Genomic DNA, 112,606 nt, shown 5'->3' with positions numbered 1-112,606 from the left:
TGTCTTATTAAAAATAAGACACGTATAGGCCTAGTAGTATCTTTTCAGCATCTTTTCACCACCTAATGAACACTGAATACATTTCACACGCATATCACTTATTAAGGACATTATGTCATTCCTCAATTAACTCACAAGAGGGCGCAATTCCCCTACAAAACTTTAGTCTTTTTAATCAAGACGTATACTGCCAGTCCCGTCAGTAAAAGCATGAGGTTTGGAGCAGAGACTTTGGAAGAATACATTTTACTATTTTTGTGTTCAATTGAGAAGATTGAAAGTTTGTATTGTTTGTGTTCAGCAAACTGGTAGTCATCTTTTCTAGTTTCTTTTTTTATTAACACACAAAAATACAATAAATAAAATAAAGTAAATGTCATTATTATAAACTAAGAGATCTAGTACAACGCATACAAACAGTGAAATATTTAATCAAATCAGCTAAAAATGCTATATCTTCTCATGACGGGAATATCTGATCATAGAATATCAACTATTGTCAGCTGTTTGTGAGAAAGATTAAAGTGTAACTAGAACAGTTTCAGCTCTTATACAGTCTGATTACGTTTTGTGTCCACAACAATATTTAAACATTTCATCATCCGTTGACGTATATTAGTTTCATCATTCTCTTCTGTTTGAAGTTTCAGTGAAGTGTTTTGTGGTCCCACCCCTTTCCTTAGCTAAACCACTAACCAACCAGGAATACAGGTTTTCATTGAGAGTAAACTACATAGCTTACATTCTGCTACACATAGTCAGTCACGCAGTTTCACTGAAGCTGATCACCTCAGGAGTCGCTGATAACTTTTAAATATTTTTTTATCCTACAAATTTGAAATCTCCTGAAAAATCACCATGTCTTTGGACCTTGACCGATACTCAGCGGATAGACAACGGCGCTCTACTGGCCGAAGCCAGCCTAGATCCCAATCCAGATCCCAATCCAGATCCCAGGCTCAAGTCGGAGATGTTCTGTGTGACTTCTGCACTACCAGGAAGCAAAAAGCAGAGAAGTCTTGCCTGCTATGCCTGGCATCTTACTGCGAAGACCATGTCCAGTCGCACTATGAGTACCCAGCCCTGATGAAGCACAAGCTGGTCAAAGCCACAGGTCAAATGAGGGAGAAGGTGTGCGCCCAACACGACAAACTCCTGGAGGCCTTCTGCCGCACGGATGAGACCTCTGTGTGTGTGCTGTGCATGATGGATGAACACAAGCACCATGACATTGTGCCAGCTGGAACCGAGAGGACAGAGAAACAAGTGGGTGCATAGGTTTAGTCCAGGGTAATTGGTTATGATGTTTTTGTATACAAATTTTATTTTATTTTATTTATTTTTTTATTTAGAAACAACTTGGGGTGACTCTGCACAAATCTCAGCAGAGGATTGACCAAAGAGTTAAAAAATGGCAGGATCTTCGACAAGCTATGGAATCAATGAAAGTAAGTACCACAACCTATGCTATTATGAGACAGATACACATAACACAACTATACACTGAATAAAAGTATATAGTATAACAAATTGACTGATTCAGTTGGGAGTGAGCCAGTGTTTCTGTATCAATTATCTAGTACTTCACCATTTGTAGAGACATGTTTACTTAGTTATGTGACAAGCAAGTGGTAAATTCTCTGTGCTAATATAATAGCTATCTTACTATAGTGGAAAATGCCTGTAAATGAAACTAAATGTATTGGTAAGTGACTATGCTGTTTGACTGAATGGCTGTATATCTGTTTCTGCTATCATGGTAACTGACCTGCTATGGGGTTAAGTAAAGTTAAGTGGCGATATCATCTTACTTTGGCTACTTCCGGGTCCAATGGAATTCTAGCCTTGTTCATAATGGAATTTCTCAGATTTTACCTGCGCCAGGGTTTAAAAAAAAAGCTAAAACAATTTTATTTAAAAATAGTTACATTCTTTATCATGAAAGTGTTTCTGTCCCTGATATGTGTTTAATTCATCAGGAGATTCAGACAGTTTTTGCTGTTTGTGTCTATGGAAATCAAAACATTTGGAACTAAACAAGCTGTAAAGATGTCACACACAGTCCCATTGTTTAAAGTAGTTTAAGCTCAGATTTTGGCATGGAACATTATCTAGAAATACCTTTTTCAAAGTATCCATCTCATCTAAAGCTCCCATTATGTTCTCAGCACTCAGCTCAGGTGACCATGGAGGAGAACGAGCGCATCTTCACCGAGCTGCTCCTGTCCATCGAGAGGAAATACAACGAGGTGAAGGAGATGATCCGCTCCCACGAGAGGGCCACGATCACAAGCACCCAGCTCCTGCTGGACCGACTGGAGGAGGAGATCACCCTGCTCAAGAAGAGACACAATGATTTAGAGAAGCTTTCCCACACAGACGACCACATTCACTTTCTGCAGGTCAGTACATATTACTTGGATACTAAATTCTCTTTCACAGTTACTCTTATTTGAGTAAAGGTTTGGGGTATTCTTCCCATTGTGAGTAAATCTACAAGTAACAAAAGCTTTATGTTGACAATATGAAATTTCTTGCACTGCTCCTTCAGATATGATTTAGTTTTCCTAATTTTTTTGTCTACCCTTTAAATCCTTTTGTGCGTTATTTAATGTTTTGTCATTTCAATTACATCAACTTCAAACTATAAATAAGATATTACATTCCTACAGTTATTCTTAAATTAGTCTTACTTGAGTATTTCTATTTGACTACTGAGTAATTCTACTTAACTACTTGAGTAATATTTTGAATAATATTATTCTTGCTTGAGTAGTTTGTGGTTACTCTATCCTCCTCTGGTCTAATCGGCTATAGGTCTCAACTAAAATAATATGTTTCTTTAATTTATTTATTAGAGCTGGCAGTCTCTTTCTGGCCCATCCGGGTATGAAGACCTCAACCGCATCAGCGTCGCTCCAAACTACTCCTTTGATGCTACCAAAAGAGCCGTTGCCTCACTAAAATTACAAGTGGAGGAAGTTGCCAAGCAAGAAATAAGCAAAATCTCTGCATCAGGTTAAATTTAGAAATGGAATCTCTGTTATTATGTAATATTTGCTTACTAAGTTAATTGTTGATATTTCAATAGTCAAAGACGTCTACATTACGCAAGAAGGTGACAAGGAACCTAGGAGGGAATCGTTTTACAAGGAGGAAACAAGGAGAGAGGATTCGAGCAGGGAGGTGTCAAGGAGCAGAGATGAACCAAGGACCAGAGATGACTTTTTACAGTGTAAGTACATTTTAATTTGGTCTATTGAAAAATAAAAAGTGCCAGTCATGTTCTATTGTGTTACCTGAATTCTTATTAAATGACAAAACCTGGTGGCAGAAACCAAATAAAGGGAAAGGCATTTGCGAAACAGGTTTGGGCAGTATACTACAGTATTTGAGCAAACACAGGTGTTCTGAGCACCTCCTCATAGTTAAAGCCTTTTAAACATAGGCGGACTACTGCAGTGATTTTTCTCTTAACTTGTTCATTTGCAGTTAGAGTTTTGCCTGCTAATGTTTGCTATTATGTAATTATTCTACATTTCCTGTAAAGTGTTAGGGTAATAATGTTAAATTAGTTTCTCTTTATTTTTTGTAAAATGTTAGATTTTTAGTTAAAGGTGAACTTAGTTACTTTTATGCCTGAGGGTTTGCCACATGTTTTTCTCCCTGGAGCATGTGGTGCCACCATGCCATGCTACAGGTCAGATCTGTGGAGAGGCAACTATGTTCACAATAAGAATACTTGTCTTTCAGTGTATTTTTGAATCACAAAACACATATATTGATCTAATGCAAATGCCATATTGTGGAACATTCTAGGCAGGGCACTATCATCTCCATAGAGACAAGCAGGTGACAGACCTCCCACCAGAAAAGTTACAAGTAAAATTATATATATTTTTTCTATTTCATGCTATTATTTAGATGCTTGTCAGTTGAGTCTGGATGTGAACACTGTTCACCCCAACCTGCACATTTCTGAGGGAAACAGAACAGCTACTATGAAGAGTGAGCCCAGGAACTACCCTGACCACCCGGAACGCTTTGAACACTGGCAACAGGTGAGACAACACAAAATCTACTCATTCCTGTCTAAATATCAAATAAAATCACTGAACATATTTACTTTGTGGTAATGTACCTCTAGGTACTTTGCAGAGAGACCCTGACTGCTTCTCGTTCATACTGGGAGGTGGACTGGAAAGGGACGGAGATTGACGTGGCTGTGACTTACAAGGGAATCCGACGCAAAGGCAATGACAACGAATGCAGTCTGGGCTGGAACAACAAGTCTTGGAGCCTGTACTGCTCAGACTCCAAAGTGTCTTTTGTACACAACAATAAAAGCACAGATTTGTTGGTCCCTCGCTCTTCCTGCATTGGGGTCTACCTGGATTACATTGGGGGAACCCTCGCATATTACGCTGTGTCCGGTAACAACATGCAGCTTCTCCATAAAGTCCAGACATCTTTCACCCAGCCGCTGTATGCTGCGTTCAGTGTGTGGGGATTTGGTACCACCATCAAGCTATAGAAGATATAAAGAAGAAATGACTGAAGAAAATCAGTTACTGTTTATTTAAATGTGATGTATTCTACAATGTTAATTGTTCTGAAATTACTGCACTTTAATAGCACTTATCTGACATAATTATATTGATCAAATGAGACAAGAGAGCAAATGAATATAGCTAAGCCCACAACCTTTGTAAAGTTTAAAGAGCCCATATTACACTATTTTCTGATCTATGAATAATGTTTCTCATTAAAAAGTTGTGTTTTGTTTCATTGACATATGTTTAACACACAAACCCTTTATATTTGGGCAGTGTTCTACTCTCAAACTGAAAACTCTCCACCTTGCACCTTGATGTCATGTGGCAATACAGGAAGTGCTCCACTGTGTTTCTAAACTCCATACACCTTCACTTTAATCATTTGGATGATTTCAGCACTGGAACTGCCAGTCTCTATGGAACAAAAGGTTATCTGTTAACTTAAAAAAACTATTGCTTCATGACATCACAAGGGGGAACAGAGCAATTTGAGCTTTGCAGATGTAAACAGACTAATAATAGTTACTCAAACATGTGTGAATGAAACAAAACACAACTCAGGGTATGTTTTTGATGAGGTAACTACATTCTAACTTCCTTAAAGCTTTCCCACATGTACAAAGATAATAACCTTTCTGCCTTTATAATTTGTATGGTATTTTAACGTTATATGGCTTTATCACTTTTTATAATTAATTTTTCATTCATTTTTTGCAAGTTTCTTTTAGTTTAGCCTGCAAATTCAATAAAAAATAAAAGTGTTTTTCCACAATGAGGCTAACACAAAATGTAAACCTTTAACCCTAACTAACTTTAGATCTTTGTGTAATCCCTCAGTCAAATAAGTATGATCCATGAACAAATTTATCTTTAATTTGTTGTTTTTGCATATTTTGATTTTGATAAATAAAGAACTGTAACAACGCACAGAATTAAAGTATTTCTCTGATAATTAGCTAAATATTGCCACTATACTTACAGGTGAGCTAACGCCAATTTGACTCTAGAGGGCAGCAGAATCACGCTCTTTTCCACACCAGTTACAGTTAATTCATCTTAAACAACTAAGTATAGAATGAAAAATAATTTTTAAAAAAAATAAATAAAATTATAGAGTTGCTTTGTATTTCTCTAGACATATTTAAGCACCGAAAAATCTTTCTTGAAGTCAAAATCTATCAAGTTTGGGAAAGGGAGCGCTTGGATGTTTTACCAAACGCCCAAACGTACCCCTAACAAAAACGTTACACTGTTTTATTGCTATTCTTCTCGTTTAAAGCCACTAGTAGTTCTATAATACTTTATTCTGCTAATTTACATTTCACACGTTTGCCAAAAAACCAAAACATTTACTTTCTAGCTTTAACACCGCCCTCGCTGCTTCCTGTCGGCACGCTCCCTAGCTAACATCTCTCTCCTCTCTCGGGGGCGGAGCGGCACAGCTGGGGTGTCTCGTGGCGGAGGGACACACACATCTTCCCCCACTCTGAGCAGCGCGTGAGCGGCTAACGGGAGCTCATCCTACCGGGGTCTGTCTGGAGGAAAACTGCATTTATCGCACCGGGAATTAATTGCACAGGGGAGACTCCGCGCCCGGTGGGTCAAATCTGGACGATCACTTGATTCTGGGTAACGCGAAGGAAGGAAAACTAAGGAAAACTTGGGAAGCACGCAGAGAAAAGGTGAGCTGCCTGGTTTTCCTTTGATGTTTGCTCTTTGCCAAGGAAACCAATGGAAACAACAGTTATTTAGCATATGGAAAGTAGTCTGCATCCAAAAATACTACTATAGCCATCTACTGTATATTTGAACCAGCTTTAAAATGCCATAGATGTGCATTTTAGTCTAATTATTAAGTCATGTTTTGTCACTAATCGTTTAAACAAATGTAGTCTACACGTTTAGGGAGTAAATGACAGTAAACATGGTTCTATATAAAGTAACTAAAGTAACTAAGTGCTGTAATCAGGTACAGATGTTTCTTATCAAAAGTAATTATAAGTAATAGCACCTGTTTAATTAAGACTCAGTCACCAACAATCCAGGGATTCAAAATTATGTAATGAATTATTTTTGTCCAATCAGGTTCATCTAGTCTTCTGATCATTTATTTTGATATATAATTTTTTCAGAACAAGGTTTAGTTTGTCTTCATACCTAACAGTCTCCATTCCACACTAGTGAGCAGTCAAAACTGTCAGGGATGAAAAGAAACTATGAAAAAATCATCTATAAAAATTAGTAATTGTACGCATTGGACATACAGGTGGGCAATGGAACTCCACAGCCCCGCCCACTTCCGGAAGTTAATTTTCCATAAATCTTTCCTATAGACTTTGTAAAAAAAAAAGTATACTAAACGTTTGAAAGCTTGCTCAAGGTTAATCAGCTACGTGGTAACTAATGGCTACAAGACCTGTAATTCTATTTAAATATCTGTTTCTGAAACTTTGTAAGCCGCCAAGTAATTAAAGTAATTAAAGCAAAAGTTTTTAAATGTGCCTTTTGGATTTAAAACAACCACAACCGTGCTATGGATAATAGTCACCATATATCTCCTTAACCTCTATATAACCTATTGAAAATGTCTATGGAAAATGTACTATCGGAAAGTGTGCAGGCAGTCAGTGCTGAGCTCTATATTGACAAAAAAAAATAAAAGCTCTATTTTGTATTTATTTATTTTAAATTGTATTATTTATTATTTTTATTTATTTTATTTTGTTTATTTTATTTATTATATTTTACGTTATTCCGATATATTCACAATGCATCAGGAATATGCTAAAATCTGCTCAACAAAACGTGAATTAAGCTAACCACAGAAGTGCAGAAATATCACTTTGTACCCTGTTTGGAAGACGTATGTGTTTAATTTTTTAAGTAATTAGTAGTATACTTTATATTCAAATTTTAAGTGCCTCCTGAACAACAATTGCGACAATATAAAATTTTCGATATATCTCCCACCTCTAATTCAACACATAGATGGTTAAAAGAATCTATGATATATTTCACATATATACTGCAGTGTTTATAAAGTCCTTACTGTAGATCTGCCTTTCTGCCCACAGCAACAAAAGGCCACATCTGTCCAGTCCTGTATCCCAGCAGCCTTTGCCCTGCCTCAGGAGAGAGATGAATCAGTTGGTGTCTTTGCACATGTCACAGAGTTAAATGTTAGTGCTACCGGAGCGTACAGTGCTGGGCTGGCTGAAGAGGAAAAAGAGGGAAGGAGGAGAGGGTGATCGGGAAGAGGGCCAAACATGTCTCTGTGGATGATCCTGCCGGTCAGCCTGCCGGTCCTCACCATCACGGGGATATGGGTCGTGTAAGTGACGTTCTAGTCTCTAACTCCTCCAGTTGTTCATGCAAAAGAAGGCAGTTCTTAAGCAGAAAACCACACATTAGAGCTGCAAGATTAGTCTAAATCGCAATTTGAATGGGCGCAATTAACAAATCGCAAAGGCTGCAATTTTTGAAGTAGTATAATTTCCCTCACATGCAACAAAATATCTAGATTTAGTCTGCATAAAAACTGCCAACCCTATAGTTTAAATGGACAAACTTTACAAGAATCATATGAATATCTTTTTGTCAGTTCTTCTGGACATCTAGTCGCAACTGCAATGCTTGTCAGAAAAATCTAAATTGGATATATTCCCCAACTCGTATGCCTCATTTGGACACAGTAAAAAGTGCAGTAAGGGCAATACATTTAAGTTGTATTACTTTCTTGTGGAAGATCGTTTGCTCTTTTCTGCAGATCATTACTGAACTGACAAATATCTCCATGTATTGATAGAATGGCAGCTTGATAGACTCAAATACATAAGAAATAGTAATTGTTGACATTAGGTTTAAAACTGTAAAATGGAAACAGTGGTTGAATAGACTTTAAAATGTATCTACACAACAAGTAAATAAGTACATTGTGATTTGTTTAATAGCTTTTGAAATTCTCCAAAACCGTAGTTACATTTTGTTATTGCTTGTCTGAATCAACTGTCAGGTCTTTGTAGAAGCATATTGATAAAAGTTAGTAGTGGCCAGACATTCAAGTTATAGGTACAACAGATTAACTTAAATCAATTTGATGATATCACTTGACATTTAAGAAGGAGACTGTGATTTCACCATTCTCTACTATTCCACTACTCTCAAACATGAGCAATCTGATGAGAAAATACCAAGTGCATCAAGGACATTTCCTGGGTCATGGTTCCCTGAGAGCAGCCTCGCATATTTACCCAGAATTCCTAAGCGCCATGGCGATTGCTTTATGGATTATGTGTCTCCAGGAGGCTGAGATGATCCGCTCAGAGGTGGTGGATGTGTGGATCTATGTCTGTGGTGTGGAGGGACATGTTTGGAGGAAGGGGCTGTCGTGCTCTCGTTTGTCCTGACAGCTCTGAGTGTGCCCTGTTATTAGTGCACTGAGGAGGAGGAATGCACTGCAGGGGACAGGACAGATGGCCCACATTCATATAGGCCTCACTAGAGTCTCCCCTGTGTACACTCTCAGACCTGCACTGTTACTATACTACTGTCAATAACAGTTTTGATGTGAAAATATCACAATTTATGATATTAGTGAATGCCCCTCACTGACACAATACCTGTAAAACAAGATGGTCCCAGTAAACTCTTAAAAAACATGATAAATAGAAATAAATAACAGAATAAAACACTACAGTAATCAGTGATAATTGAATTGTAGATGTTAATTACTCAACCCACTACTGTTCATGTGTTAATATTTTTAGGGAAACTTTTGTAGGATATTGTCTACTATCTATCATCATACACTGACTATAAGTCAATTATAGTAACTGTTGTGACAGGCCTAGTATTAAGTGCACCACTTACCACTCAACAGGCAAGTAATGCATCCAGGTGTGTGTGTGCTTTAATCCTTGATGCTTGACGTCCAGGTGTGTAGCAAGTGGTAATGGCCCTTAGTTATTGAAGACATGCTAAAATCACAACTGACATTTCAAGCTTACCATTTTCTGTTGATCTGTTAATCTTCCACATATTTCCAAGGTTACACTCAATAGTCAATAACAATGACATCTATTGGCACTGTAGGAGTTTTTAGTGAGGAAGGTTTGGTGTTAAAATGGTACAGCAAACACTAGTTTCCCTTTTTCTGTACATCTAAGGGTATTTTTCCAAACTGGAATCGGAGAGGCCATAGTGCATTACATAACCCTGCTTCTCTATGCGTGACTTGTTAGGTAAGTTTTGGGAATGGGTAACAGAAGAGGAACTATCCTTGAGCATCTGGTGATGGTGCCCTCTGCAGAGTCTGTGGTTTCAGTTATGTGTTCCTGCTCATGTATTTGAAAGCCACACAGGTCCTTTGTTTTATGAGCTGGTTATTTAGATAAAACAGTCTGCTTTCTGTTTTTTTTAATATTTTAGCATAAACAATGGAGACTACTCTTGGTGCTAAAGTTCTTCTAATTTGTTATGTCCTCCTCTGGTTTCTGTTGCGCTATTGGAAACTCTTCTACCCAAACCAGATGTTTCCATAGAAACCTTTTGTTAAACGTTCCTTGTTCGATCATAAACATAAAAACATTGTAGGTTCCACTTATCAGCTGCATCCAGCCATGTAATTATCCTCAGCCATTGCTTTTGCATTTCATACAGAGCTAATTCTGTAAACAAACCTATTATTACGAAGCCTCTTCCAGAACTGTAGGTTCACATACAACTAAAAAACGCAGCTTAATATAGACACTGTCCCGGAGCAGCTCTGTTTGGACTGTGGGAGGGGTCCAAATACGTGCCCCAAACGCCATGGAAAAGTTGAATAACCTCAGCTGGCCACATGTTTTATTTCCACTGTTTTCCATCATAACCTCTACTCCAATACTCAGGGATTCCTTTAGTATGTGTGGTCTGGCTGTGTCAAATGGTCATTCTATGTGATTGTGCAGTCTCTGACTAAAGTCTATAGAAAATTGCAATGCCTGAAAACAATGATGGTTAAAAACAAATGTTGTATTACTGAGTTCTTTGGCTCTTCTTACCACAGAATAGGTAAAAGATGAAAAACAAACCTCTGTCTTTCACATGGACTTCACTGCCCCGGTACAGTGTGCAGTCACCAGCCTGGCCTGTCAGAGCACTATTGTTGACTCTTCCCATTGTTCGGAAATAGACCTGGGGAGATAAGAGCAGTCAGTATCAAAAATCAGAATTGATACTAAAACTACTATCGAAACTAGATACTCATTTGAGCAAGTGTGGATACTAAAAAAGTCACATTCACAAGACAGAACCTTTCAAAAAAGTACCTGTACTATGATTTAATGTTGAAAAGCACATTCTGTTGTCTAAAGAAAGGCTGTTTTGATTTATCATTGTGACATCAGAATCTGTATTGAGTATAGAACTTATTCCTTGGTGTTGAAATTAAGTTTTTAGCATTGTGACAACACTAATCAAAACAATGACATTTAAAAACTAATATTGTATTGTATTGAGTTATTTGCCTATTCACACTCACCACAGAATAGGTACATTACTCGCATAAAGACATGAAAACCAAACCTATGTGATGTTTGACGTTCCCCTCTTCCACTGCCCCAGTACAGTGTGCGGTCAGTGGCCTGATAGAGCACTATTGTTGGCTCTTCCTATCAGTCGGAGATAGACACTGAGATAAGAGCAGTCTAGATTCAGCTTGCCTCATTCAGCAGCAGGTGTCACACAGATGCTACAGCCATCTTCAAAAAGCCTGAGTACAACTCTAGAGGGTACAGTTAAAGCTTTTATATAGAGATGCAATGTGACAGCATTTAGTGTCTTCTAAATAAATCTCATAAACTTTGCCTTTCCCCTACTCTGTCTGTAGGTACGCCATGGCCCTGTACAACCAGCACGTCTGCCCTGTGGATAACTGGTATGTTACACAAAGCATTTACACAGTAGAATTCATTTAGACTGATTTTGTATAGTAAAATATATAAAATGCACAAGAAATGATCAGCCTAGAGATATGCAGCCATATGTCTTTTTTCTGCTTGTATTGTATTTTAAACAGAGTGCCTATGAAAAAGAGAGCCCGAGTGTTCTCACTGGGTTTCCCTGTATAAATAAAGTTAAGGAAAGTAGCTTACATTTGCTTAAATGCCTGAATAATGCTTTAAAATAAAAGCAGACTTAAACTATATAAATATTAAAGCGTTGTACCTGATTTTCAAGTTAATTTTTAACACTTAGTTTATGAATTCAGAGCATCCTAATTATTCACCACATTCAGAACCCACAGTGGAGTTTATAATTAGAACCAGATATTACACAGGTGGAGTGATTTTGACCTAAAGCTACAAGAACTGCACATCTGTACTGAGGCAATTTTTGCTCAAATACATGGAAATAATGGGACAAGTGCCGTTAATATTAAGCCTTATTGTCCTCATTTGGGTTAGTCTTTGTTTCATAAATTATGGTTTAGCCCTGTTAAATACCTGGTTTAGATCTGGGATATTTCAGAACATCAGATGTTCTGTCATGTGGTACTGGGTATCAGAGCTAGACTTTTTGACCCTGCTTTGATGGAGCTGGGTGGGCTGTGACACTCGTGAATGTGACCTGTACTGTCTGTGTTTGCTGTTCCAGGCTGTACAACCAGTCATGTGAAGAGGAGCTGTATTTGCAGAGCGGCCCGACACTGTGCTGCACTCTGGACCATGTCCCTCTCATCAGGTCTGCTCCCTGTCTCTGCGATTTGTGTACTGTGTGTGCATACTGTGTGTGCATACTGTGTGTGTTTCCTCTTTCACACAGGGATGTGGCGCTATTGTTTTCATGGCTACTGCTGGTGCACCTCAAGGAGGCACATTCTGAAAATAACTTTGGGGAGATATATCCTGTCTGACACTATAGTGAAAGGCAGGGCCTGGATCTCTTTATGTAAACACAAATTCCAAAGTCCTTTAATAATTTAATAAGAAGTTAAGCAAGTACTTTTCCTTACCTGTTTTACCTTTTAAATCACAGCCAGTAGTATGTAAATAGTGTGTTTGACTACAACTTAAAACTTAATAATTTGTTGAGCCTATAAGAGTTAGTTTTGAGTTGAAGATAGACTTGAGTGAACCTAATCACACCAGTACTACAGCAGCTATAATGCTTTAGTGTGTGACCTCGTCATATTGTACATGATGAGAAGAATGTGTGACTGCAGTCAGCTGATAGGGCTCTGGTTTGTGTTTGGTTTGTGGGCTCCAGGGGCAGATTCGACTGAATGGAGAAAAGTTTACAAGGAAATGATGGTCTGGTAATATGAAATTTCTCTATCGATCTAAAGCTAATTTGTTAAACTTGTTGTTCAAACCTGAAGTACCGCTTCAGTTTGAACTTTTGTCATGAAGTAGTATATATTGTTCACTTTTACTTGTATTCTGTTTGCACTAATTTGAGCTTTTATTATTTGTTTCAGTAAATGTGGGACTCTTCCCCCAGAGAGCTGCTTCTTTAGCCTCATCTGCAGCACAGGGTCATTCATGGGTAAGACTCCTTACACAACAATGATTAATATTTTATTATAAAATAACAAATAATGCTGTTTTGCTGGTACATTCCCATATAAACTTGACTTCTGTGGTTTATTTGCTGTGTTCTTTTAGACAGGAAACCCTGAGGTTCACAGATCAGTGACACCTCAACTGTCAAACTGAAACAGGGACTTGACCACAGAAGATCACAGAAGGCCTTAGATCTTTAGTATAAATGTAGTTTCCACAAAGCCCTCCCCAAAGTCTTGGTAATGTTAGATACAGGTCTGGTATGAGTGTCCATGCACTCAGCACTAGAGTTCTGTGCTGTTGTCTGCTCCTCCACATGCTGCTCCTGCATTAGCTGGTGCCCTGCTCTGGTTAATGTTTCCCAGCTGGAGCAGAGGCGCCGGCTCTTGTTTGTCTGCTGTGTGGCACTGAAACAAAAGGGTTTGGGGCTATTTGGCACTGCACTTTAGCTCTTTATGGAAAAATCCTCCAGGAGGACATGGAGTCCGGTCCAGTGAAGAAGAGCACATAAACAAGCACCGAGTATAGAAAGAGTTGTTTCCACAAGTGAACTCATTGACTCATTGCACGTTAAGTGGCATTTACAGATGAACATTAAAGATGCTCCGTGTATATGGGAGGTGCTAAGCTGAGCATCAAACTGGTCAAAAAAGTTTTGTTAGAATGTATTGGATTAAAGCATTACCAGTGTTTCTCAACCAACCTCAAATCTAAATTACAAAATTGCTTTAAAATGGCACGAATTCATCATCCACTATGATGCCAAGGCAGAGTGTTACATGGCCATCCTGTGCCATTGTCCTCTCAGATCATCACTGAACAGAATCGCACATTGCGTGAGGTGGTGACCTGGTGATGGAGTGAGAGGTTAGCTCTCTCGCCTCACAACTAGAATGTGGGTTTAACTTTCTGTGTGGACTTTGAGGAAACACAAACAACATACAGACGACTCCAGTTTTGTCCATTAACTTAAAATGATTCTGATCCAGTCTAGGTCAAGATCTGTGCTGCATCACCCACTGAATCCTGAAGTAGAGGTCTAATCCAGACCACATTTAATTTCACATTTAAACATAACATGCATCCCCTTAATGTCCTAAATAAACCCAAGATTAGATCAGGAATGGGGAATGCTGCATTCCACTGTTGCACATAGAGGTCTTTAACTTGGAGCTTAACAGAGTTTCATCAGTCCAACAGTATTGGTGGTGTATGTTTTGTAACTTCTTCAGAGGCTCAGGATTTCAGACAATCATCCTGAGGGATGGTGGGTTAAAATCAGTTTTACAATATATTTCTGATATGAATGTCACACTATCTGTACAATCATGAGTACATGCTAATGTGCCCCTGTGCTATCCTGAAACAAGCTGGGCTATTCCCTTCTGTACTGAAGTCTGGCACTGCCCCTCACTGTATTAGGACATTTTCCACAGTTGTCAGTTGACCTGCAGGTGTTTAGGTCAGACCAATGAATTTACCATCTCACATAATGTAACCTGTTTACATCTGAACCCTTAAGGATTAGTGGCTTACTGCAATCTGCATTTGTTCGTTCCTGGTTAGTTTGTGAATGACCACATTTGAAGCTCTTTAGGTCAGTCGTCTGCTGTTTTTCCTCTTGATCCTCTTGTTCTCAAAAATCGGTACATACCATAAGTTAATTCTATTGCAAGGGCACACAAAACTAGGTTAAGTTGTGTTTGTACGTCGCTCCACAACGGCCCATTGTATCCAAATCACTTTTCAGCATCTCAGCCCATTGATCTGTTCTCTGATATTAGATTGTGGGACTTAACATGCACAGTCCTGTCTGGACTCTGTGAACTGTACTTTCTCTGCTCTCACCTTTCCCCACTCCGTCTTTGATTTGACAAAGCACACATTCTTTGTCTGCATGCCCGCTGTGTGAGAGCTGGGGCCACGAGGATTGATCCATCTCCTCACGTGGGAAAGCATGTTTTATTTCATTGAGAGATGGGCTCCATTTTATCTCAAATCAAAGAGGATTTGTTACGTTCAGGTCTAATATTGTAATAATAATAGTAACAGTCTTGACCAGTTAAGTGGTTAAATGTAGGGATGGCCCATATTGACAAAAATTTAAATCTCATTTTTTTAGGATTATCCTGATGACATAATTCATGTGACATTTTTGCAAACCATCAGAAATGTGCTAAAACATGCCTGTAAAAGGCTTGGTTGAAGTTCAGATATTGCACAAAACGTGAATGGTAACATTAACCACAACAGTTTTTGAACTGGACTAGAAAAGTAAAAAGTACGTTGTGGTAACATCTCAACTAAGTTTTTCTAGTTCAAGTTTTAGCTTTGAGCAAACAAAAATAATACACAAAATTCACAAGACAAATTTAAAAAAAAGATTCATATTGATACTGTTGAACAAAGTATGTATCATTTTAATCAATATTGCTACATTTAACACTTGAATCCATCTACTCTTAAATCCATGTACTTTTTCATGTGATTTTTACTCAAGTGAAAGTACAGATATAGAGAAAAAAGATACTCAAGTAATAAAATTGAGTGCTTCATCCACTACTACATGTAAAAAGGCTACAAAAGTGCAAATAAAAAATATTAATCTCTATATTATAAATGTAGGCAAAATTCTCCATATTCTAATTTTGCTCCAAAACAGCTATTTTGATATTACTATTTTTGTTATCTCTGTCATCTCTAGTCACATAATTGTTCAGATACGTATCTTAAGTCAATATTCTATTGTTGTAAATACAAAAGTACTGGTAGTAAAATCAAAGTTTCATTTGAAAATGAAATCGGATGAGGGCAGAAAATGGTACTTTTAAAGGTCCTATATCACACAAAATGGATTCTTTTGCGCTTTAAACCATGTTATAATGCTGTTACCTCATCAAACACATCCCCATAGTTTTATGCCATTCACACGTTTTAGTAATCCTACATTATCACTGTCTGCCTACATCTCCATGAAGCGGTAGTCTTCAAGTCAACAGCTACCTACATTTTGCTCAGTAGAGAAATTATCCAAATTGTTTTAAAACTCCAAACACTTTCACTAAAACCCTTAATGTATTACCTCATTCTGTTTCCAATAGAATAACTCTCTTGGAAAGCACTAAATATGTATGGATCGTATGTTAAACATGTGTGAATGAAACAAAGAAAAACCCCGGGTATATGTTTGATGAGCATTTGATAAACATTATAAACATTATAGATCTGAAAATAACTTAATATGGGGCTTTTAAGAGCCAACTGAGCTGTGTATCTGGACATAAAATATTTAATAACATACTTGTTTACAACATGACTCTTTGACAGGACAAAGTAGCAGAGTGAGGCAACCTGGTTTCCTCTCCTGCTTTTCCTGTTCGTAGAAGCAGCAGTGAGGGTTCGGTTATGGGGAAAGTGACTGACGCCTCAGAGCCAGGTTATTTATGTCAGCCATTGTTGTCTCAGAGATGGCCTGACCCCATCTCGCCTCTCATGAAAGACTTTCTCCTGCCATTGACTTACACACAAATGTTCGTTTGTAAGATCCACAATGACACAAATAGAGTAGAGATGAGGTCAAAACACCAGGTGTTTAACCTTCAGCCTGTTCAGACGATTTGGAAGAGCTGCCCTTTTGTGGCTATGAAACCGTCTATGCAGGTCCAGTCAGACAGGCGGTCTGCAGGAGACTCATGTAATCTAATAACAAGTGGAGTTAGATTTGGGTTCCCTCAGCAACATGGACTCCAGACAACACCAGCAGAACACTTCAGATATTTTGATCAACATATTCTCCAGGCACAATATGTTACACAATGCTATATTTTGACTTTAATTACCTTGATGGTCTAATTTTGTGAGATCCAAATTAAAGGGCCTGATCTAAAACCATGAGTCAGGAATGTTTTAGTTTGAACCTTTAGCCCCCGCCTACTTAGTCCTTTCCGCCAGTGTGATAGTGCACCATGACACAGAAAAAACTGTCTTGGATAGTTGTTTCCTATGATTCTTAATAACATTGTACCTCATTGGTCATGAAGGTGACCCTGTCACTAGCCTCTGTATTAGTTGTTACTCAAGAATATGCTATGTAAAATTGAAAAAAAAAAAATATATATATATATATTATCTCAATGTTTTAATGTAGCAACTTTAACCATATAATTCATAATGTAAAGAGCATTTATTATGAAGGAATACATTCAACTCAGTCACTGGCCTTTTACCATTTCTGCGCCTGATGCATGATTAGCAATACACAAGTTTGTTGGAAGTTTGGGCCAATAACTTTGAGAGGAGACTGGATATTACAAAGGTTTTGTTTCAGTGACGCTATTTCAGTCTCCTTATCTCTCCACCTTTTCCTCTCATCCTGTCAACGTCTAAAAATATCTGAACAATATTTGTGAGTTTTAACCTTCACAAAACTCTTAAATGACAACTGTGTTATGTAACCCAGAGCCATTTAAAAGAGCCTTTGTTTGACGTAGTCCAGGTCTAGAGGAGTGTGCTGCCCACTGCTCTAAATGCAGACCATCTGAGCTCTGAAATGTGGCGGCTTGTCTCCATGTTGTCTTTGGCTCTGGACACAAAGCTGCACATTGTACCATTTTTCTCCTCTGTTTGGTTTCATGGGCCCTAAAATATACTCCTTGCTTATAATGTAGTTGGGCATGAGTGATATGTTGTTCCAATATTGGTATCAGTGATATGAGGGTAGCCCACGTATAAAGAAGTGGACTAAAGGAGTGTGACATCACTCTTAGCACTCGGCTCCAGTCAAATGAAGGTCATCGAGGCTAGTAGTTATAGAGGCGAATTTGGAGCCAAGACCATATTTGAAATTCCAACCACAAGTATCATGGCAACCAAAGAACCAATCCAGAGCGAGGCTGTTGGGAGGTAACGTGCCTTCATGCCCACACCATCGGTTAAGCAGAGAGTGTGTGCTTGGCAATGCTGTGCAATGCTTGGCAGCCTGAGATATTGTATATATCCAATATTTGACAAGAATATTTTTTTCTGCACCGCCCCAGTGTGTTTATGTCCATATGTCAAGACAAAATATATCTAAGACCATCCTGAATTGTATTTGGGCTGCACAATATTAATAAAAATGAATGAATGCTGTGATTGATAACTGTAAAATATCGCATAAACAATAATACGTCTTCAATATAAAAAAAACAATAGTAAATATTAGTAAAATAGCAGTAAATATAGTAAATGTATTATGTTAAATGTAATGACTTGATTTAATGGTAAAACTGTGTCATAATAAAAACTAAATCTTGCCTAAAAACAAGGCTGAATTTTGGAAGTGGCTCAGATTTTTATTTGAGTAACTTTTAAACCTTTCTAGCAGCATGCTTTTACTATTATACTCTCTCAATAATAGCATTAATAACATTACTCAAGTAGCAGTAATCTTACTTGAGTAAAGGTTTTAGTTACTCTTAGCTTTTGTCACTTACTGACAGTGGGAAAAGTCTAAAAGTAAGTGACAAAAGCTTTATGTTGTTTGTTTCTTTAGATATGATTTAGTATTCATTTTAATTCTTGTGCATTATTGAATGTCTTGTCCTTCCAATTACATTAACTTTAAATTATAAATCTGATATTAAATCCAGACAGTTACTCTTAAATTACTCTTACTTGAGTAATAGTAGTTTTCCCATATACTTTTCTACTCTTACTTGAGTCATTTCTTGGACCGCTACTTCTACTTGAGTAATATTATTTTGAAGTATCCTTACTCTTGCTTGAATACAGTTTTTGGGTATTCTACCTCTGCTGAATTTCTACTCAACGAATGAAAAAATGTAAAATTTTTCACTGTATCATTTAATTTACCCAAACTGTCTACAGCCCGACATCAGTGTCATGGTTTGGTTGTGAATCTTGCGTTTGGACTTGAGGTCTAGACACCGGGGTTACATGTTGCCTGACCCCCTCCCTACCGGACCCCCTCGTGTGCGCCCTGCTTTCCCCCTTTACCCCAGTCAATCCTCATCAAGCACCGCCAACAAAGGCTAACCACTCCACTACACAATACGACTACAACGCTCTAACAATAGGAGCCCTCACAGCCTGTTGGAGTCTCAGCTTTGGTTCATCTGGGCCCACTTCTCCCCCTCTCCTCTTCTCCGTTTATCCCTTGCTCTCATGCACCAATACCTCCACTTTCCCGCCTTTTCCTGCCCCCTTCAGTTTCAGTACAAATCTGACTTCCTGTAATCCACACTCCCAGAATCCCATGTGCTTTTCTTGGCTAAACAAATGAAGGAGTGTTTGGATGGAATTTGAGACAGGAGACTAGGTTTTCCAAAAACAACTAGCCAAGAATTCCTGCATTTTTATGTGTACAGTTGAGTTCTTGTAATAACTAGAATTCAGTGGTTGGATGAAGTACTCAATTTTGTTACTGAAGTAAAAGTACAGATACAGAGGTAAAAAGATATTCAAGTAAAAGTATCACATGAAAAAAATCTACTTAAGTAAAGGTATTTAAGTACCTGTTTATCAAATTAACAACACGTGTATGATACTTTTGCGTTTTACTCTTAAAGTACATTTTTAAAGTGTTAAATGTAGTGATAATGATATATACATATACACACACATACACATCTTTTGGTAATAAGAATCAGTTTTGTATTTTTTTTGTTTTGTTTGTTTGCTCAAAGCCGAGGTTTGAACTTCACACCTTTAGTTAGGATGTTACCATGAACATGATAAAAGTAGCCTCAAGTACTTTTTACTTTTCTGTCCAATTAAATGTTGTGAAGTAAAAGTAAAAAGTGTACCCTTTGTAAAATTTCATTAAGTAAAGTACAGATAACTAAACAGTCTATTTATGTACAGTACTGGAAATCTTGTAAAATATTTCTTTCCTCTTCACACTTGTGTGTCATTTTCTGTTGCTCATTCACATAAAATGCTGAGAAAATGTATTTAAATTTGTGGTTGTGATGTGAAAACATGTGAAAAAGTTCCAGGGGGATGAATACTTTTGCAAGTCACTGTATATTAGATTTAAAGAAGTAATATAACTACATGCTAAAATGGCCTTTTTATATTTCATTTTAAAATTTGGTGTTAAAATATTCCAAAGCATGAAATTAAGTTCCATGGATGCCTCTTGACAGCTCTGACCTGTCAAGAGGCAAACCTCTGGTGGTGTCAGCTGCTTGTCTCCATGGAGATTAATATGTTAACTACAATCATACTGCGGATCATTTCAGCTAAAACAGTAGCATATCCATGGAGCGCAGCAGGTGGCAGACCTTACCCCAGAAAAGTTACATAGTGCAACTTTAAACTAGTATTGAAACTATATACTAATTTAAAGACAAAGTATAAGACCACATGTTAATATAAAACAAATAATAAATATATAGTTTTGATCATTTCATTCTATTCATGATTGTGGCATAAAAATCTGTAATAAAGACTAGAGGCTGATTTGAGCTGTTTTGTGTGTGTTTTACAGTGATGGTGATTGTGCTGCTGCGCTACGCCCATGTGATCGAGAAGCACCAGAACTGTGTGCTGAACACAGCCAGTCTGTCCACAGGCTGGATCTGTGCGGCCGGCCTCATCATGGTCGGGAACTTCCAGGTAACACACCCCATCCTGCTGTGCATTTTCTATTTTTAGAGTTATACTTTCTATCTAAAGCCTGCCACATGTGTGTAGTGGGCTTAAATGTGTTCAACTGCCACACTACTGTCATGCATTTTATTTCTCTGCATCTCGTATAGAGTTGGGCAAAAATATTTACTGATCTATCATGATTATTTCATTTTATTTTATCTGTTGTTTTTTTTAAATTAGGGATGACATGTTCTGTTGATTAATTCATCTCTGTGATTCAAAATACTACAACTGCAGTTTATGCAAAAAACTACTACTACTTAATAGAGAAAAGTGATAAAAAAAAAGACGGATTAAACACAGGATTCATACTAGGTCTTCAGCTAATCCACTCCCTTCCTTCTCCTTTCTGCTGTTGTGTGCATAATTTTTTATAAATCTAAATAAAATGACTAATACAAATTTTGGTTGATTGAGATGCCGTCGGCTGATTAATCAACTAAAGGACTACATCCCGCCTTCTGATATTAATTCCCCGAACAAAAACAGTAAACTTTTAATCCATGCCATTTAACACAGAAAATGGTCAAATTCAAATCTGCTCCAAACCACACGCTTCTAGTGACACTGGATTGTCTATAAAGCACTCCATTATAACTATAAGAAATTAGATTAACTGCCCTAATATCTCAAATCAATCTTATCTTCATGACATGACAGCTTTGCATAGATCAAAACAGCGTTTAAGTTACTAGTACTCTTTAACATACTGGAGTACATTTCCTTAAAACACTTGTAGTATACAATGCACAACACGCAAACAGAACTACCACTGAGCAGAACTTCATCTTTACAATAGCATTTCATGAAACAGGACTTGTTTTGTTTTGTGTCACTTTGTATCATGAATGACTAACCGTTACTTTTGAGGTAAAGTTATTTTTAAGATCTCTTGACATACAACATAAGCCTGTAGGGCAAAGATTGGGCTTGTTGTGTCTGTTTCTGTCATTAAATCTCCTAATTAGAGCTTTGGTACGACAATGTGGTTTTCTTCTGCATAGACAAGTTTTTTTTTTATGTTTGAAAATGTGGTGCACTTTCATTGTAGAGGGTTTGCTTGTCGACATGGAGATGTTATGGCTTTGCCTGTTCCACTGTACAGCATTAAACTTAACATCTCAATTGTGACAAGTATCAGGCCAAGTTACAGGCCAGATCTGTGGAAAACCCCACTCACAGTAAGAATATCTTTTTTGAAGACATGCAATATATATAATATAAATTTAATGCCATAATGTGGAACTTTCCAGGCAAAGCTGAAAGACCTCCATGGAGACAAACAAGTCTCCCCCCACCACTGAAAACGTGTCATAGTGCACTCAAGAAAATCAGTGCTTTTGTATAAGAAATTCATACACAAAGTAAGGAATTCGAAGTAGTGCTGTACAGAATAAGAGAGACATTAGAATCACAATAAACAAATCAAAACAGTCTTCTCTGTGTGAAAGTATTGAATGGTTTGTCTCTCTGTCTGCATATTGACATTTGACATCTTTTTGAGCTGTGCATGTTTGGTCCTGTGAGCAGAAGTGCCTCCTGTCCTCTCTGTGTAAAAAGAATGTGTCTACGTTGAAATCCATTCGACCTCACTCACGTGCCTGTGTGTTCAGGAGAGCTAAATATTTAGGCAGGCTTCAGTGAAGAGCCTGTGGCTTTTTTCTACAACCCAGCGGCCACAAAACACAAACGGGAGAGGCAGAGTATTGGCTCTAAACTTTGAGTGATTGACACCCTTTTTCACATTTTGTAATGTGTGACGGTGTAAGAGTCTAAGTTGAACAGACTGCTTTTGTTTGGGAACGCTACAGGTCGTCCTCACCTCTTTGCCCGTATCTCCTCTGGGACCTTAGCTCAGCAAAAAGTGTGAGGAATTCTACAGGAAGGGCCACTCTATACTGAGACTGCAAAATTGTGTTATTGTTTATACTGAGGGCATCCTGCAGATCCTAGACGGTGATATGTAGCACACGTGTACTCACTAGTATAATAAGCACCAGCTCTAACTCTGTTACATAAGGCTTTGGTACAGCTGTGGAGAGGTTTTGGAGCAGATACTGATGAGTTAGGCAGAACCATGCACACATTACCACATGATATATGAGACAGTGTGATAGCACTGAAATGGTTAACTGGCTGACAGAACACGTTACAGGGAATTCCCAGTTTCCAGCATGTTTTGTTGTTTTTTTCTCTTTCATGGTATTGGACTATTGTCATCACCATACTAAAATTACTACTACTTTAAAGGTATAGTACGTAACTTTCTGGAGGTGGAAAAACTGCATGATTCCACGGAAACAGTTAAAACCATACTTGGAGATGGAGAAGTTTTATTCCATACTGTGGAATATTAAAGCCAAAGCCAAATTTAGCTCTGTTAATGAAACTTTTTTTTCTCCTTTTAGCAATTCTTGAAAATATGTCTAGTTTTAGTATTTATTAGTATCTTGATATAAATATGAGGACTTTAGTCACTTAGTCCAAGGATTTATGTGGGACAAAAGAAAGAAGTTAGTGAGTCATCGGAAGGTTTGATATTTTTGATATTAATATGTAAAAAGGCAGATTACATTTACATTACATTTCAAGATCCATCAAAATTGGATACTTTGGTGCCACAATTGCTAGATTATTTAATAATCTGGTAATGAACTTTTATACACACACCTGCAGCTGTTTTTAATACAGCTGTATAATGTACAAATACATTATACAGAAAAAGTACTAGGAATGCATGGACAAATAGTTTGGCATAAAATCTGTTGTAGTCTTTGGTAGTGCAGTTTGGGTCAGATACATAGTGATCTATATTAAACAACATGTGTTTTTTATGGTCATCTCCCATGTCCTGTGTATCATTTTGGAGTGCAGCTTTATCGGGCCTTTGAAGTTCAACACGCTCAAGAACGCTACATATTGACACACCAATATCGTCCTACTTCATGAGACCTAACATTGTTTCATTTCTCCTGTAAACTTTCATTTATACGAAGTGAAACTGACAAATCCAGTGACAGTTGGGGCTTGTTCTGTCATGCTGATGCTCCCCCACCTCTGCCTTTGTCCCACAGTGCTACACCCCTGCTGTCTGTTCTCTAGCATGCTATTGTCCACACAGCATTGGCATTCATATATGCAATCAAACCGCTCACCGTCAGTCTACAGGAATTAATTTATTACATAGTTTTTGCTGAATCATCAAACCACACATCACGTCAGCAGAATCCAGCCGAGGGTCAAGTCTAGAGCGCAGGACCCCTGGGAAACAGCCGAGTCATGGAGCTGCAGGCACTTCTGGTGATTGTGTTCTCAAGTTGCAAACATACACAGAGAAATGTAATGAATTTTTCCTATAGTATGACGGCCCCATATGTAGCTGGATAAACTTTAAGTATCATATATTGAATCACTGCTTGAGAAGAAATCTGTCTTTGGTGTTGAGATGGGAGACATTTTGCTTCCTTTGGTCAATTAATCAGTTGATGGAGTCTTGGTCGACAAATGTGTATTAGTAGAGTAACCTGGACAACTGAGGGATTACACAGATATAGACACACATAACTCCACATGGTAATATAAAACAAAGTACTATTATTTAATGTTGAAAATCACATTTTATTATCTACAGTGTTTTTACTATCATTGCCATATCGGGTCTATTCCTTAGTATTGAAATTGAGTTTGAAATTTTAGTATTGTGACAACACTAACACCATAATATCATTTGAATATCATCATCAGGACAGAAAGTGATTTTTAATTTTATGAATATTGCCCAGACAACTTTATGTCCTACTGCACAAGACTGCCCACTATGTTTACAACCACATCATTTGGGACTACGCTAGTGACAGTGTTTACATGTAACACAAGCAGAGGAAGTCTTCTCTGACCTCATGTGAGCGCCGTTATGTCCTGTCTAGCCCCTTAGTCTTCGTGTGTGTCCGTTTGTGTGGGTGTGTGTGATCACATGCTCCCAGCCCACTCTTTCTCTGTTGTGTTTTGTATCTTTCTTGTGAGCAGTTCTGTTGTCACTGCTCCCCTTTTCCCAGGATTCCCCTTCTGTTTACATAAATCCAACTCCTGAAATGCAATTCAACAAAGTGATGCAGGAACTACAGGTGGTCCCTTCACTTTTTCTATGATGAATTTTAATTAAATTCTACTGAAAGTTCTATTTACCAGCATCAGAATAAGTTTGATTACGATGTCAGTGAACAAAATTAACTAACTAGGAAATTGCTACAGAATTATGATGCAATATAAAACAATGAGGTCAATTCACACCTCAAAGGACATGTATGTGCATGTTTTAGCATATTTGGCTGGATTGTTAGTCAACTAGTCAAACAATTATGGAGCTTAACAGTGACCACTCATCCCTTGGTTTCCCATGAAATTCCCATAAATTTTTCATTATTTTTTCCACATAGACTTCCTGCAAACAATTAATATTAAATATTTGAAAGTTCACTCGGGGCTAATGAGCTCTGTGGTAACTAATGACCACAAGGCCTATAGTTTTATTTTAAATCTGTTTCTGAAACTGTTACCAAATTCAAAAGGTTTCTTAATGTGCTTTTTGGACTTAAAACAACCGTGTTATGATATTAGTTAGCACATTCCTCGTTAGCCTCTGTCCTGTCTTAAAACTCTTGATATTTGAATTTTCTGAAAAGTCTATGGGAAAAATTTATGGAAATATTTACTTCCACAACCAGAGTGGACTTCTAAGTAGGCGAGACTGTGGAGCTACGTTAATATTGTATATTGAATACTGTACATTTAAAATACATTTTAACCAAGTAACAGTAAAAATAGTGTCACTAAATGCCTCTAGACAGAGAATATTAACAAATGAAGCATTGATGACTTTCACATTTTTTGCCATAGATTCTGCTGCTTATGTTCCCTGATGGTAGTCCTAACCTTCTGTATGTCCTCTCTGTGTCAGGTGGACAATGCTAAAGTGTTGCATTACGTGGGCGCTGGAGTGGCCTTCCCCACCAGTATGCTGTTTGTGAGCCTGCAGTCTGCGCTGACGTACCGCCTCGCCAAGACCCAGGCCGAGTACTGCGTGGGACACCTCCGAGCCAGCATGACCCTGCTGGCCTTCATCGCCCTGGTGCTCAGTATCCTCCAGGCTCACATGCTGCAGCCACGTCACATCATATCAAACTCATATGTGTTACTAATTCAGGCACGACATAGGAACCACTAATGCCATATATTGTGTTATCTTATCAAGCACAAGGATACAGGGGGATGTAGCTGTCCTCGATAAAAGTCACTTCTTCTTTGACGTTTGAGTTTAAAACTTAAAATCATTGTATTATTAGAATTATCACAATTTGAAGTGGAATATATTACTATAGGAAAATAATAATGAAACTAACACAATGCTACTGATACGATAACCTTAAAACATGACACTCACAATAAACAGTGTTACCCCTAGGGGTGCACAAATACTTTCCAGGGGGTACTTGAAATGATGAAATATTTTTAGTAATATATTTTACAATGTTAATGTTTCAGTAGGACAATTTTGACATGAATATCATTAAAACAAAAAGAATAGTACAATAAGGTTCCTCTGGGGTTTTGATAATTTATAGATATATTATAAATATAATGTTTTTTCAGACCAGGTAAGAAACTAAACCTTGGTCTGAAAAAAAAAATCTATTAAAATAAGAGAAGACAATAGAATAGTTGTTATTTGTTATAATAGTGGAAAAAACCCAACACTGTTATCTGATACATGGGGGGTGAGAGTGTAATGAGTCAGTTAGACTCTTCTGGTTTTGCTTGCATTGAAAAATGTGGAACTAAAAGTTGTAATCTGATTGCAAAATAATTGTTGCTCAAAATTGCTAAACCACAAATGAGAAGTGCAAGACAAACAATGATGTATGCAGTTTAACCTTTGCCTCTATACTCCAGAACCTTGTTTATATTGACTCAAACTAGATCATAACTCAAAGAATCATATATATTTCAACCATAGGTACAAACTTATAAACTTGTATTCCAAATGTTGATGTTTTGCATACATGCTTTCTGAAATTTTAGTCCTTAACTCAGCTTCCAGGCGGTGTCTTCTTCGTCCAGGAGAGTTTCGTCCTGCAGCACGCGTCGGCCATCTTTGAGTGGGTGTTCTGCGTCACCGTCATGCTCTTCTACGGGACATTTGCCTTTGAGTTTGCTGGCATGTCGGGGGACACAGTGGCGGTGTTGGCCCGGGGAGGAGGGACAGGGGTGATTGACCATAAAGTGGATGCCCTGGGACCCCTGCCCCCTCTCACCCTGCCCCACCCACATCCACCTGAGAGCCTGTCCATCCTCTGAGCACCGTGCCTTTGACTCACTGTCGCACTGTTCGCATTTTGCACATTGCCCAAGTTGAAAACCAAAATGTCCGACTTGTTTGTCCAATCACGTGCCAAATCCAGAGCAGCTGTCCTTCAAAGTATCATGAAGAAGTGAGTGGATTATACAAAAGACTGCGGAGGCTGCTGGTCGGCCCGAGCTATGACAGTATTAACCACAGAGACAGAGGAGCAAAGTCATCTGGTTACGACCACACAATCAACGCAATAAATGCACCACATTTCTGCATAAGCTTGGATATACAGCACTGTTCACACTGTTCGTTCCACTGTTCAAAACTTAATGGAGAGATTATCAATAGTCCTGAAAAGCTGAACAAATTCTTCTCAATGTTTAACAAAGAATTGTGTGCCTCTCAAGCACCTACAGTATAAAGAATACAAACACAAGCTTTATGTTGTCTTGGCTGACGAGTCGCCATGACAATTACTGTACCCCATGTATTTTACAAGGATGGAAACAGTTGGTTTACATTAGCAAAATGACCTGGAGAAGTTGCGTGTGCGATTCTAGGTGGTCTGTCGAGGTTCCAGTGTTGGGCAACACGTGAGCTGACAGTGTGCCAAGAGCGTGCCAAATGCTGCTTCGTAATAGACGTTGAATGCTTGTCCAGTTTTGTTTTGTTCACAATGGTTGGACAAACTGTATGGAAGTTCAGTCAAAGTTAAGCTGAGTAGACGCACAGTTAAACACCGTTCACTTATGCTGCCGATCTATGCCAAAGTCATGTGACCAATAGAACCTGGGGCCAGCAGAACGAAATAGTTAATTGTGATGTCACTTCCGAGTCCGTGAACTGATTGGAAAAACAATGAATATGTTTACAATTTCCTTTTTTTAAAATGACAACAGATCTCACGTTAGAAAGCGATCACAGTTGTTTAAATCTAACCAGGTCATAAGCATGGATCTGTGGATATAACTGTGATGGAGAGTGTGCGAAGAAGCTCGTGTTAGCAGGGACCAGCCGTTAGTGTATGTTACATATTTGATATAATTTGTGGTTAAACATACAACATATGATGTTTTCTCTTGTTTGATGAAATAAGGAACAAGAACAAAGCTAAAAATCAGCAGTGAAGTTTCTAGTTGGACCCGGAAGTGACATCATCACTTAACAACTCTATAACAGCCTACCTGTCGCACTGGTCCTTTACACAAATGGCCTTAATATTCTCTCTGGAGTAGAACTTGAATTTGATCTAATTAGAGACAGAATCAGTGTTGTCATATCAAAGTATATAAGCTTTGTATGGGGAAAAAAAATCCTTGTAAAGCTTTTTAATCCTAAGTACAATTGTATTAAAACTATTAATTTAAATGAGAGGGTTAGGGGTTTATTCTACTTTATTTTAATATTGGGCCAGTTAGGGTTAAGCTGGTTGAGTGCCCCCCAGTGGCGTTCAACTGTATAAGAAGCACTCACAAGTCATAGTTTCTGATGTCAAATGCTAAATAGTAGTAGTAATAGTTCATATTTATCAGTATTACTACAATGTTACAGTTTGCATCCAAATGATCTCTGCTAACTTTTCGAGTGTTACTGTTTATCACACAAGATTTCACTCCAATTCTAGTCTTCTCTTTGAAATTAGGTCAGAACAGCCAAGTAAGACTTGTAGGCCTATAAAATGTCTTTTAATTGTATAAGAATGCTGCCATCCCACTCGGTCACTGCCACAAGCTGTTTTAAATGTGTCCTATTGCCTGTCTCTCATGTTTGCACTCAGGAAAGTGTCCCATCACCAGCCAGAGTCCATCCAAAGTGGAGAGACTCACTGTTCTCTTGAAAGGACCTTGTTTTTAGTCAAATCGGTTTGGTTTGTATATTTGCGTTCTGTAGAATAGCTGCTGCCGCTCTGTTCTCGTAGCTATAATATATTAGATTATTTTTGTTAATCGTGATCATGCCAAGCTACTTTGTAAACATTCCAGGGTGGAGGCGTAGCTAGAATGCTGATGCTTCTGCTGACATAATCATAGTTAAACATATATATATAAATAGTTACTTTATTCTTGCAATCATTAATGGAAGCATTGTGATATTTTAACCACTTTCAGATGTGTACCGGTATACTGTCCAAATGCTCCTATGTGCCTTACTTTTATAAAACCAAAGACATAGTTTTGAAATCTATAAATAAACATGATTGTATGTCTATTTGCCTTAAGGTTCAATAAATAATAAAATAAAAGGCTTATTTAGTCTTTCCTATAATGATGTCGGCTAATGTTTTGAGTCGGGCAGGACAGTATTCTTACGTTGAAATAGGGCCAGGCAAGAACACACAGGTCTCCAGTACTGTGTAGAATATACAGAATAAACCAGGATCCCAGGTTATCCAGCAGCCTGTACTCCATTGAGGCTTAAATACTAATGTGTCACTTACTACTCGCTAAAAAATGACCTGTGCACCTCTTCACTTGGACTTTTCTTTATTGTTGACAATTATTTACACAGGCCACTTTCCCAGTGACTCTGAAGGCTGCTCACACATGTCACTGTGACGGCCCTTTCATAACACTGTCAGAAGCTCAGGGTCTGTCACCTCAGCTCTGAGCTCACCACAATCCTCTACTTTGTTCTACAGACACTTGTTCAGCTGAGAGCGGACATACTTAAGACTTTAGCTCTTCTTTGGACCCGTGTACAAGGAAATGTGAAAGCTTGATACAAACATGAGTCTTGGCACAGAAGCAGATAAGGAAATGCCCCCATAGTGTTGATGAAAAAATACTTTGATAGATAAATATGACATAAGCCCTGCAAATCCAAAAACTGTCCTTAAAATGCAGAGCATCTACAGTCAATAATTAAATTGCAATCAAAAGAGTTCATTCACACATTAATACAAAGAAAGGTCCCAGCGGGAGGAAACGGTCAAGGTGATAAAAGGCACGTTGTTTTGTCTCAGCCCTCAAAGAAATGCTCAGCAAATGCATGAGCAGATTACATGTCGAGTGTAACAGGAGCCGCTGCCCTCTGCCCTCTCTCCAAGTGCAGGCGCCTCTGTCCAGTCACAGGAAAGACTTAAGACTTTGGTGAAAACTAGTTTTGGGGATTTAGCTCCATTTCAAACATGACACACACACTTAATCTGCTCCCAAATCAGTGGCTGGTTGTATTATCTGGATCTGTTAATCTGTCATGTCTGTATGTCCAATGTCTACTGCCACATTTGTATGAATATTTTCTTATTTCACATGGGGAGCCTGTGTCTGTGCCCTGGCAGACAGCAGCTTGTTCCTCGTGGGTAGAGCAGGAGTAGTATTAGTAAACGAGTTTCTTGGGCACTTCCCAGCTGAACTCAGGCCGACCAAAGTGACCATAGGCTGCTGTTTTCTGGTAGATGGGCCTCTTCAGGTTCAGCTCCCTGACAACATCACACACAATCATCAGTTTCTGATTAAATAATACAAAAATGTTGAATAGTTTCCCTTTCCATGGGTTTGTCATATGTCATTACCATATGTAATGGCAATCCTATGCAACTATAGTTGATGAAACTAGAATTGTTATTCAGTGTGAAAGCTAAATAATATGAATCTAGAAACTGTACCACTTCCTCTGAGTCAAAATGTTCTCCAACTGAACTGAGGCATTTATACCTATTCCTAGTGTACATAATCCTGTGTTTTTAACTGTAAAGTGGAGTGGTGTGAGAGAAGTGTGTGTACCTGACGATGACGCCCGGCCTCAGGTCGAAGTTGTTGTTGACGATGTGCAACAGGTCGGCTTCAGACTTCTTTGATGAGCCGTATGTGAAGATGGAGATGGAGAGAGGGTATGCCACTCCAATGGCGTACGACACCTGTGGCACCAGCACACATTACAGTTGCAAGAGGATACTGGAGAAAAACAGGTTTAAACAGGTTTAAAGAGGGCATCACCTGCACCAGGACTCTCCGGCACAGCCCAGCTTTGACCAGGGACTTGGCCACCCAGCGAGCGGCGTAGGCTGCGGAGCGGTCCACTTTAGAGAAGTCTTTCCCAGAGAACGCTCCTCCTCCGTGAGCGCCCCAGCCTCCATAAGTGTCCACGATGATCTTTCTGCCTGTCACTCCAGCATCACCCTAATGACCACACAAATCACACACATTACAAGACTACAGAGCTGCTTTATTATATCTATTTAAAAAGAGACTTTGCACATTAATCAAACAATATAAATGTGTAAATGTGCTTGGATTAGCTGATTTTAGGTAATTTTCATCAGTAGTCCCATTGCCAGATGTGAAAAATGTAGTCTAAAACTCAATACAAGTCAAAATCTTCAGAATCTCACCTGAGGTCCTCCGATCACAAAGCGACCGCTGGGCTGCAGGTGGTAGATGGTCTTCTCATCCAGATATTTAGCCGGCACAACAGCTTTAATGACCTGACAGAGTAAGTATTCAGTCATCCAAACAGGTCTGCTTCTCTTTATATTAGTAAAGTTCAATGTATATGGAGCTGTGTGTGTACCTTTTCCTTGAGCACCCTCTTCTGCTCCTCCAGTGAGATGTTGTCGTCGTGCTGCACAGAGATCACGATGGTGTGGACTCTCTTGGGGATCACTGCGCCGTCCTTCTGGTCATAATGCACTGTCACCTGGACATTGATTTTCATTTATTTATCTTTATTTATACAGGGCAACCAAATGAGAGCACTTGGACTCTCTTTTTCATGGGCGCCCTTTTAAAGTGCAATACAATACAATTTTTTAAAAGATAGGTTTTCGTCAAGCTAAAATCCAAGATATTTATAAGTGTTGACTCTTTCAATTGATGTACCATTTAGTGTATAAAGATTTGTAACTTGTGCGTTATTTAAATATATTAAAAAGTAATATACTTAGTTTCATTCATTCAATGACAGTTTAAGATTGTTGAGAGGATTATGGATTTCATTAAAATCTTGTTGCAGTTTTAAAAGTGCCTAATCAGCAGAGAGTGTGCGTATGTAATGATTATGTAAATGGTTTATGTAACACTGTGGTCTCTAGGCTCTTTTCTGACCTGTGTTTTGGAGTCTGGCCGGAGCCATGTGATGATCCCGTCTCTTCGGAGGTCAGCCATCTTCTCGTTGAGTTTGTGGGCGAGGACGATGGTGAGGGGCATGCACTCCTCTGTCTCATCTGTGGCGTAGCCAAACATGAGGCCCTGCGCACACAAAATAACAGCAATGAAGCAAATGAGCTTTCAGTTTCTCGGTCTAGTCCAGTTTCAATGGGCAGCCTTCTAACAAAAAGGCTTGGACATCTTATTCAACTAGCCACCTGTTTTTACTGAGGCATTATGGATGTCTTACCCAAGCACACAACGAGAATATCTACTTCACTCTTTACTGGTGGAATTGCAAACCCCACTATGCCACCAGTGTCCTCCACAGATTTTTAAGACAAATAATATAAAAAAATAAGTGAAAAATACAAGAACAACCTGTAGTGGTGTTGTGGAGAGTCATTTTTGAAGCAACAGTTTGTGTTTTTTTAAAGTGTCTGCACCTGGTCTCCTGCTCCAATGTCCTCCTCCTGTCTGTCGATGTGCACACCCTGAGCGATATCCGGACTCTGCTGCTCCAAAGCCACCAACACATTACACGTCTTATAGTCAAAACCTGTGTACAAAATTGGAAACTATTAGCTGATGCGTATAGATGCACTGTTTAACCGGTGCCACTTGGTTGTCTCTATACATATGTTCTTTTTTACTTGAATGATTCAAAATATTTAACATTGAGACAAGTGAGTGTCGTTAGTTAGAAGTTACAGGTCAGATCTGAGGAGAGGTGACCTCGCTCACAGTAAGAGTGCATATTTTGCAGGGTATTTCTGGGCAATATGAACACCTGTAATTGAATAAATGAAAGCTAAATACTGTGGAATTTTAAATAGGAAAGCAATAACATGTAAGTGGTGCACCCTCTACCAGAAAAGTTACATAGTGCACCTTTGAAGGAGACAATACATGCTCTCACAATTGTATTTCATATTTTATAATTCAAAATCTGAATGGAGAAATGTTCTGTACATCAGTCCTTAGGCAGAGCTAGGAGTAGGTGCTTGGCGCCCTCTGCTGGCACTCTATGAAGTGAATAATACTTTTTTTACACAATTTTTCATCCTTTTTAAGAACCATATAGCCGTAATACCTTTTTCTGAGTTGTCATAGCCAATGTGTTTGATTGCGTCCCTCACAACTTTCTGATAGTCCACCACCGCCCGTGATGTGATCTCTCCACAGAGCAGCACCATGCCTGTCTTACACACCGTCTCTGCAAAAACAACACCTTTTACATCACAACAGCTCTACAGCATCTGAACCAAGTCAGCTACATCTCACCACCAATTTATGATGTGAGTACTGAAATGACATACACATTAATTAGCCTTAATAAATGTACAAATACTTTATTGGGAATGATTCAAGGTTAGTAACTACTTAATTGAGAGGTAAGGTTGAAAAAATACTGTTAAGGAATTAATTAAGTAGTCACTAAACCTCAATCAATCTTAAAGCAGAACTGGGTAATTTTCAACGATAGAGCTCCCCCTACAGCTTCCTTATGAGAATACACTGTCAGGGACTTGGGACTTTTTTTTTCCTCCTTTTAATTTTCTTCTCTTTTCTTTTTGATATTTTATTAAAATAAGAAAGTATAATCACATTTAAAAAAAAAAAAAAAAAAAAAGTCAGGGTTTCTCTTCGTGCCGGCCATATTGCAAGCAGAGACGGCAGATGCTTCCAACACCCCAAAAACATTTAACCGTCACAGGGATTTACAAAGACATTTTATGAGGTAAAAATGTTACTTAGTTCTGCTTAAAAATATATAATAAAAATACGTCCACTGTGAAGATATAAGTCTCTGTTCGTGCTTTATTAAGGCTAATTAAAGCATAGTTATTATTACATGTTATCCAGGCACAGTGCTCTTCAGCAGACTGCTCCCTCAGTCTCTATGTGATTATATAAAGAGAAGTGTGTTGTCTTGTTTCCTCACCACAGGCCACTTTGGCGTCTGGGTCCTGCCTCAGGTGAGCGTCCAGGACTGCATCGCTGATTTGGTCACAGATTTTGTCTACAGACACAGAGCAATGGAGAGGTTATACCTGACATGAGATCCCATATGCACACTTTCATTCAACTACTTTTGGACCCCTTCAGCTTTTACATTTTGCAATAACAACCCTAATTTCTGAGAGTACAATGACTAAAAGCAGCTCCCAGGAGTGAAGCAATATAAACATGCAATTGCTCTTAGTAATGAAAACTCCGAATGATTATAGACTTTAAAAACTCTGGACAGACTAGCCATTTTTTGGTAATTTTAGTGCAAACTAAGTAAATTTGCAGCTTTCTGGTCAAAAATGTCTAAATCTAAGTTTGTTTAGAAAGTAGTTCCAAGTAGTTAGTTACATCACACATGATTTCCCTGTTTACAGCCTGGTGTTTGAGATTACAGACACCTGGCTGCAGGGGCAGAGTTTGAAGTGTTGATAAGTGTTAGACCTGTGTACTTCCGGACCTGCCCCTCCTCCTGCCTCATTCTCTTCTTTAATACACAGGTACTGCCCAGTTTATCGGTTCTATTTGAAGTGTTAGTTCTGGGTGGAGTTTAGGTGTTTTGTCCCACTTAAAGGAATCAACATTATAACATTTAGAAAAGCATGGAGGAAAAGTTAACTGCCATAAACTAAATGTTGAAAAGTCTCACACAACTTTGTTCATGCAACATGGACTCCATTTAAATCAACTGAGAATAAATTTAGGAATTTTATTTTATTTTTTTTTCCATTTTGACATTTTATTATTTCCTATCCAGCCATAACAGCGAGGCTCATATCTGTTACCTTTGCTGTTTACTTTACTTGAATGTTGTATCTCCTGATTATCAATTTACCCTGGCACTGTGTCTGGTTACAACACACTGCAACGGAGGTGAAAGGTAAAAGTAAGTTTCACTTTGATCTCTCTTGGTTACTAAAAGCAAAATATAACTGGAGGTTCAAATAATACAATGTCAGTCTTATCTAGCTTATAATAAATGGACCTCACGTGTATTGAGGGCCTTGTTACCCAACAGGTCATAAACACAAACTGTCCATTACCTATTGATAAATACCACAGACACAAATGAGATAACCTTTGCCACTGCTCCTAATCAATAAAAACTACTTTCAGTGCCAGGATAAATACATTAGATACAACCAGGAGTGGAAGAAGACTATCTACAAATTCTCATATTAGGGTTGTCAAAAGTATCATAAATCAGATACTAATCTATACTTAAACTAGAATCAAAACCAGATACTCATTTGAGCAAGTATTGATACTAAAAAGTCATATTCACAGGACAGAAATGAACCTTTCCTGAACAGCTTTAGAATGATCTTGAGCTGTATCAGAATAAGGATAAGACACATAGACTAGTATACAACCATGGACCACTATGAACCTACAGTGTACAATTATGGGATTACACAGATATAAGGCCACATAGAAAGTACTACCATTTAATGTTGAAAAGAACATTCTATTGTCTAAATAAAGTGTGTTTTTGATTATCATTGTGGTTTCGGAATCTGTATTGAGTATCAAGTCAAATCCAACTTTTGGCATCTTGACAACACCAAATCATGTTACTATAACTGATTAAAATATTTGGGTAATTTAACTTTTTTGAGTATGTACTTGAATTTGTAATTGGGTATTATTCCAGCAATATAAATGTTGTTTGCATTAAAAATGTATAATTTGTACAAATTTGACTCTTTCCATATGACATGCTCTTACAAAAAGCTGGTGCCACACTGGTCTGTCTGAGGTATAGAAATACAGCAACTCTACACCCCACTGTACAGCTGCTGTCAATGAGCTGGGGGTAGTAAACACATGTTGCTCTGGATGGGGTAGTTGCCATACTGAAATAGACAACGCACTCTTGAACCCCTTTTAATGGCCCCATTAAACAAATCTGAGAGAATCCGATCAGTCTGTCCAAATCTACTGAAGGTGTCACTTTTGCTCTTTGCATTCATAAAAAATAAAAAACAAACTGCAAAAAAAAATCTCCAATAGTCTTGTCCTCACCTGGATGCCCTTCTCCCACAGACTCGGATGTGAACATGAAGGAGCCATCGTCCAGAACATCGCTCATGTTTGGGCTGTATTTGGGTCACGTCTCTGGGGGTGAGCAAGTTCTCAGGGAGCTTATAGTCCTGTGGTTTCACGGAGAGAAAGAGGAGGAAGAGGAGGAAGAGGAGGAAGCGGAGGCTGAGTGTCCTACCCTAGATCCACTAGGCAAACTGACCAAAACTCCACGTCCAACTCCACATGGTCCAATATATACGTCCCCTCACTCTACACATGTGCGTCATGTGGTCCTGGGACAGACCATTGCAAGGGGAGTGGTGCAGGGGAGGGAGGACTCTGTGTTCTGGAAAAACTTCACTTAACCCTTTGTGGTTCTGGCCAAATGAAAGCACTCACTGTACAGCAGCCTGCGTGTTTGTATCAGTTTTCTGGAATGCAGTACATGTTGGGGTGAAGTGGGGATACACTGTTTAATATGGGGCCTCTCTCCACCCCTGCACGAGCTGGTGGGACAGAGCCGGACCTGGATAACAAACATAAAAAAGCAAAAGTGATGCAACATTGGTTTATATTATAAGTTCATAAGTCCTAGTTCTGGTTATACTGTATACTATTAACCCAAAACAGACTATTGCAGTCAGTAAGATGTTGCCTTATAAAATAGCAGTTTATAAATTAATGTTTTATTTTGAAACGGTTGTGCAGCAAAAAAGAAGAAATTTAGGTCAGAACTGGGTCAAAGTCCAAACGATTCGTTTTTTTGTGTCACTGTGTGGGTGTATAATTTTTAAGGCATATTCCACTTACAGCCAAAGTAGTAAGGCTCGTCGACGTGACAAAAAAATAACCATAACCCTAACATTTTTCCTCATTTTTAAAACAATCTCGAATTTCAATTTGAGTCTTTAGTCTTACAAATAGAAAAGTCTTACTAATTTGTACTCATTTCTTGAACCTAAACAATGCTGACGTTTAATCAGTGAAACAAAAGAGTAAAATTTCTTCCTCCATCCGTCCTCCATCCTGCTCCAAACCAGATGCCTATACTGACAGATGATTGGCTGTAGACGTCTCTATTAAAAAGACCCAAGCTGATCATTGACAATTAGAACTTACTGAATTTTACGCTGCAACTGTGCTGACAAAAGCTCTCAGAATTGTTAAGCTCCTGCACAAAAACTGCTACTATGTATGCAGAGAAGTAGTACCATGCTTCATAAGTGAAAAGGCAGATTGTTCAGTCACTCACAAGACTCCACATAACTCTCTCCATGCCTTCTCCTATCTTTCGGGGTCAATATAAATCCCTATAACTCAAAAAAAAAAAAAAAAAAAAGGAGACACCACAGATTAACTGACTAAATGGCTAAATGGCAACAGCTTTAATGTTTTACTCCTCTTTCAAAGACAACAGTTCCCAAAACAACTGGTTGGTCTCTGGTTCCAATCTTGCTAACTGATAATCATTCTTCCAAATTGTTTTGTATTCATGCTCAATTTATCCAACAAAACCTACAAAACCTTACTATTTGCTGCTGTTGTCCAGCAGTAAATAATTGAATACCTCTTCAGCTAATAAAAGCCTGTTGGTTGAGTTACTGTACTTTTACACTCTTTTTAATGGCATTAGGCTCCATCCATGTGGCAGCCTGGGGCATTTGTTCTCATCTGTGAACTTAGAGAAATACTGCAGCTCCATTTACAGAGGGGGGATCCAATAATGAAGATGTGCCTCTGATAATGTGTGCAGGTAAGCCTCTGACGCACAAACACACACGCGCCCATCCAGAGACAATAGGCCCAGCAGAGCTCAGGGGTAAACACATGTCTCTGTATTGTAGTGAGCGATGTCGTCTTTTCTAACACTTGTATGGCTCTAAATCTACCAACACCTCATCAAGTGGCAAGGAATTTACCAATAATAAATACTATCTGCCTGTGGTAAAGGTTAATTCTGTGTTCAGTTTTTAAATGTTAAGTAACAATTATTTTTGTCACACAGGAGTGTTTGTTTACTTCATGTAGCTTTCCTAGACGTGTCATGTGATAGACCTTCCTTGCACATCTCAATCTCACCCTTCCAAGGAGCATAGATGGAGACAAGGGAGCCTATATTCCTCAAAACAACGCACATCACCTCCGCAGAATATCACACTCTCACCTCCTCTGGACATCTTACTCTTCTTAAAACAGAGCATCTCACCCTCCTCCATACTTTCCTCAGAACACCTCACTCTCCTCGAACCCATCTCACTCTTCCATCACATCTTCACAACATCTCAATCTCCTCCATCACCCAATATTAACATCTGACTCTCCTCAGAACACCTTACTTTCCTCCATCACCTCCTCAGAACATTTCACTCTCCTCCATCACTTCCTCAGACCCACCTCACTCTCCTTCATCATTTCTACAGAATACCACACTCTCCTCCATCACCTCCTCAAAACACCTCACTCTTCTCAGAACATCTCATTCTCCTCTCACTGTATAACAAAGCTAATATAGAACCAATACAGAACGAATATTTAAATTGACAATGAATTCATCAAATGTACATAATAGGATCGAATGACTGTACTGTGGCCGTGTGCTCAGCTAAATTACATTAAAAGTAAAAGCCATGTCTTAAACAGGTCAGAGGTTAACCTGTTATCAAACATAAACTAGATAAAACAAGGGAAGACAGGGTAGACACAACCTGCCAGAACCAGCACAAGCCCAGGTCAGTGAGTTTTGTTCAGCCTCACCTGAATGTGAAAGGTCAGATCACTGGTCTGATACAAGAGCACAGACCTGAGGAACAGACAGAGTGGAAAACTATTGAACTAGTCCTCTGTGGATGATTAGAGATGGATGATGTTACAGTGTATCAAGGTGCAGTGAGCACAGATGAAACGAAGGTTGACCTTTGCTACACAGACCCCAGGGGCCCTAGATGAGCTGAGGAAAAACATGATAAAGGCCTGATGACCTTTGTATTGGAGGAACAATATAAAACTAAACTGATAGTTAGTTCTTCTACTGTCACATGAACATGAAGTTGCCTTAAGTTGGCATTAGCCTGAGGACAATCAGGCCAAGTTGAATACTGGTCAAATGTAAATAGTGGGTGATTCCCTCCTCCCTCTCCAGGATTGGGTCCGGTTAGTTTGAAGCTTTGTGGGCTAAACTCGCCAGAACAGGCTGAGATAACCACCGCAGCCTCAGAGGAGCAGCACCTGTTTGTGTTTCCAGGTTCAAGGACACAAAGTTTACCTCGGTGGCTCAGCGCTGGTCACCAACCAGTTCTATCCAGATGAGAGCCAGTGGCAGCTAAAGGTGGATTCAGCCCGCAGTCCTCCTGATCACCTCTTATCATTCACTGCAAGAGATTCCTACATTTATCATTTTATCATTTGTAGAGGGTGCTGATTATTGTAATTGACTGCAAATAAATGTGGAGTTGTTGATAGCAGTGTAGAAACAGAGTACACAAAGAGGTCCCTGTGCATGTACACATGTATTTAAATGTGTTACGTCACATGTTTACCAAGACATCTGGTATTTATACTCATTTTGGATCCTCAATAACAGCACAGATACTATGCACATACACTTAAGTTTGTCATTTTTTTTTGTGAGAGGGCCATCAGCTCAGCTTGTACGTAACAGGCTTAATGTTTGACATTTGACACATTTTGACACATCTATTGCTCTGTTCTTAGGAAATAATTAATTTTGTCCTCTCCAATATATTGACGTATTAAAAGCATCTATTTTTGTATACAATCAATGAAGTTATCGCATAGCCCTTAACCAGTATCAGTTCTTTATACACATATTTTTGTTTACATGCATTAGAGGAATTTATTCTTTTGTTATATTTAGATACAATATAGACATAAAAAACAGAAACCATGTAAAAACATAGACAGTTGTTAGGAAGAAACTTTGTATTGAACTTTGTATTTGAATCCCTCAAATTAATGATATTTACCTCACTTTGCCTCATCAGTCTCTCTTATTGCCTGGGCAGCCACAAGTATCCAATAGGTGTTGCTATGATCAACCAATGGCAGTGAGGAGCAGCGCTGGGCAGGAGGAGGGGCACACATGCTGAACAGTGATTGGCTCATAGTTCTACACACACCCCAAAACAGAAACATTGAAGTGATGTGGGCATTTGTTTGCAAAATAGTAAAAACCCTAGGCAGTTTTTAGTCCTCTTATCAGCAGTTTATATATAAGAAATAACTACAGATCTTTGGATAAGCTTCACAGATGACTACACACCATCTGTGAATGGATGGTCACTCTCAGCAGATTTCAGGTCCTCAGCACATTTCTCTATGAAGCAGCTGTAAAAATATCAAACTGCCTTGTCTTCAGATCAATATACTATCAGGGACAAGAATATGAATCTTCTTAACACTGCTGTCAATACCCAATGGCAAAGGGTCAGGTGGTATTGATGACCTCTGGCCACCTTTGGGTTGCTTTAAAGCACTGCCGCTTTTATCACTGCTTCCTTTTATACACTGCTATCTTCTGTAGCGGCTTGTAAACACACCGTAATGTGAGCTATATATATAGCATTGTTACCTGGATACATACAGTGCCCTCAACAATATTGGCTATAAAATCTTAAAATGACTATGCTGTAATATGTACACATATCAAACTATGTATATATACTGTACCATATACTGTTATTGCCAGCATGTGTCTATCTTGTCCCATCAGCAAGATTCAGTGGCCCAAAAATCTCCATGAACCACTCGTGAAGAACTGCACAAGGAAATTAGGTGCAGGGGTCTCCTAAAGTCGACAAAAATGACTGCACAAATACATACCCCACACTTCATGCTCACAGACTTAGGATACTGTCCTGAAGGGGTTGGATAGCACTATCACTTCAGATCGTAGAAGAGCATCAAAGTCTGTAACTGACAAGAGATGTCTCCATCACATTATGTGAATCTGAGGAATGCTGTTTGTCAAACATGCTGCTAGATTACTGGACATAAAAATAGAATAAATTTACCATACAATAAAGATGTGTTCATGTAAAAGGCATCTATGTTCACTAACCTCCAGAGGGCAGCCTCCATGTGGATCTTTCTCATTAACATTCCTGTTCCTTCTGTATCAATAATCTGTCCATATAATGTATATTACGAACAAGTTTGCATAGCATGAAATTAAACTACCCAAATGTAAGTGTATGAATGTTCTACAACACAAAGCTAACTCCTGCAGGTACCATATCTGCAGATCAATGTAAGACCTGTTTGAGGCTGTCCTGGGCTTTCTCTCATGTAACTTACACACATGGATTCACATGAGAAAAGTTTTCAGTGTGATTGGCCTGATCTAAGCTGAAGGGGCTTAAGACGCTGCGCAAAACACATAAGATTTTTCTCGCATTAGCCGTCAACTACACACTGGTGAGTAGCAGCGCTCTCTGTTTTAAATGAGATACTATGTACTTTAATGTTACAAGTAGTCATAGGAAGTATTTTCTTTTCACTTTTGGGCATTGGGAAATTTGATCATGAATAACTGACTTGCTAAGCACCTGTTTATGCCAAATCTGGACTTTTACGTAAATCTGGAAAAGTGTCTCTTTTTCAAAGTAGACTGGGGGCTATGTGGACCGCAGGGTCAGTCCTGAAGGCAGTGGGCCTGTTTGTGGCAGAGCTCCTCAGCTTCATCACAGACCGGTTCCAAACCAAAGCAGCATGGGCCAACCTCAGGGTGCTGGAGGACACAGAGCTCAAGACCACTGGAGGAGGTGAAAACAACATGAAACCATCAACCTGCTAAACCATGAAGATGCCATTTTATATCTTAAACACTTTGAACAAAAACAATCTGTTTGTTTGGGAAGTCAAATTTCCAGCTGTATATAATATTGATTTGATTATTGATCTTGATTAACTGATTGATTGGTCTGTTTTAGAGTGTGGTTACGAGGGGTGACCCCACATTATCAGCCAACAACAGTGTGAATTTTTTCTCAGATTATACAACAAACTAGGAATTTCTTGAAAAAGCAAGTGACTTAAATCCAAGCCATAAGCTCACTACATTCCAGCAATTAACAAGTGCAGCTTAAAGGAAACCTGTTTTCACCGTTCTGCTCTGTTCTATTCTATTATATATTCTATCATATACTGTGTTCATATTTACAGTTATGTGTTTTATTAAAGTAGACGTTTTGTATCTTTTAATTTCTCCTCTGCACATTTCAGTCCATCAGCGCTACAAGGCCAGGGTTATGTGGGAGAAGACTGGAGCTGTGGTCATGGTGGTACGTCGGCCCGGTTCACTTTTATGCAGAGAGGTTAGTGTGTTTTTGTGTGTAACTTTGCACATTACTGAGGAAGCTTAATACTTATGTTTGTGTCTAAACAAGGAAGCTACTGAGCTGTCCTCTCTCCAGCCCCAGCTGCAGGACATGGGTGTTCCTCTGTTTGCTGTGGTCAAACAAAACATTGGGAAAGAACTAGACACTTTTAAGAAGTACTTCACTGGAAAGGTCTATGTAGACCAGCAGGTCTGTACACAACATGAGGGTTTAGAACTGTCTTTAAAAGTTTTACTACTGAAATAAAATAGAATAACCTTGAGTTTCTGTAGAGGAATTTTTACGGCCCTGTCCAGCGGTGGATGTTCTTCTCTCTGTTTCTGCGCATTGGGGTTTGGAGGAGCCTGTGGAGGGCCTACCGCAGAGGGTTCAGGGGGAACCTCCGAGGTGAAGGCTTTATTCTGGGAGGAGTGTTTGTGATCGGACCAGGAGAACAGGTGAGGTGTTTTCTGTCTGTCCACAGCCAGTGCTTTATCTGTGGTCTCGATCGTGATTGTGCTGTTTCACAGGGAATCCTCCTGGAGCACAGAGAGAAGGAGTTTGGAGATAAAGTCAACATGTTAGCAGTCCTCACAGCAGTCCGCAAAATGAAAGATAAGATTAAATAGACCTTCAATGAGCCCATACACCCTAACATTATGTTAGAGTGGTGACAGCATGATTCACTTAGTGGCCAGGCCAGAATATGTTTTACACCACAATATGTCTGTTGTGTCTAATGTTGCCTCCTTTTTCTTATCAAAATGATAACAACAACTAAAATAAAATTAATCGTAAACCCAAGTGTTTGTAGAAACATAACGACTGATGACTTTTGCACTGGGCACGAGCACAGTGGGATCGTTATCTCTCCTGCTCGATTGCTCATCCTTACGTGTCTGGATCATCCATTTTTAACTCTCCTGCTCGATTGCTCGTCCTTGCGTGTCTGGATCATCCCTTCTACGCATGCGCACTGCGTGTATATTACAAGTCCAGTCGGAGTTGCTGAGCTCTTATTTTCTGGTGAGTTTTTATTACGAAACTGCTTTGTAGAGTCTTTCCCCGAGATGTACTTTGACAGCCCTTTAGATACTTTGTTGGGACTCCGCGGTGGAGCTGTACTAACTTAGCATCAGCTAATGACGAGCTAAACACCACTGACAAACAATGCATTATTATGTAACTATAACTGGGCAAAGAAACTGGTGGAATTTCTGTTACAGTGCTTTTCTTTAGCTGATACACACGGCTCACATTCATAACAATAGCATTTGTAAGCGAGCTCCAAAGTGCTCAGCTGAGGTGTAATCAGGTTTGTCAGGTAAGAGCCTGAGGTTATGGGGTTAAAGGTGATTATCAAACTGTCTCTTTGTACAGCCGCGCGGGCAGTCAAGGCACGCAGTGTTTGTCCAATAAAACCTAAAATCATCGCGTGAGAAAAGTAGAATTAAATAGTAACGAATTATACCCAAATAATGCCATTTTCCCTTCATGGCTGTAGCATGGCTGTAGTCACGGTGTCCTTTAGTACACCCTACTGACCGCTGAGCAGACTGCATCGACCGCGGTTACACAAATGTCTCATTAACTTGTGCTCTGCTACGGAGGCCGCGCCACTCTGTGCATGTGCATTTACAACAGGAGACGACACACAGCTGTTTTAGAGGCAGGGCAAACAGCACTGAATAAACCCCATGAAACAATCATGCGATTTCTACAGAGTGCGCATGTGCATCAGGAGCACTAACTTTGAACACATGACTAAAATAACTCGCTTTTGCTTCACATTTCTAGTGATTAGATGTTAGTTATACACACAGTCATTTAGTCAAACAGTGATGTAGCTTCAGGACTAGTTTGTGTGAAATGGAGGATCTGGACGGAGCAGTGGAGTGACAGCAGCTGGAGAGGAGCTCCTCAGGTCAGAGTTAACTTGATTATTACACATGTGTGGAGGAAAATTTGGCTGTCCTGGGCTTACTTCGCCTCATGGAAATACAGGTGTTTCTTCCAAGAAAGACTGGTTTTGATTTGCACTGTGAGAGGTATATCAAAAATATTTGAACTATGTTTATGTCAACAATATATTTCACTTAAGAATTTGTTATCGTGACAGGCCTTTGAACGTTTTACAGTCATAACTTGTTGTTTCATGTCCCTGTGGGCTACATATATACAAAGGAATTTACCAGTTTCTCCAACACACATTGCTCACCATCCATTTTTTTCATCCTCACGGTTTGTTTTGTTCACTATCTATAACATTCTTTCGCTGCACTTGTCCTTCCACATGGCTATGTCTGTAGAAGGACTTTTTGATGGCACGCGGACAGGGCACTATTTCTTTCTTCTTGTTATAGGTGTGGATTTAATTTTATTAGAACCTTTAGACAGAAAAGTGCCAGTTCAGATGAATTTTAAGAAATCAGTTTAAAATCACGTATGTATGCAGTCATGTAATGACTGTAGTCATTATTCATAAACTCCACATTTAGTGGTGATAAGCTGCTTCTGTAGCCACAGCTGCCCTGGGGCAGACTGACAGAACCAAAGCTGCCAATCACTCACACATAACACTCATATGGGCAAGATTGGTGAAATGTCTTGCCCAAGGACACACCAGTTTGCACTGGTCTGAGACTGCCAACCTATGAGTGTGTGAACAAACTCTTAACACTAAGTCTGTGAATGGCCATGCTAAATGCTGTATTAGCTAACCAAACAGCTAAACCTGGAACCAGAAGAAACTTCACAGACAGCAAATGACTTTGATGACATTTACTGGTTCCATCTTTGTGGAATTACATACAAAAATGTGTATTAATAGCTGTGCTATACAATGTCTACAGATTATAAGTAGTACCAACAATGACATACACAGTCAATTAATTTTAAGTATTTAGCATATCAATTAGCAATGCAAATTAGCATATATATATGGATTAATTTACATAACAATAGTGTACTAAAAATGTGCTGACTCATTCATCACTCAGTCAACTTAAAACACAATATTACAGGTGTCTAGTTATTTTTCACCATGTAACACTAACAGACGATGCTTAAACAAACAACAAACAAAGAAATACCAGGACTGAAGAGTGGCCATTTTGCTGAAGTGAGGCCTAAACAACCAACTTTCTGTCTATTGGTCTTATATTATTAGTAAGAGGGTAAATTAAAGTGACCACTAGATGGCGACATTTAGCGAATAAACATAAAATTGTAACTGTCAACTTTCATTAGACTATATGCTTCAATTTTCCAGTGAAATTCAAAAAAGATATGAAGGTTTATATGTTAGACTCCATTTAACTTAAAATGCCAGATGATAAGATGTGTTTTTCCTGTCTTTCAGTGTGGTCTTTGAGGCTAGTGAGAGGTCCCATGTTGGCATTGTCCCGGTGCACAAGGGGGAGAGTGTCTATTCCCTGTTCTGTCTTTTGCTTGGGGGCAACAGGCTTCATGAAAGTACTACCCCCCTCTCCTTTAAGAGCACCGCAGACTCTGTTTCACTTGAGCCAGGCCAAAGCCATTGCTGACCCGAACCGCCCCTCCACAGGCAAGATCCATTTGAATGCCACACTAAGATAAAACCATTTATTATATGACTGACATTATCATATAATAAACTTACTTTACTCCTCTGATACTAATGCCAACCAAAATAGTGCTTTCAACAGGAAATGTATTGAAATTAAATGCAGCAGCTTCCTGTTGAAATACTTTCATTTGAACCGTCATGAGGGAGTAATTTAGCTTTTAGTTGCTTATTCCGTACATTTATTTAACCAAACTAAAACTAAGAAGAACTGAAGCCCAAATTTATTTAACACTTCAACATGTCATTGACTACTGCACGGATCAGAATCAAATTACATCAAAGTGATGTGTTAATGTCTTTCAGTTGTACAAATTCAACAGAACTTCTTAAACGTACATTACGTAACTCTTTCCTGGTGGGGTTCAGCTATGTGCTTACCTAAACATATAAAAATATGCATTCTCACTGTGAGCTGCTCACCTCTCTACAAACTGACCCATGGAGATGGATGAGGATAATGCCATACTGTGAAGCATTCGTGGCCAAGCAATAACCTCTTCATAGAGACAATATGCATGGTGCACTTTTCATATACTGTATTTGGGGCATTTCAGAGAAGGGATCTCATAATTCTCCTGTGAAACTGGTGTTGAATACATGAGTGGCAGCTCACCCCCTGCTCACAGACACAGAAGTTATTTATCTCAACAGTTTTGGTGACTCACCCACCCCAAAAACCAAACACCAACTGCTTCCTCTTTTAAAATTTACATGTTAATGTCACTGTTATTAGAAGCAACTCAGAGACGATTCTTCACTCGGCTAAAGAAGAGCATTCAGTGAAGACCGAGAAGACAAAAAGTAATGCATGCTTTAGAATGTGGCTGTATTTTACATTCATACTAATGTCTGTGTTTGTATTGTGTGTGCAGTGTTGGGACTGGACGTGGAGCTGCTGGGGATGGGGATGTGGTCCTTGGGTCTGGGTGCAGTAGGAGCGGCTATAGCAGGGATCTTACTGGCTAACACTGACCTGTGCCTGCCCAAAGTGGACAACGCTTCTGTGGACTACCTGGGAGACGCCAACCTGCGCTCCACTACAGATGGTGAGACAGTGTAAAAAGATTGTTTGATTTTTTTTTTTTTTTCTATTTTTGGGTGGCATTTCCAGTAATGACCCAGCTGTTAATGGTGTTCTGTTGTTTACTTTTTAATAGGGCTGAAACTAACCATTATTTTAGTAATCAAGTAGTCAGCAATTATAATTTTTTGTTTAGTGGGATAGTGAAACAAAATAGAGTGACACTTTTAAAATGCATGGATTATAACCAAATAAAAAAATGCGCAACAGCACCACCTGGAAAAAGTTTGTTGTAAAGCCATGAAATTCTGTATACACTTTCATCGCATGGAGACAAACAACAAATATTATTTTGGCCACACACTTTGACAAACTGGAAGTCTGTCATCTTGAATTGAAAATTCCATAAAAGGTTTGCATTTTTTCTTTTCCGAGGCCGTTCCACTGACAGGGCTGAAAATCACAGTATATCATCTAGAAAAGTGGGGATTTAAAGTTATCCAAATTATTTCTATAACTATCATGGTGTGGCAGAGCCATAAATTTCCATTGGAATTTTTTGAAATTTCACAGTTTCAAATTTTGCCGTTGTTTGCACATACAAAGTGTGATTGGGCTCAAATTTGAACTTGTCTAAACCTATTAATTGTGAAAGAAACTAAATTGGGGCTTTAGCATCTCCTACAGAAGAAAAAATAAATTTGTATGGAGGAACTGAAAATTTTGTTTTCTGAAATATTTATTATTATAATTATATTTTTTATTGTGTTGCCATGGCACCATTGTTATTCTAATGGGAATGAACATTTCCCACTAATGAGAAAAATATCAGCGTTACAATATTAGAGAGTGCTGTGTCAGCGGAGTATGAGGTCTGTTTGATTAATTGTACATTTACTTTCCTCTTAGATGACAAAGTCATCAAAGCAAACACTTTGTGGGAGAAGAGTGGAGCGGTGGTGATGGCTGTGCGCCGACCTGGATGATTTTTGTGCAGAGAGGTAAAATGCTGTGACAAAACCAGTGTAAAGACTATAATTGATAAATGTGTTTTGTATGAGTGCAGGAGGCCGCTGAGCTGTCCTCTCTGAAGCCCCAGCTTGAGGAGCGTGGGGTCCCTCTGGTTGCCGTGGTGAAGGAGGACATCGGCACAGAGATCCAGGACTTCAGACCGCACTTCGCTGGGGACATTTACATAGATGAAAAGGTACAATGGAGTTCAAGACTAAAGTCATTAATTAAATAATATCAGAATGGCAAAGGCTTTTTTAGGACTTGTAATGTCCTATCCATAGAACCTAATGTAGCTTAGACATGTCCTAAAGGCCTGTGATTCCTTTAGTTAATATTTCAGTCTTCACTTGTGTGTTAAGGCTGTGTTAATGCACTTTCAAATCCAGAAATTGCAATACTTTTAATGGCTATTGGGGATGAATTTCTATGACTTTATACTGTATTACAAAATGTTACTAGTCACCACTAATAGAAATGATCAGGTTCAACATTTGGGAATTTACCTTTTGGATATTTTATGGCAAAATATAATTGATAGGTTCACAACCTATATTAGAGTTCAAAAGAGAAGAGAAGACAAGAGAGATTATTTTGTCTCAATATTGAGGAGAAAGAGCGGAGAGGGGGGGGGGGGGGGGGCATATACTTTGCAAGCAGTGTAAAAACATATGAGGAAATTCACAGAGAAATATATTCTGTTTTTGATTTCCACAAGGTCACTCTTTCCCTTCGCACAAAACATCCCATGATGTTTCTGTTTCAGTTTCACAGTGACCTTCTTCCCGTGGGATCCTGCACTCTCAAAAGACATTTTCTGCAAGACTCAAGAACAAACATTAGTGCAGATTACATAGTTTACATAGTTGAATATAATGATTATAATAAAGAGTGAACATTACCTTTAAATGAACAGTGAGATAACATAATATACTTGAATATATATTTTGAATCCATCAATAATGTTATCAATAGGGGAAACTGGCTCTTGCCCCCATCTGAGAGAATAACATTATCACATTCAGGAACCTTCAGGAACTACTGCTACATTTTAGGCATACATACTTTCTAATGTCATCTCTAACTGATTTGCAAAATTTCAGAGGCACTTCTATGGTCCGCTGCAGAGGAGGATGGGCGGGCTGGGCTTCATTCGTCTGGGGGTCTGGCAAAACTTCTTCCGTGCATGGAGGTCCGGTTACCAGGGCAACATGAACGGAGAGGGCTTCATCCTGGGGGGAGTGTTTGTCATTGGACCTGGAAATCAGGTAGGCTGTTTGCACCTTTAATACTGAATGGGTGGGGTTCATGTGACATCACAATATTCTATACTCCCTATTGTTTAAAGCTGAGCTGAACGACAGAGCATCTTCTGTTTAAAAGGCCCATATTACACTATCTGCTGATCTATGTTATGTCAGCTCACCTGTTGTAGTACTAAGTCAGCTATTTATGGTCAGACTGTGTTAAAACAAAAATCAGATTAAAATCAAATTTGAGTAACAGAGCTTCAGAGTTTAGTTAGCATCACACCCCCGACTAATGCTGCAGCTAAGTATCAGCTGCAATTTAATTTAAGTGCAAAACAATGTCATTTGTTTTATAGGGAATTCTACTTGAACACAGAGAGAAAGAATTTGGCGACAGAGTTGACATCGCAGACGTCCTAGAGGCTGTCAAGAAAATTGCACCAGAGAAATAATGTATTGTTCTAATTTAAACGGGTATTAGAATGATGTTCAATAATGTAAAATATTGTATGCAAGTAAATAATATTAAGAGGTAAAAAATATTCATAAAGTTTAATATTTTGTAAATCCATCTCCATAAAATTTAATTTAAAGCTGTGAATTACACAAAAAAAAAAAAACGTAATTGTTTAATCTCATGTTTTACCTCAGGAGAATTGTACTAGAAGCTTGGCACTTTTAATGATCTATGCATTCGTCCTCAGTCTACTGACATTTATATAGATGCTGTCCAGTTACTGGGATATCCAAGTTAGGATCCATCATTGCAGCAGAAGTATTGGAAAGTGTGTTTCTATGACAACTGGACTCTAAACTCTTAGTAGGGGAGCTGGTTTGATGCTTGGACACACATCGTAGTGACTTGTGCTACATTGGTGGAAACTGGCTGTTCATCTCTGTGATGTGAGATATCATTGTTCCTCTTTGCAGAATCATGTTAACCACAAGCATGAACTAAAATAAATGAACGGTACAACCACCATGTCTGTTCTGCAGTGTTTTGACATGATAGAAGGTGCATGTACTGATAAAATATGAGCTCAATCGTTTATGATGATAATACTAAACACTCTTAGGATGTGGGAGGATGTGATGTGTAGGATGTGATTTTCAACCTTAAATAATAGTACTTTCTTTTATATTACCATGTGATCTTATATCTGTGTAATCTCAGTTGTACAGGTATGTTCCATAGTGGTTCATGGGTGTATACTAGTCTGTGTGGTCTTGTCTGTACTGTTCTGATACAACTCAAGATAATTCTAAAGTGATTCAGGAAAGTTTCATTTGTCTTGTGACTTCTTTTTAGTATTGATGTCTCTTCAAATGAGTGTCTCGTTTTTCTTTCCATCGTTCCTCTTTGCAGAATCGTGTTAACCACATTCATGAACCAAAATAAATGAACGGTACAAACACCATGTTTGTTGTGCAGTGTTTTGATATGATACAAGATGCATGAACTGATAAAGAAGCCATACTATTCAAGTCTAGACTGAAGTATCTTGAGGGCTATGCAGTCTTACACAGCTCAAGATCATTCTAAAGCTTTTCGGGAAAAGCTCATTTCTGTCCTATGAGTGTGACTTTTTTAGTATCGATACCTTCTCAAATGAATATCTAGTTTTGATACTAGTTTTAATACCTATTAGTATCAGATTTGTTATACTTTTGACAACCCTAACACCAGAGAGAAATAAAATAATAACAAGTACTTTCCATATTTTATTCAACTGCTCAGAGAAAATACACTTTACATGGAAATATCCCAACACAATACAAAAAAGGAGATTATACACAGCACAAATACTGACTGACTAAAGTACATGTGAAAGACAGGAGGATATTCTGAAATCATGGAAATGAAACTACACATTCATTTGAGTAGCAGATTGTCTTAACATATACATAGTGACACTTAAGAAGCAAACTCAAACAGGAACTGTGGCAGTGCTGCATACTTCATCAGACAAAATATTTAAATGAAAGATTTGATGTCATTTGCTGGCATTGGCTGCACATACTTAAAATATGGACAAACATTCTATGCATTTCTCATACCATCTTTGGTGCCATGTCATCTATTCGCTTTGCCAGCAAGCATTTGAGCCAAAAATGTGCATATTTGTGTGCAGAGGTTGCTCATGATAATAGTTTCATAAAACAAGCTAAAGGATAAAGCAAATGATACCTAAACATATTGCTTATTATATTTTTAAAAAGTAATAGTGCAGTTTCATACATGTAAAACAAAGCTAACATATAAAGCAGTGTTGATTACAAGTGCTGCGATAGCAAAAAGCATTAAATGGTTTGGTATGCATGTATGTTTTGTAACAGAGTGTATATTACACAATTATGAAGTATTCAAGCAGTACTCACATCGTCAATGTTTAAGTTCAACAGAAAATGCAACTGCCATGTTTCAAATGAAAAGAATAAAAATATATCTGCATAAAACAGAAATATGCCAGGACATACATTAGGCTACACTTAATAGGAGTTCTTTAAATTGACAGTCATCTTGTAATGCACAGTGCATCATTTATATCATTCAAATGATTGACTTTCCTATTGGAATAGTATGAATGGTGCATTGTGTATTGTATAATCCATTATACAATATTTTGTGTAAAAGTGTAGAACTATAGGACCCTGTTACACTGGATGTGCTCTGAAAGTAAATATTCAACTGTGTATATACTATATACATAATGTTACATTCTCTAAATAGTAAAGGTATAGGCTAAGTCATAATAAATACACAATATCCACACTCAGTAACATCCAGTTACACGCATCTATGACCACATCTTCAAATCTGCTCCTGCTACTGCAGGAGCTACGCAATAAAGATACAGACTTGTCTAGTGTTAGCTTGGGAAAGGATTGTAATAGATGGAGATTTTAAAATATATGTTGCCTTAGTAATGTCTTCAGTGCAGTACTAGATTGCATCGGTTTTACTCAGAATGTGAATAAACTAACCCACAGTCACAAGCACATTCCGACCTGTTCTAACATATAGTGCCTTTGAATTTATTCTCAGAGATTATTCTATCCCACGGAATAAAAGTAAATTTTGAAAAATCAATTTTAAAGTTCAAATAAATAATAGAGCCAATATTTAGGGACATGTATGTGACCCTGTCATGTGACCCTGTCATGTGACCCTGTTGACAACAGCTTTAGTCCAACTAAAGTAAGTTTGATGACAGAACTATACACTCCCTGAAAACTGCTCTTGATATTGTAGCTCATAAAATGGCCTTAAAACAAAAGGCTTTTAGGCCCAGATCTCCTGCTCCACTCAAACAAAAAGTCCAAAAATGACTGAGGCCATGACACCATTCCCACTCTGAGCAATCCCAATCCCTAAAGGCATGGAAGATCTGCCTGTTGACTTATACAAAGGCTCTGCAGAAGGCCCAAATTAGATATTATTCAAATTTAATAGAAGTAAACAAAAACAAATACAGGTTTGTGTTCAGCACTGTAGCCAGTCTGATTAACTGCCACAGTGCAGTTGAACCCTCAATCTCTGCCAAACTCAGCTGCGATGATTTTCTTCAACAAAATTACAACCATTAGAGATAACCTCGATAAAATTACTCCTACAATTGGTACTGAGTAAGCCCAGGCTGTAAAACTAGTGCTAATCTTCCCTTTGCTTCAAAAATCCTTCAAAGAGTTGTAGTTAAACAGAGCACAGCACATAAACTGCACTAAAAGTCACACACAACTTGTTATTGCTGCTGACAATGGTCCTGGTTCTGTTGAGTGCAGCGTTTGACACCATCGATCACAACATTTTACTGCAACATTCTACTGTAAGAGGTAAGAATGTGACATAGGTGTCAGAGGGGCAGTCCTCAGCTGGTTTAAATCCTATTTTTCAGATAAGTATCAGTTTGTTAATCCTCACCGTGTTTTAAGGTGTTCAACAACGTTCTGTAATCGGTCCAATGCTGTTCACACTTCTAGGCTGGTGTTAAGTAATAATATCACAAAACATGGCATTAACTTCCACTGTTATGCTGATGACACACAGCTGTACTTATTTGCTTACTTACTTACTGTTGGATTTTCTAATAGTGATCTTGTTAAGTTAAGAGGCAACTGCTGTTGTGATTTTGGGCTTTAAAAAATAAACTGACCTGAAATTCTTCCTGGTCACAATTAGTTGAACTATTGCAAATAATTCAAGCAGCTTTAACATTTACTGTTAAGTTTAGGGCCATAACCAACACACACCTCTTATGTTAATATCTAACCTACAATACATCTTAATATATCTTCTTCTATATTTTATATTTGTATAAATATACTATGTAATTAGTCGTTAGATCTTGTATAGGTGAACTTTTTTGTACATTGCACTTCAGTAATGACTACAAAGTGACCTCAGTAAGTCATGAGGTGCAAAGGACATGATGGCTATGTCTTACATGATGAGTGTGTTAATGATGTAAGCTGGTGATGCACTGAACAGAACTGCATTTAGCTAACAAGCTCTTTGTATGTTGACATAATATATATTTTTCCATTAAAAAAACAAGACTAACATCTAACACATCACATTGCCCTTCACGACATCATCATCACAACAATCCACCTACAATAATTTAATATTTTCATAAAGTGACCACAACAAAGTCCTGCATCCGTGCACAGCAGCATCGCTCACACTATGGATGTGCTTAGTGACCTTGGAGTGCTGTTAAACATTTATAATTACATTTGATCTAGCACCTTATTGTCGGTTTGAACATGAAACGCAGCATAAGTACACTTTTAAGAAGCCAGTTGACAAGCCATGAGGGAAAAATCAACATTAACTTGTTCAGTTTAGTACTTCCTATGACTAAAGCAACAAAAAAAGTTACACAAACATGGATAGCGCGCAAGGCAAACATTTACATTCAAACACAGAAACTGATCACATTATTAGATGCGCAATTTCCAACATATTCAAAATTCAATATCAGATTTGCTTTTTCTGTCAAATTGAAATAAAATGCGTACCCAATAATGTGGCCAGCAAACGTACGCTAAAAGCCTTCAGTTTACTTATAAAATGTGTAGGGGGAAACTTATTTGGTATGGAAGACACAAAACACTCCACAACATCAAACTTATAATCCTGCAATGTTAAATTTACAACACCCACCTACGTCTATTGCATTTTCGTTGGTCATCATTATCCAGTCTTAACCACTGCAGCAGCTTCATATAATCAGTAACAAAAATGCATACAGAAAATGGAGCGTGACGTTCTTTTGTGCTTGGAACAGACAGTAAAAATATGTGTGCATGTGTGTTAGTTCTACAGGCCCTTGTTGAAGTAGACTCGGGTGGTTCCGGGGCTGGTCTCTCGTATCCTCTCCTGTAGCTCCTTCTCCAGTCCGGTCACACTCATTGAACTAAATAAGAGAAATTGGGTGATTTGATTGTTTTCAAATGATAAAACTTACTTATTTCACATGTTTAGATAGGGCTGTGTAATTAATCAAATGTATACCTATAATCATGATTTCACTTATTACTCTATTCAATCATGTTGTAATCAAAAATATAATTCTCATTCTGCCACGCAAAATCTGGACCAAACTCACAAACATCTACAGTGTCACAAAACAAAACATTACTAAAATATATTAGGTCTATACTTAGCGTTCTATTTTCTCTGCAGGTTAAATTTCACAGTGTGCAAATAACTTTGAACACATTGTGATTTCAATTATGAGCCAAATTATTGTAATTTTTGCTATAATAGAGTAGCCCTATTTTCCAATGCAAGAAATTTTTTTAATGCCCGCCACCTGCTCGTCTCCATGAAGACTCTATTACTTTGCCAGGCATGTTCCACTCTAAAGCATTAAATGTATCCATCTGGCATTAATCTCATGACCAGTGTTTTTATTTCTAAAGAAATCCTTGAAAAACATGCTTTCTTCTTCTTGAGTTACCTCTGCACAGGTCTGGCCTATAAAACTTTCCCTTGTGGTTTCACTATAGCTTTAGTTAAGTATAAGGTTAATGCCACACTGTGGAACATTCTAGGGGAAGCAATAGCATCCCCTTGGAGACAAAGTTACATGGTGCATCTTAAACTATGAAATGGAAGTTAGTCTTTTAGTTTGTTTAGTTAGAAGTAAGTCTAAATGAACACTATACTGGAGTGCTGTAATTAGATTAGATAATACTTTGATCAAATCAAATTTGTTTCACAATAAAACAGAAACTCCATCACATAGACAAGGACACCACACACAGACATAAACACACCATGAGCCTGCTCATCATGGCATCACTGATTTTATGGATTAAGCTCCTCATTTAACTACAGGATAATCACACACACACACAGGTATAAAGGTGTAACAGACGTACCTTTTCTGTGGGAACAGGGCGCAGCACAGAGGAGTAGCAAAGACTAGGCTGGAATATAAGAGCATCATGTTAGATGTGTATGTCTGAACCATCAATCATTTAGTAATGGCTGAATTGGATATTCTTGACTTACCACAGACCAACAAGTGCAACTTGTACAGGCGCATTCAGTACTGGGAAGCGCTGCAGAAAACAAAAGGAATGTTAGGTATGATAATTGTGAATAATGCATAAATTATGTATTACAGTGCTGTTATATTTGCAGCTTCCAAACCAGCATTACTGCCAGTGCATAAGTTCAGTTAGTAAGTAGGTTCCAACATGCTACGATAAATGCTATGTGTAAAGACTGAAAAATTGTAGAATAAACATGGCAGCCTAAATGTCAAGGGCTTGTGAAAGTTTAGTCCAAGGTTATTGTAGGAGTGTTAAACTGTAAACATGAGCTCAGAATCAGCATGAGGAATTTAGACCTCTCACAACTCAAAGACCCATACACACACAGTGTGATCTCACCTTCATGAAAGCCCTCTTTTCAAGTGCATTCATAATAACTGGAGGGATGGCTGTGGACACAAATTACGCATTGAAAATGATATACTCCATATAGTATTTTAGGTTGTAAATATTATTGATAAGTGTATATATTTACCCATGGCTGGAACAGCCATTCCAATCCTTGACACTACCACCTGAGCGATGGCCTGCTGGGCAGCATTTGCGGACTCTCCTAACCTGTTTCCATTCTCATCTGTCACAGGGATACCAAACTTCAACTCCCTAGGAACAATGAAAGTATTAACTGTACATTAAAACAAAAAATATCATTTAGAATTGATTCAATAGTCTACTTTATAGATCTTACCTTTGTCTCATGAAAGGGATGTTGATGCAGTTAGCAGCCGCCACAGCAGCAAAAGGAACGAAGCGGCTAACAATAGGCGGGAGACGCTACAGAGACAAATTTAAAGTGTCAGTAAAAGGAACATACTGCTTCAGTACTGTATGTGTTTAAGCTTTAAGAGGTTACCGAGGCCAAGGCCTTCAGGCTCAGCGCAGTGACCACAGCTCCAGTCGTAGCACTCACATAAGCTGCACCCAGCTGACTGTCAGTACACAATTCACACATTATTAGAGACAGGCTTTTACTACTTTACCACTCCACTCATATTTGGTACTGCTACGGAGCAAAGCTTGAGATATATTTGTGATGTTTGTAACATAAATGCCCAGTGCAAATACAGCACTAGGTCGACAGCATACTTCACAGTGATGGGTGCGTCTCCACTGCGGTTGGTGTAGTTGACAACGGCGTTGAAAGACTGGTTAACCCACTGCCAGAAGACAACAGCTGGAGTAGTCCTAAAAAAACAGAAGAAAACACAGAAAAGAAACAGCAGGTCAGTACATGAATCAAAGCCCCTGAGACACTTGCATTTGTTAAAAGAAGATGAAAATCAGACTTAGTAAAAAAAAAAAAAAAAAACCTCAACTCAAACTGAGTTGAGTTCAAACTGAAGTAACACTAAATATAAAAGAAATGTTTATATTGATTTTATCTTGAAATATGACAGTATGCAATACTATTACACTGTTATTATGAGACTTTAGCACCACATAGTGGTCATGTAAATTATTACATTTTTTCTGTAATTAAAATGACTGAACATTTCATAGCTCCCTTTTAAGACATTATGCTGTATAATTGTCTGACTTACAGAAATAATGTATATTTGAATAAAGTATTGTTATTAGTGGTAATATGTATCATCATTCACATTCATCATTCACTGATGTTAAGCGGAAGTACTCTGCACATTTTCCTCGATAAGAGGATTTTGACGGCACAGGGATTAAATCATTTGGATGCAGTAACAGTGGCACATTGGGATACAGTACCCAGTCCCTTGATATTTCTGCACTCTACAGTAAATCTGAGCACTTTATTTAGAGCATTGGTAGTTGTACCTGTAAAAGGTGAGCATACAGCCTGTGATGGTCATATTCATGGGCACCTGAGCAGACATCCGACCAATCACAAACATCTTCTCCCCTGTGTCCGGGTGGAAGGCAGAGTCGTACACATACTTGGCCCTCCAGAGCTCATCCTCTGTCAGACCTGGTCTCACAATCCCAGCTCTGAAACAGCCAGTACAACAAAAGGATATAGTTTAAACATAAAACTCTCAAATATCTTCGTAAATAAAGCCCATCTCCTCAGACCTATAATTCTCCACAATAACCCTGGCCTCCTCCAGAGTCTCCGACGACAGCAGAACATTCCGAGGATCTGTGACCATGAAGAAGTGTTGGGCGCGCCCCATGAACGTGCCCTGGTCCCATCGTGGCTCCTTAATGTTAATATCGAGGGACAATTCTCCGGACATTCTCGCTTCCTTCAGAAAATACAAAACACTTATTGAACCAAGTTTTGGTAACAGTTTAATTAAGCCATTTAAAGAAAAGCACACTTGACATCTCCAATACTTCAATTACTCATATTTATCTATTCTATACACCAAAAAAAAGAGACAAATCTATTTAGGTAGACCATTCTCAAATATCTCTTGTCAGTGAAGCCTGGGAGAGAATGATAAAGACACAGTAGCAGCACTGTTTGGTCTGCTGGTGCATAGCCAGTGAAAAAAGCCAAACTGTAACAAGAGTGAAAGAACTCAAGTTTGCAATGTTCCACATGCAACCCGATGCCTGAGATTTCTCTGATTCTCTGGTGAACATGCACATGCTGCAAATCGACATCAACACAAATCCAAATGTGAAGTTATAGTTCTGTTAAAATGACCAACTTTTATAGTATTTACACATGTTAAGTCCATCTGCATAAAGTGAGTGCTACCATAGGTATTCTAGTTTTATTTTTTACTGGGGTTATATCTTATGTTATTTATATGATTATAGTTCATTATACTTTCTGTATAATTTTATCCTTTATGGTTAGGGTTTAGGGTTAGTTATTTTTAATTTATTCATATGTTGTCATGATACAAAAATTTCACACTTTCAATACTCAATACTGATTCCAATATCGCAATGCTAATTCTATTTAGACAACAGAAAGTGATTTTCAACATTAAATAATCATCTTTTATATTAACATGTGGCCTTATATCTGTGTAATCCCTCAGTATTGATTAGAATCTGATTTTGACAACCCTATTTGTTTATTTGTTTGTACGCATGCTTGTCAAACTTGCAAGAAGAGAAAGCAGCAGGACTTATTGGGGAGTTATTTGAAGAATGGTTTCAGCACATTTAAGATGATTGACACACTTATTGTATAGCCATAATCACTTCACTTACAAACACCACCCAACCCAGACACGCAACCAGTTTGACCCTTGTGTATATAAATAGTCTTATTTTCCCTCCGTTGCATTCCAGGAAAACTCGTTCATTTGAGGACAAGGCGATGCCCATAAAAAGTGGAGATTAATGTGCTCACATGCCCCCGGCCAGGTGACAATGAGGGAAGTCACGACATGCTCCACCAGCAGCACTAACCTGCCCAGGCTAACAGTTTACTGCTCTGCTGGTTGCTATAGCAGCGTTATTAACAGATGATTAAACAGAAAATAAACATTAATATTCATTTATACCTGTATTTAACTCTAGGATTTGCAGATCTAACGTTGTACGCACGGATCGATTAAGGTCTAGCTTTAGCAACATTTATTCACAAGCTAACACGACATCTTTAAGTTACTGTGCATCGCGACAACTCAGGTCAATAATCTAATATAGCAGTTAGGCTAAAATATAATTCCTGCAAACAACTAGGGGATCAGGATTCAGTATAAACCATCGTACCTGTGCTGTTTTCTCTTTTTGTTGAAATGGTATGACCTCTAATTTCACAGCACCGCCGGGTGGAACTGTGCGCGCTTTAATGACACATACAAGACGGTGTAAAAAACACTCTCACTTTTTATTTTACAGTTCTAATTTTGAAAAACGATCCGCAATTGAAAGCAAACTTTATTTAAAAGAAAATGAGTGTACTATCTCTCTGATTATTCCTGCCTAATTTAATATTATTTTAATGTTCGTTTTTTGTAATATTGTTGTGTTTACAGTGATTTTAAAGTCACTGAGGGACAGTGAAGGCAGCGGCATGTTGGAGGCGGGCTCTTCCTGACGCGGCCTTGTCATTTGTTCCGCTGGGTCACGTGACAAGGCTGAGTCACAGGGCGTGGGAGGACAGCGGCTCCTGATTGGTCCAGAGGCCCGTGACTGCGACCACAAGAATTCAACCAACATAAACAGAGCATATGATAAACGATTATTTGAACATTTATATTAATTTAACGCTATTATCATGATTGATTGTGATAATAGTAACTTATTCGTTTTGTTGAGTAAGCAAGATATTATTTAGGAGTATGTGTGAGTTGGGTTATTCTGATGATGACGACGATGAGGATGATGATGGTGATAAGTTAAAAAATCTTTAATGTATGTAATGGAATTGAAAAGAATACGGAGCAAAATGATGGTACTTGTCCTAGAACCCAAGTCTTCACTACTGCCTCAGGCCACTGGGTGGAAGTGTAGACCAGGCCTCAAACCTGATCATGGATTCACCCACAGGGAAGTTAGTTAAACTCAGAATATATGCAACTATCTGTTTAATTCTAACGACTATAACGAGAACACCGGGGCACACTGTGCCTCTCGACACTTTTAATGGACTTATTATTGTCTTAAGTCCTAGTGCACCAGCTGCAGAGGGTCGGGCTTATGTAAAGAGCTTTGTACATATTGGTCACCTGGAGGAGTCTAAATGAGACGGCTCTAATGCTCTGGAGGAGTTCAGTGCGTCAGCAGCAGGCGGACCTGTGCGCTCTGCTCTGGACGGACAGCTACGGGAGCAACAACGCGACGTGGACCAAGGTAACACATTTATATTTGGGATTTTTTAACAGCTTTATTACTTTGCTTAATGTTTCGTTTACTTAGCTCCACGTGAGAAGATTAGTAAAGCGCGTTTCCATTAACCACGTGGTTGTATCATTAATCATTGAAATGGCCTCTACACTCGGGCTTAAACTATTAAAGCCCATACTCATAATACTCACAATACTCAGAATATACACATATGTACACAGGACATTTTGTAATAGTTGTGTTAGTGATGTTTTGATATTTTGTGAACCACGTGTTGTAGGTGTTTCTCTGTCCATGGTGCTGACTGATCATCAGACCCATCTGATGGCATAAAGTCACAACTTTATAACCTTGTATTCTTAACTCTTTCTGTGATACACCTATGGCTATGAAGAGCTTATATGAGCACTTTTAGTAATGACAGCCTGCTGTGCTCTCTGCAGATCTCTGTTTAATTAAACATGACCCAGGGGAATCTCCATGCCCCGGTGAGTGCAGCACATGGCTCTCAGGAGTGACACGGATGGATGACATGAGGAACAGGATATGCTTTTTAAGAACACAAAGTCAATTGGTTTGTGAACAAATAGTGACTTCTGCAACTTATAACTGATGGTGAAGCAACTCTGATGTGTAAAACAGAAGTGGAAACAGACCAGCAGCTCTCACCTGCTGTGTTCATCTACAGTCTAGCTTTAACAGCCAGGCTCCTTCACCTGTAGCTTATACCAACCTTCTGTCTGGATGAGTGGGAGCGGTGCAGCCAGTGCAGCATGGCGCACTTGTTTGGCCCCTCTGACTGGGGGGAGATGACAAACGGAGAGGGGCGCCCTCACCTCCACAATGGAGGCTCCAATGGGGGGTCCCACTGCAGCTCCAGGTACAGGGTGAAGAAGAATCCCCAGCACCGAAGGCACAAGTCTCACTCTCCTATGGGCCGTGTCATCCTCATCAACACGACTGAAGATGGTGAGTGGCACGGTTCACACAACATGACAACACACATTCTGGGTATTAAGCAGCGCTATTACAATTAGAGTTAGGCTGACCAACTTATAATTGGCACAATGAATATGATTATAACAGTGTTTATTTTGACAATATATATATATATATATATATATATATATATATATATATATATAATAAATTGTATATCATTGCATGTGCAGATGTGTTCCTCGTTGAGTTGTTGTTTAATTTTTATTATTCAACAAAAATAGCAGTAATTTGAGTCAACAATAATATCAACTTTAAATCTTTGATTTAGTAATTATAATGATTATGATGTTTATTTAGTTTTTACTTAGGCTAAATAGTTCCTGTATTTTTTGAAAGTGTTTTTGATAGTGGTGCCTGTGAGCCTGTTTGTCCCTGTATCTGCAGCAGGAGATGAGAGTGAGGACCTCCACACTGTCACTGTGGACAGGAGTCCAGATGGACGTCTGGGCTTTAGTGTGCGTGGCGGCTCTGAACATGGACTGGGCATTTTCGTGAGCAAAGTAGACGATGACAGCTCTGCAGGTTAGAAGAGTTTGTGAGTTTACAATGCAGCACTTTTTAATTAGCATTTGATGATTTTTTGTGGTATTGTTTTACATTCTGTATTGTATCAGACGTGGTTACTGGTGCTTACAAGATCCAAATTTCCTGTTTGGAATTTATAGTTGTTTTGACCGTTCAAAACATATAAGAATATATTGTTTTTGAATTGTTAATTGCTATGAACGGTGAACGGTGCTCATTTTTCATTTAAACCTATGGATACATATAACAGTGTTTGCATATAATAATCTTATAATATTCTGACTTATGTTTCCATTTTTACAAATTGTAAAAGCAACAGATACTCATGTTATGATGTTAAGGGGTTTTAGATGTCATCCATGCATATTTCAGTAATTTAACAATCTCTCCCGGGCTCTATTCACATCCTCCTTATGGTTAGCTTTAAGTTCTATCCAAAGCTCTGCCCACAAGCTCACTCATGCTTCTTCATGACAATTCTGAATAAATATACAAAAGCATGATACAAAACTGTACACAACAACTTGACAAATCTGATGTGATGTGCAGTAGTTTTATTAGCAGGATACTCGCTGATTGTATTCTGATAACGCTTTGAAGGGGGAGTGACTTAGCATGGAAAGCAAAGGGAGGAGAGGCTCAGAGAAATGAAAGTGAAACTTATAAAACATTTTAATACATTGTTTATAGAATTTTTAAAACAATAAAAGATAACATGGTGATCTAGTTATGTTATGTGTTAGTAATTAATACCCTCTCAAAGTAAAATACACCCCCCTCCTTGAACAAAATGATATTACTGAAATAGATTTAACAGTGACCAATGTGTGTTTTGTTTCTCCAGCGCAGGCCGGGCTCACAGTAGGGGATAAGCTGGTGGAGGTGAATGGAGTGAGCATGGAGAGCATCACCATGAGCAGTGCTGTCAAAGTCCTGACTGGGAACAACCGGCTGCGCATGGTGGTCCGCAGGGTGGGCAAGATCCCGGGCATCCGCTACTCCAAAGAGAAGACCACCTGGTAAGAGAAGAGAGCAAACAAGCATCAAATTATATACAGAAAGTACCGAAGAAAGGACTGGTAAAGCTATAAATACAAAACTGTAGTGCGATAACGTCACATCTATATAAGACTCTAGTGTCTAATTCAAACTTATTGTTATTTGCTTATTTATCAGTATTAAAGAGGGGATATTTTACTTCTATGGGGTATTAACTGTTAACACGTAACATATTTATATCAACATGTTACCTTTTATTGTTTTAAAAATTCTATATTCCCCCAAAAGCAGTTTATTAATATGTTTAATACATTTTCTCTGAGCCCTCGTCCCTTTGCTCTCCATGCTAAATCACTCCCGCTTCAGAATGCTATCACATTACAGTCGGCACGCATTCCTCTAATGAAACTACGGGAAATTGCCGTGCGGGACCATGAGTAACGAAGGCTTGTGGGTTGAACTTTGAACAGCATCATGCAGTTAACTGTAAGTAGGGTTCAAATAGTGCCAGAGAGAGATCGCTAAATTACTCAAACATGCATGGATTGTGTGTAAAACCACTTCAGGCATGTTTTTGATGGGGGAAACAAAGTTATATGCGTAAAAATAAACTTGACTAGATACAAAATATACAAAAAGGAGAGAGCAACAGTCCAAAACTGCAGATAAAGTATTGTTGAAATAAGTTGTTTAATGTGACAGGTATCCTAAAGTGTTCATGATTCCAACAACAGAGGGTAAATGAATGGACCATGACTTTATATTATTCTTTAACAAAAGAATATTTGCAATATGTAGATTAACTGAATTTAGACATAAAAAGTGTATCTAGCTGTTCAGTGTAGTTCTTTTCTAATCCGCACTTGTATGTCCTGTGTTGTGAGACCTTTTGCTTGTTGCTTACACCTGCCCTCCTCATGCCTGCTTTGTTTTTGTGCATCCACTTGCTCCTGCCACTTATCCCTCTGTTGGATATTCTGTATCTGCCTCTCAGGTGGCACCACTGGACACATGACCTCTCTGGCCTTTTCAGTTTGATAACAAGACACTAGGAAGTTCACAATATCATAGAGAAAACATGTGAACAATAAGCAGTGGTGGAAGGTAACGAAGTACAAGAACTAAAGTACTGTACTTAAGTAGATTTTTAGGTATGATATGTGTACTTTATTTAAGTAGATGTTACAGTGTATACTGTTTACTTTTACTTCACTACATTTGAGAGTAGGTATCTGTACTTTATACTCCACTACATTTTTGAATAGGACTCAAAAGTAAAAAGTACTTTTCATATGATTTGAGGGGTTCATTCATAAGAAATGGATTTGTACTATTCCTTTTGATCAAAATATGTATCATTTTTAATCAGTATCACTTTTTAACACATTAACAAATGAAATACTTTTACTTTATACTCTCAAAAGTACATTTTTAAACAGGTACTTAAATAATTTTCCTTAAGTAGATTTCATGTGATACTTTTACTTGAGTAACTTTTTCCCTCTGTATCTGTACTTTTACTTAAGCAACAAAGTTGAGTACTTCATCCATCACTGACAATAAACCTACAGATTTTAGTCCCCAAAATGTGATAAATATATGCCATATTTTCCATGTTATGGGGACTAAAATCTGTATACATCCTCAAGTCAGTTATTTGCTCAAACACATACACTTTTTCACCACCTGCTTCTCCAATTTCTGTCCTCCGTAAGGCTCTGGGTGAGTGACAGCTGGATCTAATCAGTCTCAGTGAAATGTAGGACTGGTACTGTTTCAAAGTACCAGTACAGTTACGAAAAAAGTGCTGTTAAGGTACTGAAAAAAGAAATGAAGAAAGTGTTTCATGGAATGTTTTCTGTTCTGTCATTTCAAATAAAAAATAATACAGAAATAGGTGCATACAATTTACTCCATGTCTCCAAGAAATAAGTGAGTCAATATGAGCTTCTCAGAAAGCACCCAACATGTGTGTGTGTGTTTGTGTGTGTGTGTTTGTACAGGGTGGATCTGATTCACCGGCGCATGGTGGTGGAGGAGAATGATGGGACCCCTTCTATAGTGAGCTCGGACAGCAACGCCCTCAGGAGGATCGTGCACCTCTTCACCACCTCAGACGACTACTGCCTGGGCTTCAATATCAGAGGAGGCAAAGAGTTTGGACTGGGCATCTATGTGTCCAAGTAAGAGCCATCGTTGTTCTGGGCTGGTGAATCTGGGAGAGCTATAACAAAATGTGGAAACATCATAAATTAAAGATTTGTGCAAGTTCATCAGAATGCAGAGTTCGATTAAACATGGATTTAACCTGGACTAAACCTAAATTAAACCTGGATTAAAGCAGAACTAAACTAGGACTAAACCTGGACTAAACCAAGTCTAAACCTAGACTAAAACAGAACTAAAACAATACTAAAACAAGCCTAAACCAGAAACTAATCCGGTCCTTAACCAGAACAAAGCCCGGATCTGAGCGGAGATTACAGGACTATGCTTAGATTACACCAGCTCTAAACCAGGATTCAACCATGTCAAAATGAGATCTAAATTAGAACTACACCAGGATTTAAGCAGGTCTAACGCGACATAAGAGAGGCCCAACGTAAGTACAATTTGACCATATAAATGTATATTCAATATGGAAACAAAATGGTGTCATAATTAAATGGCCTGTACCCAATTTTCCATGTAATGAAGAATCACTTGACTTGCCTCAGTACAGATGTATTGTAAAAGCAGCTCTCAGGGTCAAAATTAGACCGGTGTGTGCTCTCTGTGTCTATTATAATTTTGTAGGCAGCGAAATAGGAAGTCATGCTGGCCTGCAGTTAGTTGTTTCTATCATTACCATGACGTCAAAACTCCTCTCTGGCCTTTGAAAGTTGTGAAAAGTTCTCATAAACCTATTGTGGCTATTACTTAGGATCCTAGGGTGCTTTAGGAAAGTGAGGATGCATTTGGATCTCTGCAAACTGTTTAAAATTTCTTCACTAATGGACATAATCTGTCTACAATGTGTTTAGTCTTAATAGCCTGACAACCTAATAACCTTTAATACCCAGAATGTGCCAACATTAGCCACAGATCCCAGTTTCACCAATGTTCCACAGGTCTTCATTAGTAACTCTGTGCGTGCCAAACACCGGCCTAATTGCATGTAATGACTTCCACGACCATTAAAGGATTTGTGTTGCACTTATTAGACCCACACATTGTCCTCCCATCACAATGTAGATAATGATGTCTGTAATTGATTTCCATTACACCCACAAAGACACGCAGACAAACTCAGATAAGCCTCCATCACATATCACAATCAAGATATGTATGTGAGGAGTTTGTCCAGGGATTTAACAAGTATCAACTATACAAATATTGTCATGTTGTCATCTTCAGATTTGAGAGAGTAAATATTATGGGCTACAGTAAAGGCAAGCGCACCAGAGCACAGCATGCCTGTTGTCTTAGGTGGTACCAACCACTAGTCTATGTAGGTCTTTTGAGTGTAGACCTTTGCTATTGCAACATTACAAATGACGCCCCTCTTTTATGGATTCTTTCTGAAAGGTTGGATCCCGGTGGTCTGGCTGAGCAACATGGCATCAAAATGGGCGACCAGATTCTGGCAGCCAATGGGGTGAGCTTTGAAGACATCAGCCACAGTAACGCAGTGGAGGTTTTAAGGGGCCACACGCACATCATGCTAACCATCAAGGTGAGAATGTTTAATCTTTAAACTTTCCCTCCCTCCTCCACATACAGTGTCAAAACAGAGTTGACTTATGGCCTTAGAACAGTACCTTAATAATAGATGGCACCAGGACAGCACAGACAGCAGACAGACGCCTGAGTGTGACTGCACTTAGCCTCTATGTTTTTGTCTCAGCTCTTGCAGGGCCAGTGTTTTGGTGAGTAGCTGTAGCTCTGGGACACCGGTGTGTGCTCGTTTTACCCCTCACATCTCGGGTTCCATGTGTGAAAAACAGCCAGCAGATCCTCCATTATTCAGAGCAGTCAGGGATCCTGTTATAATCAACAAAAAGCACCATTTATGGGATCCGTGACTCCAGTGGGACACAACAGGGATTAAAGTTCAAGAATGAAATGTTTTAAAATAAATATAATGCTAGCCAATATCTGAAAATTTGTATCTGTTTTATACATTTTAACTTTTTCACAGGAGGCTGGACGGTACCCTGCATACAAGGAGATGGTTGCAGAGTATGGTTGGCTTGACAAATGTAAGTTTCTCATCCAAAAGTAAAACAAACAAACACAACAATGTTTGTTTTTTGAAATTTTGCTCTTTTTATAAGTGACTGGCCACCAGTAGATGGAAACATCTACAATGATGGTTTACAGAAAAGTCGAATCTAAAAGCAATGATCTGAAAATACTAATTACACAATCTAAAACAGGGATGTCCAAACAATGAGCCAATGTTCAAACATGGCACACAGATGATTGTGTTGGTTCTCAGACTTTATCCTTAAGCCAGAAATCCACAAATAATACAAAAGTGGGCAGTTGTCTCTAAATCAACATAGACATTGTTTTATATTGACAGAGAAATATTTTCCAAGCTGACATTACAGAAGCATGAAAATATAGTCAGTGAACATACACACGTAAAACTGATAATAATCAGGCAAACCCTGTTTTCACCCTGTTTCTCATTGCAAACCTACGCTAGTCACTAGGACTGGTAGACTCGACAGCGATTTTTTTTTGCTGATTAGTTAAACGTTTAATTTTATTGAGAATTTAGTTTTCCAAAAGACGTTTTAAACCAAATATATCATAAATGTGTTATTGTTTCATGATATTTTTAATTAATAATGCTGCTGTCTGATAAAAAAAAAATAGAGTCTGTATAGTTCAGATAACGATTACATTATCAATACATGAATAGGATTATTTTTTATAGTCATTAATCGATTCATTGTTGTGGCCCAACTATAGTATAAGATTACATAAAACCAGGTTTTAAGATCAATGTCAATGTCTGGACAATGATTCACTTAACAGAAAAGGATTCAAATAAACTTTCTCTATTTCATTAAAGCAGTGAGTCAAGATTTAAAACAGATTATCAGGTGTCAGGGCTTAATCCTTCGAAGAAAGAGGTCCAAATTTAAATGTATAACATTTCTTCAAATGACACCAACAAGACAACAAGTTTTACTATCCTCCTAATGTTTTAAAGTTTCACCATTTCTGAGAATTAATCTGCACAGAGCCGTAGTCATCAGGACGAGAGCCCCCATCCAGACTGTTTACTCATCTACGCTGATACTGATGTTGCCTTTAGGAGTTGCATCCAAACACAAAAGCAACTACTTCCAGTCTCAAACGCGGAGAGGATTAACATGTAGATGAGGTCACCCGGGTCTAATCCTGACAGAAGCATGTGTGAAAGCAAAACCACACTTACATTTGTTTGTTTGTTTTTTAATCTTTAGATTCTGAGATAACATTGGGAACGTTTTGAAATCTTGTGTTATATTACTATTTTGCAGTGACCAATGGGGGTCCAGTGTCGTGGTCACATGGTTCGGACACCAACTCTTCGGCATCTTCGTTGTCCTCGGGCACCCCTCTAAGTTCAGTGAGTGGACTCTCCCAAGTTCTCTACCCTCCGGTTTTTGGCCACGATATGGTAGACGTCACAATAGCAGCGGAGGAGCCACCCAGATACCAAATCAGAACAGAAAGGACGAATGAAATCGCCATTCAAACTGACCTTCCCTACCATGTACTAACAGAGGAGCTACCGCCATCAGAAATCACCTACCCGGATCAGATTGTAGTAGGAGAATCAAGTAGGACTTTTGGGCAGACGGTGCTCCTAAAGGATACGGTGATACGAGGGAAAGGGGAGGGGCCTAGAGAGATGGGAGGAGCTGGAGAGAAGAGGCGGGGCCGCTCCAGGACGCTGTCGTCAGGGGAACGGGACGCGCCCAATCACTCACCCAAAACGGCAGCACTTATGGCTCTGAGTGGACCGCCTAAGCCAATCAGACGCTCACAGAGTCACCTCACAGCATCAGGTGGGTTTAAAATATTCTACTACTGCTGCATTTATACAGTTAAGAGTGTATTTTTAGAGTATGTAGTAAAGGGATGTAGTAAATTGTTAAAATATGTACTGTAGAAAAAATGAACAACCCTCTAGAATGTAAAACTTTTGAATGAAATAAAATTGATAACTGACCCATTAGGAAATAGAGTCAGTTTAAGCCGGTTTAAAGGGCCCATATTACCCTGTTTTCTGATCTGTGTTATAATGTTGTTTCCTCATCACAAACAGACCTGGAGTTGTGTTTTATTGTTATGTTTTCATTCACACATGTTCAACACATAAACCCTGTATAGTTCTTCTCTCCAACTGTCTACAAAGATGTTGATGTTTTGATCCCAGCTCACACTGCTTTTGTGTTCTTGAGCAAAACACTTCTCAAACCTTGTGTCTGTATGAAAGGAGTAAGAGTGAGTGATCTGTGGTGATTGTGTGCATATTTTTGTTGTAATAATGGGGAGATTTCAGCCATTTTTATGTAATAAGTAAAATTTGAGCTGTAGAGGGATTAATTATTAGTTCTTTTTGCTGTTTCTTTGTTGCAGCTCAGGCCTTTTAATGATACTGTCTATTTAAACATTAGCTTACTTGGAGTCTCCTTCATTATTGTTATTGTGTCATAAAGTAGTTTCAATGCTATCATTTATCACAATATTTCTCTGTAGCTATATATCGTGCTTCAGAATGTGTTATTGTGACAGGCCTAACTGGACCATCCCTAAAACATGTGAGTGTCATGAGGTTAGTGACGACTGCAGATTTGAGATGGAAACCTTGCAGTCCTATGTATGATGTAGGGAAAAACATGTGTAAAAGTGTGTGTTGAGGGAGGCCTGTACCTTGTCCTTACTTAAACCTCAGCGCTCTCCACACAGTATTTATTTGGGCACACAGTTTGATGCATCACCCCACTTTACCTGTATTCACTGTGCTGTGTAAGACGAATGGGGCCGTGCATATGAAGAGACATCTAACTGAGCGCATACAGAGAGGGAGTTATCGCTCTTATGTTTGGAGTTTATTCGACCCCTCCGTAGGGTGAGGGGAGGAGGCACAGGGGCTGATGGGACATTGGTTTAGTACAGTGAGTGGGCAGGGAGCTGTCAGAACATATAGGTGCATCACTGCTATTCATCAGAGTTACTGCAGTACTTTACACACTGGCAGATGTAGTGCAGCGGGCTGAGGGGCAGGAAGAGAGGGGATAGTATCTGGGGATGGTAGATGGTATGGGTGAGTGTTGTTCAAGGTTTTTAAGAACAGATGCTAAAATACTTGTAAATTTTTTTGGTTTTTTATCATGAAAAAATACAACGCAACTTTTAAAGCAGCTGTTGACTACTTAATGACTATCAATATCTGTCATATATAGACTCTGACCTTCTATAACAAAAACAGCGTTAATAAATCAAAATATCATAAAAGAAAAAAAAACTAATTTGTGATTTCAAAGGGCCCGTCTTATTTTCTGATCTGTTATAATGTTGTTTCTTCATCACAAACAGACCTGGAGTTGTGTTTTGTTTCATTCACACATATTTAACACACAAACCCTGCATATTTAGGCTGAGTTTTTCTCTCAAACAGAAAACACTCTGTCCCACCTTATGATGTCATGTGGTAATACAGGTAATACATGTTTTTAAACTTCATACTCCGTCACTAGAATTTGGATGATTTCAGTCCTGGAATTGCCAATCTGTGCTGAACTAAAAGGTAAAAGGTAGATGTTAACTTGAAAACTACCACTTCATGATATCACAAGGTGGAACAGAGCATTTTGACGTTTGGAGATGTAGACGGACTAATAATAATGGGTTACTCAAACATGTGTGAATGAAACAAAACGCGACTCCCAGTATGTTTTTGAGGAGATAAGAATATTATAACATGGCTAAAAGCTCAAGAGTCCATTTTGTGCAATATAGGACCGTTACTTTGATTCTCTATCTAAAAGCCTTTAGCTAGCATATATTTGATATATTTTTATCTGGTTAAAAAATCACAATATAAATAATTGCTACTAAAATAATCGTTAGTTGCTGCCCTAGTGGAAATTGGTCTGTCCTGGAACATGGCTCTAACATTTGGTAACAATCCTGAGCCTGGTTTGAGTCAGTAGAAAGTAAGTGTACCTAGCTGGAGGATTAGCCGAGTATACAAGTTTTGATATGATAATGGGAAATTAGTATGACAGAAATGACAAATAATGTTAACCACTCTGCCACCATTATGCCCACTAAAGAGTGATACAGATTCTATTCCATAATATTTGAACACGAGTAAAATGAACTACATCTGTCTACAACTGGATCACTGTAACATAATGGACTTGTAAAACTATAAAACTAATATAAGTATAAAACTAATGTTACCACGCCCCTGTGCGGTGCAGAGGACAGGCAGAAGAAGCAGCAGAAGCAGAAGCCATCAGCTGAGGGCCCCCCAAACCTGCAGCGCTCCAAAACCTTTGTCAACCTGCTCTTCAAGAAGGAACGCAAAGAAAAGAGCCGCTCCAAGTCCCCCTCCCGACAAGCACAATCAGGTTTGACTCTGTCTCTTACGTCTATCTAACAATATCTTAACATCTTACAAGCAGAACTCTCTGGGTTTAGGAAGTAGTCGTGTGGTGGTATAAGTTGTCATGATACTAAAGTTACAAACTTGATTGTGATACTAAGAAAAAAGCTTCTATACCACGATAACAATTAAATCATTATAATTATTTTTATACAATAGAATGTAATTGTACTTTTAACGTGCCCCTGCTGTCTTATACTAGCTCTGAAGTAAATTTTTAAACATTGTCCTATTCTAGTGACTTTTTAAATTTATATACTTCAAATTAGTATCTAGTATTGACATTATTTCACTATTTAGTTGTAGTTTTAGTATTTAGTTTTAGTATTTTGTTACAGTTATTGATAGTTTGACAACCCTGCGTATCAGTTCAGACCTCCTCTTGTACACATTGTTAACCATTGTCTACCTGTTCAAGGAACTTGGTAGAACTGTAGCAAACTAGCAAATAGAAAAGAAGAAGAAACAGTAATTATATAAGAAAAAGTTGAATCAGTTGATGCAGAATGTTTGGCTGACCCAGTCCAACTCAGGCAAAAAATAATGTACCTCTTGTGTATATGTGTGTGTATTCCTCAGATAAGGAGCGAGGGCGTCCCTTTAAGCTCCTGTCCTCTCCTAAAGAGTCCCGTGCAGGGGTGAGGGACACCAGCCCCCAGCCCCACCCTCAGACCCTGCAGTATGTGGACGACATGGCCAATAGGGTGCTGAGTCCAGATGAGGCACAGGCCGTCATGAGACACTGCAAACGGGTCAGTCAGTGTACAGTATATGTGTATCAGAACAACTATTTTTGCTTTTCTTAGATTGACAAACGTGAACTTTAAACCATGATATAATGATGCTTGCACCTGGAGTTAAGGAACAAACTGCTGTACCTGTACAACAACACACATTTCAGAAAAACATACACAATATTTAAATACAGTATATGTATTTAAATATTGTGCATGTGTCAAAAATTCTCCAAAAATGCCGTTTAGGTCATGAGAGGTCATAACTGGAGATCAGATATGAGTTGACCCCTGATATGAGGCTCAGGATGAGACAGGACTCAGATGACTGGGCTCAACTACTTCCTGCTCTGGGGTAATTAAACACCTATGCTTCTGCAGACACTGTGACCTTCTCACAAACATCAATATTTCATGAGCATCATAAAGAGGAGCATGCGCAGGGCTGTGGGCTTTGAGCACTGAATACATGAACTTGTGTATGTGCAGTGGTACATCCAGTTGACATGTTAGAGTCCCAGAGCAGGTGTAGCTTTTTCATAGAGGTGCTTTAACAAAAAAAAGAAAAGAAAAAAAAAGAAAAGAAATACATCAATACGTGTACTTTTAAGTGATCAGAGAGTACCTCTTCTGCCTCATATCAAAATGGTCCTGGGTTCATTTCCTGGTCCATGTGGTTATGAAGTTTGCATCTATGTATCTGTCCTTCTGGTGCTCTGTTTCCCTCCCACTAAACACTAAACACTCTAGAAACACTTCCTCTACCATTAAACCATGTCTTATCTGGAGGCCTGGACAGAGATCATCTCAGTGGGACCCAGTTAAAATGGTCACATTGATCTCTCATATTTTTCAGTTTCTATCAGAAAATGTGCTTGAGGATCTGATCCGTCCCCTTCTGGCAATCCTTGACCGTCCAGAGAAACTGCTGCTACTGCGAGAAATCAGGTAAAGTAAAGATTCACACTCTGCAGATTTGTTTAAAGTACTTCTGAAAATTAAGTAAATGTTGTTCTCTCTGTGTGTAGTAAGACCAGTCTAATGTTCCTTTGTATACTTATATGTGTGTATGTGTGTGTACAGAATGCTGATCCCCACCTCGGAGCTGAGCCGTTTCGACACCATGGTCATGCCCTTTGAACTGGAGGCCTATGACGTCCTCAAGAGCCGCTCCTGTCAGTTACTCTGTGCTCTCCATTAAACTAGTCCATTAGAAACACTGCACTAGTGATTTACATGTAGGCCACAGATTAAATCCTCTTTTCATAGCCGGTTGCAGTGACGTTAAACAAAGTCCAGTTGCTCAGATGAATTAATGCATGCTTACCTACTTTTACTATTTCATTCAGTAAAATATATCTGTTCACTGATACAGGCGACAGCCCACAGATCTTTATAAAGCAATATGTTTTCAAACTCTAAAAACTAAAAACAACTCTGCATGAACCTGTTACCATCAGTGTAATAACATTGTTTTCTGTTGTGTTTACACACATCAGTGCGATCTCCAGCTCTGCGCTCTCCTCGCTCTGGAACACCTCGTCGCCATCTCATCACTCCAATCCCAGGTACACGGGCTTGGCCTTTTATTACACTCTAAATACTTTCACAACCACCACATTTACCCTTTCCAATTTTGTCATTTTCTACAAATTCACATTATATTTTCATTCATTATTATTACTTTTAAAAACCCTTTATGACCTACAAGAGCGTCAGGGCTCCCATTTACTTTTATATTTTTAGCAACTTGTAGAAAAGAGACCAATAAAAATAGAGTGACAATTCTTTTTGCTCATAAAAGTGAACAAAACGATCTTTTAAAAGAATCCACTCATGACCTATTTCCTCAGTTTTCTGTTGCCTAATTTTCCCTCTAAAAATGTAAAAATGTGCACACATAAAAACAATACAATGCAATTATAATGTTGTAACCAAATTTCAACACATTTGTCTCTTTTTGACATCACATAAATGGACATGTTAATCAAATGATAAATATTTATTAATTTGGGGCTTCAAAAAATTAGATTTTAACTCTTCACTTCTTTTTATTCTGCTTTTGTTAATTAAAATGTTTTTCCAGTATCTCAAAAGGTGCATCAGGAAGAAACTTTAAATAACTTTTAAATGGTTTGAAATAAAAATAAGAAACTTTTAATTATGTACAATTTTGAGGGATCAAGTCCTAGAAATCAGAGTTTGGGAAAAAATATGTAAAAGAAAATAAAATAAAATTGTCTTATTTTAAAAATTCTGATGGAGTTTGAAGTGGGGATGTGTATAACATAAGTTAGTACTTAAAAATGACACTAGAGCATTACATGTAAAATAAAGTGAGTCATAAGACCTTTTAAGACCCAAACCCCTGTGTAATGATGACTAATCTGTTTGTGTGTCCAAATTAGCATCTGGATTATGATGTCATCTAAATCCCAGTGTTAGTTCATCGTGGTATATTTAGAAGCTCCCATTGTAGTGCTGCTGTGTAGGAGAAGGCTCTTTAGCACACTTTTCAGCACTGGGAGCATACGCAGGGTCAGGTGTCCTCAGCCCAGGCTTGGGTTACATGTGAACGGGACACAAAAGGCTGAGACGTCCTACGCCACAGCAGCACCTGAATGCATCACTTCTGTCAAGTGTCTGCAAACAGAGGGCACAGTCAATGTCCTACAGACACAGTACAGACTGGTAACTGAAGGTCAATGTGCTGTGGTTAGGAGGTCAGGACAGAGAGAGATCCACTCTCTGTACACTTTAACACTATCTAAATAATATAAACCCACTTCAGGCTTGTTTTCCTTTTTAAAGAGGAGGTATAGAGCAAAATTGACTTTTTGGAGGTTTCTACCATATTATAATGTTGTTCCCTCATCAAAAACATGTCTGAAGTGGTTTTAAATGTCATCCAAGCATGTTTGAGTAATCTAGCGATCTCTCTTGGGCCCTATTCAAACCCTCCTTATGATTTGCTGTACAATTCTGCATGGCAATTGTCCATAAATATACAAAAGCAGGATACTAAACAATACTTGAAACTTGATGCGATGTGCAATAGTTTCAGTTCACGGTGATTGTGTTGTGATAGTGCTCTGAAGGGGGAGTGAATTAATGCAGAGAGCAAAGGGCAATTTTCAAAACAAGGAAGCATAACATGGTGATCTAAATATGTTTTGTGTTAGCAGTTAATACTACATAAAATGCCCTTTTTAAATATGTGGTAAGCCTATCTATCTGCTATATTAGTGGATCTACTGCAACATTTATGCAGTTTGTAATATTTAGTAGACAATAGAGCTGTGCAATTAATCAAATTTCAAATCATCATTTCAAGTCAGCAATGATCAGCTTGTTTTTTTGTTTTTTTTTAATGGAGAGGTCTATATCCAGCCCTAAAAGCATGTGGTTTGGACCAGAGTTTAGACTTTGGAGGCAGAAATGTGACTATTTATTATATTGTTTTAAATTCCAATTATACATCTGCATTATTTTTTTTATCCCATTTTATTCATTTTAATAAGACAAAATAAAATATAATTTTAAAAACAAATGGACAAATATGAGGAAAGACATCACACATTTTTTGTCATATCAGCCAGCCCTAGTTTGTGCCGATTTGTGTCTTTTCCAAGTTTACATACATCTGCTCCACTTTTCGCTATTTCAATCTTGTCACATGGTGATTTGACAGTTTTTTACACTGGATGCCCTGTCTATTAGAACAAGACCCATTACTATTACTGTGGGCAAGCAAAGTGCCTTGATTAGAGGCAACATCTACAGTTTGCAATTGAAGGGTTGATGCCACCGAATATATAGGCATTGTAGAATATGTAGGTCATTGCATAGAATGTCTTGATTATACAACTGTAATTTTCACAACCAATGATATTCACTCTAATATTAATGTTCCTGTGTTGTGTGTTTGCAGACTACCAGGGCGGGTTCCACCTACAGCCAATGCCTGACCCTCAGAGGGAGAGAGAGCTGGTGGATGAGCTGGAGAGACTGCGTGTTTCCAGTGCTCAGTCTGGGCCTCCTGCCCCCTCTCGCCTCTTCACCCCTCTGCTGGACGTCCCTGTGGACAGCTATGGGCGTTCACGCTCTCTTAGCCCCTCCCCGACCCACAGCCTGCTGCACTCGGACTCTGCCTATAGCTCATACAGGGGTCAGCCACAGCGCCCCCCACAGCACAGGGAGAACAGCGCATTCAGGACTTACGAGCGCAGCTCTGCGTCAGACCAAGGCGAGGGCTTCCATGAACGTGGCCGCTCTCCTGTGAGGAGCGTCCGGAGCAGGAGCGTCAGAGAGACCAGTCCGGACCAGGGCATCCAGGGCACGTACACGGGGTATACAGAGGTGAACCTAAATGTGCCCGCCCCGCGCACACAGAGGACACCCATAGCACAGATGTTTGAGCCGCAGGGAGACACGAGGCCAGCAGGGGGCAGAGCAGATGTCCCAGTGATGAATGGACATTCCCCGAATACTGGTAAAAAGAGCCCTCCTGTTGTGACGGAGGATTATGACATCACCACAATCACCATCCCCAAAGCCAAGCAGTCTCTGGGTCAGTACAGCACTGGTGCCACTCTTGTTTTATACTGAAACATACTTTACATCACATTATTAGTATAATTTTAAATACATTTAAACTTTTAGGAGATGTAATATACTCTAGTTTTAACTACCTACTTGAGATGACTTGGGGATACCCTGTACCCTTAGGACCAGGACTTTTACGTAATACTGCTACTACTACTACTGCTACTACTACTACAAATGATAATAATAATAATAATAATGATAATAACAATAATGCATTAGTCTTATATAACACTTTTCCAGACGCTCAAAGACACTTTACAGTTTTTTACATAATTAATTCTCTCCATGCTCGGTGGTGGTAAGCTACTGACGGAGGCGAGACTGCCAATCTGTGCCATCGGCCTCTCCAGTCACCACCAACACTCACAACAACAATTTTTGCCACTGGTGTCCCACTGTGGCACCTGAAGTTCCCAGAGATCTCCCATCCAAATACTAACCAGGGCCAGCCCTGCTTAGCTTTGGACGAGATCAGTCTGATAGTCTTTCTTAGGTCTTGACCACATTTAACACATAAAAACAATTGCTGAAATATAATGGTGAGCTATTATATGTAACTTTTCTGGCGGAGGGTCCACTTACCTGATTATCTGCATGGTTTGACTAGAATGACCCACAGTATGGCATCAAACTAAAACTTTATTATATTTCATTACGGTGTTTTTGTTGCTCCAAAATACATAAAACACTTTCTCACTTTGAGCAGGGTCACCTCTCCACAGCTCTGACCTGCAACCTGCCCTTCTCCAAGGACATAGGTTGAGTTTAATGCCATACTGTGAAAAATTCCTGGCAAAGCAATAACATCGCCATGGAGATGAACACCAGACCCTCCACCAGAAATGTTTTAGTGCATTATTGTATAAACTATAATGAATGAAAAACACTAAAGCTAAAATATCCAATATTTGTGGAATGTTGGAAGTAGTTCAACGTGTTACTTCTGTTCCATTACCAGTAGAGGGCAGTACTCCCCCTATCAGTGAGAGCCAGGCACAAGGGTCGGATGCTCATAGATTATGGATTAGGACTATGAAATATAGACACAGTTTGTTATTGATATCATTGTCTGGTGCGATATCATCCTGTATTATTCATTCTCTGCGCGTCTCTACAGGCATTAGCATTTCCGGAGGCATCGAGTCCAAGGTCCAGCCCATGATCAAGATCGAAAAAGTCTTCCCGGGCGGCGCTGCATCCACAAATGAGGCCCTCAAGGTACAAACAGTGAACAAAATGTACTCCTAAAAATCATTATAATCACTTTTACATAATTAATATTTTGTAAAGTTACTAAAACAAGGCTAAAGTTGCACGTGTTCTTTCTCGTGCTATGATAATGAGCTGTTGTTGTGAGCAGTTTTAGAAGATAGTGGGATAGAGAGATGAGTGGAGGGAGAGTCTCAGATATCACATGCCCTCCATTATTGATGAGTACACGCACACAGGACTGCTAATGTATTGGTAATGTTTATAATGCCTGCACAGTATTTTAAATAGGGATGTTGACTGGTGTGGCTGGTTCAAAGTGATACACATGCAAGCTTTATAAAGTGAACCACAAAGGAGGAGAGGAGGGTGTAGTGTGAGGAAGATGGATGTTAACATTATAGTGATGTGCATTTGTGAGGCTGGGTAAGGTTGTCAAAAGTATTGAAAATCAGATACTAATCAAAACTATAACTAGTATCAAAACTAGATGACTTTGAGCAAGCATCTGTACTAAAAAGATCATGTTCACTGGACAGAAATGAATCTTTCCTGAATAGCTTTAGAATGATCTTGAGCTCTATCAAAACAAGTATAAGACACTTTTCAGGTGGAGGATACAGAACCTGCTTGTCTCCATGGAGATGTTATTGCTTTGCCAGTAATGTTCCACAGTATAATAGCATTAAACTTTTCCATCTTGCATTTAGCCAATTATGAGTGTTTTTATAGCTCAAAAATAGCTTGAAAAAACATGTATCCTTACTGTCAGCAAGATCGGTCACATCACCCAGTCTTCTCTGTTTGGATAGATACGTTTTATGCCATACTGCGGAACCTTCCAGGCCAACCAATGCCAAGCAAGTTGTGTACCCCATTCACTTTCACTAGAATCTTTTGGATGTTTTCAGCCCTGGAATTGCCAATGTCTACTGAACTGAATATAAAAGGTAGCTGCTAACATCAAATCTACCTCTCCATGACATCACAAGGTGGTTTGAGCCTTAGAGATGTAGACACACTAATAATAAAGAGTTACTCAAACGTTTGAATGAAACAAACATGAGTCCAGATATGTTTTTGAGGAGATAACAGCATTATAACATGGCCAAAAGCTCAGAAGAGTACATTTTGTGTAATATAGAACCTTGAAATGAATGATACAAGTTTTAGTATCTTTTGACAACCTTATTATGTCAAGAAATGGACCAGACCCAGATTATAGATCATATATGAAAAATAGACAGTAAACTATGCACATTTCCCTGTTCTTATTATGAAACTGAACTGTGTAATATTTAATTAAGTAAGAGTCACTAATAACCGTAAGTGATCTGTGGAGTGTAAATGGGTGTAGTGTTGCCTTTACTGCAGAAAGTAGGATGTATGAAAGAAGCTGGGATGCCTTGAAGTTGTGCGTGTGTTGAGTTGCTGTGTACGTTTAGAGCTAATAAGCAACGGAACATTCAGTGCATCATTAGAACTAATTAGGCCAAAATAAATTGAATTCAATGTTCAAGGAGCTTCGGCGAGCAACAAAATGATTAGCTGATACGAACATGCTCGAGGACCGACATAAACAAATGTACTATTCTGTTTTAGCAATTCTGTTTAGTTTAGTGTTTAGTGTTGTTGAAATGAGAGTGAGACAGCTGTTTTGGTATGTCAAGTTATTATTGACAGTTATTAATGGTGCTGTCACAGGTGAGGAAATGGAGTGGCTGAAGAGGTTGTTGGTTTTACTGCTGCAGTGGAGTTGTAACAGAGGTTTGCCTCACAGCGGAAATGGCAAGAATAATGAGGGAAGAGAGTGCCTTTATATGAATGGTTTCGATGCAGCATGGCCTTCCTTACGGTGCAAGAAACTAGTTTGTTGGGGGTTTTTTTGCACCCTGAGGAAGGCCATGCTGATCCAAAACTCACTGGTGCATATTTATATCAACAGCCATGACGTAATAAAGGCTTTTTCATTTTATTCTTAAACAATAGAGTTTAACACACAAAACACGCAAAAACACCCAAAAGACTTTGCTGTATTCCCTTGCAGAGAACCAGCCCTATCTCCAATAGGCACAGTAGCACCCTGCAATCTCACTGTGAGTGTCACTACTTCCTGTCCAAGGTTTGAGGTATGAGGTTTTGGCTGAGTCACACTAAAATGAATAAATATTTAAAGATAAGGCAGTGGACAGGGAGATGCGGGTGGATGTCAGTGACAACAACAACACTACACAAATAAAATTAATAGTTCACCAGGGGACACTTCTATGTTTAAAAAAAAAAGATGTTTGTGTCTCAATGCTAACGTTAATGCTAATTGTGATGCATAATAAATATTAAACAACACCACAAATTGAAGTATTCTACATTTAAAAACAATTAGGTAGTCTTTATTTTTATTCATTTGAATTTTAATAGATTGTTTATTTTATGCTTTCCGATTTTAATAAAAATGACTTTGAAACACACTGAGCTAGTGTGCTACTGTGTGCAGAGCCTATTGACCACCTTTTTTTGAAAATATTTTAATTTCCATGGATCCAGGCAGCACTCCGTATCCTTTTTATTTATGGGTAAAGTCAATTTATAATAATAAGTCTCCCTTACTCTTCATTATGCCCTTACAGAACAAAGGTACTCCATTCTAACATTGCACTCTGTAAAAGGAGCGTCATTCTGCCTGCCCCGCACCCTTTAAAGCAGCTGTCCCATATCTGTGCACCCCTCCACACTTATCTGTCCTGGATATGCGGAGGAGGGACCAGTGCTGTGTTTTGTATCTTCCCGTCTGCTCTGAGCTCCATGATAACACTCCATTTGCTCCTACCATTGTCCGGGCATGTGCAAACTTACACTGCTCCCGCTACCACACCCGTCGTCTTTATCTGCAAACATGTCATGTAAGGACACACATACACTGCACAATATGAACACAGAGAAAATATTATATCACTGGTGAAATATCATTTGCAGTTTATAGAGGACTTGTTATGCTTCAGTACTTTTGGGCACTATCCTATTAATTATCTATGAATTAAAGGGAAAGATACAAGATTGTTCTTGTAATAAAGTCAAATTTCTCTTGTCCCAGTACAGATATATAGTAAAAACGGGTCTTAGGATGAAAATGAGACCAAACCAGGAAGTAAGGCTGGTGCGCTGTTAGCATGCTAGTGTTATTAGCATGACCAGCATGGCAAAACTCTTCTCTGGCCTCTGGAGAGTTGTGAAACACGCTCACGCTCGTTTGGACTGCTGCAAATTACAATGTGGGTATATGGACTCAAATAACACGCAGAGGAGGTGAAACCAAGCTTAGAACAGTTTAGATGATAAAAAAATCTTTGTGAATGAAAAAAAAAAAAAAAAAATTCAGTCATGTTTTTAAGATGCAAACATGCCATGAATAGATGCATAATTAAATGTGTCTATATCCACATAAATCCCATTTCTCCCTCAGACTGTGGACTGGCAGCAGCTGCACTGGGTTATTTTTGGATTGTGTTTCTATTGGCTGAAAGGAGGAAGTGCACGAGGCAGATTAGATTGATCTGTTTAATTCAAACTTTAATCTGCTGTTTGGTTAAATTGATCTAAATCTGGTATACACTGTCCCCCTGGGAGGGTGTAGACATTACATATCAGGTCTGAATATGTGATGCAGTTAAACTAGCCACAACCGGCTAAATAATAATTTCAGATATGTTTCTTAACAGAGCTGTTATTCATGCTTACGAAAAGAGGTATGAGCGACAATAGAGAAGTTTGACATTTTAAGGGATGGTATTATGCAAAATTGACTTGGCCTAATAGCATCACCTGCTTGTGGTAGTGCAGGAAGTGCTCCATTGTGGTTTTAAACCCCATACACTTTCACTAGAATCATTTGGATAATTTCAGCCCTAGCATTGCCAGACTCTACTGACAAAAGGTAAAAGTAGCTGTTAACTTGAAAACTACATCATTCATGACATCACAGGGTGGAACAAAATGTTTTAAGCTTTGGAGATGTAGACAGACTAATAATAAAGGATTACTCAAACATGTGTGAATGAAACAAAACCCAGGAGGTAATAACATTATAACATGGCTTAAAGCTCACAAGTGTCCATTTTGCGTAATACAGGACCTTTAAAAGAGCTTTCCATGCCGTCTAACACTAAGCAGAAAGGAAAGAGAGAAAACAGAGAGGAAAAGGTGTGATAATGCCCACTGACCTTTAGCGAGTCTGCGTGCACAGGGCAGGTGTATCCTCTGATGATGTCATAGGAAGTCCCTCTCCTCTGGGGCTGCCCGTTCTCCACTCGTCCCTGGCATCCTGCAGGAAACACGTGCTCCTCAGCCTGACTGTGGAACAACCTTGTCCTGAAGGAGAGAGTTTATGTGCGAGCTCGTGACAATGGCCTTCACTGTGGATATATTAAAGTAATGCCACAGTCCCAATTCTCCCCAGCATAAATCAGACCACTGCACACGGACACAATAACTGCAGATTTATCACCGTGTATACAGTGTGGGGACACAGTTGATCTATATGGGACATTAGTTTATGCATAGGCCTGTCACGATAATTACTGTATGGACTTATCGTCAATTTATGAAAGCTGGAACAATATATTTTGGGGCTTAAAATTTATCGTGTGACAATTTCTTTGTAAAAGTGGGGAGATTTGGGGTGTTTTTGTTCTAATACCATGAAATGTGAGCTGCAGAGGGGTGAATAACTAACTTTTATGGCTAATTATTGGTTCATTCTGCTATTTATATGTTGCAGTTCAAGTATGAATGATTAATTACAATGTACGAAGTATGACTTGGCTTTCATATTGAGTTTTACTAAGTAACATTTTGAGTGTTTTATTTTGTCTTTCTACCTACTATAAAACATTCAGTTCATATTACTTTGACTACTCTGGACACCTGTGAAAACAAGAGAAGGAAGTACAATGAACTCTACGCACAAGAGCAGGCGTCAACTATTTTAAAAATATCCTTCTAAAAACACACACAGCATTTTAACCATAGTGCAAGGTAATATTTGTGTCCGTTTTAATCCAGAGAAATAGAAAGTTCATTGAATACATACAAGTTTGCCGATTGCTTTGAAAATTTGATGAAAAAATATCTCTTTCTCTCACCACTGAGACACTGGTGGTGACATGAACAAGCTGAGATGGCTAATGGTTCTGCTGCAGTGGTGGAAATGGAGCATAGGAGGGTTGTAAAGAGAGAATGAATTTAAATGATTGGCCTTAGATGTGACTGGTTGAGAGGCAAAGGTGTCCTGCTGCAGAGGTGAGATTTAGGCAGTGACAATTCAGATCAATGAGAAAAACAACTGGATTTTATCACTGAAACTGGCAACCCAAATAAGAGACTCACATCTGGGAATGTCGGGTTTATCAGATTTAAATAAAAAATTGGACACTCCCCTACCTTCATTACTCTGTGTTGTTTGTCCCTTTCAGGCTGGATACGAGCTGCTGGCAGTGGATGGAGAGAGCCTGCACAGAGCCACTCACCAGCATGCGGTAAACGTCATCCGCCGATCCTTCAGTAACAAGGCCAAAGACCCCATGATCTTTGTGGTGAAAGTGCCCCGGGCCCCCAGCACCCCCAAGAGCCCCCAGAGACCAGCACACTGACCCCTGTAGGCCTCTGTATGCCACTGCACACCGTGTGGAAAGGACACCCAAAGGCTCTACTGCTGCTGAGGATGGATTGGTCCCAGGAGAAGACTGTTACAAATGGATCTGACTTTTATAAGATTTTTTTTTAGCTCTGCAGTATTTTATTATTATATTGTATACAGAGATTTTGATTTTTCTACTCTTATGTGTTTTTTGTAACAATGTACATTATATTAACCCTGTTTCAGAGTCAATTTGAATGTAATTTAGGCTCTAATAACCTGCTTCTGCACTGACTATGCAGCTGCAGAGGTACTGATTAATAACTGGCTGCAGGTGCTGGTGTTTAGGTGGCGAGAATGCAGATCTGGGTCATTTTAGGCTTAAACCAACTGGATTTCAGCATTGAAACTGACGACCCAAATGAGATACTGATGTGAGGCTCATTCTGCTTTCTGATTGGATAATTGTCTTGAGAACACCAAATTATAGCATGAATAAATGAGACATCATCTCCAATATTTCTGTAATTAAGAATAAATCAGTATTACAATAGTTATCAGTAAAAGCAATATTTGATTTGATAATGAACATGTTTACCTCCTGTCTGGCGACACAGTTAGGTCATGTTTATGGAATTTAAAATAAAAATCTTACGTACCGTTTCTTTAAGTTCTTTTTGCAAGGGCAATGAGGAAAAAAACTAGGTTACTATCATACACTGTATATATAAATGGACACAGCTAACCTGCTAGCATATTCCAAATATGAAGTGAGCATCTTCCGGCTCCATCGACTCCAGTTCACTTTCTATTGGAAAACTGTCGCCCCTCTCTCTGTAAATGCTGCCGTCAGGCTCATCATTTTGATCTGACAATGTTCATATTAGTACACGCTACATGTTCCTGGTGTTTTTATTAGGCTATTTTGTCCACAAATCACGATATGAACATTATTCACCGACGTTGCTAAATGCCCACCCCCTGCTAAACCAGCAGTACAGACAGGAAGAGGCGCTACCTTCAACAGCCTCGCTCCAGATTGGCTCTTTGGTTGCTATGATACTCCTGGTCAGAACCAAATATGGAGCTCTGCTCCAAAGTGGCCCCTATAACTGCTCTAGCCTTGATGAGCTTCATTTGATTGGAGCTGAACACTATGGGTGACATCACACTCCACTTCTTTATACTAGGGGTCACCAACCTTTTTTAACCTGAGAGCTACTTCATGGGCACTGAGTCATACAAAGGGTGACCAGTTTGAGACGCTCTTCTGAAATAACAAATTTGCTCAGTTTGCCTTTAGTTACACATTATTAATAATGATAATCATCTATGTGAACACACTGATCATGTTAATGATTTCTCACAATAATTATCAACAACGAGCGAGCTGGGACACAGATATAAAAATTCAGCACTTTAACTTTACTAATCTTAGTAATTGTTAAATTTCCAGAAGACACTTACATCACTACATCTCATAGGAAAAGTGTCCCATTTTTCACTAACCACTGAAAAACCTTTTTTAACAAAACAAATAATATACATGCACCATGTTTCATAAAGTCAATCAATTATCAATTATGTAATGTTAAAGAAAAATAAACTTGCATATTGTTAAATAAATCTCGGCTTATAATTCGGCCACTTTATCAGTGTAATCAGTCCACTCTGTTTGTGCAGTAATCTCCAAACTCAGGATTAAAAAGTTCCAGGTGAAAATTGGTTTGGAAAATCAGATCAGCATCAACATGTTCAAGAAACTCAACTTTCACGAGGTAAAGAGTTTTTCAAACGTGATGTAAATGTTGTTTTTGTTACATGTGGTGATTATCCTGTCACATAGCTTTGGGTTGCCAGATCCTGCGACTAAAACCAGTTTAGTAAACCCTAAAATGACTCTGTATGACCAGATGTGTCCTCAGTAAATGGGCTGATAATAGCCAGGCTTAAGAGGGATTGTAATGACGTCTTTAAACCACTAGGGGCACATGTTTCAGCTTGTTAGTTGTCTCATAAATCATATTCAATGGCTGTGTCTCAATTCGCCCACCTGGCCTTAGAATCACCATTGGAAGGGCGGTTCGAAGGGCAGTGACGTGATTTCCGGCGCGACAAGGGCTGTCCCATTTCACCCCACCCTACTGAATGCGGCCGACAAACCTGCCCTTCCCTTTGCACCGTTTCCATGGAGATCGGACGTAACTGAAGCCTGCATCCGTGCACACTTCACGCACTTCTATATCCCGTCATGCACCGCGCCTACGCAAAAAAGAGAAGAAAATGGAGTCCGTTGCGCAATATACGTTCAAATGTTCGTACTGGTTTACCTCATCTACAACAGAGCAACATGAAACTGTTAAATCTGAATAAAGATCTGTACAGTGTGTTTGATGATTAAAAAGGAGTTACATGGAATAAAGGAATGTGCAGTTATTGCTAGACAATAAGAAGACATTATTATCATTAAAAATTATTACTGCAATAAGAATAATGTAAGAATCTTCGTTTCTATTGTAAGCGTCAAAGACCAAGAGACTGAAACGTAAAGTCAGAAGAGTTTAATGAGTTGCACACAGGTAATGTGAACAATGAAACAACGGACTCTGAGGAAAGGACAGAAGAGAGTCCTGAGACGTGCACAAAATCTTCATGTGTTCCGGTACATTCCATAGGTCTGCGCCCCTCGTTGGCACGTGTCATTTACTTTCGTGTTAGTAAATCAAGATACTAGTTTGATGTAGCGCTGCACTGCTAGAAAATACCTTATAATAATCAGATGAAAAGAACTGGCACGGCATAGAAGGGAAACAGTGCCCTCTACTGTTATTAAAGTGGTGTAGACACTGGCCAAAATACCGAACCATTAAACTGCAATATCCCACTATATGTACAACTAATCAGTGTTCTCTGGTTTATAGACTATGAATGTGAAAATGATATTGTTACCTCTGTCTCTGTTATTACGTTTTCACAAGGTATATTTTGTTTAAGTTATGAAGTAGCTACAATTGAGAAAAAAAATCACCTCGAACGTTATATTTGCCTATTGATATTCAATCTAAACAGAAAGAAACGGCTGTGACGACGACATCTTGACTTTTTTTCTATTAAATAATAAATCATTAAAAATAACGTACGTAATGTGCGTATCGTACGTTCAAAGACAGCGGTGGAAGTGCGGTCCGTGGTGTGGGCCTGTCCCACTTCAGCAAGATGGCGGCTACACTGAGGAGGGCAGATTCTCCACCGGAACCTTCAAACTGCACTTTTGAAGAGTACTTCGTAAGGACCCTTGAAGGGTGCATTTGGCGAATTGAGACACAGCCAATGGCTGTGTCTCAATTCGCCCACCTGGCCTTAGAATCACCATTGGAAGGGCGGTTCGAAGGGCAGTGACGTGATTTCCGGCGCGACAAGGGCTGTCCCATTTCACCCCACCCTACTGAATGCGGCCGACAAACCTGCCCTTCCCTTTGCACCGTTTCCATGGAGATCGGACGTAACTGAAGCCTGCATCCGTGCACACTTCACGCACTTCTATATCCCGTCATGCACCGCGCCTACGCAAAAAAGAGAAGAAAATGGAGTCCGTTGCGCAATATACGTTCAAATGTTCGTACTGGTTTACCTCATCTACAACAGAGCAACATGAAACTGTTAAATCTGAATAAAGATCTGTACAGTGTGTTTGATGATTAAAAAGGAGTTACATGGAATAAAGGAATGTGCAGTTATTGCTAGACAATAAGAAGACATTATTATCATTAAAAATTATTACTGCAATAAGAATAATGTAAGAATCTTCGTTTCTATTGTAAGCGTCAAAGACCAAGAGACTGAAACGTAAAGTCAGAAGAGTTTAATGAGTTGCACACAGGTAATGTGAACAATGAAACAACGGACTCTGAGGAAAGGACAGAAGAGAGTCCTGAGACGTGCACAAAATCTTCATGTGTTCCGGTACATTCCATAGGTCTGCGCCCCTCGTTGGCACGTGTCATTTACTTTCGTGTTAGTAAATCAAGATACTAGTTTGATGTAGCGCTGCACTGCTAGAAAATACCTTATAATAATCAGATGAAAAGAACTGGCACGGCATAGAAGGGAAACAGTGCCCTCTACTGTTATTAAAGTGGTGTAGACACTGGCCAAAATACCGAACCATTAAACTGCAATATCCCACTATATGTACAACTAATCAGTGTTCTCTGGTTTATAGACTATGAATGTGAAAATGATATTGTTACCTCTGTCTCTGTTATTACGTTTTCACAAGGTATATTTTGTTTAAGTTATGAAGTAGCTACAATTGAGAAAAAAAATCACCTCGAACGTTATATTTGCCTATTGATATTCAATCTAAACAGAAAGAAACGGCTGTGACGACGACATCTTGACTTTTTTTCTATTAAATAATAAATCATTAAAAATAACGTACGTAATGTGCGTATCGTACGTTCAAAGACAGCGGTGGAAGTGCGGTCCGTGGTGTGGGCCTGTCCCACTTCAGCAAGATGGCGGCTACACTGAGGAGGGCAGATTCTCCACCGGAACCTTCAAACTGCACTTTTGAAGAGTACTTCGTAAGGACCCTTGAAGGGTGCATTTGGCGAATTGAGACACAGCCAATGTTAGAACTAGTACCTGACCTGCTGTTCCCCTCCTCTCCTGCAGGTGTCCACGTGTAAAGTGTTTAAGGAGGTCACTGTGGAGCTGCAGGTGGATCCCTCCGTCCAGACCTGGATCCTGGACCGGACTTTTCAAGTCCAGGAGCGGCACTACAGGGAGAGCTGCAAGAGGAGGAAACCAGAGTCTGGATTAAACCAGGATTGAACCGGGACTGAACCAAGGACTAAACTAAACCAAGAGTAAACCAGGAGGAAACCGGGACTGAACCAAAAAGCACATCTGCTCCTCATATTTAGCGTCAAAACATCCTTAAAACACCTGATGAATAATCATTACTGCCATTGTCGTGAAATAATGTACAATATAATAATGTAAAAAACACTAAAAACAGTTTATGGTCATGGTCACATTTTTATACAGTGCTTTTCCACCTTCAAGACTCAATCTTGTTTTTTGGGGGGGGGGGTTTCATGTGTAGTGGGATTCGCACCCTCGACCAACTGAGCTACTGTCGCCCAATACAAGTTTGTGGTAACAGCAGTGGTGCTAAACAAACAACTGTTATATTACTATTTTTATCATAAGGACAGTATGACAGAAGAACCTTTACATTGTGACCTTATTATTAGTTATTACTGCAGCTAAAATGGCTCGGAATAATGATGAGAAAACTAATGTGACGACAATAACAACTGTTTTTATTGGTATTTTTATCGTTAAAAGGGACCCAACCATGATAAATGCCAATACACTGCAGTCTGTTGTCATAAAACATCTCACATTATTACAAAGGTGTGTGTAATTCTAAACTTTTCTGCTCTCGGACCAGAACCATTTGAAGCAAAGTGATGACCATAATGAATTAGTATAAACTGTATAAGACACTTACAATCACAGTAAGACCAGACCAGGACCAGACCAGGACCAGACCAGGACCAGACCAGGACCAGACCAGAACCAGACCAGAACCAGACCAGAACCAGACCAGGACCAGACCAGGACCAGACTAGGACCAGACTAGGACCAGACCAGGACCAGACCAGGACCAGACCAGAACCAGATCAGGACCAGATCAGGACCAGACCAGGACCAGGACCAGACCAGAACCAGATAAGGACCAGACCAGGACCAGACTAGGACCAGGACCAGGACCAGACCAGGACCAGACCAGGACCAGATAAGGACCAGATAAGGACCAGACCAGGAACAGACCAGGACCAGGACCAGACCAGACCCAGACCAGAACCAGACCAAGACCAGATAAGGACCAGACCAGGACCAGACAAGGACCAGACCAGACCCAGACCAGAACCAGACCAAGACCAGATAAGGACCAGACCAGGACCAGACAAGGACCAGACCAGGACAAGGACCAGACCAGAACCAGACCAGGACCAGACCAGGACCAGATAAGGACCAGATAAGGACCAGACCAGGACCAGACCAGGACCAGGACCAGACCAGACCCAGACCAGAACCAGACCAAGACCAGATAAGGACCAGACCAGGACCAGACAAGGACCAGACCAGGACCAGACAAGGACCAGACCAGGACCAGACCAGGACAGGACAAGGACCAGACCAGAACCAGACCAGGACCAAAACACAAGTGAAAAATCCTATCTGTTCTGAGACGCATAAGATCACACAGAACAATACTGATCAAAACCACGACTAAACCAAATCCAGACTGAAAATGGTTCCTAACAAACAGCACAGTTTTGTCCTAAGCTGCAAGTTTACAGTCTACTCCCTGCAGAAGGAACTCAACCAGTATTTGACAAGGACTAGAACAGGATCCAGCTAAGATAAGCTCGCTACTAGGCCCGACTAAGACTTTACACACTAAAAAGTTATATCCGGTTAAATACAAACATCCCCAGGTAAACAAGAATATTACCACTTTTATGCACACAAAAACATAAATATAGACCAGAACTTAACACAAACATCATAAGGATCCAGCTAAGACGAGCTACTAGGCCCCACTAGCACTTTAGCACTAACGGTTTCATCTGTAGAAATACAAACAGCCACAAGTTACGAGACCAAGACTAAACAAGAATATTACACGAATATTAGCACTTTAACACACACAAAACATACATATAGACCATTAGACACACAGCACATGTGGAAATGACCAAATAAAAAATTAGCTAAGCAACACAATCAGGACAAAAGACTCACGACAAAAAACAGTAATCCAGTGAGCCGACTGATCACAAATTGACGAAAAGGCAAGTGTAAACGCAGCTCTTTTGACTCCCACATCAGCAAAATTGTTGCCCTCAACTTTCAAAAGATGTAAACATTGAGCCTTTGTCATTTAAGGTATTATTTAGAGGCACACAGCAAAAATGGAAAACCATAATGAAATATTTTATAGCTGATTACTTTAAAATTATTATATTATAGATTATAGTTAAAAATGTTGGTGCAAAAAAAAAAAAACAAAAAAAAAAGTTTAAAAAGTAAAATGCAGCGGAACATCAGTTTGTGACTGTGCTGGTTAGTTCACATATTTACAAAGTTATTCATAATTTATAAATGCAAAAAACAGTCTGTACTGAGTGTACCAGGTGCTTTCAGCACAGCCACTAAACACTAATATCTTTATCATTATTATTAAATACAAGAAAACTGTCATGTTGTACTATATGTTTTATTACACATTTAGTTGTAGATTTACTCTTTTTAGGTGAACTGGGGGAGGGGGGCTGGATACTTGTCCATTAGCACAAGCTAATCTTGCAGCTCTTGTTTTCACAGGCTTTAACTGGACGTGCTGGTGGTTTTACTGTCGACGTCTGTGAAAGATGTGGCATCTCTCAGGTACAACCTCTACCTGTCTGTTTTATTGTGAATCTTTGAAATTTGTGCTACATACAAATGTCTTTTTGTATCTTAACACAGGCGAACCTGAACAACATTGTTACTAAAGTTCAAAATTTCAGTTCATTCCTTCTGCGGCAGAGGGTGAGGACTGTTTTTAAATGACATGAGCCATTGTACAACATTGAACATCTCTGGACTGAGATCCTGGATCCTTTTGTCGCCTTGTCCACAGCCGACATGCAAGAACAAACTATCAGAACTTTTGATTCACTTGTTCCAGAAGAGGTCGTCATATCACAAAGACTGTCGAGTTAAACGTGGTGGTTCAAGGGTATTTGAAGTTAGGAGAAACCCAGGACAGATTTTCTTAAAAGTGTCCTCATGATTACTAATGGACTTAGTAGAAGGAGCAAACTTGTACATTTTTCTGCGTATCATCTCATAATGCACGTCATGCTTGAGGGTGTCGCGCTCTATGAGATTAAATGTGTTGAAGCACCTTATTTTGTCTGGAGATATTGAATTGGACTCTATAAAATTCAGGTAAACAAGGTTTCTCTTGTTCCCCTGTAGATCTAAGGCACAAGCCCCATCACTGTTACCACTTTATCCTCAAGTGATAACAAATGTGGGCAGATACTGATATTTTTAAAAATATTCCTCTTTATTGTGAAACTGTGATTTTACCTCATAACATTCTGATGTTCAACGCCAAGACATATGCTCCAGGAAAATATGATCTCACCGATGTATTATTGTATGAAAAAGTTTAAAGAGGTCTGCAATAAAGAGATTTAAGCTATTTGTATCTACTTTTAAAGTGTTTTTGTTTAAATATCTGATTAATCCAGGTGTATAGAGTGTAAAGGTCTATTGGTCTGTTGAGTACTTTGTATTTACAGATGAAAAACCACTGAGGTAAAAAAAAGTCCCATGGCATTAATGCTAATGGTATAAGCAGTTATAGGGTTGTTGTGATGTTTCTGAGATGTTCATAGGCAGGTTTAATGACTTGATGATAAAATGCCTTAAAATAACTACATTAGTTTCAAGTTTCAAAACATTTAAAACGTCGGGCATTTGTGCAAAACCTCAACAATGTGTCTTGATTTAATATATAATGTGCTTAGAGTAAGTTGTAATATCTAAATAAGATGGATCACGATGGAATATCTTGAAACAAATTTAAAAATTTCATTGAGACAAGTAAAAAAAAATCTTAAAATTGATCTTTTAAGATTAATTTGCTTAATTTAAATTAGTAGAAATATGCTAAATAATCCTTTTTGTGTAATTAGGTGTCCGTCATGCTCACATCAGAGGTTGCACAAACGTGAGCAGTGCCATGTGTTTTTAAATGGTGCAATATTAGGACTTTGGCCTTATGAATTAACAGTATGAAACTAAATATTTTGTCTTTTTATGGTGAAAATGTCACATAAAACAGGAAGTTAAACCCATGAGTCCAGTCAGTGTTTCCTGTTTGACAAAAGCAGCAGCGAGTTATGTTCATTTGTGCATTTTTATTATTATTGTTAATTACTTTTTAAATTATAATTGTTAATTATTTTTTCATGTAGGACATTGTCACATCGTCTCAAATTATTATTTTGTTCTGTAAAGCACTTTTATTTTTAGCTGTGAAAAGTGCTGTATAAATAAAGTTGACTTACTTTTGTTTTTTACCCCTCAAACGAGCTCATTGTTAGATTATGTTAATCATAAATAACACTGTTTAGTGCAACTTTCAAAAGCATTGAGAGTATTTAGACATTTAGTCTGCAGAGAACATCATATTAGCTAAATAAGATACAGAACTGGAGCCTTTACTCTGACGAATGACCAGTCAAATACCAAATATTTTAAAACAACAATTCATCCTGAAGTCAGGACTGTTGAGTTACTCTCGCCTTGAATCCAGGACACACACTTCTTCAATACTTTACAAAGATGTGAATCTCCCTGACTTCAGATGGGTGTGATTGACAGGTGGATGAGCCAATCAGAGACACTCATGGTCCAACAATAACAACAAATATGGCCATTTACAAGGAAAGACTTCTGCAGAATCAAAGAATGAAGCACTAAACTCTGTGATTTGACATTGTGATTTATTCTGAAATATATTTGTTGCAGGATGAAGGTTCACAGGGTTGGGATTTATCAGCACATTATAACAGAAAAATGGAATCAGCAAGGAATTCTGTCTCCACAGCACACCGACATCGTGCCGTCTCCACGGTGACGCCGTCTCCACGGTGATCGGCGTGCTATGTGATGTCATCGATGTGATGCCACAAAGTTGTAGTAGGTGAACTCTTGTAAACATTTGTCATTATTGACTTAGTGATCGTACAGTGAGCCACATTTGCATTTGTCTCCTTGACTTTTCACAAACAAACACATTTAAGCATCCAAACGTTTAAATCAACTAATTTCTCCGAGTTCAACTGGTGAGTACGTGTTTGAAGCGCTGGTTTACACTCACACAAAAGTCTCACAAAACACAAAACACAAAAGCCTGTTTCTGCAGAGTTCAGTTTTAGTCTGTTTAACTGTTTCTTGTAGTATTTTAATTTAATTTACAACCATGAACAGTATATTTTAACACATTTTGGCACATAAATATGGATCATATTATGTAAAACTCATGTAAGATGATTGTTAGGAGCTTGTGGAGACGAGAGTATGAAGTTTTTATGGAGTTAGATTGGGAAAAAAAAAAAATAATCTGCTTTGTTTTTACAGTTTTTCATACATCTCAGCTATGATCAACTGGAATCCAGACGATTTCATGAGCGGCTGGGTTGCCGAAGATGAGGAGGACCCTGCATTCGCCCGGTGGCTGCCCTCTGCGCCTCCCCCTCCCCCTGCTGCACCTGTGGAACCAACCGCACCCCCACCACCTCAGGACAATCTACTCCAGAGCGAGTTGGAGTCCTTGGACGTCCAAAACCCCACTGAATTTATGTCAGTGGATGAGTTGTGTCATGAGGTTTTTAAAAAGGATGTTCCCTTTGACACTCAAGACGATTTGGCGGTCATGAACAGCCTCGCACCTGCAGCACCAACGACCTCTGACTGCTCCAGTCCAAAGAGGAGGAGACTGTCAGACAATCAGAGAACTGACCCTTCTGCATCAAGGTCTACAGTAAGTTAACATTCATAAACCAACGATACACTGGACTTTTTCATTGATATTTAACTGTAAAAACAACAAAATGCAATGAAATGTCTTTTTGTCATATCTCAATGAATGTGATCTAATTGTTTTTTGTTTTTTATTTCAGCCAAACAACAGCCCTGGCATCCGCACACAGATGCCCTCGTGGACACTGTAAGTACTAAAGACATTTATTTCCACACTGGTTTTGTCCCATAGCAGCCTGTACTAATGAATGTCTTTCTATTCTTATCTGCAGCAAAGAAGAAAAGCCACGTCCAGGACCGTCCACCTCTGGTACCTCTGCTATGACAAGGTAAAGAACAGGACCATCTCTGTAGAAATATACATACGATCCTTCGTCCCATGAAAGGACATGCACCTTACATCTTTGTTCTCTTGAAGTTTTTGCAAAAGTCAATATTTCCATTGTATTTGTGTTTGTAGCAGGAGGACGCAGGATGCGGACGCGGAGAGCAGACCTTACATCAAAAAGCCTCCAAACGCGTTCATGTTGTACAGGGCGGAGCAGAGGCCCAACGTGGTGCAGGAGCTCGGCATCACCGACTGCGCCAAAGTGAACGTGGTGCTGGGACAGAGGGTAAGTAGAACACGCCAAACAAACAGGAGCATTCAAGATACGGCTCACAAATGATGAAGAGCAGAAGGTAAAATCCCTGTTGTAATGTGTGTCTTGTTGCAGTGGAAGATGCTGTCTGATGAGGAGCAGGCGCCGTATTACGAACGAGCACGAAAAGAGAGATTAGATCATCAGGCCAAGTACCCCGGATGGTCTGCGAAGGACAACTTTGTAAGTGCAACACATGTCTCACACACACGTCTCACACACACGTCTCACACACGTCTCACACACACGTCTCACACACACGTCTCACACACACGTCTCACACACACGTCTCACACACACGTCTCACACACACGTCTCACACACACTCATCTGGATCATTTCATCGATTAAAATGTATTTTTACTAAAACCTTTATGTCATTTCAGAGTAAAAAGGCCAGAAAGAGAAACAACACCGGCTGTCCAGTCACACACCCACAGGGAGCTACGCCTCTTGAGCCTGTGATGTTGGTCAATATTACTTACCAAGTGATCCGCGAGCACCACAGCAACCAGTGTCCCATCAAGCTGGTCCCCATCCAGACGGTCCCCATCAACCACGTCCCCAACAACCAGGTCCTGTCCATCCTGGCCCACATCAACCAGGTCCTGAACAACCTGGCCCCCAACAACCAGGTCCCGTACAACCTGGCCCCCAACAACCAGGTCCCGTACAACCTGGCCCCCAACAACCAGGTCCCGTCTAACCTGGCCCCCAACAACCAGGTCCCGTCCAACCTGGCCCCCAACAACCAGTTCCTGAACAACCTGGCCCCCAACAACCAGGTCCTGTCCAACCTGGCCCCCAACAACCAAGTCCCGTACAACCTGGTCCCCATCGACCAGGTTCTGAACAACCTGGCCCCCAACAACCAGGTCATATACAGCCTGCCCCCCAACAACCAGGTCCTGCCCAACCTGGCCCCCAACAACCAAGTCCCGTCCAACCTGGCCCCCAACAACCAGGTCCTGAACAACCTGGCTCCCAACAACCAGGTCCCGTCCAACCTGGCCCCCAACAACCAGGTCCTGAACAACCTGGCCCCCAACAACCAAGTCCCGTACAACCTGGTCCCCATCGACCAGGTTCTGAACAACCTGGCCCCCAACAACCAGGTCATGTACAGCCTGCCCCCCAACAACCAGGTCCTGCCCAACCTGGCCCCCCAACAACCAGGTCCCGTACAACCTGGCCCCCAACAACCAGGTCCCGTCTAACCTGGCCCCCAACAACCAGGTCCCGTCCAACCTGGCCCCCAACAACCAGTTCCTGAACAACCTGGCCCCCAACAACCAGGTCCTGTCCAACCTGGCCCCCAACAACCAAGTCCCGTACAACCTGGTCCCCATCGACCAGGTTCTGAACAACCTGGCCCCCAACAACCAGGTCATATACAGCTTGCCCCCCAACAACCAGGTCCTGCCCAACCTGGCCCCCAACAACCAAGTCCCGTCCAACCTGGCCCCCAACAACCAGGTCCTGAACAACCTGGCTCCCAACAACCAGGTCCCGTCCAACCTGGCCCCCAACAACCAGGTCCTGAACAACCTGGCCCCCAACAACCAAGTCCCGTACAACCTGGTCCCCATCGACCAGGTTCTGAACAACCTGGCCCCCAACAACCAGGTCATGTACAGCCTGCCCCCCAACAACCAGGTCCTGCCCAACCTGGCCCCCAACAACCAGGTCCCGTACAACCTGGCCCCCAACAACCAGGTCCTGTCCAACCTGGCCCCCAACAACCAGGTCCTGAACAACCTGGCTCCCAACAACGAGGTCCTGTCCAACCTGGCCCCCAACAACCAGGTCCTGAACAACTTGGCCCCCAACAACCAGGTCCTGTACAGCCTGCCCCCCAACAACCAGGTCCTGTACAACCTGGCCCCCAACACCCAGGCTCACAACAACCAGGCCAACAGTAACCAGTCCCCTAACACCGAGGCCAACAGCAACCAGTCCCCCAGCACCCAGGCCTACGGCAACCAGGCTAACAGCAACCAGGCCCCCAAAACCCAGGTCCTGTACAACCTGGCCCCAAACAACCAGGCCCACAGCAATCAGTCCCCCAACAACCAGGTCCTGTCCGACCTGGTCCCCATCAACCAGATCCTGATCCCCAACAACCAGGTCATGTCCAACCAGGCCAACAGCAACTAGGCCCACAGCAACCAGGCCCACAGCAACCAGGCCCACAGCAACCAGGCCCACAGCAACCAGGCCTCAAACAACCAGGCCTCAAACAACCAGGCCTCAAACAACCAGGCCTCAAACAACCAGGCCTCAAACAACCAGGCCACAAACAACCAGGCCTCAAACAACCAGGTCCATTCTGAGTAGACCTTTAGACAGCTTTTTATGTTGTAACCACACACACCCGCATTTAATTCCAAATATTATTTTTTATAATTTATTTTGCTAATATTTTGTAATAGTTAATCATTCAATCATTCTATTCATTCAATCATTTCACTTAATGAAAAAAAAACATTTTATATATATATATTTCTACTTTTATTTAATAAACAATTTTCTATTGAAAATATGTGTCAGCTTTTTCTTTAATATGCATGTGGTATTAAGTATATCCGGGGACAAGTAACTAACCATGTTATTTATTTAAGCCTTTATTATTGAAGCAGTTTAAATAAGTGGTGGGTTCTGGTGCACCCAACTGAAAATCTTAGGTGCACCCGTGTACCCAGCTCAGATCATGAGTCTGGAGCCTGTAGAGTGTGAATAGTTCATCCTGTGGGGCCCTGTCACACGCTCTGCTCCTTTGTATTCCTCTTTGCCCAGATTTTAGGTTGTGCTTTTTAAAAAAGTTTAATAAATGAAAATGTGGCAACATTCGATGTCTCCATAGGATTACATGACATATCACGTCTGTCACATGATTAATCCAAGATGGTGGATGTCTGTGAGATATGGACATTCAAATTGTCTATAACCCTCAGGCGCTGACTGATGTGGATGGATGTGTTATAGAAATCTTTAACTTTACACCATGTAATGTTTGTCACAGTCACATTTAGACTTTGTGTGTTTTTCATGGTCACTTCATACATGCTGTTTTTACACACAGTGGCCGTGTCTCAATTCGCCAAATCCACCTTTTGAAGGTGCTCATCGAAGTACTCCTCAAAGTGTAGTTTGACGGTTCCGGACGAGAATGTGTCCTCCTCAGTGTAGCCGCCATCTTGCTGAAGTGGGACAGGCCTATACCACGGACCGCACTTCCACGGCTGTCTTTGCGCGTACGATACGTACATTACGTACGTTATTTTTAATTATTTATTATTTAATAGAAGAAAAGTCAAGATGTCGTCGCCGCAGCCATTTCTTTCTGTTTAGATTGAATATCAATAGCCAAATATAACGTTCAAGGTGATTTTTTTTCTCAATTGTAGCTACTTCATAACTTTAACAAAATATACCTTGTGAAAACGTAATAACAGAGACAGAGGTAACAACATCATTTTTACATTCATAGGCTATAAACCAGAGAACACTGATTAATTGTACATAAAGTGGGATATTGCATTGATATACAATTTAATGATGCGGTATTTGATGATGACAAGATGGCGGCAGAGTGAGTGAGTAGGTCACGTCATGTAAAACTGTCTCTCCATTCACCAACTATACCCACTACTCTGATCGCACTGACTGCACTTTAGTACTTGGATTAAAAGACGAAGATGCCAAAAACAAAACAAGCGCGAAGTGATCGTGAAGTAACAGACGGCAGCACGGACTACATACCAGCTAGCATGGGTCATGCTACAAACGCTGACTGTGATGCTAACGCTAGTTTCTCTGCTAAATTAAACACCGTAAATGTTTCAGCTGACACTCTGTTAAAGAGTATTTCTACGGCTGTGGCGGAGGAAGGGATGCGCATTCAAAAGGCCATGAAAGAGTCTTTTGATGAGTTTGAGTGTAAGGAGAACAATAAGCTGGATGGCCTCATACACCATTATAAAAAATATGCTATTATACTAAATAGTTCTCAGTTTAAGCCACATCAAACGATGCACAAGATGAATTCTTGTGACTTATTTGCATGTGACGGGTCCTGACCAATCACAAAGAGCCAGCACCAAAACGAACCAAAACAAACATGGCGGCGCAAAAAAACTTACCAGAGCCTGTTTTAGCACAAATCCAGACTGCTGCGTTTGTGCTGATTGTGCAGAGGGAAGTGTTTTGTACATTTATGAAGTGAAAGATGATTTTTTTGTCTTGTTCTGCTGTTGTGATGCTTCAAACAATCGACGTGAAGCATTCGTTTGAACGATCCAATCACTGGTTTCAAACACTTTCAGTGATGAGAGCCAGATGAGTAATTAGAGTGAAATGTTTTTACAAAGGAGATCAGGGATGAAATGATCGTTCGAAGATGTTTTAAGTTGTGCGTCTGTTTATTTAATGATGTGTTAAGGAGAGTCTTGCTTGTGTGAGCCCAGGAGTTGAAACTTAGGAACTATGGAATGTACCGGAACTCATGAAGATTTTGTGCACGTCTCAGGACTCTCTTCTGTCCTTTCTGGAGAGTCCATTGCTTTATTGTTCACATTACCTGTGTGGAACTCATTAAACTCTTCTGACTTTGTTTCAGTCTCTTGGTGTTTGACGCTTACAATAGAAACAAACATTCTTACATTATTCTTATTGCAGTAATAATTTCTAATGATAATGTCTTCTTATTGTCTAGCAATAACTGCACATTCCTTTATTTCATGTAACCCCTTTTTAATCAAACACACGGCCTGTACAGATCTTTATTCAGATTTAACAGTTTCATGTCGCAGTGTTCTAGATGAGGTAAAACAGTACGAACATTTGAATGTGTATTGCGCAGTGGACTCCATTTTCTTCTTTGTTGCGTAGTCGCGGCGCATGATGGGATATAGCAGTGCGTGAAGTGCACATGGATGCACACAAGGACCAGACAAGGACCAGACAAGGACCAGACAAGGACCAGACAAGGACCAGACAAGGACCAGACCAGGACCAGACCAGGACCAGACCAGGACCAGACCAGGACCAGGACCAAACCAGGACCAGACAAGGACCAGACCAGGACCAGGACCAGACAAGGACCAGACAAGGACCAGACAAGGACCAGACAAGGACCAGACAAGGACCAGACAAGGATCAGACAAGGACCAGACCCAGACCAGGACCAAAACACAAGTGAAAAATCCTATCTGTTCTGAGACGCATAAGATCACACAGAACAATACTGATCAAAACCACGACTAAACCAAATCCTACCAGGACTGAAAATGGTTCCTAACAAACAGCACAGTTTTGTCCTAAGCTGCAAGTTTACAGTCTACTCCCTGCAGAAGGAACTCAACCAGTATTTGACAAGGACTAGAACAGGATCCAGCTAAGATAAGCTCGCTACTAGGCCCGACTAAGACTTTACACACTAAAAAGTTATATCCGGTTAAATACAAACATACCCAGGTAAACAAGAATATTACCACTTTTATGCACACAAAAACATAAATATAGACCAGAACTTAACACAAACATAAGGATCCAGCTAAGATGAGCTACTAGGCCCCACTAGCACTTTAGCACTAACGGTTTCATCTGTAGAAATACAAACAGCCACAAGTTACGAGACCAAGACTAAACAAGAATATTACACGAATATTAGCACTTTAACACACACAAAACATACATATAGACCATTAGACACACAGCACATGTGGAAATGACCAAATAAAAAATTTGCTAAGCAACACAATCAGGACAAAAGACTCACGACAAAAAACAGTACTCCAGTGAGCCGACTGATCACAAATTGACGAAAAGGCAAGTGTAAACGCAGCTCTTTTGACTCCCACATCAGCAAAATTATTGCCCTCAACTTTCAAAAGATGTAAACATTGAGCCTTTGTCATTTAAGGTATTATTTAGAGGCACACAGCAAAAATGGAAAACCATAATGAAATATTTTATAGCTGATTACTTTAAAATTATTATATTATAGATTATAGTTAAAAATGTTGGTGCAAAAAAAAAAAAAAAAAAAAAAAAAAAAAAAAAGTTTAAAAAGTAAAATGCAGCGGAACATCAGTTTGTGACTGTGCTGGTTAGTTCACATATTTACAAAGTTATTCATAATTTATAAATGCAAAAAACAGTCTGTACTGAGTGTACCAGGTGCTTTCAGCACAGCCACTAAACACTAATATCTTTATCATTATTATTAAATACAAGAAAACTGTCATGTTGTACTATATGTTTTATTACACATTTAGTTGTAGATTTACTCTTTTTAGGTGAACTGGGCGAGGGGGCTGGATACTTGGCCATTAGCACAAGCTAATCTTGCAGCTCTTGTTTTCACAGGCTTTAACTGGACGTGCTGGTGGTTTTACTGTCGACGTCTGTGAAAGATGTGGCATCTCTCAGGTACAACCTCTACCTGTCTGTTTTATTGTGAATCTTTGAAATTTGTGCTACATACAAATGTCTTTTTGTATCTTAACACAGGCGAACCTGAACAACATTGTTACTAAAGTTCAAAATTTCAGTTCATTCCTTCTGCGGCAGAGGGTGAGGACTGTTTTTAAATGACATGAGCCATTGTACAACATTGAACATCTCTGGACTGAGATCCTGGATCCTTTTGTCGCCTTGTCCACAGCCGACATGCAAGAACAAACTATCAGAACTTTTGATTCACTTGTTCCAGAAGAGGTCGTCATATCACAAAGACTGTCGAGTTAAACGTGGTGGTTCAAGGGTATTTGAAGTTAGGAGAAACCCAGGACAGATTTTCTTAAAAGTGTCCTCATGATTACTAATGGACTTAGTAGAAGGAGCAAACTTGTACATTTTTCTGCGTATCATCTCATAATGCACGTCATGCTTGAGGGTGTCGCGCTCTATGAGATTAAATGTGTTGAAGCACCTTATTTTGTCTGGAGATATTGAATTGGACTCATAAATTCAGGTAAACAAGGTTTCTCTTGTTCCCCTGTAGATCTAAGGCACAAGCCCCATCACTGTTACCACTTTATCCTCAAGTGATAACAAATGTGGGCAGATACTGATATTTTTAAAAATATTCCTCTTTATTGTGAAACTGTGATTTTACCTCATAACACTCTGATGTTCAACGCCAAGACATATGCTCCAGGAAAATATGATCTCACCGATGTATTATTGTATGAAAATGTTTAAAGAGGTCTGTAATAAAGAGATTTAAGCTATTTGTATCTACTTTTAAAGTGTTTTTGTTTAAATATCTGATTAATCCAGGTGTATAGAGTGTAAAGGTCTATTGGTCTGTTGAGTACTTTGTATTTACAGATGAAAAACCACTGAGGTAAAAAAAAGTCCCATGGCATTAATGCTAATGGTATAAGCAGTTATAGGGTTGTTGTGATGTTTCTGAGATGTTCATAGGCAGGTTTAATGACTTGATGATAAAATACCTTAAAATAACTACATTAGTTTCAAGTTTCAAAACATATAAGACCTCGGGCATTTGTGCAAAACCTCAACAATGTGGCTTGATTTAATATATAATGTGCTTAGAGTAAGTTGTAATATCTAAATAAGATGGATCACGATGGAATATCTTGAAACAAATTTAAAAATTTCATTGAGACAAGTAAAAAAAATCTTAAAATTGATCTTTTAAGATTAATTTGCTTAATTTAAATTAGTAGAAATATGCTAAATAATCCTTTTTGTGTAATTAGGTGTCCGTCATGCTCACATCAGAGGTTGCACAAACGTGAGCAGTGCCATGTGTTTTTAAATGGTGCAATATTAGGACTTTGGCCTTATGAATTAACAGTATGAAACTAAATATTTTGTCTTTTTATGGTGAAAATGTCACATAAAACAGGAAGTTAAACCCATGAGTCCAGTCAGTGTTTCCTGTTTGACAAAAGCAGCAGCGAGTTATGTTCATTTGTGCATTTTTATTATTATTGTTAATTACTTTTTAAATTATAATTGTTAATTATTTTTTCATGTAGGACATTGTCACATCGTCTCAAATTATTATTTTGTTCTGTAAAGCACTTTTATTTTTAGCTGTGAAAAGTGCTGTATAAATAAAGTTGACTTACTTTTGTTTTTTACCCCTCAAACGAGCTCATTGTTAGATTATGTTAATCATAAATAACACTGTTTAGTGCAACTTTCAAAAGCATTGAGAGTATTTAGACATTTAGTCTGCAGAGAACATCATATTAGCTAAATAAGATACAGAACTGGAGCCTTTACTCTGACGAATGACCAGTCAAATACCAAATATTTTAAAACAACATTTCATCCTGAAGTCAGGACTGTTGAGTTACTCTCGCCTTGAATCCAGGACACACACTTCTTCAATACTTTACAAAGATGTGAATCTCCCTGACTTCAGATGGGTGTGATTGACAGGTGGATGAGCCAATCAGAGACACTCATGGTCCAACAATAACAACAAATATGGCCATTTACAAGGAAAGACTTCTGCAGAATCAAAGAATGAAGCACTAAACTCTGTGATTTGACATTGTGATTTATTCTGAAATATATTTGTTGCAGGATGAAGGTTCACAGGGTTGGGATTTATCAGCACATTATAACAGAAAAATGGAATCAGCAAGGAATTCTGTCTCCACAGCACACCGACATCGTGCCGTCTCCACGGTGACGCCGTCTCCACGGTGATCGGCGTGCTATGTGATGTCATCGATGTGATGCCACAAAGTTGTAGTAGGTGAACTCTTGTAAACATTTGTCATTATTGACTTAGTGATCGTACAGTGAGCCACATTTGCATTTGTCTCCTTGACTTTTCACAAACAAACACATTTAAGCATCCAAACGTTTAAATCAACTAATTTCTCCGAGTTCAACTGGTGAGTACGTGTTTGAAGCGCTGGTTTACACTCACACAAAAGTCTCACAAAACACAAAACACAAAAGCCTGTTTCTGCAGAGTTCAGTTTTAGTCTGTTTAACTGTTTCTTGTAGTATTTTAATTTAATTTACAACCATGAACAGTATATTTTAACACATTTTGGCACATAAATATGGATCATATTATGTAAAACTCATGTAAGATGATTGTTAGGAGCTTGTGGAGACGAGAGTATGAAGTTTTTATGGAGTTAGATTGGGAAAAAAAAAAAATAATCTGCTTTGTTTTTACAGTTTTTCATACATCTCAGCTATGATCAACTGGAATCCAGACGATTTCATGAGCGGCTGGGTTGCCGAAGATGAGGAGGACCCTGCATTCGCCCGGTGGCTGCCCTCTGCGCCTCCCCCTCCCCCTGCTGCACCTGTGGAACCAACCGCACCCCCACCACCTCAGGACAATCTACTCCAGAGCGAGTTGGAGTCCTTGGACGTCCAAAACCCCACTGAATTTATGTCAGTGGATGAGTTGTGTCATGAGGTTTTTAAAAAGGATGTTCCCTTTGACACTCAAGACGATTTGGCGGTCATGAACAGCCTCGCACCTGCAGCACCAACGACCTCTGACTGCTCCAGTCCAAAGAGGAGGAGACTGTCAGACAATCAGAGAACTGACCCTTCTGCATCAAGGTCTACAGTAAGTTAACATTCATAAACCAACGATACACTGGACTTTTTCATTGATATTTAACTGTAAAAACAACAAAATGCAATGAAATGTCTTTTTGTCATATCTCAATGAATGTGATCTAATTGTTTTTTGTTTTTTATTTCAGCCAAACAACAGCCCTGGCATCCGCACACAGATGCCCTCGTGGACACTGTAAGTACTAAAGACATTTATTTCCACACTGGTTTTGTCCCATAGCAGCCTGTACTAATGAATGTCTTTCTATTCTTATCTGCAGCAAAGAAGAAAAGCCACGTCCAGGACCGTCCACCTCTGGTACCTCTGCTATGACAAGGTAAAGAACAGGACCATCTCTGTAGAAATATACATACGATCCTTCGTCCCATGAAAGGACATGCACCTTACATCTTTGTTCTCTTGAAGTTTTTGCAAAAGTCAATATTTCCATTGTATTTGTGTTTGTAGCAGGAGGACGCAGGATGCGGACGCGGAGAGCAGACCTTACATCAAAAAGCCTCCAAACGCGTTCATGTTGTACAGGGCGGAGCAGAGGCCCAACGTGGTGCAGGAGCTCGGCATCACCGACTGCGCCAAAGTGAACGTGGTGCTGGGACAGAGGGTAAGTAGAACACGCCAAACAAACAGGAGCATTCAAGATACGGCTCACAAATGATGAAGAGCAGAAGGTAAAATCCCTGTTGTAATGTGTGTCTTGTTGCAGTGGAAGATGCTGTCTGATGAGGAGCAGGCGCCGTATTACGAACGAGCACGAAAAGAGAGATTAGATCATCAGGCCAAGTACCCCGGATGGTCTGCGAAGGACAACTTTGTAAGTGCAACACATGTCTCACACACACGTCTCACACACACGTCTCACACACGTCTCACACACACGTCTCACACACACGTCTCACACACACGTCTCACACACACGTCTCACACACACGTCTCACACACACGTCTCACACACACTCATCTGGATCATTTCATCGATTAAAATGTATTTTTACTAAAACCTTTATGTCATTTCAGAGTAAAAAGGCCAGAAAGAGAAACAACACCGGCTGTCCAGTCACACACCCACAGGGAGCTACGCCTCTTGAGCCTGTGATGTTGGTCAATATTACTTACCAAGTGATCCGCGAGCACCACAGCAACCAGTGTCCCATCAAGCTGGTCCCCATCCAGACGGTCCCCATCAACCACGTCCCCAACAACCAGGTCCTGTCCATCCTGGCCCACATCAACCAGGTCCTGAACAACCTGGCCCCCAACAACCAGGTCCCGTACAACCTGGCCCCCAACAACCAGGTCCCGTACAACCTGGCCCCCAACAACCAGGTCCCGTCTAACCTGGCCCCCAACAACCAGGTCCCGTCCAACCTGGCCCCCAACAACCAGTTCCTGAACAACCTGGCCCCCAACAACCAGGTCCTGTCCAACCTGGCCCCCAACAACCAAGTCCCGTACAACCTGGTCCCCATCGACCAGGTTCTGAACAACCTGGCCCCCAACAACCAGGTCATATACAGCCTGCCCCCCAACAACCAGGTCCTGCCCAACCTGGCCCCCAACAACCAAGTCCCGTCCAACCTGGCCCCCAACAACCAGGTCCTGAACAACCTGGCTCCCAACAACCAGGTCCCGTCCAACCTGGCCCCCAACAACCAGGTCCTGAACAACCTGGCCCCCAACAACCAAGTCCCGTACAACCTGGTCCCCATCGACCAGGTTCTGAACAACCTGGCCCCCAACAACCAGGTCATGTACAGCCTGCCCCCCAACAACCAGGTCCTGCCCAACCTGGCCCCCAACAACCAGGTCCCGTACAACCTGGCCCCCAACAACCAGGTCCTGTCCAACCTGGCCCCCAACAACCAGGTCCTGAACAACCTGGCTCCCAACAACGAGGTCCTGTCCAACCTGGCCCCCAACAACCAGGTCCTGAACAACTTGGCCCCCAACAACCAGGTCCTGTACAGCCTGCCCCCCAACAACCAGGTCCTGTACAACCTGGCCCCCAACACCCAGGCTCACAACAACCAGGCCAACAGTAACCAGTCCCCTAACACCGAGGCCAACAGCAACCAGTCCCCCAGCACCCAGGCCTACGGCAACCAGGCTAACAGCAACCAGGCCCCCAAAACCCAGGTCCTGTACAACCTGGCCCCAAACAACCAGGCCCACAGCAATCAGTCCCCCAACAACCAGGTCCTGTCCGACCTGGTCCCCATCAACCAGATCCTGATCCCCAACAACCAGGTCATGTCCAACCAGGCCAACAGCAACTAGGCCCACAGCAACCAGGCCCACAGCAACCAGGCCCACAGCAACCAGGCCCACAGCAACCAGGCCCACAGCAACCAGGCCCACAGCAACCAGGCCTCAAACAACCAGGCCTCAAACAACCAGGCCTCAAACAACCAGGCCTCAAACAACCAGGCCTCAAACAACCAGGCCACAAACAACCAGGCCTCAAACAACCAGGTCCATTCTGAGTAGACCTTTAGACAGCTTTTTATGTTGTAACCACACACACCCGCATTTAATTCCAAATATTATTTTTTATAATTTATTTTGCTAATATTTTGTAATAGTTAATCATTCAATCATTCTATTCATTCAATCATTTCACTTAATGAAAAAAAAAAACATTTTATATATATATATTTCTACTTTTATTTAATAAACAATTTTCTATTGAAAATATGTGTCAGCTTTTTCTTTAATATGCATGTGGTATTAAGTATATCCGGGGACAAGTAACTAACCATGTTATTTATTTAAGCCTTTATTATTGAAGCAGTTTAAATAAGTGGTGGGTTCTGGTGCACCCAACTGAAAATCTTAGGTGCACCCGTGTACCCAGCTCAGATCATGAGTCTGGAGCCTGTAGAGTGTGAATAGTTCATCCTGTGGGGCCCTGTCACACGCTCTGCTCCTTTGTATTCCTCTTTGCCCAGATTTTAGGTTGTGCTTTTTAAAAAAGTTTAATAAATGAAAATGTGGCAACATTCGATGTCTCCATAGGATTACATGACATATCACATCTGTCACATGATTAATCCAAGATGGTGGATGTCTGTGAGATATGGACATTCAAATTGTCTATAACCCTCAGGCGCTGACTGATGTGGATGGATGTGTTATAGAAATCTTTAACTTTACACCATGTAATGTTTGTCACAGTCACATTTAGACTTTGTGTGTTTTTCATGGTCACTTCATACATGCTGTTTTTACACACAGTGGCCGTGTCTCAATTCGCCAAATGCACCTTTTGAAGGTGCTCATCGAAGTACTCCTCAAAGTGTAGTTTGACGGTTCCGGACGAGAATGTGTCCTCCTCAGTGTAGCCGCCATCTTGCTGAAGTGGGACAGGCCTATACCACGGACCGCACTTCCACGGCTGTCTTTGCGTGTACGATACGTACATTACGTACGTTATTTTTAATTATTTATTATTTAATAGAAGAAAAGTCAAGATGTCGTCGCCGCAGCCATTTCTTTCTGTTTAGATTGAATATCAATAGGCAAATATAACGTTCAAGTTGATTTTTTTTCTCAATTGTAGCTACTTTTTTCTCAATTGTAGCTACATTCATAGGCTATAAACCAGAGAACACTGATTAATTGTACATAAAGTGGGATATTGCATTGATATACAATTTAATGATGCGGTATTTGATGATAACAAGATGGCGGCAGAGTGAGTGAGTAGGTCACGTCACGTAAAACTGTCTCTCCATTCACCAACTATACCCACTACTCTGATCGCACTGACTGCACTTTAGTACTTGGATTAAAAGACGAAGATGCCAAAAACAAAACAAGCGCGAAGTGATCGTGAAGTAACAGACGGCAGCACGGACTACATACCAGCTAGCATGGGTCATGCTACAAACGCTGACTGTGATGCTAACGCTAGTTCCTCTGCTAAATTAAACACCGTAAATGTTTCAGCTGACACTCTGTTAAAGAGTATTTCTACGGCTGTGGCGGAGGAAGGGATGCGCATTCAAAAGGCCATGAAAGAGTCTTTTGATGAGTTTGAGTGTAAGGTGAACAATAAGCTGGATGGCCTCATAAAGCGCATTGATGAAGTTGCCGAAATAACTGAGTCACTCACGGCTCGCCAAATCGAGTCCGAGACACGTATCTCTGGGCTAGAAGATGACATCGCACCAATAAAAAAGCGAGTGGACGAACTGGAAAAAATTAACAAGGAGCTAATGGGAAAAGTACTGGACTTGGAGGGGCGATCAAGACGTGACAACATCAGACTATTAAATCTAAAAGAGGGAATAGAAGGTACGGATCCTATCATGTTTTTTGAAAGATTTATACCCAAACTGCTAAACTTACCGGTCACCTCAGTAGCAATTGACCGCGCCCACCGGGGCTTTGGGGAGCGTAGAGACGGACACCCGCGCTCTGTTATCATCAAATTCCAACGCTCCAGAGACGTCACGATGGTACTGACTGCAGCCAAACAACATAAGACTATACAATACCAGGGCTGTGACTTGAGGATCATTCCCGATATCCCACCTACTGTCCGGATGGCCAGGAGAGCGTTTAATGCCGTGTGCGCGGAGCTTATTAAAAGGAACATACGCTTCCGAATGGCCTATCCCGCAGTTCTGTCCTTCACCATTAATGACACTAAGAAGACTTTCAGAGACTCGAAAGAGGCTGAAGCGTTCCTCAGAATGACCTCCTGAACTGGTATGTGACACTCATTCTCTTATATACTAGAGATTGGACTGTGGGAAATGTTCCAGGTGCAGCATGTAAATACTGTTTACTAATGGACAAGAATTGAGGATTCGTGGGTATGGGATTCTATTCCACCAGGATTAAATGAGAGACAGTTTTCTTTTCTTTTCTTGACAAAATTCGCAAAGTTAATAAGAGTTATAGTCAAATTGTTATCATTATTTTTTGTTATTTTATGTTTTTCTTTTTCTTTTTTCTTTCTTTATGGGGTTCAGGGAAAGATGGTAATACTGGTAAGGGCCAATGTGTATCTACCGATGACAAGAATAATGTCTGATATCAAATTAATGGTAACATATGGGTTTGATAAACATAAATTGTAGTAGAGAATATGAAAGATTTGACCAGCACCATTCTGGTACTTTAGGGAACATAAACTGTGAATATTATAACGCAGAAGATTTAATAAATGTTAAGAGTGACTTTACCTTTTCATTGATGCATCTAAACATCAGAAGTATCAAAAAGCATCACGATGACCTGGTTTCACTACTTGCCACTATAGGCCATGACTTTGAGATAATAGGTTGTAGTGAAACTTGGATAAATGAACTAACATATCTTGACTATTTTAATCTGGACGGATACTCACTATATCACAAAAATAGAATTGGTAAAATTGGAGGAGGAGTATGTCTATATATAAGCTCTCAATATTCAGTAAAGGAACCAACAGATATTAAGTTAGATGATGGTTATTCTGATTCATTATTTGTAGAACTAAAAAACATAAATTCAAAAACTATTATCATAGGAGTAATTTATCGTCCACCTGATTCAGACTGTGATACTTTTAGAGATCAACTTGAGAATGTTTTACTTCACATAAACCAAACTAATACAAACTGTCTTATCATGGGAGACTTTAACATAGACATATCTAAAGAAGATAACATTGGAACTGACTTTCTCAATACTCTCTTCTCCTCATCATTTTTCCCAACTATCAATAAACATACTCGAGTTACAGAGAGAAGTAAGTCAACCTTGGACAACATAATAACTAATATAGCACAAATTGAATGTAAATCAGGAATAGTATATTCTGATATCACAGATCATTATCCCATTATACATTATTTGAATTTGAAGAACAAAATACCCGATCTATGCGCAAAGAGAAAAATGAAGGTTCTAAACAACAAAACCCTTGCAAATCTGATTCTGCATCTTCAAACTAAAAGGTGGGACTCAGTATTCAATACCTCAGACCCCAACTGTGCATATAATTCACTAATTTCTGAAATAACAGATTCTGTTACTAAAACTATTCCGGAAAAGATAATTAAACAGCATAGTACACATGCCAAACCATGGATAACAAAAGGAATTCAAAAGTCTATAAAAAAGAAAATGAAATTATATAAGCAGTATGTTAAAAAATCCTAACACCCAAAACAAAATGTTATATACTAAATACAAAAATAAATTGACAAAAATAATAAGAACAAGCAAACAAATCTATTTTACTGTCAAATTCAATAATGTTCTTGGGAACCAAAAGGAATCTTGGAAGGTGTTAAATGAGATCCTCAGCCGCACACAAAAACCTTCAGTCCTTCCGGACACGGTGTTGCAAAATGAACTAAATGGAAATACCAACTTATCTAATATCTTTAATAATTACTTTGCCTCTGTTGGTAAACAACTTTCTAAAAATATATGTCAACTAGGGGGTGCCCACTATGAGCATTATCTTCAGGGCTCCTATTCTAACTCACTCTTTTTCAAACCTACCTGTAAAGTAGAAGTCATCAACGTCATAAACAAGCTAAAGTCTTCTCATACTATTGGTGCTGATAACATCTGTAGCATAATCATTAAAGCCATAGTAAATGAAATTGCTGAGCCTCTTGCCTACACTATCAATCTTTCATTAGCACAAGGCATTGTGCCAAAATTAACCAAGATGGCAAAAATAATACCCATATACAAGTCTGGGGATAAAAATGACACTCAAAATTACAGACCTATATCCATCCTCCCAACTCTCTCTAAAGTATTAGAACGAGTAGTATACTCCAGACTTGTAGAATATTTGGATAAGTATAACATATTAGTACCTTCACAATATGGCTTTAGGAAAAACAGCACCACATGTATGGCTATTTTAGATCTTGTTGAGAAAATTAACGATGCTTTTGAAAAAGGAGAGTACGGTATTGGGGTGTTTCTAGATCTTTCAAAGGCATTTGATACTATAGATCATGAAACTCTTCTTGGTAAATTGATGCACTATGGTGTCAGAGGAGTAGCACTCCAGTGGTTTAGAAGTTATATCTGTGGAAGAGAGCAATATGTGCATGTTGAACAAAATTCAGACACAAAAATCATTGAGACAGGAGTCCCACAAGGATCCATTATGGGGCCACTCTTATTTATTATTTATATAAATGATTTTGTCTTTTGTTCCAACAACATTCACAAAGTACTATTTGCTGATGACACGAATCTGTTTATGTCACATAAAAACCTGGATCAGTTAGGGAAACTTCTAAATGAACATCTCGTAAAGGTAAATACTTGGTTCAAATGCAACAAACTGTCTTTAAATATTAACAAAACCTTCTTTATTGTCTTCCTGCCAAACAGATTGATGAGCTGGTTAAAAAATTATCCAAAATTGTTGGCCTACTGTTTAAAATAAGACATGCACTTCCATCAGAAGCACTGCTGACACTGTATAGATCCTTGTTTGAGACGCACCTGAATTATTGCAATGTGATATGGTGCAACACCTATCCCACTTACACTGCTAAACTCCAGATATTACAAAAAAAAGCCATAAGGGCGATCACCTGGTCCTTGTCAAACTCCCCAACAAATCCACTCTTCCACAGATATGGTCTTCTAAAGCTATGTGAAAGTAACATATA

The 112,606-nt window shown here is 39.4% G+C and overlaps 7 protein-coding genes across 9 annotated transcripts; 5 read left to right on the top strand and 2 right to left on the bottom strand.

The window, feature by feature from the left end:
* Positions 1 to 693: 693 nt before the first annotated feature.
* LOC117382339 (tripartite motif-containing protein 16-like) lies at positions 694 to 5,484 on the top strand. Its single transcript, XM_033979493.2, has 7 exons — positions 694 to 1,266; positions 1,353 to 1,448; positions 2,169 to 2,402; positions 2,859 to 3,018; positions 3,092 to 3,235; positions 3,925 to 4,061; positions 4,148 to 5,484. The coding sequence occupies exons 1-7, from the start codon at positions 859 to 861 to the stop codon at positions 4,532 to 4,534; spliced, it is 1,566 nt and encodes a 521-aa protein (XP_033835384.1). The 5' UTR covers positions 694 to 858; the 3' UTR covers positions 4,535 to 5,484.
* Positions 5,485 to 5,980: 496 nt separating this feature from the next.
* On the top strand, positions 5,981 to 29,371 carry zgc:154058 (Transmembrane protein 150A-like). Its single transcript, XM_033979495.2, has 8 exons — positions 5,981 to 6,238; positions 7,631 to 7,887; positions 11,425 to 11,472; positions 12,192 to 12,278; positions 13,015 to 13,082; positions 20,592 to 20,719; positions 25,713 to 25,890; positions 26,853 to 29,371. The coding sequence occupies exons 2-8, from the start codon at positions 7,823 to 7,825 to the stop codon at positions 27,107 to 27,109; spliced, it is 831 nt and encodes a 276-aa protein (XP_033835386.1). The 5' UTR covers positions 5,981 to 6,238; positions 7,631 to 7,822; the 3' UTR covers positions 27,110 to 29,371.
* A 199-nt stretch (positions 29,372 to 29,570) lies between these two features.
* Positions 29,571 to 36,543, bottom strand: mat1a (methionine adenosyltransferase I, alpha). The gene is made up of 10 exons (XM_033979494.2): positions 36,227 to 36,543; positions 34,137 to 34,214; positions 33,285 to 33,407; positions 32,638 to 32,750; positions 32,150 to 32,293; positions 31,617 to 31,742; positions 31,438 to 31,530; positions 31,043 to 31,225; positions 30,830 to 30,963; positions 29,571 to 30,525 (listed from the first exon to the last, which is right to left on the bottom strand). Exons 1-10 carry the CDS (start codon positions 36,291 to 36,293, stop codon positions 30,423 to 30,425), a joined length of 1,164 nt encoding a protein of 387 aa, XP_033835385.1. The 5' UTR covers positions 36,294 to 36,543; the 3' UTR covers positions 29,571 to 30,422.
* A 5,317-nt stretch (positions 36,544 to 41,860) lies between these two features.
* On the top strand, positions 41,861 to 43,526 carry LOC117382342 (peroxiredoxin-like 2A). The gene is made up of 5 exons (XM_033979496.2): positions 41,861 to 42,006; positions 42,467 to 42,558; positions 42,631 to 42,771; positions 42,855 to 43,019; positions 43,092 to 43,526. Exons 1-5 carry the CDS (start codon positions 41,862 to 41,864, stop codon positions 43,188 to 43,190), a joined length of 642 nt encoding a protein of 213 aa, XP_033835387.1. The 5' UTR covers position 41,861; the 3' UTR covers positions 43,191 to 43,526.
* selenou1a (selenoprotein U 1a) lies at positions 43,520 to 50,862 on the top strand. Of its 3 annotated transcripts, none has more exons than XM_033979497.2 (6): positions 43,520 to 43,587; positions 47,041 to 47,214; positions 48,099 to 48,190; positions 48,256 to 48,396; positions 49,304 to 49,468; positions 49,807 to 50,862. In XM_033979497.2, the coding sequence occupies exons 2-6, from the start codon at positions 47,070 to 47,072 to the stop codon at positions 49,900 to 49,902; spliced, it is 639 nt and encodes a 212-aa protein (XP_033835388.1). In that variant the 5' UTR covers positions 43,520 to 43,587; positions 47,041 to 47,069; the 3' UTR covers positions 49,903 to 50,862. The 3 variants fall into 3 exon arrangements, with proteins under 3 accessions (XP_033835388.1, XP_033835389.1, XP_055083134.1); XM_033979498.2 differs by lacking the exon at positions 43,520 to 43,587 and adding an exon at positions 45,952 to 46,126; XM_055227159.1 differs by lacking the exon at positions 43,520 to 43,587 and adding an exon at positions 46,907 to 46,969.
* Positions 50,863 to 54,771: 3,909 nt separating this feature from the next.
* Positions 54,772 to 59,748, bottom strand: sfxn3 (sideroflexin 3). Its single transcript, XM_033979995.2, has 11 exons — positions 59,669 to 59,748; positions 58,064 to 58,236; positions 57,809 to 57,979; positions 57,104 to 57,202; positions 56,871 to 56,946; positions 56,706 to 56,791; positions 56,493 to 56,620; positions 56,357 to 56,406; positions 55,974 to 56,023; positions 55,841 to 55,888; positions 54,772 to 54,870 (listed from the first exon to the last, which is right to left on the bottom strand). The coding sequence occupies exons 2-11, from the start codon at positions 58,225 to 58,227 to the stop codon at positions 54,774 to 54,776; spliced, it is 969 nt and encodes a 322-aa protein (XP_033835886.1). The 5' UTR covers positions 58,228 to 58,236; positions 59,669 to 59,748; the 3' UTR covers positions 54,772 to 54,773.
* Positions 59,749 to 61,518: 1,770 nt separating this feature from the next.
* LOC117382887 (PDZ domain-containing protein 7-like) lies at positions 61,519 to 84,144 on the top strand. Its single transcript, XM_033980126.2, has 15 exons — positions 61,519 to 61,714; positions 62,132 to 62,269; positions 63,117 to 63,291; positions 65,275 to 65,454; positions 66,839 to 66,986; positions 67,452 to 67,512; positions 68,791 to 69,321; positions 71,746 to 71,895; positions 72,510 to 72,682; positions 73,521 to 73,612; positions 73,748 to 73,839; positions 74,164 to 74,232; positions 76,596 to 77,234; positions 78,390 to 78,490; positions 83,950 to 84,144. Exons 1-15 carry the CDS (start codon positions 61,519 to 61,521, stop codon positions 84,124 to 84,126), a joined length of 2,922 nt encoding a protein of 973 aa, XP_033836017.1. The 3' UTR covers positions 84,127 to 84,144.
* Positions 84,145 to 112,606: the final 28,462 nt, after the last annotated feature.

The sequence above is a fragment of the Periophthalmus magnuspinnatus genome, chromosome 15 (genome assembly GCF_009829125.3).
Source record: "Periophthalmus magnuspinnatus isolate fPerMag1 chromosome 15, fPerMag1.2.pri, whole genome shotgun sequence".
Taxonomy (NCBI): Eukaryota; Metazoa; Chordata; class Actinopteri; order Gobiiformes; family Gobiidae; genus Periophthalmus; species Periophthalmus magnuspinnatus.
This window is presented reverse-complemented; position numbering and strand designations above follow the sequence as displayed.

Excerpts from the sequence above, each read along its gene's own strand:
- zgc:154058 (XM_033979495.2), top strand. The coding sequence starts at position 7,823 with ATGTCTCTGTGGATGATCCTGCCGGTCAGCCTGCCGGTCCTCACCATC. Across the intron at positions 13,083-20,591 it reads CAGCACAGGGTCATTCATGG|TGATGGTGATTGTGCTGCTG; the intron begins GTAAGACTCCTT and ends TGTGTTTTACAG. Across the intron at positions 20,720-25,712 it reads TCATGGTCGGGAACTTCCAG|GTGGACAATGCTAAAGTGTT; the intron begins GTAACACACCCC and ends TCTCTGTGTCAG.
- LOC117382887 (XM_033980126.2), top strand. The coding sequence starts at position 61,519 with ATGGCGCACTTGTTTGGCCCCTCTGACTGGGGGGAGATGACAAACGGA. Across the intron at positions 62,270-63,116 it reads AGACGATGACAGCTCTGCAG|CGCAGGCCGGGCTCACAGTA; the intron begins GTTAGAAGAGTT and ends TTGTTTCTCCAG. Across the intron at positions 73,840-74,163 it reads CGTCCTCAAGAGCCGCTCCT|TGCGATCTCCAGCTCTGCGC; the intron begins GTCAGTTACTCT and ends TACACACATCAG.
- LOC117382339 (XM_033979493.2), top strand. The coding sequence starts at position 859 with ATGTCTTTGGACCTTGACCGATACTCAGCGGATAGACAACGGCGCTCT. Across the intron at positions 3,019-3,091 it reads AAGCAAAATCTCTGCATCAG|TCAAAGACGTCTACATTACG; the intron begins GTTAAATTTAGA and ends ATATTTCAATAG. Across the intron at positions 4,062-4,147 it reads GCTTTGAACACTGGCAACAG|GTACTTTGCAGAGAGACCCT; the intron begins GTGAGACAACAC and ends ATGTACCTCTAG.
- sfxn3 (XM_033979995.2), bottom strand. The coding sequence starts at position 58,227 with ATGTCCGGAGAATTGTCCCTCGATATTAACATTAAGGAGCCACGATGG. Across the intron at positions 57,203-57,808 it reads TGTATGCTCACCTTTTACAG|GACTACTCCAGCTGTTGTCT; the intron begins GTACAACTACCA and ends CTGTTTTTTTAG. Across the intron at positions 56,947-57,103 it reads GACGCACCCATCACTGTGAA|TCAGCTGGGTGCAGCTTATG; the intron begins GTATGCTGTCGA and ends GTGTACTGACAG.
- mat1a (XM_033979494.2), bottom strand. The coding sequence starts at position 36,293 with ATGAGCGATGTTCTGGACGATGGCTCCTTCATGTTCACATCCGAGTCT. Across the intron at positions 31,743-32,149 it reads GGCCAGACTCCAAAACACAG|GTGACAGTGCATTATGACCA; the intron begins GTCAGAAAAGAG and ends ATCAATGTCCAG. Across the intron at positions 30,964-31,042 it reads GCCGGAGAGTCCTGGTGCAG|GTGTCGTACGCCATTGGAGT; the intron begins GTGATGCCCTCT and ends CTGGTGCCACAG.
- LOC117382342 (XM_033979496.2), top strand. The coding sequence starts at position 41,862 with ATGTGGACCGCAGGGTCAGTCCTGAAGGCAGTGGGCCTGTTTGTGGCA. Across the intron at positions 42,007-42,466 it reads GCTCAAGACCACTGGAGGAG|TCCATCAGCGCTACAAGGCC; the intron begins GTGAAAACAACA and ends TGCACATTTCAG. Across the intron at positions 42,772-42,854 it reads AGGTCTATGTAGACCAGCAG|AGGAATTTTTACGGCCCTGT; the intron begins GTCTGTACACAA and ends GAGTTTCTGTAG.